We start from the raw sequence: 144,179 nt of genomic DNA, 5'->3' as shown, positions 1-144,179 counted from the left end.
AATAAGGTAGTTAAAAGGGATGAGAAAAATCACAATGACAGAAGTAGTTAATTATGAACCGAAAGCACGTTACAATGAGCATCAATTTTAATCAGCAAAAGGAAAGTGGGAACTGCTGAGAAGGGTGAAATTAGAGGAATTTAGAGTTATGCTTTTATATGGTGGAAGAAATAACTTGTTAAGTCCAATACAATTATGTATTTTAAGAGTAAGATGAGAGGGTTTTCAGCTGTTGGATTGTTACAAACATCGCAATGAAAAGCAGGCAAGAAGTTGAAGAAAATCATGCTCTCGCAATGAAAAGAAGCCAACAATAGGCCAGATAGGCCCTCAGCTTCTACAGCTTTCGGATGCTCCCTTAAACTACCTGCAAAGTATCTGACAATCATTTTATTGCCTGTAGGTGAATGCATCTTGAATGCAGTACATAAATACCACTGCTACAAAGATATGGGGCGGGATTCTCCGTCCCGCAGCATCAGTTTTCTGGTGCAGCGGCCCCCCACCCCACCGGCAGCGAGATTCTCTGTCCCGCCAACCGGCCAATGGGATTTCCCATTGTGGGCAGCCCCATGCCGTCGGGAAATCCCCGGGCATGGGTCCGCTGCCGGTGTATTGGAGAATCCCGACAGCGGACAATCCAGCCCATGATGACTTCTGATCGATACAGAATTGATACTGCCTGGGGGTGCAGTGGGGGGAGTGGGGGGGTGGTGCAGGGGGAGGGAGGTTATCGTATACTAGTCCTGTGAGATAAAGTTATGTTCAAATAATGGACTCCGTTTTGGTCCACACATCTCTATAGAAGGATGATGTGAACTAAAGGGAATGCACTCTGAAATGACACATACTCGTGCGACTCGGCCAACCTCACAAGCTGCAGGAAAAGAGGTCCCGAAGCGTGGTACATTGGTGAGACCATGCAGACGCTGCGACAATGGATGAATGGACATCGTGAAACAATCACCAGGCAGCAATGTTCCCTTCCAGTCGGGGAACACTTCAGCAGTCAAGGGCATTCAGCCTCTGACTTTCCGGTAAACGTTCTCCAAGGCGTCCTTCAGGACGTAGGGCATTCAGCCTCTGACTTTCCGGTAAACGTTCTCCAAGGCGTCCTTCAGGACGTACGACAACATAGAATCGCCGAGCAGAAACTGATAGCTAAGTTGCGCACGCATGAGTACGGCCACGAATGGATTCATTTCTCACTATATCCCCCCCCACCCCCCCCCACCCTCCCTCCACCATCTGGCTTAAGCTTCAAAATCCTACCAACTGACCCTAACCCTAATTAGGCTTGAGACAATTCACACCTCTTTAACTTGTGATTATCCATCTCTCCAGTCGCACCGTCTGGACCTGTAAAGACTTAATGACATGCAAAGACCCGTCTTACATCATTGGCTTTGTCTATATATGTGTTTGTGTAAACCTACCTCTTCACTCACCTGGTGAAGGAGCTATGCCTCGAAAGCTAATGATCCCAAACAAACCTGTTGGACTTTTAACCTGGTGTTGTAAGGCTTCTTACTGAAATTATATGGACACTGAGATTTAGTTTTAATTAATATATGAATTGAAAACTATTCTAATGCATTAAAATAATCAGTCAGTGAGTCCTCATCCATACATCAAACTCCCTTTATTGTTCATAGAATTATAGAATCCCTACAGTGCAGAAAGAGGCCTTCGGCCTTAAAGAGTCTGCTTTCCCATTAGGCGAGACACAGAAAAATGATAGCACTCTCAACTACAGAGGAGAGGTAAATGATGGCATAACCTAGTCAAGCAGGTTTTTATTTCCTGAGACAGCATAATCAAGGGGAAGCAATGGTGTAGTGATATTATCATTGGACTAGTAATCCAGAGACCAAGGGTACTACTCTAGGGATCCAAGTTCACCACGGCTAGTAGTTACATTTAAATTCGATACATATCTGGAATTAAGAATGCAAGGACAACCATGAAACCATTGTCACAAGAACCCATTTGGTTCATTAATGTCCTTTAAGGAAGGAAATCTGCCGTCCTTACTTGGTCTGGCTTACATGTGACTCCAGATCCAAAGGATCATGGTTGACTCTTAAATGCCCTTGGGGATGGGCAATAAATCCTGGCCCAGCCATCCATGCCCGCATCCCAAGAACAAATGAAAAAAATAAAATATATGCTCCTTGGACACCTTAATTGTACAGTTCCCTCTAATACAACTGATAATCTACTTTGACTCACGTAGTTATTAATTATTTCGATGTCCACATCATGAATCCTCGCAGGATCAATATCATTAACTGACTTTTTCTTATGGTCTGCAACCCATTCTTGTCTTGTTTTTATTCAGTTTCAGAAAATTGTTATCGTCCCATTTTACAAACTTCTCCACAGAATTATTGTAGTTTACTTTGTTATTCCTGTTACGACCCACAAGTACCATATTATCAGCGTACTTCAGGATCGCTATATTGTCATATTCTGATTGACAATTAATTGTATTGAGGTTAAAAAGTAAAGGTGACAATATACAGTCCCCAGTATTCATTAACACAGGCCCCAAGTAAATCCCCGAAACAAATATCCATTGTGTCCTGTTGTGAAAGAAAACCACTGATCCAAAGTAGGAGGGTTGGATGAACATCAACGTTTATCAATTTTCAATAAGCTTTTATTGTATGGTACTAAAAACCGACGAGAAATCAACAAAGGTAGCGTGAGCATAGTTGCCGAGCCTCTCTGGGTGATGTTGGATCAGATGGCCCAGGGTCAGAACAGCAATTGTCCACTAACTTATCAGGTTGATAGGCAAACAGTGACCGAGAAATATGTGGAACAAGAGAATCTAAAAGACGTTTTGGGACCATGCACTCGAAACACTTCATGACTCTTGATGTAAGAGCAACCGGCCGGTAATCATTCAACTCAGCAGGCCACGGCTTTTGAGCAACTGGGACAATGATGGCTGATTTCCAATAGTAAGGAGCAGGATGCGCATCAAGCAATTCCTGAAAGACCAGTGAGAAAGAAATTGCCAGCTCATGAGCACATTCCTTCAGAATGTTTCCACTGATCTGATCTGGGCCACATGAGGATTCACTCACTTGAATTGCTTCTCTACTTCCCATTTGTGGGGATCATTCTAGTTCCCAAAGTGAAGCCTGCTGCAAAATTGTATGTTCCTTAAATGAATAATTTTCAAACCAGCTCAAAGAATCTGTTCAATTCATTCAAAACATCACAAGGGTTTTGTGGGGAAGTTTTTTTCTCTTTTTCAATGTGAAGCCTGATTTCGTGCAAAAACTTTGATGTATCTCTGGGATTATTTGTCAAAAGATAGTGATAGGCTGTCTCGATATGCATCTTTTGCATTCTGAATTTCGATTCTCACCTTGATTCTGTAGTTTGTCAAGATTGCCTTGCTCCACTACACTAAATGTAATTTCACTTTCTTCCATTATTTCTTTGCAATCCAGGGTTTCTCACTCGGATGGGTCATAATCAGTTTCCATAGAATCGCTGCAGTGCAGAAGGAGGCCTTTCAGCCCATCAAGTCTGCACCGATCCTCTGGAAGAACACTCTACTGAGGCCCAATCCTCCGCCCTATACCCAGAACCCCACCAAACCTGCACATCATAGAACAGAGAACGATACAGCACAGTACAGGCCCTTCGGCCCACGATGTTGCACCGAAACAAAAGCCATCTAACCTACACGATGCCATTATCATCCATATGCTTATCCAATAAACTTTTAAATGCCCTCAATGTTGGCGAGTTCACTACTGTTGCAGGTAGGGCATTCCACGGCCTCACCACTCTTTGCGTAAAAAACCTACCTCTGACCTCTGTCCTATATCTATTACCCCTCAGTTTAAAGCTATGTCCCCTCGTGCCAGCCATGTCCATCCGCGGGAGAAGGCTCTCACTGTCCACCCTATCTAACCCCCTGATCATTTTGTATGCCTCTATTACGTCTCCTCTTAACCTTCTTCTCTCCAATGAAAACAACCTCAAGTCCATCAGCCTTTCCTCATAAGATTTTCCCTCCATACCAGGCAACATCCTGGTAAATCTCCTCTGCACCCTCTCCAAAGCCTCCACGTCCTTCCGATAATGCGGTGACCAGAACTGTATGCAATACTCCAAATGAAGCCGTACCAGAGTTTTGTACAGCTGCAACATGACCTCATGACTCCGGAACTCAATCCCTCTACCAATGAAGGCCAACACTCCATAGGCCTTCTTCACAACCCTATCAACCTGGGTGGCAACTTTCAGGGATCTATGTACATGGACACCTAGATCACTCTGCTCATCCACACTTCCAAGAACTTTACCATTAGCCAAATATTCCGCATTCCTGTTATTCCTTCCAAAGTGAATCACCTCACACTTCTCTACATTAAACTCCATGTGCCACCTCTCAGCCCAGCTCTGCAGCTTATCTATGTCCCTCTGTAACCTGCTACTTCCTTCCACACTTTCGACAACACCACCGACTTTAGTGTCGTCTGCAAATTTACTCACCCACCCTTCTGCGCCCTCCTCTAGGTCATTGATAAAAATGACAAACAGCAACGGCCCCAGAACAGATCCTTGTGGTACGCCACTTGTAACTGAACTCCATTCTGAACATTTCCCATCAACCACCACCCTCTGTCTTCTTTCAGCTAGCCAATTTCAGATCCACATCTCTAAATCACCCTCAATCCCCAGCCTCCGTATTTTCTGCAATAGCCTACCGTGGGGAACCTTATCAAACGCTTTACTGAAATCCATATACACTACATAAACTGCTTTACCCTCGTCTACCTGTTCAGTCACCTTCTCAAAGAACTCGATAAGGTTTGTGAGGCATGACCTACCCTTCACAAAGCCATGCTGACTATCCCTGATCATATTATTCCTATCTAGATGATTATAAATCTTGTCTCTTATAATCCCCTCCAAGACTTTACCCACTACAGACGTGAGGCTCACCGGTCTATAGTTGCCGGGGTTGTCTCTACTCCCCTTTTTGAACAAAGGGACCACATTTGCTATCCTCCAGTCCTCTGGCACTATTCCTGTAGCCAATGATGACATAAAAATCAAAGCCAAAGGCCCAGCAATCTCTTCCCTGGTCTCCCAGAGAATCCTAGGATAAATCCCATCAGGCCCCGGGGACTTATCTATTTTCAGCCTGTCCAGAATTGCCAACACCTCTTCCCTACATACCTCAATGCCATCTATTCTAATAGCCTGAGTCTCAGCATTCTCCTCTACAACATTATCTTTTTCCTGAGTGAATACTGACGAAAAATATTCATTTAGTATCACGCCTATCTCTTCAGACTCCACACACAACTTCCCATCCCTGTCCTTGACTGGCCCTAGTCTTACCCTAGTCATTCGCTTATTCCTGACATACCTAAAGAAAGCTTTTGGGTTTTCCTTGATCCTACCTGCCAAATACTTCTCATGTCCCCTCCTTGTTCGTCTTAGCTCTCTCTTTAGATCCTTCCTCGCTACCTTGTAACTATCCATCGCCCCAACTGAAACTTCACACCTCATCTTCACATAGGCCTCCTTCTATCTCTTAACAAGAGATTCCACTTCTTTGGTAAACCACGGTTCCCTCGCTCTACGCCTTCCTCCCTGCCTGACTGGTACGTACTTATCAAGAACACGCAGTAGCTGTTCCTTGAACAAGCTCCACTTATCCAGTGTGCCCAACACTTGCAGCCTACTTCTCCAACCTATCCCCCCCAAGTCACGTCTAATGGCATCATAATTGCCCTTCCCCCAGCTATAACTCTTGCCCTGCAGTGTATACTTATCCCTTTCCATCACTAACATAAACGTCACCGAATTGTGGTCACTGTCCCGAAAGTGCTCTCCTACCTCCAAATCTAACACCTGGCCTGGTTCATTACCCAAAACCAAATCCAACGTGGCCTCGCCTCTTGTTGGCCTGTCAACATATTGTGTCAGGAAACCCTACTGCACACATTGTACAAAAAACGACCCATCTAATGTACTCGAACTATATCTTTTCCAGTCAATATTTGGAAAGTTAAAGTCTCCCATAATAACTACCCTGTTACTTTCGCTCTTATCCAGGATCATTCTCGCCATCCTTTCCTCTACATCCCTCGAACTATTTGGAGGCCTATCGAAAACTCCCAACAGGGTGACCTCTCCTTTCCTGTTTCTAACCTCAGCCCATACTACCTCGGAAGATGAGTCCCCATCTAGCATCCTCTCCGCCACCGTAATACTGCTCTTGACTAGCAGCGCCACACCTCCCCCTCTTTTGCCTCCTTCTCTGAGCTTACTAAAACACCTAAACCCCGGAACCTGCAACATCCATTCCTGTCCCTGCTCTGTCCATGTCTCCGAAATGGCCACAACATCGAAGTCCCAGGTACCAACCCATGCTGCCAGTTCCCCTACCTTATTTTGTATACTCCTGGCATTGAAGTAGACACACTTCAAACCACCTACCTGAACACTGACCCCCTCCTGCGACGTCAAATCTGTGCTCCTGACCTCTATACTCTCTTTCTCCTGTACCCTAAAACTACAATCCAGGTTCCCATGCCCCTGCTGCATTAGTTTAAACCCCCCCCAAAGAGCACTAACAAATCTCCCCCCCAGGATATTTGTGCCCCTCAGGTTCAGATGTAGACCATCCTGTCTGTAGAGGTCCCACCTTCCCCAGAAAGAGCCCCAGTTATCCAGAAATATGAATCCCTCCCGCCTGCACCATCCCTGTAGCCACGTGTTTAATTGCTCTCTCTCCCTATTCCTCATCTCATTATCACGTGGCACGGGCAACAACCCAGAGATAACAACTCTGTTTGTTCTAGTTCTGAGCTTCCATCCTAGCTCCCTGAAAGCCTGCCTGACATCCTTGTCCCCTTTCCTACCTATGTTGTTAGTGCCAATGTGGACCACGACTTGGGGCTGCTCCCCCTCCCCCTTAAGGACCCGGAAAACACAATCCGAGACATCACGTACCCTTGCACCTGGGAGGCAACATACCAAACGTGAGTCTCTCTCGCTCCCACAAAATCTCCTATCTATGCCCCTGACTATCGAGTCCCCAATTACTAATGCTCTGCTCCTCTCCCCCCTTCCCTTCTGAGCAACAGGGACAGACTCCGTGCCAGAGGCCCGTACCCCATGGCTTACCCCTGGTAAGTCCCCCCCCCCCCCACAAGTATCCAAAGCGGTATACTTGTTTCTCAGGGGAACGACCGCAGGGGATCCCTGCACTGACTGCTTCTTCCCAGTCCCTCTTACAGTTACCCATCTATCTCCAATCTTTGGTGTAACTAATTCCCTGAAGCTGCTATCTATGACCCCCTCTGCCTCCCGAATGATCCGAAGTTCTTCCAACTCCAGCTCCAGTTCCCTAACTCGGTCTTGGAGGAGCTGGAGATGGCAGCACTTCCTGCAGGTAAAATCAGCAGGGTCACTAACGGCATCCCTCACCTCAAACATCCTGCAGTTTGCACTCCCTTCCCTGCCATTCCTCTAACTTTCAACCAAGATCTGGCTGACAAATAAAAAACATTTTTTTAAAAATAATAATAATCTAATATGGTACTTACCTCACACCAATGGGTTTTATTATTAGGTTAGAGGAGTAGGGCGGGTGGGAGACACTACACGTGTAGTGTCTCGGGTTTCCTCTCCACCAGAATTTATTGGTGAGGGCAGGGGGGGAAACCTTCCCAGAAGTCCGCGGGTCCAACTTCCGGTTCCCGCCTTAAAAAATAATTATTTTTTTAAATACACCAGCAAAGAGGAACAGAACAGAAACGGGACCAGGTAAGTGTTTCAAACCTAAAATACTCACCCAGCAGCAGCCTCTGCATTCCGCTCCCGCTGAAACTCCAAGTGCTGCCCCTGCAAGGCAAGTTATTTTAAACTTAAATACTCACCCACCGGCAGCCCCTGCACTCCGCTCCCGCCGAAACTCCAAGTTGGACTCATTGGACTCTTGGGGCAATTTAGCATGGCCAATCCACTTAACCTCCATATCTTTGGACCGTGGGAGGAAACCGGTCAACCCAGAGGAAACCCACACAGATATGGGAGAAAGTGCAATCGCCACCGGTGACCCTAGGCTGGAATCAAACCCGGGTCCCTGGTGCGGTGAGGCAGCTGTGCTAACCACTGTGCCACCGTGATGTTGTTCACTGAAGATAATATAATCATTTATGATGTGTGTACTCATATTTATATCTTCATCCTTCATAGAAATATCCAAATTTACGTTAACAAAGCAAATTTGCAGATCTTGAATTATCGCAGACTTTAAGTAATTTCCCATCAAGTTTTATTGTTTTCAGTCATTTTCAATATTTGGGGAGAAAATTCAGAATGTTCTCAACTGAATTTCCAGTCCTTGGTCAAGTTAATGACTTGTAAGAATGAAGAATGGAGAAATAACATTGGCCAGCGTCTTCTCTCCATGAGTTTGTTCGTCAACACACCGAGTGTACTTACAGAGAGTGTTCCGCAAAACCAAGTCACAATGGTTGACATCACAAGGATGACCTTCAGTCGCTGTGGAGAAGGAGCAGCCATTTCTTGGACTATTTCATAAACATCTCCTGTCACCTCCTCCACATTTGAATCTGGTGGAATACATCCCAAAGTTATGGCCCAGGTCTTCTGGTCTCCAGATGGTTGCGGTCAGGGCATATGAACAGAAAGGCACTCCAGGGCGACTCAGATGTCCCAAGACTCCATGGAAATTTCCCGGGGAGTTTGAACTCCTGATGGGTAATTCCTCTGCTCCTCGAGACCTTCCCAAACCATCTCCAACTCTGGGTTAGAGACCTAGACTTCTGATGGTCTGACTTAATCACCTGAACAGCTACTCAGAAAATGTTAGACAGAAAAATTATAGAACGTTCAGAAAGTTTACAGTAGAGAAGGAGACCACTTGGTCTAGCCTAATTCTTCGTTTCACTCCTGGATAAATATACAATTCCCCCCCCCCCTCCCAACACCCCCTCAAACGCCTGACTAAACCCCCAACCTCTCTCCGATTCCCCCTCTGATTTCCCAATTCCCCCAATAGCCATGTGTGCTCCCATGCTGCCCTCAGAGGTAAGATGAAGAAGAAAAGGAACGCTAATGCCAGACACCAAGAACTCAATACTACAGAATGCCGAGAGGAGTATAGGCAGAGGTGAGGTGGGCAGCATGGTAGCACAGTGGTTAGCACAGTCGCTTCACAGCTCCAGGGTTCCAGGTTCGATTCCTGGCTTGGGTCACTGTCTGTGTGGAGTCTGCACGTTCTCCCCGTGTCTGTGTAAGTTTCCTCTGGGTGCTACGGATTCCTCCCACAGTCCAACGAAGTGCAGATTAGGTGGATTGGCCATGATAAATTGTCCTTAGTGCCCAAAAAGGTTGGTGGTGTTACTGGGTTACGGGGATAGGTTGGAAATGTGGGCTTAAAGGGGGTGCTCTTCCCAAAGGCTGGTGCAGATTCGATGGGCTGAATGGCATCCTTCTGCACTGTAAATGCTATGATTCTGTGAAATGTTATATGGCATCATTATTCAAGAAGGGTTGGAGGGGAAAAACAGGTAATTGCAGGTGCCGTGAGTCTAACATCATTGATTGGGGAATAATTGGAAAGAAAAACTGAAGCACAAAATTCATCTCCACTTGGAGGGGTGAGGATTAATCAAGGATAGTCAGCATGGCTTTGTCATGGGGACATCATTTTCAACCAGTTTGATTGAATGTGTCGAACAGCTGACGAGGTGTGTAGATGAAGGTAGTGCAGTTGATGTTGTCTACATGGACTTCAGTAAGGTTTTAACAAGGTCCCGCATGGGAGACTGAGCAAGATGGTATGATTCCATGGGATCCAGGGCAAATTAGATCCAAAATTGGCTTAGTGGCAAGAGGCAGAGGGTGATGGTCGAAGGTTGTTTTTGTGATTGGACATCTCTCTTCCAATGGTGTACCGCATGAATCGGTGCTGAGTTCCTGACTGTTTGTAGTGTACATTATTGATCTAGCCGTGAATGTGGGGGATATGACCACTACGTTTGCAGGTGACACAATCATTGGTGGTGTGATAAGTTGTGAGAAAGAAAGCCTTTGATTACAGGAGGAGAAAATGGGTTGGACAGATGGGCAAAACAGTGGATTTTAACCATGAAAAGTGTGAAGTGATGCATTTTTGGAGGACGAACAAGGCAAGGGAATACACGATGAACAACACGAAGCTAGGAACTACAGAGGACCAGAAGGACCTTGGAGTGCATGTCCAAAGATCTCTGAAGGCAGCAGAACAGGTAAATAAGGTGTTTAAGAAGGCATATCGGATAGTTGCTTTCATTAACCGAGGCATAGAATATAAGAACAGGAAGGTTATGATGGAGCTTGTTATGGGTCCGGGTTTACAGAGCCCCAAAGTGTTTCATGGAGTTCAACCGACCCACAACTTTAAATAGATTGTGGTGTGGGAAGCACACAGCGTACTCTCCAGGTGTGATACCGCAGAAATGGACAAATGGTTTTTAAAACAAAACAATGTTTATTTTATGAACTCAAGTTAACATTTTAAAAACAAACATTGAATATTTACTTCAAAGATAACCCCAAAAGACTACAACACTAAATAATCCTTCAAACTGTTCGTGTAAACATCCAAAAGACTTCAAACCTTCAAAAATAAGAACACATTAGGTTACATTCAATATATTTATAGTCTTTGGATTGCAGACATCAACAGACCAGCTCTGTGTTTCTTCCTGCAGCTCACAGCAAAACACACAGACACTCCCAGCTGCCTTCTCAAACTGAAACTCAAAAAAGCACAAGTGAGCTCAGCTCCACCCACCCTCTGACATCACTTCAGTAATATGATCAGCTCCTTTTATTAAAGATACATTGCTTAAGCATCCATTTCTTAAAGGTACTCTCACATGACACCTCCCCCCAAGAAAAAAAAATAAACCATCAACTTCAAGATGGTTTCATTTTTCACCTTTGCACCATCAATTAAGAAATGCACACAGTAAAAACACTTTACCGGTTCAAAAAAAACAACATACGCAAACAGGTATAATAATATAGTTCATTTTTTTATTTTCCGTTCTTCTTCCTCCAACCAAAATCCTTCTCGATTGACACAAGAAAGTCTCTGCATGATCCATCCATTCCTCCACGCCTCGGCATTTATCTTTCAAGTTAGATGCTCCAGTTCAATCTGATCACAGAGCCCCTTGTAATTCTCCAATACAGGAGCATCGGTTACCACAGCTTTCAGGCAGTCAAATGCATGTTGAAACTTCGCTGCCAATTGAAATTTGTTACGTTTCTTGAGCAAGTCCATCAATGGAGCAATCACGCTACAAATCTCTTGAACAAATGTTCAATCAAATCCACTCATGCCACAAAATCAAATTATTTCCCGTTGTGTCGAGGGTATCGGAAACTCCCCAATAATTTTGGTTTTCACATCCCGTGGGACCAATTGACCCTGTCCAATTGTATGGCCAAGGAAAGTGACTTGGGCTTTTCCAAATTCACTTTTGGCTAGGTTTATCACCAAACCCGCCTCCTGAAATCAATCGAATAACTCCATCAGATGTTTTAAATGTTCTTTCCATGTCTGGCTGAAAACGACCAGATCGTCGAGATATACTGCACAATTGGGTAATCATGAAACGGCTGTATTAGTTAACCGTTGAAATGTGGCTGGGGCGTTTTTCATGTCAAATGGCATAACTTTGAATTGGTATATACCATCTGGAGTCACAAAAGCTGAAATCTCCTTCGCACTTTTGGATAAAGGTACCTGCCAGTAACCTTTAAGTAAATCCAATTTTGAAATAAAAGCAGATTGTCCCACTTTCTCAATGCAATCCTCCAAGCATGGGATAGGATAAGAGTCCGTTCTTGTAACTGCATTCACCTTTCTATAGTCCACACACAACCGTTGTGTACCATCTGGTTTCGGTACCATCACTATGGGTGAGCTCCATTGGCTGCAACCCACTTCAATTATGCCATTTTTAAACTTACTCTCAATCTCTTAACCTGTGCCAATTTTAAAGGATTAAGTCTGTATGGATGTTGTTTGATAAGAACAGCATTTCCCACATCTACATCATGTATAGCCATTTTAGCACTTCCCAATTTATCTCTACAAACTTGCCCATGTGATATCAATAACTCTTTCAAGTCAGTTTGTTTTTCCTCTGGAAGGTAACTTAACAATTCATCCCAATTTTTAAGAACATCCTCATTTTCCAATTTAATTTGAGGTATGTCAAATTCACAGCCATATGGATTTGGTTCGTCACTTTGAGTTAGAATCATTAAAACCTCCTTTTTACCTCCTTCCCTTTCAAAGTACCTTTTAAGCATATTCACATGACACACTCGGTGAGTCTTCCTTCAATCTGGTGTTTTTACCACATAATTCACCTCACTTTATTTCCTTTCAATCTGAAACAGTCCACAAAACCTAGCTTTTAAAGGCTCACCTACCACTGGTAACAATAGTAAAACTTTATCTCCACTGGCAAAACTACGAACTTTGGATTTCTTGTCCGCTACCCGTTTCATCACATTTTGCACAACTTTCAAATGTTGTCTAGCCAATTCACTTGCTCTATTTAATCGTTCCCTAAAATTTGACACGTAATCCAAGAGTGTAACTTCCGATTTCTCTCCCACCAATTTTTCTTTAATCAATTCAAGTGGTCCTCTTACCTCATGACCAAAAATTAGTTCAAAAGGACTAAATTTGGTTGACTCATTAATTGCAAACTGTACGAATGGAATTCCTTTACCCCAATCCTCTGGATAATCTTGACAATAAGCCCTCAATATTGTCTTTAATGTCTGATGCCACCTTTCCAACCCTCCCTGCGATTCTGGATGGTATGCCGTTGATTTAAATTGTTTTATTCCTAAGCTATCCATAACTTCCTTGACTAACTTTGAGGAAAAATTTGTTCCTTGATCTAATTGAATATCTGTGGGTAGTCCATATCTCGTAAAGAATTTAAGTAACTCCTCCAAAATCTTTTTAGCTGTAATATTGTAGTAACGTAATGGAATGGCCTCTGGAAACCTAATAGACACAGCCATTATAGTCAAAAGATATTGATCCCCACTTTTTGTTTCAGGAAGCGGTCCTACACAATCAATTAGGACCCTTGTAAAAGGTTCCTCAAATGCTGAAATGGGTATTAAGGGAACTGGTTTTATCACTGCGTGAGGTTTCCCTATCACTTGACATGTGTGACATGATTGACAAAATTTAACTACATCTTTATGTAGTCCAGGCCAATAAAAATGTTTCTGGATTTTAGCTTGAGTTTTCCTTCTCCCCAAATGACCTCCCACTGGTACCTCATGTGCCACTCGCAAAACCTCCTTTGTATACCCTACTGGCAATACTACTTGATGAACTTCTGCCCACTTTTCATCTGCCTGCATATGTACAGGTCTCCATTTTCTCATCAAAACATCACTTTTACGGTAATTTTGATAGGTGGATCAGGTCTTTGAAAATAGACCAAACGTATGAAGCTTTCAGAGAAATTATACTTTTGGAGGAGTTTAAAAATTCAATTCCTGATGAACTGGTATACTCTCAGATTCCTCTTCCGTATATGCTTGCTGATATATCCTTTTTATTTCTACATCTTTCTGTTGTAACTCCGCCAATTTTCCTGAACTAAAAATATCCGCCTCATCCTCCACCTATTCTTGTTCTTTTTCAATCATCTGATTAAAAATCGTTTCTGATAATTGCACTTCAACATCATCTTCACTCTTTGATTTCTCCTCTTGTCTTAACCTGTGACTTTGCGACCTTGTTACTACACAATCCGGAAAAATCCCAGGATATTCGTCCTTCAACACTTCAGTTGTCTGATTTTCCACTGGCTTATCAACCACAGTAGGCATCACTCCCACCTGCGATCCATCTATATCATTACCCAAGATAAACTGTATTCCTGGACAAGATAGTTTCTCTATTACTCCAATTACCACTTCACCACTCTTCACTGGACTTTCCAACCTTACCTTATATAATGGAACGCTACTCCTCTCACCCTGAATTCCACATATTACCACCTTTTCTGGCAACATTCTTCCCAAACTACATAATTCCTCATCTCTTACCATTAAAGATTGACTAGCTCCTGTATCTCTTAAAATTGTGACTTCTTTACCTGCTCCTCCTGATACACTTGAGTAAACTTTACCCACACAAGTAAATTCTTTAAAGGCATCTGGCACCTTCTTATCAATTACTTCTTGAACAGGCTGTACAATCGTTTGCACCTCCTTCGCTTCCATTGGGCTTTCCTTTACCACTCTAACAAACCCCACTGTCTTATCCTGTTTTACCACATCAGCCTTCCCAGTGCTTTTCTTCAACCACCAACACTGTGACTTTACATGGCCTAGTTGATTACAGTGAAAACATTTGAAACTTTTCATTTCTCTTCCACCCTCCTGGATTTCTTTTTTAATCTGAGGTACTCTCTTTATTGTCTCCCATCAGATCACCTTTACCTTTACCACTTGAGTATTTCTCATGTCCCCAGTTTCTATCCCTCACCGGCTGAAACTGATGTCGGAACCCAAGCCTTGATTTATGAACTAATTCATAATTATCTGCCATTTCTGCTGCTAATCTCACAGTTTTAAGCCTCTGCTCTTCCACATGAGTTCTCAGCACATCAGGAATTGAATTTTTAAACTCCTCCAAAAGTATAAGTTCTCTGAGAGCTTCATGCGTTTGGTCTATTTTCAAAGCCCTTATCCACCTATCAAAATTACTCTGTTTGAGCCTTGAAAACTTCATGTATGTTTGACCAAATTCTTTCCTTAAATTTCTAAACCTTTGGCTGTAAGCTTCAGGCACTAGCTCATATGCACCTAAGATGGATTTTTTCACCTCCTCATACGTTCCAGATACCTCCTCCAGTAGTGATGCAAACACTTCACTAGCTCTACCTACTAGCTTTGCTTGAATCAGTAATACACACATGCCCTGTGGCCATTTCATTTTTTTAGCTACCTTCTCAAATGAAATGAAAAAGACTTCTACCTCCTTCTCGTCAAACGTTGGCAATGCTTGGACATATTTAAATAGATCCCCACCACGTCTTTGACTGTGATGCTCTGTCTCATTGTCCTCATCAATCTCATCCAACCGTATGCTTCCCTTTGCGTCTGCCAATTTTAACTGATTTTCATGTTTCATAGCCATTTTATGAAGTTCAAACTCTCTCTCTTTTTCCCTTTCCTCTCTATCTCTTTATCTTTCTTTGTTTCTTTCTTCTCTCTCCTTTTCTTTTTCTCTCATTGCATATTCAAGCTGCTTTAATTCTTTTTCATGTTCAAATTGCTTAATCTGCATTTCTCATGAGTCAGAATATATCTCAGGCAAATTTAAATGCTCAGCTGCCGTGGTATCTCATCTTTTCGCATTTTGCCAGGCAATGTTAACTGCAATGCTTTTGCCAAATCTAACAGTCTGCTTTTAGTCTCTGTCTGTAAGGTATTGCGTGTTACCGTGTCCATCCCCAAAAACTTCTGAGCCTCTGAAGGAGCCATTGTCCACAACACACTCCCCACGTAAACTAAAATACCACACCTGAAAAGCAACCACAATATGCTCACCCCTCACTGTCTTTAAGTTCGTTAAGCCAATCCAATCAATAGATTTTTATCCCCCTCGAGCCCCCAATTGTTATGGGTCCGGGTTTACAGAACCCCAAAGTGTTTCATGGAGTTCAACCGACCCACAACTTTTAATAGATTGTGGTGTGGGAAGCACATGGCGTACTCTCCAGGTGTGATACAGCAGAAATGGACAAATGGTTTTTAAAACAAAACAATGTTTATTCTATGAACTCAAGTTAACCTTTTAAAAACAAACATTGAATATCTTAACACCCATTACTTCAAAGATAACCCCAAAAGACTACAACACTAACTAATCCTTCAAACTGTTCCTTTAAACATCCAAAAGACTTCAAACCTTCAAAAATAAGAACACATTAGGTTACATTCAATATATTGATAGTCTTTGGATTGCAGACATCAACAGACCAGCTCTGTGTTTATTCCTGCAGCTCACAGTAAAACACACACACTCCTAGCTGCCTTCTCAAACTGAAACTCAAAAAAGCAGAAGTGAGCTCAGCTCCCCCCACCCTCTGACATCACTTCAGTAATATGATCAGCTCCTTTTATTAAAGGTACATTTGCTTAAACATCCATTTCTTAAAGGTACTCTCACATGACAAGCTGTATAAAATGCTTTTTATGCCAAAGGTGGAGTACTGCGTGCAATTCAGGTCACCACACTATGGGAAGGATGTGATTGACTAGAGTTGGTGCCGAGGAGATTCACCAGGATGTTGGCTGGGCTGGAGCATTTCAGCTAGAAAGAGAGGCTGGTTAGGCTTGAGCTGTTCTTCTTAGAACAGGGAAGGCTGAGGAGGGGCCTGATTGAGGTGGACAAAATGATGAAGGACATAGATAGGGTAGATAGGAAGATACATTTCCCTGCCATAGAGGGGTCAATAACCAGGGGGCATAGATTTAAGGTAATGGCCTGGAAATTTAGAGGGGATTTGAGTGAAAACCTTTTCACCCAGAGGGTGGTTGGAATCCAGAATTCACTACCTGAAAGGATGTTAGAGGCAGGAACCATCTCAACATTGAAGACACGTTTAGATGAGCTTTGAAATGCCACAGCATACTGCTGGGAAATGTGATTAAAATAGAATGGTGCTTGAAGGCCAGTGCAGACATGATGGGCTGAATGGTTTCTTTCTGTGCTGTAAAATTATATGCCTCTATGAAATGAAAAAGACAATTAAGAAAACAGAGAGGGGGCATGAAAGAATCTTGACAAACAAAATCAAAGAGCAACCAAAGACATTTTATCAACTCATCAAGAGTAAGAAGATAACGAAGGAAAAAGTATGGCCTACAAAAAGAAAGAAAAATTACCTGTGTGTAGAGGTGGAAGATATTGATGTGATTCTCAATGAATACTTTGCGTGAGTCTGTGGTAGTCACCACTGTTGTATTATATTGTATATATGGGTATTACGGTAAGGCTCCTGTACTACAGGTACGGGGGTAGATCCCTGCCTGCTGGCTCCGCCCTGGAGGTGGAATATAAATGTGTGTGCTCTCCGAACAGCAGCCATTTCGTAAGCTGCTGTAGGAGGCCACACATCTCTGTGTAATAAAGCCTCGATTACATTCTACTCTCGTCTCGTCGTAATTGATAGTGCATCAATTTATTACACAGAGATTTTTCAGAGATGAACCTCCTCATCAAGCCGGATCGCCTGCAGCTGCATCCTCAAGCAGACAACACCAAAAAGGACTTTGCACATTGGCTAGCTTGCTTTGAAGCATACATCGGATCTGGGACAGACCCAATCTCAGAAGCACAGAAGCTCCAGATTCTGTACACGCGGCTGAGCTCCAACGTTTTTCCCCTCGTCCAGGACACGCCTAACAACGCAGAGGCCATGGCGCTACTGAAGGCGAATTACGCTCAGCAGACCAACAAGATCTACGCCAGGTACCTCCTATCCACGCGGCACCAACTTCCCGGTGATTCTGTGGAAGATTTCTGGCGTGCCCTGCTCGCCCTGGTGAGAGACTGTGACTGCCAGGCCGTTTCGGCCGCTGAACATTCGAACCTGCTAATGAGAGACACGTTTGTTACGGGCATAGGGTCTGACTACACCCGCCAGCGCATCTTAGAAGGGGCCACGCTTGACCTCGCGGCGACCAAGAAACTAGCGCTCTCGCTCACGGTCACCTCACGCAATGGACAGGCTTATGCCCCTGACCACACGGACCCCCCCCCCTCCTGTGCATCGTGGACCCCGCCAGCAGCCACCCCATCATGGACCCCATCGGCGACTGCCCTCAGCCAACCACACGCCTGCGGCGTGCGGCAGCCAACCAACCCCGGGGGACCCAAGTGCAACTTCTGCGGACAGACAAAACACCCCCGGCAGCGCTGCCCAGCGGGGAGCGTGCTCTGCAAGGCCTGTGGTAAGAAGGAACATTTTGCTGCAGTGTGCCAGGCCCGCTCAATCGCCGCTATTGTCCCGGCAGCTCCACCTGCGGCCAGTGGGCGCCGCCATCTTCCTCTCCCCAGACCAAGTGCGGCCCGTGGGCGCCGCCATCTTGCTCCACTCACAACGCATGCCCGTGGGCGCTGCCATCTTGCTTGCCTCAGAACCAATGGGCACCGCCATCTTGCTTGCCCCAGGACACGTGCGGCGCATGGGCGCCGCCATCTTACCCGCCTCAGGACCCCTGCCCATCGGGCACCTCATTGGGCCACTCATCGCCTGCAACCGCCGCCGACCAGCCGCGTCTCGCCTCGGTCACGATCGACCAGTCTCGACCACACACCTCGCGACTGCTTCGACAAAGGTGAAGGTTGACGGACACGAGATATCCTGCCTTCTGGACTCCGGGAGCACTGAGAGCATCATCCACTCCGATACGATAAGGCGCTGCTCCCTCGCGGTACACCCCGCTAACCAAAGAATCTCCCTGGCCTCCGTGTCCCACTCCGTCGCGATCCGGGGGTACTGCATCGCCACCGTCACCGTCCAGGGCGTAGAATTCAGCGGTTTCCGGCTCTACGTCCTCCCCAACCTCTGCGCTGCCTTGCTAATTGGCCTGGACTTCCAGTGCAACCTCCAGAGCCTAACCCTGAAATTTGGGGGCCCCTACCACCCCTTACTGCTTGCGGCATCGCGACCCTTAAGGTCGACCCGCCTTCCCTGTTTGCAAACCTCACCCTGGATTGCAAACCCGTCGCCACCAGGAGCAGATGGTACAGCGCCCAGGACAGGACCTTCATCAGGTCTGAGGTCCAGCGGCTGCTGCGGGAAGGTATCATCGAGGCCAGCAACAGCCCCTGGAGAGCCCAAGTGGTAGTGGTGAAAACTGTGGAGAAAAACAGAATGGTCATTGACTACAGTCAGACCACCAATCGGTACACGCAGTTCGACACGTACCCCCTCCCATGCATATCTGATACGGTCAATCAGATTGCACAGTACCGGATCTTCTCGACAGTGGACCTGAAATCTGCCTACCACCAGCTAATCATCCGTAAGGCGGACCGCCCATACACTGCGTTTGAAACAGACGGCCGCCTTTACCATTTCCTTAGGATTACCTTCGGTGTCACCAACGGGGTCTCGGTCTTCCAACGGGAGATGGATCGAATGGTTGACCAGTACAGGCTGCAGGCCACTTTCCCGTACCTGGACAACATCACCATCTGCGGCCACGACCAGCAGGACCACGACACTAACTTTCCAAATGTCTCCACTCTGCCACACTCCTCAACGTAACTTACAACAAGGAGAAGTGTGTGTTCAGCACAAACCGATTAGCCATCCTCGGCTATGTGGTCCAGAACGGAGTTCTAGGGCCCGACCCCGATCGCATGTGCCCCCTCATGGAACTTCGCCTCCCCATTGCCCCAAGGCCCTCAAACGATGCCTGGGGTTCTTTTCGTATTACGCCCAGTGGGTCCCAAACTATGCGGACAAGGCCCGCCCACTCATTCAATCCACCGCTTTCCCACTGACGGCCGAGGCTCACCAGGCCTTCAACCGTATCAAGGCCAACATCGCCAAGGCCGTGATGCACGCAGTCGACGAGACGTTCCCCTTCCAAGTCGAGAGCGATGCATCGGACGTCGCTCTGCTCAACCAGGCAGGCAGGCCTGTGGCATTCTTTTCCCGCACCCTCCATGCCTCCGAAATTCGGCACTCCTCTGTCGAAAAGGAGGCCCAAGCGATCGTTGAAGCTGTGCGACATTGGAGGCATTACCTGGCCGGCAGGAGATTCACTCTCCTCACTGACCAACGGTCGGTTGCCTTCATGTTTAACAACACACAGCGGGGTAAGATCAAAAATGATAAAATCTTGAGGTGGAGGATTGAGCTCTCCACCTACAATTATGAGATTTTGTATCGCGCCAGTAAGCTCAACGAGCCCCCCGATGCTCTGTTCCCGAGGTACATGTGCCAGCGCACAAGTGGACCGACTCCGGACCCTGCACGACAATCTCTGTCACCCGGGAGTAACCCGCTTTTACCATTTCATTAAGGCCCGCAATCTGCCCGACTCCATCGAGGAAGTCAGGGTGATCACCAGAGACTGCCAGGTCTGCGCAGAGTGTAAACCGCACTTCTACCGGCCAGACCGTATGCGCCTGGTGAAGGCCTCCCGCCCCTTTGAACGCCTCAGCGTGGACTTCAAAGGGCATCTCCCCGCCACCGACCGCAACACGTACTTTCTTAATGTGATCGACGAGTATTCCCGATTCCCCTTCACCGTCCAATACCCCGATATGACATCTGCCACCGTCATCAAAGCCCTCAACACCATTTTCGCTCTGTTCGGTTTCCCCGCCTACGTCCACAGCGACCGGGGATCATCATTTATGACCGAGGAGCTGCATCAGTTCCTGCTCAACAGGGACATTGCCTCGAGCAGGACGACCAGCTACAACCCCCGTGGAAATGGGCAGGTGCAGCAGGAGAATGGGACGGTCTGGAGGGCCGTCCAGCTGGCCCTACGGTCCAGAAATCTCCCGGCCTCCCGCTGGCAGGAGGTCCTCCCCGACGCATTTCACTCCATTCGGTCGCTCCTGTGCACTGCAATCAACGAAACCCCCCATGAACGTCTCTTTGCCTTCCCCAGGAAGCCCACCTCCGGGGTTTTGCTCCCAACGTGTTGGTTGAGAGAGTACAGCTACTCCGTGCGAACCCGCAGGACGCCTACGTAGCGTACCCCGTCGGCCGCCAAGACACAGTCTCCCTCAGGGATCTGGCACCAGCTGGGTCCCCACACCCGCCCCCTGCCCTGGCGCCACCCTTCCCTCCCCCGGTGCACCCCACCACAACCCCCGCTCCAGGACAATCCGTTCTCCCCTTGCTCCCACCCGGGGATGAAGAGGATTTTGACATGCTCCCGCAGTCACCGGAGACAAAGCTGATGCCTGAGTCGCCACCAGCACTGCGGCGCTCTCAACGACAGATCAAGGCGCCCGACCGTCTAAATTTGTAACCTGCTCTGTAATTTAAAAACCAATCTGTCTGTATATAGTTTTCCACCACCCCCGCTGGTAGTCACCACTGTTGTAGATATATTGTATATATGGGTATTACGGTAAGACCCCTGTACTACAGGTACAGGGGTAGATCCCTGCCTGCTGGCTCCGCCCAAGAGGCAGAATATAAATGTGTGTGCTCTCCGAACAGCAGCCATTTCGTAAGCTGCAGTAGGAGGCCACACATCTCTGTGTAATAAAGCCTCGATTACATTCTACTCTCGTCTCGCCGTAATTGATAGTGCATCAATTTATTACACAGAGATTTTTCAGAGATGGACCTCCGCATCAAGCCGGATTGGCTGCAGCTGCATCCTCAAGCAGACAACGCCAAAAAGGCTGCCTGGATGATCATGATGAGGATAGCTGTAGACTGCAGGAAGAGATCAATGGGCTGGTCAGGTTGTCAGAAAAGTGACAAAAGGAATTCAACGCAGATAAACATAAGGTGATGCATTTGGGGAGGTCAAACAAGACAAAGGAATACATAATAAATAAGAGGATACTGAGAGGTATAAAGGAAGTGAGAGACCTTGGAGTGAATGTCCACATATCTATGAAGATTGCAGGTCAGGTTGATAAGGTAGTTGAGAAGCTGTGGTCCCGTGGCCCTTTAAGAGGGTGGGCTTGATGGACCATGTGACTGGCTCAGGGCTAATCACGTGGGAGTGCACGAACCCCGCCCTAATCGGAGCCAAAATTCTTCAGCCGCTCATTGGCGGCGAGGTCTCTTGTCCCACCAGCAATGCAACCCTGCCCGTTGATTTCCCAACGGCATGAGGTGGCTTCAATGGGAACTCTCATTGACAGTGGCGAGAGCAGAGAATCCCGCCACCAGTGAACGGCGCATTGCCTCCCGCCGCCGAGAAACATGCAGCTTGGAGACAGCGGAATCCCGCCTAGAGAGTTGGCACGGAGCCCTGGGAGCAGAACCCAAATCACTGTGGAGCCCAGAGCTGCAATTACACTGAAAGTGTTATTTCACTGCCCTGGCCCCTCTTTAATGTGGGCAATGTTGACAAACATTGGGGTTTCACCACTTAGGCCACTGAAGCTTGAAGGGATATGAAAGGGTCAAAGCGGCAGATGGTTATTACGAGCTTTCAATCACAAACCACTACTCGAAGGCCATGAATGGATTGCAGACAGTGAATCTGTGGGAACCAGATGCAGACATAGCTGCTCTCCTTCAAGGAATGGACACATGGAGCTGCAAGCTAAGTATTACAACTATAACGCTAACACTGCCCCTGTCTGGACTGTACTCTAGTTTTCAGACAGGAATCTCTTTTCTCGGGGGAGGGAGTCTTTGTTAAGGAGTGGGTGGGGGGGGGGGGCGAGGTATGTGTAGAGGGGGGTGTCTGTGAAGGGGTTCTTTTAGGCAGAGGGTCCCTCAGGGGGGTCTCCCTTGTACTGGGGTCCTGTGGGGTTGCGGGATGGGTCACCGCCGTACTTGGGGGTAGGAGGGGGTACCCAGGTAATCCAAGGGTGGGGGGGCTGCCCTGTGGTGAGGGGCTGGTCAGGGCCGATTTAAACTGTGGGGAGGGCCGGGGCCACTTTGTGGTGTGGGAGTGGGGGAGGCTGTTGGGGCCAATGTACGGTGCGTGGGTGAGTGGTACCGGGACTCCACTATTGAGCTGCCAGCTCAAGATGGCGGCCTGATATTGGGATTTCCTCGGGAATCCCCTCGTACTCCACGCCATGGTTCAATTTGCATGGCGTGGAATATGGAACCGCATCCTATTTTCCGACCACAGGGGGAAAACTAGAGCAATTCGGATCCAGGGCAGCATGGTAGCATAGTGGTTACCACTGCGGCTTCACAGCACCAGGGTCCCAGGTTTGATTCCCGGCTTGGGTCACAGTCTGTGTGGAGTCTGCTCGTTCTCCCCCTGTCTACGTAGGTTTCCTCCGGGTGCTCCGGTTTGCTCCCACAAGTCTGAAAGACGTGCTGTTCGGTGAATTGGACATTCTGAATACTCCCTCTGTGTACCCGAACAGGCTCCGGACTGTGGCGACTAGGGGCTTTTCACAGTAACTTCAGAGCAGTGTAAGCCTACTTGTGACAGTAAAGATTATTATATTATAGAACGTAGGGCTGGATTCTCCGTTTCTGCGGCTAAGTGCCTTCGCCAGGGTGGGAACTGTGACTATTTACGATGCCAAAATCGGCGCCGAACCCTCACCGTTTCTGGCACGGAGAGGGGCTGGCAGCAGCGGCGGGTAAACCTCCCGGCTCCTGCACCAAAAACTACCAGAGAATGGCCGAATCCCTGGCTGCATATGCGGGCGGCGTACAACATGGCGCTGGCCGTGCATGGATATGACCTGCCAAATACGGCCCCACAGGACAACCCCTAGCCATCCCTGGCCATCCCCCACCAGTCCATCCAGCCCTCGTTGAAGACGCCCGGCAGGCAGCATGGCTCCCGGCCGACTATGGAGCTCTGGACACAGTCCGCAGACACCACTCCGAGTTTCCGACAGCTCAGAGCACACGTCAACCAACCAGTCGGGAATTCGGCCCATCGAGGGCGAAGCATCGGGGAAGAGCCTTCCGGTGATGCACCAATGCCATTCCAACGGCATGTGGCGCGCCATGAGATGATGCCATTTTGGAGGGGACGGAGACTCGAAGACCGGTGTCCATCCGGCACCGCCCCCAATTTGGGCGTCGGAAGGGATTCTCCGCGATATTGCTGATTACGATATCCGTGTTGGGCAATGGAAAATCCCGCCATTATCTCCCAAACGGAGAATCCAGACCAGGATCTTGAAGACCTGCACCAGATCATGCCTCAATTTTCTCTTGGTCCCAGCACCAATCCTTAAAAATACCACAAATGTAGGAAATGAACCACAGAGTCCTCATAGAATCCCTCCAGTGCAGGAGGAGGCCATTTGCCCCATCGAGTCTGCACAATCCCTCAGACACCCGACCTAGGTCCACACCTCCACCCTATCACCGTAACCCCAACTAACCTTTGGACACCAAGAGGCAATTTAGCATGACCAATCCACCAAACCTGCATGTCTTTGGACTGTGGGAGGAAACCAGAGCAGCCAGAGGAAACCCACGTGGACCCGGGGAGAATGTACAAACTCTACCCGAGGCCGGAATCAAACCCGTGTCCCTGATGCTGTGAGGCAGCAGCATTAACCACTGTGCTACTGAAATGAGGCCGTTACCTTGTGAAAAGCAAGGTTCCATAAATGGCAAATCAGACAAAATGGGAAATATCTGCCACAACGAAGGATCTTTGGAATTGTCTACCCCAGAGGGTTGTGCATTCTTGATTGTTGGGCCAATTCAACATTGAGATTGATGGGTTTTTGACCTCACAGGGAATCAAGGGAGATGGGCAGCAGGCAGGAATGTAGGGCTGAGGTAGAAGAGCAGCCATGATTGTATTGAATGGGAGCACAGGCTGAGAGGCTGAGTGGTCTGCTTCTACTCCGATCTCTAACGTTTTTATATCCTGATGTAAGGGAAATAGAACACATTTCCGGAGTATTCACAGGCCCGAAGAGAAAATCTCCCTTGTTATTTTTAAGCGTATCCAACTTCAAATACCAAATACCCTAAGAAGGTAAAATAAATTGCTTCCATTTAGCAGCTCCACTTGAATGGCAGATATCGATAGAATTCACCCAGTTTTTCTTTTGATTGTTCAACAGTCATTAAGGATTGTCCCAAATATTGTTCTAACACAGTAACATTCAGAAAGCTTCTCAGTGACATTCTTTCTAACAAATGGTCCTAACCGTGTGTTCCTCCCTCATGGGAAGGCAAAGCATCTGCTCACTTGCCCCCTCAGGCTTCTTGCAAAATAGCAGTACAAACACCAATTTAATGCATCCCACAGCTAGCCTTCCATTGAGGTTAAGTTGCCCTTCAAATTTTATATCCATATGAAGTGTTCAAATTCATCTTAGGTTGAAAAGATGTGGGTTGTTCATTGGGAATGTGTTTTTATTTACGGTAGATACCACAGGTGCTACAAAACCCAGAGGTCCTCAGGGAGCCTTTAATTTTAAGAAGGACCATTTCCTCACCTTCAGAAACAGCACTGAAAATTCCTGGTGGAGTTCAATTTCAGTTTGACTGCAGGTCAGGTATTTTATTTTTCCAAGAGCCAATTTAATTTCTACAGTCGCTCTACCATCACTTGTAGCGCCTGAACCATCGATAGCTTTGGGCTGTCGTCACAATCAGATTATTTTGAGCTCCTGCCCTCTTTTCTTTCAGAGAGGCCACCTAACCAAGGAAGATGTTTCAGAAAAAGGCTGTTTGATGCTGTGAAATCATATTTCCTTCAAATAAATTAGGGTACCTTTCCCCGGCTATTTTCCAGATTGTCTCAATTTTTCGAGTCATGGATTTCTTTGAGGTTTTGCTAAATTTGAGCTCTTCCACATATCTCTGACCATAATTCATCTCCTGCCTACAGAGTTCCCCCTGTGCTTGCTGAACGACACTGGTTCCCAGACCATCAAAACAGATTTGAAAATATTCATTCTTGTTTTCAAATCCCTATATCTTTAACCTCCTGCAAGCCTCCAAGAATATTGCATTGCCGCAATTCTGATTTTCATCATTGTAACACATGCATTTGACAGCCTGAACCATAACCTCTGGAATTGCCTCGCTAACCTGTCTCTCCACCTCACGCTTGTCCGATAGGGCACTCCTTTAAAACTACCCGGCACCTGTCCTAATATGTCCTTATTTGAATCAGTGTCAATTTTTTTCTGGTCGCTTTTCCTGGGAAGAAGCAGCAGGCCAGGATTTCTGCTCACTCCTCCATTTTTGCTATCAAGGGCTAGCCTGCCGTGCCGATGTCTTGTGGAGCTGAATTCTCTCTGCACTGCTCACTGTGGGGGATAATTTTGAGCCTGCGTTAGACATGAGCGTAAATGGCAACATTGGTCCAAAATCACGTGAGACGCGGAAAACAAGAATCCCGGCGGCAAGATCCCATTTTCCTATTTTTCTTGCCCCTCGCCGATAATGTAACGCGATTTCCACCGTTTTGTTTCAAAACTGATGCTTGTGTTGGGGGAGGGGGGGCGGGGTTGCCCTGATACTTGTGGGGGAAATCACCCCGAAGCCTATGGTTAGTGATGTAGGCTTTGTAGATCCCATGGGCTGTAAAATTGTTATCTGGATAAGGCGGAAAAGTGGAGCTGAGGATTACCACATCAGATCAGTCATGATCGCATTGAATTGGGGAGTGGGTTTGATGGGCCGAATAGCCTACTTCTGCTCCCACGCCTTATGGTCTTATGGTCAATGGGCGGCATGGCGTCACAGTGGTTAGCACTGTTCCTTCACAGCTCCAGGGCCCCAGGTTCGATTCCCAACTTGGGTCCCTATCTGTGCGGCGTCTGCACATTCTCCCGGTGTCTACGTGGGTTTCCTCCAGGTGCTCCGGTTTCCTCTCACAGTCCACAGATGTGCAGGTTAGATGGACTGGCCATGCTAAATTGTCCTTAGTGTCCAAAAAGGTTAGGTGGGGTTACTGAAATGAAATGAAAATTGCTTATTGTCACAAGTAGGCTTCAATGAAGTTACTGTGAAAAGCCCCTACTGGGCTATGGAGATAGGGTGGAATAGGTTTAAGTAGAATGCTCTTTCCAAGGGCCAGTGCAGACTCGATGGGCCGAATGGCCTCTTTCTGCACTGTAAATTCTATGATTCCATCAATTATGCACTGCCAGAAATGGGACCGTTTTGTGATTTTGAAAATTCTTGCAGGAGTGTATCATGCATTAACAAGAACTCCTTCCGGTTTTCAACCAATTACACATTTTCCAAGAATCTGACCTCCTAGATTCTTGTCTGGCCTGAAGTGTTTCACATTCAATTAGCTCTTGGATCTTTGAATTAAAAGGTGCCGACACATTGAAATCAAATGACCATATCATTTTTATCAGAGGCAAAGATACCATGGATTTGTTCAGTTAATCCATTGCCTTCAAACTCAGTACAATTGTCTGAACTTAAGCAATGATTTATCCAGAATGTATCTCCTTGCACCACTTTGAAGTCTCACTGAATAAAAATAAAATGGTCTCCATTAATGTTCTTTTTTATCTTGTGCTGCTCATTAAGATTATCACAAGTAACATTCCACAGCCAAACAAGGCTCTAAGATCTCTCGAGATACTGCTCGAGATACCGATTAGTGAGAGGTAGACTTGCCCTCCCAATTTCATTCACTTAGGGAAATCACCTGTGTGACATTGTGAACACAACCTGTGCCACAGGGACCTACCTGTGGTCACATCTGATGTACCATCAATGACGACAGGTGAGAGTCGGAAGAGTAAACTGTGGCTTTAATCAGCTAAAAGATACCTGCTGGCAGCTGATCCCAGAATGAGGGCAGGGCTGGAGGTTAGCTACCTTTATACTTGAGTCCAAGGGGCGGAGTCAGCAGGGACAAACCCAGACATGTAATAAACAGCAAGAACAGTAAGTACAATAAGTAAGAACAGTATGTACAATATAATACAGTGGTTCACCACAACATCTCATGCTGCTAAATGAATAAGTAGTCCACCAAATGGCCACATAGTCAATTTCAACACAAAAGCAAAACTCTGTGGATGCTGCAGATCAAAACAGAAAATTGTTGAAATGCTCAGCATTTAGTCAACTTCACTGTTGGAGACACAAGGGGGCAGTTATCTTATCCCAGATTAGCACCACGGCGGAGACCCTCACCACCTCAATCTGTCATGGTGAAAATAGTGTGATGTAAGGTACAGCAACTTATCAGCGGAACAAAAATGAACTGTACAAAGTTGGGAAGGATACATTCCATTTTAAAAGGACATGCTGTACAGGAAAACAGAATCCATGTCTGCAGACAGACAGCAGAATATGCATCCTGAAGACTCATCTCAGATCAACAGAAGACTATGCGGGAAGACTAAACGGCCCAATCTCACTCCAAAAGAAACAATGGAATGTAAATCAGTTCTGCCCTGGCCAGACGAAATCACATTGCCCCAATGGGAAAACGATTAAAGTTGTCCCTCGCATCAACTTGAGCCATTTTCAGGAGATCAACAGTCTCCGGATACATTATGGAACCTTGTGTGGGGACACTGATCAAATCAATTTTCATCCTGCCAGCAATTTGCAGGCCTGAAATTCACCTGTATGAAGGGGTCAGTCAGTTCCATTCAGGTTTTTGCCCTTAAAAATACAGGACTCAGGTGCTCTCACTCTCTGTCCTGCTTGGCGCCCTCTCCACTTGCTGCAAGGCTGCTACCAGACGACGAGACTAAAGGAACAACATGATCATGGCTCAGCAACCACAACAGACCAGCCAGTTTTGAGGAAGAGCCAGAGACACCTGTGCCAGCTTTAACTATTCTTCCTGGGAACGATGAGTATACTCCCTCAGTCCACAGAAACTCCCAATTAGGTTAGATTGTTGAGGTTTGGGGGTGGGTGGTGGAGTGTATATATATATGTTTGTGGGTGTTTAAGTAAATTTGTGTAGAAGCAAGAATTTTCGAAATACCGCTTAGTCTTTTGCTTTATACGTCTTATTTTTATAAACGGTTTCTGTGTCTTACAGTCTGAGTTGTGGAGGACCTAATTCTCTTGAATAAATTATTTATTTTTAAAACTACTATTGTTGTAGTCTCACCTTTGTTTCACTGTCCGCTCTGGTTGAGTCACAATAATTGCCAGAGCATAATTCCGTAGTCGAGGACCCAAAAGGAATCCGAGCGCTCTGAACACACTCACTCAAGAGAGGCTACTGGTTAGGGATATACAGTGGTCACTCTTTCCCTCTCTCTTGTGAAGGTGCACTAGTGGGGCACTTCCGGGTGACATTTCACCATTAACAGGAGAGAGACTCACACAGTCGTAGGTGGCAGTCAAGGTAACTGGCATAAGGACAAACCTGCTGGTTAGGCATAAACAGTGAGACTTGTTCCCTCTCTCTTGCAAAGCTGTCCCAGTAGCGTCACTTTCAGGTTGTGGTTTCAACAGCTGCAGGAGAGAGACACCCACAGTTATCTGTGACATCCAATACCAGCCTGTTGTGGGGGGAAGGAACCCTTTAAGCCCGGAAGTCTTAAGTTCCACCCCAGACATAGCAGTTCCCGTTTCTAAATGACCCAGGGTCAATGTGTCCACATGTGCGTCAATCTTATTTGAATAGTGATACACCATCAATAACACACGACGAGTGATGAACATGGCTGAGGCTTCAATACACGAAACAGCAAGCCTCCTGCCTCTGGACCCGAACTGGGTCCGGAGGCGGAAACTTGCCACTTTTATACAGAAACCTGAGGGGAGGAACCACAGGCGAAGCCAGCCTGGACAAGCCCAGGCATGCACAATACAGTACCATACATATCATGCAATAATGTGGTTTACCACAAATAGCAGCTGAAGCCAATTGAATTTTGAGGAGTTGGGTCCTCTCCATAATTAAAATATGTCTCCTGTTCACTTTTCCCTTGCACGGGTGTATCGTTGTTGAATTGGGAGGCTGTTGAATTATGGGTACAGCAATTTTAGTTGGTAGCTGTGTTGATGGTAACGTGGTAGATGCAGACCTCACCTCTGTCCCCTTCAGGAAAGGAAGTCTGGGAGACTTAATGGAGGAGGTGCTCTGAGGAAATTGGCAATTTTCGGAGCACAAGCAAGGTCTCTAACCAGAGCATGGTGGGAGGTGACTCATTTTATAGGATTTTCTGTCAGCAGAAAAGTGCTGACCTCGAAGAAAGCCAGCCACAGTTATCCAGCGATTTCTGTGTTGAAGATTTCTACTTTACCCATGGCAGATTGAATCTGGCAAGTCATTGGATGTCTCAATGGGCAGCAACAGGGATGGCTGCAGGCAGGTACACAACCAATCACATTGAAGTATTCCGCACCTAAAATACTTTTAATTTAAATTTTCAGACTGTAAAAATAATGCATCAAATTATTATGCAATGCAGATAATCAGACTTTTAAAAAGTGAATAATAGGGCCAGATTCTCCGTTTCTGAGGCTACGTGCGGAGGATCTGTGGCGATCCTGCGACAGGCGAAGGGCTAGCAGCCACGCCACGGAAAACGCCCGGCCTCCACAATCGGCGTTGGAGAACGGAGAATTCCGCCCATCGCGTTTTTTAATCATTGTGAAGGCATTTGGCATTGCACAAACATGGGCTTGGCTCTTATATCCACAGTGGGTTATTGTAAATTTAGTCTGCCAATAAAATCCCAGTTTCACTTTATTCAACATGATGTAACTTTTTCAAAGGTTTGTACAACTAGACTAATAGCATGGAACTGAGAGTTCTCGTCAATTGATGTCGGCAATGGCGATTGTAGTCTGTGAGAATCTTTCCAGCACATCCAATGGAGGAACGTAAACTCACTGACAAACGATCTGGATTTCCCTGTTGTTCTGCTCATGTCCAGATTCCCAAAGTTGTTGAGTGCAGTAGTGACAGCAATTACGGACAGATAGACCAGCATTACCACAGCAAAATCCAGGTAGCATGGTAGCACAGTGGACTGCACTGTTGCCTCACTACACCAGGGACCCAGGTTCAATTCCGGCCTTGAGTGGCTGTGTGGAGTTTCCCCGTGTCTGCGTGGTTTTCTTCCGGGTGCTCTGGTTTCCTCCCACCGTCCAAAGATGTTCAGGTAATGTGAATTGGCCATAGAACATAGAACGTACAGTGCAGAAGGAGGCCATTCGGCCCATCAACCACTTAAGCTCTCACTTCCACCCTATTCCTGTAACCAAATAACCCCACCTAACCTTTTTGGACACTAAGGGCAATTTAGCATGGCCAATCCACCTAACCTGCACATCTTTGGACTGTTGGAGGAAACTGGAGCACCTGGAGGAAAACCACGCAGACACGGGGAGAACGTGCAAACTCCTGACAGTGACCCAGCAGGGAATCGAACCTGGGACCCCGGAGCTGTGAAGCCACAGTGCTACCCACTTGTGTTACCGTGCTGCCATGCTAAATTGCTCTTTAGTTTCCAGAGACAGGCAGGTTAGGTGGGGTTACGGCGGATAGGGTGGGGTTAAAGCCTAGGTAGGGTGCTCGTTCGGAGGGTCGGTGCAGACTTGAAAGCTCGAATGGCCTCCTTCTGCAGTGTAGGAATTCTACGATTCTATGCTATGGATAAATGAAGGTGTGGTGTACGATGAATGCACACGGTGAAGAACACACTGATAAATCTGCAAACCACTTCTATTTTCAACTCTGAAATTTTGTCAATATTTGAATCATGTTATTGCTAGAAATTCTTCGTACTTGCCCAACTCTGGTATGCTTCCTATCATATGGCTCCTGGAACGACTTGTTTCTGGTCATTATCTCTGCATTGGAAGCAGTTCAGACAAGGGGCGACATTCTCCGACCCCCCGCCGATCTGACCCCGGGGGGTGCCCCCACAGTGTCCTGGCCTGCGATCGGGGCCCACCGATCCGTGGGCGGGCCTGTGCCGTGGGGGCACTCTTTCCCTTCCGCCTCTGCCATGGTCTCCACCATGGCGGAGGTGGAAGAGACTCCCTCCACTGCGCATGCGTGGGAAACTGTCAGCGGCCGCTGACGCTCATGCGCATGCGCTGCCCGGAGATGTCATTTCCGTGCCAGCTGGCGGGGCAACAAAGGCCGTTTCTGCCAGCTGGCGGGGCGGAAATTCCTCCGGCGTCGGCCTAGCCCCTCAATGTTGGGGCTCGGCCCCCAAAGATGCGGAGCATTCCGCACCTTTGGGGCGGCGCGATGCCCGTCTGATTGGCGCTGTTTTGGGCGCCAGTCGGCGGACATTGCGCCGTTTCCGGAGAATTTCACCCCAGGTTTATGAGACTAATACCTAGAATAGGAGGGCTGTCTAATGAGGAATGGTTGGAAAGGATAATCTTGTATTCACTGGAGTTTAGAAGACTAAGAGGTGACTTGATTGAAGCATAGAAGATTCTGATGAATCTTAGCTGGGTGGATATGGACAAGGATATTTCCTCTTGTATGAGAATCTAGAACTCGGGGTCACTTTTTAAAAATCAGGGGCGAAATTCTCCCCCAACGGCGCGATGTCCGCCAACTGGCGCCCGAATCGGCGCCAATCAGACGGGCATCGTGCCGCCCCAAAGGTGCGGAATGCTCTGCCTCTTTGGTGGCCTAGCCCCGACATTGAGGGGCTAGGCCGACGCCGGAGGGATTTCCGCCCCACCAGCTGGCGGAAATGGCGTTTGTTGCCCCGCCAGCTGGTGCGGATATGCGGCGCATGCGCGGGAGCGTCAGCGGCCGCTGACAGTTTCCCGCGCATGCGCAGTGGGGAGAGTCACTTCCGCCTCCGCCATGGTGGAGGCCGTGGCGGTGGCGGAAGGGAAAGAGTGCCCCCACGGCACAGGCCCACCCGCGGATCGGTGTGCCCCGATCGCGGGCCAGGCCACCGTGGGGGCACCCCCCGGGGTCAGATCTCCCCGCGCCCCCCCCAGGAACCCGGAGCCCGCCCGCGCCACCTGGTCCCGCCGGTAAATACCAGCTTTAATTTACGCCGGCGGGACAGGCAATTTCTGGGCGGGACTTCGGCCCATCCGGGCCGGAGAATTGACCGGGCGGTCCCGCCAACCGGCGCGGCCCGATTCCCGCCCCCGCTCAATCTCCGGTACCGGAGACTTCGGCGGGGACGGGGGCGGGATTCACAGCGGCCAACGGCCATTCTCCGACCCGGCGGGGGTCGGCGAATGACGCCCCAGGCGTCACCCATTTATGACAGAAATTAGGAGAACTTTTTTCTCTCGGAGGGTTGTGGGTTTTTGGAGTTCTCTCCCTGAAAAGGCGATAGAAGCAGATTGCTGAATATTTTGAAGGCAGAGATCGATACATTCATGATAAGAAAAGGGGTAAGTTATCGTGGGTGGCGGGAATGTGGAGCTGAGGTTAAAATCAGATCAGCCATGATCTCTTTAAATGGCGGAGCAGGTTCCAAGGGCCGAGTGTTCTATTCCTTCTCCTAAATTATATGTTTGCTTGTATATATTCTTTTGTACTAGGTTTTTCATTTAGGTGCTCTTCCCCTCCCTTTTTCAAGGTAAAATAGGCTGTTCAAAGCCATCAGCAGTGAACCTGCCCTGATGACAAATGATCAACCTGTGATGCCTCACCTACTTACATCTGATTTTTTTTTAAATCCTCTCGCCCTCCAATTGTGTGGGATGGAAGCCAGCAGCAGTACTTCTAAGAGAGAGTTTAATGACTTCCTGCTGGTCTAATAAGTAAAGGTTCACTTCCAAGTACACCTATTGCTATTACTAAGAATTAATGGACAAATTTTACTTGCCCATGTCCAACAAGAATGGGGCATACAGGAAATGACAATAGAGGTAGCTTCCTGATGGGAGGTTGAATGCTGGACACAAACCTGTGTGGCCATCTAAAATGGCCACCTACAAAGGACGATGGGAATTGTTGTCAGGTTGGTACACAGAAAGGACACAACTTGTGTATATTGCAAACAACAACTCAGACTTATACAGAAACTCACACCTGCTAGAGGCCACGCACAGGCCTTCATGGGACAATAGGCTCCAGCTTGAAACTAACCATAAGTGGCAGACTCGGGGGCGCCTGTTTGCCTTATTTGGGAGTGCCTATGTGCCTTGGACAATAATGGCCATGACTGACTAGGACCCGCCCAGCCATCAAGGTACCCGCCCCGAATTGGACAGGATTGATATTATGTTGAAGAGAGTTTCAAGGTAACTCTTGATATTATGGGGTTGATATTATGCCCAAATCAACCACTAGAGGGAGCTAGATGCAGAACTATGCAAAGCATCGATGCTAAGCCTTCTGCGAGAGTGTGTGGAGGAGAAGGATGGAAGACAGATTGTAGGAAATGGGGGGGGGGGGGGGGGGGGGGGGGAGGCTGGCTGGTCTGGTGCGGTTCCAGGCATGGACCGCCATTGCCAGCGACTGCAAAGCAGCCATCTTGCTCCGCACCCCACTGACCACCCACCTTGGCACCTGGTTCTACCATGTGTCACTGGCTGTATGGGTGCCTCCACTCCAGCGCTCCCACACCCCAGTCCCAACCCTTCACCAGACGAGCCCCACACCCCACCTTCTACCCTACCCTCCGCCATACCAGCCCCCCACTGGAGGGGCATCACATGGCCCGCCCAAGGACAATGGCCACAGTAGCCCCTTCAGGGGGGCGCCAAACGGGAGCCGCGCAGCGTATCACTGCATAGGCAGTGCCAGCCGATGGGGCCAGGGGTGCGGGGTTGGGGGAGGGGACTCATGCAGGGGATCTGCAGGGGCAGAGTCCTCAGCGCCAACCTATACAACAATGTAGCCCATTGGACCTGGTTGGGTACGCACCATGCTAACATGTCGGCCTTTCACCCCCTGTAGACAATGGATATTGGAATTCAATCATAGAATTATCATAGAATCATAGAATCAACAATGGTGGCCTTCCTCCTAGTCACCGCAGCCCTGGGGGATACCCTGCGGCTGTACGAGTTGGAACTGTTCGAGGAGAAGGGAGATGCAGTAGCGGAGCATGCCCCGGAGGAACAGGAGACAGCCACTCAGGATGGAGAGCCGGTTGCAAAACAGGCTGAGGTGGAGGAGGTGCAAAGGAGGCACCGCATGAGGCCTCATGTGTTCCGGCAGAAGCCTGTCATTCGACGACCTGCCGGACCGGGCATGCGGTCGCAGACTTCGGCTGAGCAGGGGACAGTGCAACATATCTGCAAGATCATTGCACACCTGGCACTGCAGGTGAATGCGAGAGAACACTCGCATCTGGTGGCCGTAAAGGTCACCCTGAAAATTTACGCCATGGGCTCCTTCCAGATGCCGAGTGGCTCCTGGGCAACAGGGTCATCCACCGAGGTTGTGGCTGATGTCGCCTATCCAGAGGCCACACACCGACGCAGAGACCCACTACGACGACGCCCATGCAGTGATCAGGAACGTGATTGAGTGCTGCTTCGGCATATGAAGATGCAGTTCAGGTACCTGGACCAGTCCGGAGGGGCCCTCTAGTATGTGGCTGGGACACAATTTTGTGTCCTTCGCAAAATTGCGCAGTAGAGTGGTGACGTACTGGAGGAGGAAAATGAACACCAGTCCTCGTCCGACGGGAAGGATGCAGGGGAGGGTGAGGGTGCGCAGGATATGGGGCCCGGCAGGCATTGGAGGCCACTATGATTGCCTCCAGATTCATTGACTTGGGGGGGGGGGGGGACTGACCAGGGGCATGGACACCATATCCCACACCCACCCGTCCCTTTTGGTGGGTGACTTGTGGGGTGACCTGGCCTGAATGGGCCCGGCTGCTGCTTGAGTGTCCCAGGTAGCCTGTTCTGCTAGCCCAGGGACAGAGGGGGGAGTCATGGATCACTGGCTGTGCCACATAATAATAATAATAATAATAAAGTCGCTTATTGTCACAAGTAGGCTTCAATGAAATTACTGTGTAACGCCCCGAGTCGCCACATTCCGGCCCTTGTTCAGGGAGGCCGATACGGGAATTGAACCCGGCTGCTGGCCTTGTTCTGCATTACAAGCCAGCTGTTTAGCCCACTGTGCTAAACCAGCCTCTATGCTAAGACTGTGCCACCACCTTCTGGGTCTGTGCCACATCAGCCAGTGACTGTGCCATCTCCTTCTGGGGCTGGGCCACTTCCCTCTGTGTCTGTGCCACATCGGCCAGAGCCTGGGCAATGCCGTCGACGCTCTCAGCCATGGCCCGCTGTGACTGGGCCACGCTCAGGTGCACCACTGCAATGTGCAGGTGGTTCTGGCACATGGCTGCCTGTGAGAGGGCAGCCCTGTCCTGGGCCTCGGCCGCCGCCAGCACAAATAGCCCCGGGCCTTAGACATGCTGATCTGTGACCAAATCTCTAGCCCCCCCGGCCTCCATTGCGGACGCCATCTGTGTGGTGTTGGCCTGGGTGGCCGGCACCACCTCCTACTCCTGCATGCGGTTGGACTCCTCCATCTGCACCTGTAGGTGTTGGATGCTCGACGACAACCCCTCATGTAGTCCCCGGCTCTGTGACTGCATCTCCACGATCGATGGGACTGACTGTTCCAGAAGCCCAAATCCCATCTGGACGGCACCTGCGCCTCTGGCTGTGGCTGGGGGCAGGGGACACAAGAAGGGCCTGCTCCATCACCAGCAGCTCTTACCAGACACAAGACAAGACACATGATTAGACCGCGGGCCAGGGGGAGAGGTGGTGGAGTGGGGGTGGTGTGTGTGTGGGTTGGTGTGAGGTGGTGTGAGGGTGGTGTGAGTGTGCTAGTGGGTGTGAGGGTGGTGTGAGTGTGGTGTGGGGGTGATGGCAGTGTGGGGCGTGGTGTTGGGGAGGGTTGACACACGTGTCACAGGGAACCGCAAATCAGCGGGGCCCCAGTTCCTCGCCCGGCACTGATCTCCATCCCGGCAACTACCCTTTCCTCAGGCCGCCAACCATGTCCAGGGTCCACTTATCTGCTGAGGTGAAGGGCCCGGTCTTCTCCTGCTCCCAGCGGTTATGGGTGTCCTTCCACTGTGGGGGCGAGCGGGTGGGGGAAACAACAGTGTTGGACAGTAAGATACATGCAACCCAAGGGATGGGTAGCTGGTGACGTCAGTGGCATGTGGTGCAGGGTGGGGGTTCAACCGCCCTCCGGGTGTGGGTTGTGGGGTTCCGGGTTTGTGCGACGGGGGCACAGTGCTGCCTACTCACCCTGGCCGCCCTGGGAAGGTTGTGCAGTTTCTTCCTGCACTGGTCCACCGGTCCGGATGGGCAGCACAGTAACACGGTGGGTGGCATGGTAGCACAGTGGTTAGCACTGCTGCTTCGCAGTGCCGGGGTCCCAGGTTCGATTCCAGCTTGGGTCACTGTCTGTGTGGAGTCTGCACGTTCTCCCCGTGTCTGCGTGGGTTTTCTCCGGGTGCTCCGGTTTCCTCCCACAAGTCCCGAAAGATGTGCTGTTAGGTGAATTGGACATTCTGAATTCTCCCTCTGTGTACCCGAACAGGCGCAGAATGTGGCAACTAGGGGCTTTTCACAGTAACTTCACTGCAGTGTTAATGTAAGCCTTCTTGTGACAATAAAGATGATTATTATTATTATGTTGCTGACGGCGCTTACAGCCTCTGCCATCTGCATCCAGGCCTGGCGAAAGGCGGTGGCTGCCAGCCTCCATCCCGGGCCGGGATGAAAGATCGCTCGCCTCTCCTCCACCGTGTCAAGCAAGATCTCGAGCTCAGCATCCGTAAAACAGGGTGCCGCTCTCCTCGCTGCCGTCTTGTTGGCTGGGATGGTGTGTGTGTGGAGTGAAGTGTGTATATGCGACTGCAGCTTGTCAGCCTCCTGAGTGTAAATGACGAATTTGGCGAACCGGCAGCGTTTCTCATTGGAATCGATTGTGTTCCACACATGGCACAGGTGTCAGCTCTTCAACGGCTGTTGAATTGGTCCAGATGCGGTGCCAGCTTTGCTGTCGTAGAACTCCGTGAATCCTGCCCCGATGTCAACACCGACTCTCAGGAACGGAGAGTTCTGCCGGAAATCTTAGGAACTGAAAAGCAGTCACATCTCCCCCTTGCTTCAAGACAATTCAATGACCTTACTAGTCTGTGCACAACCATGCCCATCAATCCTTAGGCCTATTGATCCTTTTTACAAGCACGACAAGGTTGAAATTGGGTTGTGTTGTAAGGAATGAAGGTCGGAATCCAAAGTCTGGTGCAAAATTTCATTATAAATGAATTTAATCTGAAGGGTTAAGGCGTTGGCCTCAAGTATTGCACATAAATTAACCAATAAATACATTAATGAAATAAATAAGGAAACAAAGTGGGAACACTGTATTTCCACAGACACTTATTAAGGACAACATGATTCGCAGTCACTGCCAATGACCTCTAGGCTAATGAAGATTTCCATGGAAATACGACATTAAGTGATATGAGTGATTAAAAAGTCAAGGGATTTTCTGTGACAGGAATAATGAAACCATACCATTGAGGATCATGCAATAGATAACTGTCATTGTAAATGTTTGTTCAGTGAACTGTGACTCTTGTATTTTCTTTTCCATGTTAATCATATGTGCGTAGGAATGAAAGTTCTGCATGACATCAAAGGATTAGTTGAGCAAATTTTAATAGGAATGCATAAGCCAAGGGCCTTAGCGTGGCCATGAAAATGTCACCCAGAAAATTATGAACTTGTTCTGTCTCTCTGTAATCTCAATCTCAGTCAACTTCCGGACCCAAAACGTGAACAGTGTTTATTCTACTTTAACCTATCAATCTTTCTCTTCACATTTATCTCTGAATCTCCGCTTGCAAGCTACAATGGCCGGGATTTTCCAACCCTGCGGCGGGTCGGAGAATCCCCGGGGGGGGGGGGGGGGGGGGTGTGAATCCCGCCCCGCTGCAGGCTGTTTTGGCCAGTCCCGCCAGTGTGAATTACTCACCTCACGCACGGCAGGACCTGGCAGGTAAGTGTGCGGCGACGGTCCTGGGGTTTGTGGGGGGATCCAACCCCGGGGGGGGGGGGGGGGGGGGGGGGGGGGGCATGGTGGCCTGGTCCACGATCAGGGCCATACCGATCCTGCCGGCAGGCTGTTTCCGTAGGGGCCTTCTTTCCTCCGCGCCGGGCCCCTGTAGGACTCCGCCACTTTGCCCAGGGGCCGGCACGGAGGAGAGAACCCCCGCGCGTGCGCGGAAGTACACCGGCCGGCTGAACATGTGCGAGATCATGCTTGCTGGTCCGTGCATGCACGAGATCATGCCGGATGGTCCGTGCATGCGTGAGCCCGTGCCGGCCATTCGCCACCATCTGGAGCGTCACCAACCACTCCGGCGTCAACCTAGCCCCCAAAGATTTTGGGAATTCCTCACTTTCGGGGGCTGTTGATGCCAGTGTGATTGCCGCCGATTTTCCCGCCGGCATGGGGACTTAGTCCCCAGATGGGAGAATCCCGCCCAATGTCTTTGGGAGGGTAGAAGGAAGGAGACAATGGTTGGAATTCTCCAGCCATTCACTGGCAGCGGGATTCTCTGGTTCTGCCGATAGCCCACCCGCTCCTGTGGGTTTTCCGGCACGTGGGATGCCTTCAATAGGAATTCCCATTGACAGCGGTGGAGCAGAGAGTCCTGTCGTCGGCAAACAGTGCGCCACTGAGAAACACGCAGCTGGGAGGCCGGAGAATCCCGTCCAATAATATCCTCTCTTCACAAGTCGCAGCAAAATTCCACAAGTGCTTTTTAATATTTGTTCATGGGTTACGGGTGTCGCTGGCTAGGCCAGCAATTATTTCCCACCCCAAACTGCCCTTGAGAAGGTGAGTTGCTTTCTTGATTCACTGCAATCTACACAGTGTAGATACACCAGTTAGGGAGGGAGTTCCAGGAATTTTACACAGCAACAGTGAAGGAACGGCAATATATTTCCAAGTCACGATGGTAAGTGATGTGGGGGGGAAATTGCAGATGATATGTACCTGCTGTCCTTTTGTGCTTCTCGGCGGTAGATGTTTTAATATTAAAATGTGGGCGACGCTGGCTAAGACAGAATTTATTGCCCATCCCTGGTTGCCCTTCAGAAGGTGGTGGTAAGCTGCCTTTTTGATCCGGTGCAGTGGAAGTTCCAGGATTTTGACCGGTGACAGTCATAGGTTTTGAAGGTGCTCTTGAAGGCAACTTGATGCTGCAGTACTCCTTGTAGAAGGCACACTCTTTTGCTATTGTGCACCAGTTTTGGAAGAAGAGAATGTTGAATGTGGTGGATGAGATGGCAATCAGAGGGCTGGTTTCTCTGAGCTCTTTGAGTATTGTTGGAGCTGCATTCATCCAGACAAGTGATGAGTATTAGATCAAACTCCTGATTTGTGCCGAATAGATGGTGGAAAATGATAACCCTAAGGATGTTGAAAGTAGGTGATTCAGTGATGGTAATGCTATTGAATGTCAAGGGGCGATGGTTAGATTCTCTGTTGTTGGAGATGATCATTGCCTGGCACTTGTGTGGTGTGAATGTTACCAAGCCGCATATCATATATTTGTCCAACGTTTGCTGCATTTGGGAAGGAACTGCTTCAGTGTCAACAGTCAGTAATAATTGTGATAGGTGCATACATTAATTTTGGGGACTCATTAGTTTGTTGCCAGATTGTTTCCAAAAATACGTACAAAACAATTTGTATTTGTACTTTGGATTTTGCGACTAATTGAAAATAAAGGAGATTTTGAGTATAGAAGTAGGGATGTGTTGCTGCAATTATACAGAGCCTTGGTGAGGCCACACCTGGAGTATTGTGTGCAGCTTTGGTCTCCTTCTCTGAGGAAGGATGTTCTTGCTCTCGAGGGAGTGCAGAGAAGGTCAACCAGGCTGATTCAAGGGGATGGCGGGACTGTCATATGAGGAGAGATTGACTAGGTTAGGATTATTCTCGCTGGAGTTCAGAAGAATGAGGGAGGATCTCATAGAGACTTATAAAATTCTAACAGGACTAGACAGGGTAGATGCAGGGAAGATGTTACCAATGATGGGTGTGTCCAGAACCAGGAGTCACAGTCTGAAGATTCAGGACAAACCATTTCGGACAGAGATAAGGAGACATTTCTTCACACAAAGAATGGTGAGTCTGTGGAATTCATTACCACAGGAAGTAGTTGATGCTCAACTTTGAATATATTCAAGAGGCGGCTAGATATAGCACTTGGGGGGAATGGGATCAAAGGCTATGGGGAGAAAGTAGGATTAGGCTATTGAGTTGGATGATCAGCCATGATCATGATGAATGGCGGAGCAGGCTCGAAGGACCAAAAGGTCTCCTCCTGTGGCTATCTTCTATGTATCTATGTATGTATCTTCTGTTTTTCCTTCTTCCCTTTCAGCCTCACTAATCAACACCAAATACTCGGTAGCACAGTGGTTAGCACAGTTGCTTCACAGCTCCAGGGTCCCAGGTTCGATTCCTTGGGTCACTGTCTGTGTGCAGTCTGCACATTCTCCCCGTGTCTGCATGGGTTTCCTCCGGATGCTCCGGTTTCCTCCCACAGTCCAAAGATGTGCAGGTTAGTTGGATTGGCCATGCTAAATTGCCCTTAGTGTCTAAAAAGGTTTGGTGGGGTTACTGGGTTATTTGTGTAGGTTGGAAGTGTGGGCTTAAATGGGGTGCTCTTTCCAAGGGTCGGTGCAGACTCGATGGGCCAAATGGCCTCCTTCTGCACTGTAAATTCCATGATTCAACTCCTCCTGACTTCCACAGGCCATTAATCATATTGGATTTTTGCACAATTCTAAACAGAACAGAGTGTATGACCCCAGTTGATGATACCATTGGATGGAAAGTTCCCAGAATGGAACCCTGGCTCAAAAGATCGCAACTTTTACATTTGTTTTTAGAAAGCATGGAGTAACAGTTACAGGACTACCAATCAGCTTTGAACAACTATAACATTTTTATTAGACATGAAAAGTTGGACTATACTTCACTCCCACTTACCTTCACAAATGTCTTAAAGATAACAAAGGTTACAAAATATATCTTATGCCATGCGTTTTTCAGCCAACACACAGTCACATTAAATGCACAGGCTCACTGTGATCAGATAACACCCCATTCTGCAATCAAGAGGCCACTCAATTGACGTGCCGTGAATTTCTACTCAAATTCCCCCGAGGTGATTGTCATGCAACTGTTTCCAAATCCCACTCTCAAAAAGACAGTTTTCAAGATTTTCTTCCAAACCAATGTTTCATCTCAGATATTTTCATCAAGAAACTGCCGCCAAGTTTTCCAACTCTCCTTTCAGTGTTCTTTTGTTTTAAATGCTTTTACACAAACTCTGAAACCCATCCACCAATTGCTCCATAATTATTTCACCTAGCATTGCACAGTGATCTCACAAACCTAAGAATCACTTCAAATAGCTTTCTGGCTTCTCATTAGCCAACTATGTCCCAGCTCTGCCTGTGGCGTCAATGAACAGCATGCTTCTCTAGTTTCAGCTTCTTCTTTTATTTTAACTTCAGGCTTCTTGGAAACTCTTGTTCATTTCTCTAGTTTCCTTAACTAGCTATCCTTTAGATTTCTGGCATTGGCCTTCTCGACCATTACACCATTGTATAGCTTTTCTCCCAGAAAAGCTGAGAGCTACCCACCCACTAGCTTACTGTCACCAATTGCTTTGAATTCAATTAAACACAATCATAAAAAAATCTTCCAACCCTCAAAGTACCCCTAGCTTTAAATCAACCACTCATTCCTTCTGCAGTGGGCGGCACGGTAGCACAGTGGTTGGCACTGTGGCTTCACAGCGCCAGGATCCCAGGTTCGAATCCCGGTTTGGGTCACTGTCTGTGCGGAGTCTGCACGTTCTCCCTGTGTGTGGGTGGGTTTTCTCTGCGTGCTCCGGTTTCCTCCCACAAGTCCCGAAAGACATGCTGTTAGGTCATTTGGACATTCTGAGTTCTCCCTCTGTGTGCCCGAACAGGCGCCAGAATGTGGTGACAAGGGGCATTTCACAGTAACGTCACCGCAGTGTTAATGTAAGCCTACTTGTGATAATAAAGATTAAAATAAAGCTTTTATTTACTTTCCACGCCGTTAACTCTCTCAGCACAATAGAAAAACAGTTTGAACTGAAACCAAACCCCCCACACATGCAAACACCTTTGTCTAACATTAACCTAAGTTGTTTTTTACTCTTCTTACACAAAAACACTAAATTAAACTCACTTAAATCTATGCCTTATTTCTAATATTTGACAAAACAAATATAGGTCACTTAAAATACCCATGTTTCCCTGAAAAGAGAGATTAGGGTAGTGGTGGTGGTGGTGGTGGGGGGGGGTGGTTGGGGGGGGGGGGGGGGGGTTGGCGGGGGGGGGGGGGGGGTTAGTGGTAAATGTACAAATCATTGTAGGTGGTGGTGGTGGGGGGGGGGGGTTGGCGGGGGGGGGGGGGTTAGTGGTAAATGTACAAATCATTGTAGGGCAGGGAAAATTGAGAGAATGTTTACAACTGCATACAGACCCCTGGGTTTTATGAATAGAGATACAGAAAGAATAAAAAAGCAAGGAAATTGTGATAAAGTTTTTAAAAACATTGATTCGGTCTCAATTGGAAATTTGTGTCTGCATTTGGGCGCCACACTTTGGACATGATGTGAAGCTTTGTAGCGGGTGCAGAAAAGATTTCTGAGGACAGCTCCCAGGCTTAGGGGCTTGTAAAAGAAAAAATGGGAAAATATGTCATTTGAAACATGGAAGTCTGGCAATACCTGACCTAAGAGTACATGAGAGAATGTAGGGAAAAATCCCACGAAGGGTTAACAGCAGCTGCAAAAGAAGGTTTTGAAATGCAGATAGTCTTTATCAAAGAGGCTCTAAGAAAACAGCTTGTGACTATTCAAGCTGTAAAGCTGACGCATGTCTTTTAAGTCACAGCTGATTGAACTTGTAGTTGTATGGAAAAAAGTAATATTTTGCACCTTCTTTGCAGTTAATTATTTTAGTAAGCAGCTAAAAAAGAATTGCTAGGATCTTGAGTTGAATTGGGTGAAAAATGTTAGGTGTGAAATTCTGCTGACACCAGGTGAATATGGGAAGCTGGAGAGAACGTGACAACGGGAACACACATTAGCCTCAAATCGGAGTCAGAGTTTTGAGCTGGGGGCACTATTTGCGAATAAAGTAACTTTTGAAATGACAGAAACCAGGGGGGTCCTGGCCGAATGAAGTGGCGGGAAGCACTCTGGCATTGGGCCGCCCCAAAGGTGCGGATTTCTCTGCACCTTTAGGGGCCAAGCCTTTACCTTGAGGGGCTAGGCCCCCGCCGGAGTGGTTGGCGCGCCGGCGGCTGGCGGGAAAGGCCTTTGGCGCCATGCCAGCCAGGGCCGAAGGGACACCGCCAGCCGGCGGAAGTCCGCGCCTGCGCGGGAGCATCAGCGGCTGCTGACTCCATTCCCGCGCATGCGCGGGGGGGTTCACTTCCGCATTGGCCATCGCGTTGGCTATGGCCGAGGCGGAAGGAAAAGAGTGCCCCCACGGCACAGGCCCGCCCGCGGATCAGTGGGCCCCGATCGCGGGCCAGCTACCGTGGGGGCACCCCCTGGGGCCAGATCGCCCCGCCCAGGAACCCAGGAGCCTGCCCGCGCCGCCAGTCCCGCCAGTAATGTAGATGGTTTGATTCACGCCGGTGGGACTGGCATGACAGCAACGGGCCTTCAGCCCATCGTGGGCCAGAGAATCGCCGGGGGGGTCGCCAATTGGTGCTGCGCGATTCCCGCTCCCGCCGAATTTTCGGAGCCGGAGAATTCGGCGGCCGGTGGGGGCGGGATTCACGCCGCCCTCCGGCGATTCTCCGACCCTGGCGGGGGGTCCTGGCGGAATGAAGTGACGGGAAGCACTCTGGCATTGGGCCGCCCCAAAGGTGCGGAGAATCCCTCCCCAGATGTAACACCCCTCTGGGATCAAAGCACTTTTGAACATCACAAAGGAAACAATGTAATCAGAGTTCGATGAGCTGAAGTCATGCTCAAGATGAATACATAGTCATGTTAGAAATAATTCAGATTAAAGGTTCCTTGTACAATCAAGAGTAAAATAAACTTAATAACTGCTAGAGGGGAATATAAACCCTAAAAAAGGGGGACAAACAGCAGAGTCAGCTCTCATAGCTGCCCTCAGTCACGGGAAGGATAGAGCACAGAAACGGAGCGGAACAGCGAATCCATCTGAGGAAGACCAAAAGCTAAAGAAGAGAGATTGTCAAGGTGGACATGAAAGTATTTTCAACCAAACAGGAGAATCCAGAAACAAGGGGCGTCATTCTCCGACCCCCCGCCGGGTCGGAGAATGGCCGTTGGCCGCCGTGAATCCCGCCCCCGCCCCCGCCGAAGTCTCCGCTCCCGGAGATTGGGCGGGGGCGGGAATCCAGCCGCGCCGGTTGGCGGGACCCCCCGCTGGATTCTCCGGCCCGGATGGGCCGAAGTCCCGCCCAGGAATTGCCTGTCCCGCCGACGTAAATCAAACCTGGTATTTACCGGCGGGACCAGGCAGCGTGGGCGGGCTCCGGGGTCCTGGGGGGGGGCGCGGGGCGATCTGACCCCGGGGGGTGCCCCCACGGTGGCCTGGCCCGCGATCGGGGCCCACCGATCCGCGGGCGGGCCTGTGCCGTGGGGGCACTCTTTCCCTTCCGCCTCCGCTACGGCCTCCACCATGGCGGAGGCGGAAGAGACTCTCCCCACTGCGCATGCGCGGGAAACTTTCAGCGGCCGCTGACGCTCCCGCGCATGCGCGGGGAAACTGACAGCGGCCGCTGACGCTCCCGCGCATGCGCCGCATTTCCGCGCCAGCTGGCGGGGCAACAAACGCCATTTCCGCCAGCTGGCGGGGCGGAAATCCCTCCGGCGTCGGCCTAGCCCCTCAATGTTGGGGCTAGGCCGCCAAAGATGCGGAGACTTCCGCACCTTTTTGCCGGCGCGATGCCCGTCTGATTTGCGCCGGCTTTGGCGCCAGTCGGCGGGCATCCCGCCGTTGGGGGAGAATTTCGCCCCAGATCTTTATATTTTTCTGTAAAGACAGTGATTGCATCTTTTAAAAGAAAAAATATAATAATAAAATAACTTAAAGGTTTTTACCTGAAACAGTGGTTATTACACAGCCTACTTTACTTCCTTAGCAATGCAGGACCAAGGATCGATGCTACTAAGCGGTAAGTAGATAAAATTCTTCTATGAAGATATGGGTTATACCGGGGGATAACTTGAAAATATAGTTTGACCCGATTAGCACCCACCTCAGTCTTCATAGCACTCAGGGAGTGAGAATCCCTGTTCACCATTTAGAATGTCTTATTGACACTTTTTGGTATAGGGGGAATTCTAAGAATAGTGGTGAGTTTCTTACTTCAGGCTACAGTTATATCGCTACATTGGAGAAGTTGAGATTGTTCCCCTTAGAGCAGAAATGTTTGTGTGAATCTTTGATAGAGGTGTTAAAAATCATGAACAGTCCAGACAAGAGTAGATAAAGAGAAATTGTTTCCATCAGTGGAAGAGGTGAGAACCAGAGGTCACAGATTTAAAGTGGTTGTCGAAAGAAACAAGGGTAGCATGAGTAAAAATTACTTTCAGGCAGCAAGTGGTCAGGGTTTGAAATGCCTTGCCTAAGGGGTTGGTGGAGACAGATTCAACTGTAGCTTTTGAAAGGAAATTGGATAAGCTCCTGAAAAGGAAACAAAATAAAGTGCTGCGTGGCAAAGGTGAGGGAATTGAATGAGTTAACTTCCTCTAAAAGAGAGCCAGAATGGGCTTGGTGGGCCGAATGGCCTCCTTCTTTGCATTCCTTTGACAGGAACTTCCAAACCCTTGACCTCTGCCACTCAGAAAGACAGGGACAGCAGGTACTTGGGAACACCACCAATTGCAGGTTCCCCACTAAGCCACCAGCATAACCTGGGATATACTGCTATTCTTGAACAGTGGGCGGGTCAAAATCCCGGAAGTTCCTTCAAACAGCGGTGTGGGTGCACCTACATCACATGGACTGCAGCAGTTCAAAAAGGCAGCTCACCACCACCTTTTCAAAGGCAATTAGAAATGGGTAATCATTGCTGATCTAACCAGGGACATTCACATCTCGTGAATAAATTTGAGTTAAAAAGTCTGTGCTAGCCCACTCCAAATTGGATGGGACACGAGCAGAAAATAAAGGAAAATAATCTCATTTGTTTGTTCGCTGCCCTCGCTAGTATGGCGGTATCTATTCCCCCACAACATGTATGTGCTGCTGTGGAGCGGGTGCCTGGTAAATGCTGGCATTTCTTTGCTTTCCACTGTTGATCCTGCCAGCCACAGTGACCAGCTGGGTGGCTGTTGCAAGGTCATAAAAGTAAAATCATCAATGTGAGGAAAGTTCAGCCACTAAAACAAAGCAGTAAACCTTATTAACTTTGTGTATTGGTGTAGAATGAATCAACGGCCTCTCATTTTGCTCCTCCGCTTGTTGGTATTTCTGTTGCTTTATATTAGCTCTTCGAAAGGATCGTAAAATCAAAACTGGAGAGTGTAAAATGTGGTGGATATTCTTTCATTCCCTTCTGACTGTAGTTCACTGAGACATTGACATTTTTCTCAATCCTATTGGTTTCCTGATTTTCAGATGCGATGTTACACCACCTGCCCACCAGTCCATTCTTGATCACCAGTAAAGTGATCGAACAGAGTCATCAGCAGTGCTATTTAGTGATGCTTGCTTGGTAATATGTGTTCACTGTTGCTCGGTTTGGGTTCCGCCAGCTTCTGATCTCATTACAGTCTTTGTTTAAACACGGATAAAAGAGCAGAAATCCAGAGTTGAGGTGTGAGTGACTGCCCTTGACATCAAGGCAGCATTTGATGGAGGATGACATCAAAGAGCCCTGGCTAAACTGGAGTCAATGGGAATCAGTGGGAAAACCTCCACTGTTAAGAGTCATACCTGGCACAAAGGAAGATGGTTTTCGTGGTTTGGGGTCAATCATCTCAGATCCAGGGCATTACTGCAGGATTTCCTCAGGGTAGTGTCCTAGGCCCAACCAACTTCAGCTGCTTCAATGACCTTCTCTGACCTTCCGTCCATCATAAGGTCAGAAGTCAAGATGTTCGCTGAAGATTGCACGATGTCCAGCACCATTCATGACTCCTCAGATAATGAAGCAGTCCATGTTCAAATGCAGCAAGACCTGAATAATATCTAGCTTGGCTGAAAAGTGGCAAGTAACATTCGTGCCACACAAGTGCCAGGCGATGACCATCCCCAACAAGGGAGAATCGAACCATCACCTCTTGACATTCAATGGCATTACCATCCTATCCATTACTATCAACATCCTGGGGGTTACCATTGACCAGGGACCTGGATTTGATTCCAACCTTGGGTGACTGGCTGTGGGGTTTGCACATTCTCTCCGTCACTGTATGGGTTTCCTCTGGGTGCTCTGATTTCCTCCCTCGGTCCAAAGATGTGCAGCGTAGGTGGATTGGCCATGGTGAATTGCCCCTTAGTGTCCAAAAAAGTTTATCTGAGATTACTGGGTTAAGGGGATAGGGTGGGGTAGTGGGCCTTGGTCGGGTGTTCTTTCGGAGGGCTGGTGTAGACTCGATGGGCTGAATGGCCTCCATATGGATTTTATTGATTTTATGATTCTGCGATTCTGTATAAATACCTGTGGCTACAAGAGCAGGTCAAAATCTAGAAATCCTGCAGTGAGTATCTCACCTTTGGTCTCCCCAAAGCCTCTCTACTATCTACAAGGCATAAGTCAGGAGGGTAATGGAATACTGTTCAATTGTCTGGCCGAGTGTGGCTCCAACAACACTCAAGAAGCTCAACGCAATCCAGTACAAAGCAGCCTGCATGATTGGTACAGCCACACAAAATATTCACTCCCTCCACCACTGACGAATAGCGGCAGAAGTATATGGTAGCTATCATAGAATTTACAGTGCAGAAGGAGGCCATTCGGCCGATCGAGTCTGCACCGGCTCTTGGAAAGAGCACCCTACCCCAGGTCAACACCTCCACCCTATCCCCATAACCCAGTAACCCCATCCAACACTAAGGGCAATTTTGGACACTAAGGACAATTTATCATGGCCAATCCACCTAACCTGCACATCTTTAGACTGTGGGAGGAAACCTGAGCACCCGGAGGAAACCCACGCACACACGGGGAGGATGTGCAGACTCCACACAGACAGTGACCCAAGCCGGAATCGAACATGGGACCCTGGAGCTGTGAAGCAATTGTTCTATCCACAATGCTACCGTGCTGCCCCACGACAAGGCCCACTACAAGATGCAATTCGGGAAATCAGCAAGGCTCCATAGGCAGCTTCTTCCAAACCCACAATCATTACCTTTTAGAATGACAAGTACATCCGATACCAGTGATCACCACCAGCAGGAAGTTCCCCACCAAGCAACTTAACATCCTGACCTGGAAATATATCATCATTTCTTTTTCGCTGGAGCAAAACCCTGGAACTCCCTCCCTAACAGCACTGTGGAGGCAGTTACACCTCATGGGTTCAGCGATTTAAGAAGGCAGCCACCACCATCATTTTGGGCAACCAGGAATGGGCAATAATTGCTGACCTAGCCAGCGATGCCCACATAAATAACATATTTTTCAAATTGTTACAAAATATCCTGTCAGCCTCTGCTGTCATCTTTTCGATTGCGATTTAAATGGCTTTAGCTGATTTAAAAAAAACTAACTGTGACACATGAAAAATATCTAACCACCTGCCGCCCCCTTACTTTCATTAACATACACTCTGCTTTGGAATTGAAATGAGCCCCTGCTGTTCTTTCCTTCCCAGAGGAAAGCCTATGGCTGTGACCATTATCAATGTTTGGCTGAATTTCAGGTGCTAATGGATTTCAGCACAGTCGGTGTTCCATTCATCTGTGAATGAATGACACTTTCAATAAGTTGTAATAACAGATTGTCCCTTTGATGTTGTTTCTTATTTGTTGACACAAGCTGTTTGTACCATTTGTAATCCTAATTCTTTCACATGGCAAATTACATGTTTTTTCTATATCGTTCATATGAAGGCTTAATTTTGTTGCAGGTAAGAGATTTCTTCTTTTCTCCAAGGGAAATAATTTCCTTCATAGTGCCTGGAATCGGATGAATGTGCATAGTGCATACTGGGTGAGTGGCATTCGTGATCTGAAGGGGCATAGTCTACCATGAGGGTTTGGTGGGAGTTGAGGGAAGATAGGGGCCTGTAAACACTATTTTGACCTGGGTTAATCTTTTGGAGAGCCGAGGTGGGTCTTCCAACTGGACAGTCTCTGGACTCAAACTCTTCACACAGCGCGGCTTGCAAACTGCACTGCAAACTGGACTCCGGTGTGGAAAGACAAAAATGGGATGTGAAGTCCCCACGGGTTGAACAGTTCGCGAGTTGCGGAAGCATGCAGGTTGCGTTTTCAGACTCCTTCTTCGGCTATTTGTTTCATTTTGTGGTTTCCTTTTTCGTTGTCCCTTTCTATTTCCTGTTTGCATTTTCTATGCTGTCCCGCAAGTATTTATCTTCTTTTATGCGGCATCGTGATGTGTTTTCCATCTGCATACACTTTATTCATTCTGAAATGTATCTCATAATCTGCAATACGAAAACACCACAACACTGAATAACTTAGACATTTTACTAATGCTGTGCCTGTGCACTGGAAGTCATGTCGCCACAGTCCCAGATGACCGTAGGCTGCTTTCCCCTTTAAAGGGGGAGAGCTGACTGATGATGGTTTAACCTGAGGATCACATCACAGTTGCGGAGCGAGGTACCTCAGCCGGTACGGCAATTGAACCCCCGTTGTTTGCATCGCTCTGCATCACAAACCAGCAGTCAAGCCAACTGAGCTAAACCAACAGTGCATTGGAAGTAAGAAATAAATAAGTGGCATGATTTTTTAAAATTTTAAGTTTATTGTTGGCTGGACCTACCTTATTTGTCCATCATTGAGAGCGCTGAGAGCATTTCTGCGGATCTTGAGTCACATGTAGGCCAGTCAGGAGGGCAGCACGGTAGCACAGTGGTTAGCACAATCGCTTCACAGCACCAGGGTCCCGGGTTCGATTCCCAGCTTGGCTCACTGTCTGTGCGGAGTAAGCACGTTCTCCCCATGTCTGCGTAGTTTTCCACCGGGTGCTCCGGTTTCCTCCCACAGTCCAAAGATGTGCAGGTTATAATAATAATAATAATAATAATAATAATCGCTTATTGTCACAAGTAGGCTTCAATGAAAAGTCCCTCGTCGCCACATTCCGGCGCCTGTTCGGGGAGGCCGGTACGGTTAGGTGGATTGGCCATGCTGAATTGCCCTTCGTGTACAAAAAGGTTAGGTGGGTGTACTGGGTTACGGGGATTGGGTGGAGGTGTGGGCTTGGGTAGGGTGCTCTTTCCAAGGCCCAGTGCAGACGCGATGGTCTGAATGATCCCCTTCTGCACTGTAAATTCTATAATTCTATGATTTCCAACTCTAAGGGACATTAGTGAACCAGATGGGCTTCATATTGGTCACAATTGACAATGGGTTCATAGTCACCTTTTGACTTTTAATTCCAGTTTTTTTTTGTTGAATTCAAATTTCACCATCTGCCTTGGCAGGATTTGAACCTGGGTCCCCAGAGCATTACTCTGGGTCTCTGGATTACTAGTCCAGCCACAAAACTACTAGGCCACGGACTCCCCTTCTTTACACCATGTGTTTGATACAGGATAAAGTTTTCTCTGATTCTTTCGTTATAATTATACAAAACATTAAGCATGACCATAACTTTGAGTTGACGTTGCAGTTTGGGATAGTGGTAATGATTACGAATACACACATGTATTAAATTTCTTTACTATTCGAAAGAATGCATTGACCTGTGAGATCGCAGTTTTACTTAAAATGGAGAGCCAAGAAATCACACAAGAAAACCTTTTCCTCCTAATGTCACCCAGCATAACTCGATTTGTGTATTGGGTGGCATTTAGTTCAGTTCCCAGAGAGCAACCAGCAGGAACGAAAACTGTCTCTCATTCATCTTTAATTGGCTGTCTTACTGAGAGTGGCTCATGGGGAAACCTGTAAACAAAAGTGCAGCAGAGAACATTTTTCTCACGCTGGGACTGAGGTGCATTTATCAGACAGAGCAGAGAAAGCTTCACCTTTTATCGCTTGGTTGATGTTTCTGCCCTGGAACTGATTGCTGCAGAGGGTAAGTGCTTCAAATGAAGGACACTACATGTCTTGGCATTTTATCCCCCATAATGACAGAAAATACTGGATATACTCAGCCGATCAGGCCACATCTCTGGGCTGAGTGTGTGTGTGTGTGTGTGTGTGGGGGGGGGGGGGGGGGGGGGGGGGGGGAATGGGGGGGGGGGAAATAGGGGTCATGGGGGACAGGGAGGTGAGGGGACAGTAAAATGCAAGATAGTCAATCAAGAAAGTTAAAGGTCCAATTAAAGGCCATCCTGGCGGGCACCCCGTCACAGGGTGAGGCGGCCAGTGGCGTGGAGGTGGCATCCCAGCGGCATCCCGGAGTGGGCATCATAGAGGTTGCATGCTGATGGAGGGTGCCACCCCCCCATCCCCCCCCCCACCCCATCAGCAATTTCCATCCCTAGGGTCCCAACACAATTCCTTCCAAATGCCGGGGGGACTGCTTGACTATCTGTCCCTGGCAGAGGAACGCATTGTTTTCTCCAGGTGGCACTGCCAAGGTGACAGAACGACCAGCCCTCTGATTAGGCTGGCAGTATGTAGAGGCAAACAGCCGTTAAGGAAGCCAATTAAGGGGGGAATTATCGCTGCGGTGCTGCAGGAGCTCAGGGTCTGCATTTGACCCCAACGTCGGGACTTGTCCCCTGCAGAGAAAATCCAAGCCGACATTTTAAGCCTGTGACCTTTTCAATTTTCATTTCAGATTTTCTGCATCTACCGTCATTTTATTTGTTTCAGCGATTAATGTCCCCCATCTTGATGAGCACACAAAGAATCAAATCTTTGTGCCTTTCAATTAAATGTAAAGAAGATCTTGCTGAAAGCAGAGTGAAAAAGAATGTGGCGACTAGTAAGTTCATTGCAAACAGGGTATCCGTAATTTAACGGTGCACTTGTGGGCTGCAGCTTGTGAGATGCCACACAAGTCCCCACTCCAGCCCTGGAATGATTCTGAGGCGTAGAGGTTCAAGTCTGTGGTGACCTTGATGGCCACCGGGAGCGGGTATCCTCCTCCTCCACGTGGTGCTAAGTTCCCGAGTTTCCGCACCGTCCGCTTGATGAGGCAGAGCGTCTTGCGGCACATGACATATGGACGATAAGGGAATAGTGTAGATGGGCTTTAGAGTGGTTTCACAGGTCGACGCAACATCGAGGGCCGAAGGGCCTGTACTGCGCTGTAATGTTCTAGGTTCTATGTTGTTCATCATTTTTTCGAAAGACCAGCGATGCCTGTATGCCTTGGGTCATCGCAGGCCTCCCTATCTGTGTACCTCCCTGGCCTGATGGGTGGCTGGGTCCTCACAGGGTGTGGGGCAGGTCCCTGCACATGGGCCGCCGCCTCGAGCCTCTGCCGACCGCTGCTGCCACCACTTTCTTTGGAGTCTGGCTGTCTGGTCTGCCAGCAGCGGCACTGGGGCAAGTTGCGCAGGGTCCAAGATATTGTCCACACCTTGTAATATCTGTAAGGAATTGGGAGAGGGTGTGAGACTGACAACCAGTGGTGTCTTCCACACCGGGACCTTCCCTGTCCCCTGTCAATCCAGCACCCCCCCCCCGCCCCCCGCCCCCACACACACACCACACACCCTGCCATCCGACACGCAGTGCCCACGCAACCCCGACTGCAGCGAGGGCTCCTGGTCACGGACCTCACCCCAGTACCCCAGACACCTGCACGTAACATTACTTGGACCAGGCACTGGTCCCCTCCACAGTGTACTCACCCACCCTCCAGCTGCTGAAATGTCCCCGGTGCTGGGACCCAGCCCCTGGGTGTTCGGGTGTTGGCTGCTTCGTCCGTGGTGCTGTTTCCTGCAGTGCTCAGGTCCAGTGTCCAGGCATCATGGTTTGATTGGACATGAGGCAATAGCCCCACATGCTACATGGCACATCTACCCATAGGAATTCACTTGAGAAATGTGAGGTGCTCACTTAATTACAATTGCCCATTCCCAATTAGCAATAGCCTTCAGCCACACGGCCAGACGCCTCCACTGTCAAGATGAATTATGAGTGGTCGGTGGGACGGGCTGCTGGGACTGGGGATGCCCCTGAAACTGGATCACACAGTCCAGGTGTTGGCGTGGTGGACCTGTGGGCCCTGAAACACCCACTCCCTCCCCCCTCAATCAAGGCCATGGTTGGCCACCCCTCACCACTCCATAACTGTGCCCCTCCCCATTGGCAGATCACCCCAATCGAGGCTGACCCCTGGTGGCTCCCCCACCCCTTCCGAGCACCGGGGCAGCAAACACAGTGCCCCCTCTTTGCCTGTGAGTGAAGATGGCTGCTCACAACCCTTCCACCAGCTTTACGTTTTTAAATAGGAGTACGAATCGGCGCCCGCAAGTCCTGGGGAGGTGGTTAGATCATAGGAGGCCATTGGACAGGTGGTCTCTCCCATTAACTGTATTGAGATTGGGCTTAAATGGTGATTATCGGTTACTCGCCACAATCTGGCGGGATCCTGATTTTGCCCACGGGAGCAGGCCGGTTGATTGCAAACAGATCGGCGTCAGGTACGTTCCTTGTTTTTGGTCTCTCGTGCAATTTTACGGGCTCGTCGCTCTCTTCCTTAAGCGCGACGTGGCCATTAAATGCGCTCAAAGTGTTATAGGTAGAAATCCTAACTTTGGATTAAAATCTGATACTTACTTTACATCAGTCTTCATGGTGGAAGACACCAGTGGGAAGCCAGAGCTCCAGGAGAATCAGGGGGCGAGGTGAGTACAGTGGCCATCACTAAGGAGAATGTTCTGGGGAAACTGAAAGGACTGAAGATGGATAAATCACCTGGATGAGATGAACTACACCCCAGGGTTCCAAAAGAGATAGCTGAGGAGATTGTGGAGTCTTTGGTGTTGATCTTTCAGGAATCACTGGAGGCAGGGAGGGTCCCAGAGGACTGGAAAGTGGCTAATGTAATACCACTGTTTAAGAAGGGAGGGAGGCAGAAGACGGAAAATTATAGGCCTGTTAGCCTGACTTCGGTCCTTGGTGAGATTTTAAGAGTCCATTATTAAAGATGAGATCGCAGAGCACTTTGGAAGGAGGAATGGAGGCAGAGACCATGCTTAGGAAATCAGAAGCACGAAAGGACTAGGGAGACCTTGTTCAATATTCTCTTAAGGTTAACGTGCAGGTTCAATCGGCAGTTCGGAAGGCAAATGCAATGTTAGCCTTCATATCAAGAGGGCTAGAATACAAGAGCAGAGATACTTCTGAGGCTGTATAAGGTCAGACTCCAATTGGAGTATTGTGAGCAGTTATGGGCCCTGTATCTAAGGAAGGATGTACTGACCTTGGAACGGGTCCAGAGGAGGTTCACAAGAATGATCCCTGGAATGAAGAGCTTGTTGTATGAGGAACGGTTGAGGACTCTGGGTCTGTATTTGTTGGAATTGAGAAGAATGAGGGGGGACCTTATTGAAACTTATAGGATGTTGTGAGGCCTGGATAGAGTGGACGTGTAGAGGATATTTCCACTTGTCGGAAAAACTAGAAGCAGAGGACACATACTCAGACCAAAGCGACGATCTTTTAAAACAGAGATGAGGTGCAATTTCTTCAGCCAGAGGGTGGTGAATCTGTGGAACTCTTTGCCGCAGAAGGCTGTGGAGGCCAAATCACTGAGTTTCTTTAAGACAGAGATAGATAAATTATTGATTAATAAAGGGATCAGGGGTTATGGGGAGAAGGCAGGAGAATGGAGATGAGAAAAATATCAGCCATGGATGAATGGCAGAGCAGACACGCTGGGCCGAGTGGCCTAATTCTGCTCCCATGTCTTATGGTCTTATGGAAAGATGAATTCAAGATTAAGGCCAGAACCAATAAAACCCAGAAAGGTTAATGGTATGTAATGTGGCTTGCTGCAATAGTCTAACATGGATAATAGGAGTTGGCAGCCCATTATACAAATCTCTGATTTCCAATTCTATTCAAGTCAAAAGCATTAGAAATCAGGAGAGATATAAAACTAGCCACTGATTTGCTATCATCCATTTTGCTGTCACACAAAGTCGAGACCTCCAATGCAGTTTTACTGGGATGTGTGCAGCCAATTTGTCTCTTGCTCACTTCATTTTCTATCCACATTTTTAAACATTCCTTCATGGGATGCAGGCCTCGCCAGCTGAGCCAGCGTTTATTGCCCATCTCTAATTGCTCATTCAGGGGCATTTAGGAATCAACCTCGCTGCTGTGTGGTCTGGAGTGACAGGTAGGCCAGACCAGGTAAGGATGGCAGGTTTTACTTGAATTCAAATTCCACCAGCTGCCATAGTGGGATTCAAACCTGAGTCCACAAGGCAATACCACTGCACCACTGCCTCCCCTTAAGAAGCCTCACCAATGACACTTAGGGCGTGATCGTACAGCCTCGTCACGCCTGACTCGGGTGGCAATGAGGCCATGGTCACAAGATCTGAGATCTCGAGAGACGTCGCGATCTGGATCGTGGGGTCACTGGGCTGGATCCAGATTATCATATTTAAGTGAGCAGTTAGCCTCACTTGAATATGTCCGTGCCGGAGTCTCCGAAGGCCTGGGATCAAATGCGTATTGGGGGAAATCATCGCGGCATTGTTTAGCACTGAACCAGACAAACAAGGACCAGGCATTACAGCACTTGGGGTGGGAATGTCCCAGGCCTTTGGAGGCCCCCAGGTGGTTGGGCGCTAGACAGGGTGGTACCCTGGCACACTTGCTGCCAACCATGCATCTTGTACTGTCAGCCTCACCACCTGGGTATCCTGGCAGGGCCACCCTGGCCCTACAAAGGCACCTGTGTGGCACATCCAGGCTGGCAGATGTACTGCCAAAGTGCCAGGTTGGCAGTGCCAAAGTGCCCGGATAGTAAGTTACCCGTGCCGTGGATCGGGGCCGGGTTTGCCCTACATAAGAACTAAGAACAGGAGTAGGCCATCTGGCCCTTCGAGCCTGCTCCGCTATTCAAAGAGATCATGGCTGATCTTTTGTAGACTCAGCTCCATTTTCCCCCCGATCACCATAACCCTTAATCCCTTTATTCTTCAAAAAACTATCTCTTTATCTTGAAAACATTTAATGAAGGAGCCTCAACTGCTTCGCTGGGCAGGGAATTCCATAGATTCACAACCCTTTGGGTGAAGAGGTTCCTCCTAAGCTCAGTCCTAAATCTACTTCCCCTTATTTTGAGGCTATGCCCCCTAGTTCTGCTTTCACCCACCAGTGGAAACAACTTCCCCGCATCTATTTTATCTATACACTTCATAATTTTATATGTTTCTATAAGATCCCCCCTCATCCTTCTAAATTCCAATGAGTACAGTTCCAGTCTACTCAACCTCTCCTCATAATCCAACCCCCTTAACTCTGGGATTGACCTAGTGAATCCCCTCTGCACACCCTCCAGCGCCAGTACGTCTTTTCTCAGGTAAGGAGAACAAAATTGAACACAATACTCCAGGTGTGGCCTCACTAACATCTTATACAATTGCAGCATAACCTCCCTAGTCTTAAACTCCATCCCTCTAGCAATGAAGGACAAAACTCCATTTCCTTCTTAATCACCTGTTGCACCCGAAAACCAACTTTTTGCGACTCATGCACTAGCACACACAGATCCCACTGCACAGCAGCATGTTTTAATATTTTATCATTTAAATAATAATCTCTTTTGCTGTTATTCCTACCAAAATGGATAATCTCACATTTGTCAACATTGTATTCCATCTGCCAGACCCTAGCCCATTCACTTAAACTATCCAAATCCCTCTGCAGACTTCCAGTACCCTCTGCACTTTTTGCTTTCCCACTCATCTTAGTGTCGTCTGTAAACTTGGACACATTGCCCTTGGTCCCGAACACCAAATCATCTATGTAAATTGTGAACAATTGTGCATCAACACTGATCCCTGGGGGACACCACTAGTTACTGATTGCCAACCAGAGAAACACCCATTAATCCCCACTCTTTGCTCTCTATTTGTTATAACCTGCCTGCTTACCATTGGCTGGGGACTAATGACAATCCCACAATCCTGTGGGAGTATGAGCTTCCCCAATGAAGGGGGCGGAGAAACCATTAGTAAACTCCAAGTATAAATAAAGCTGGCCAGTTTAGGAACCAGCAGGAAGGAGTGTGCAGCAAGGGACGTTGCTGCTGCTGTTATATATATATATATTCTTGTAAATAAATGTTATTACTTTGTATCCTTAAAACTTGTGCTGGATTCTTCGTGGCCCTTACAAAACTGGCGACAAGGGTTAAAGTGAATAGCTGTCTACACTGCTGAAGCCACCTCCCTGGATTTTTGTTGGATACAGGTTGGAAGTTGTTTTCTATTATACCATGCCTCTGTACGGACGTTTGGATGTTTTTGATGCTGCACTGGAAAGCTGGAACCAGTACGTACAACGGATGCGTTACTATTTCCGGGCAAACAATATCACCAAAACCGAGTGCCAGGTGGTCATATTGCTCACCGCCTGCGGCCCGCATACGTTTGGGGTGATTAGGAGCCTTAAGTACCCAGCTGCGTCGGACACCAAAACGTTTGATGAACTTGTGAATATAGTGGGGCAACATCTTTAGCTAACCCTGTCCACGATAGTCCAGCGTTACCGGTTTAATACCGCTGAGAGGACCCCTGGGGAATCCCTTGCCGATTTTCTATCCAGGCTACGCAGGATTGCGGAGTACTGTGACTGTGGTGAGACCTTGTCAGAAATGTTACGCGACCATTTGTTTTGCGGTACGAACAATGCGGCCACCCAGAGAAAGTTGTTAGCTGAGCCAACATTGACTTTTCAACAGGCGATTCAAATAGTATTGTCCCGAGAGAGCGCAGAACGAGGAGGGCAGGGGCTACAGGGAATGGAAGTGCATGCCTTGGGGCGCAACCCCTTCCATCCGAAAACGTCCCCACGCGCTCCTGCGGTACCTTGGGCGAGGCGACGTCCGGACCGACGCCAGTGGCCGTCGGACATTCCTCCTCAAAGGGAGCCTTCTCCAGAACCAATGGATGAGGAGCCATGTCCGTGTCAAACTTGTAGGCGCCGACCCCGTCGCGGACGCCGATCCTGGGGGCGCCAGAGGTGCCGTCGTTCCGACCGAAACTGGGACCAGCCCAGTGGCCATAACTGGGACCAGCCCAGTGGCCGTAACTGGGACCAGCCCAGGGGCCGTACCTTCCATGTTGATGAACCTGCGGCGACTACTCCTGAGGACGTGGAGACGGAGGGTGACTGCCTGCAGCTGCATTGTGTGGCAGCTCCCCGTGTGGCCCCATTAAGGTGACAGTATGGGTCAATGGTCACCCGCTTGAGATGGAGTTGGACACTGGCGCAGCGGTCTCTGTGATCGCCCAGAGGACATTCGACCGCATCGAGCAGGGTATACAGACCCTTACATTAACCGACTCACAGGCCAGGTTGGCCACCTACACGGGGGAACCACTGGACATTGCAGGAACTACAATGACCCCTGTTGTTTATGGACACCAGGAGGGGCGTTTCCCACTTATCGTGGTGCGCGGCCATGGGCCCAGCCTGTTGGGTCGGGACTGGTTGCGCCATTTGCGGTTGCAATGGCAGCACATCCTCCAAACAGTTTCTGAAGGGTTGACTGAGGTGCTAGGACGATACCCAGATGTATTCCAGCCTGGTTTGGGGAAAATAAAAGGGGCCGTAGCCCGTATCCAAGTCGAACCAGGAGCCACGCCGCGCTATTTCCGGGCACGCCCGGTGCCTTACGCCTTGCTCGAGAAGGTAGAAGGGGAGCTCACTCGTTTGGAGAGTTTGGGTATTATCAGGCCCGTCCGTTTTGCTGACTGGGCAGCACCAATTGTACCTGTAATGAAGCCAGATGCCACAGTTCGCTTGTGTGGCGACTATAAACTTACAGTGAATACGGCTTCCCGACTTGACAGATATCCAATGCTTCGCATAGAGGATCTCTACGCGAAGCTTCACAAAATTATCGTTCACAAAATTAGATATGAGTCACGCCTACCTGTAGTTGGAGCTGGACCCTGCCTCCCGACCATATGTAACGATTAATACACACCGGGGCCTGTATGAATATACACGGTTGCCCTTTGGAGTATCCTCTGCCTGTGCTATTTTTCAACGTGTTATGGAGGGCATTTTGAGAGGTTTATCACGTGTTGCTGTCTACTTAGATGACGTTTTGATTACAGGGACGTCGGAGCAGGAACATTTGGAAAATCTGGAGGCTGTCCTTCGACGCTTTTCGGAGGCTGGTGTCCATTTACGTCGCACAAAGTGCGTATTTCTGGCAAAGGAAGTAGTTATCGGGTGGGTTATCGGGTGGACCGCGAAGGTTTGCACCCCGTCGCAGAGAAGGTGCGTGCGACTCAACAGGCCCCCGCCCCGACTGACACTTCGCATCTTCGTTCTTTTCTTGGTCTCAAAAACTATTACGGGAAGTTCCTCCCCAATTTGGCAACTATGCTGGCCCCGTTGCACCTTCTGCGAAAGAAAAATCACACCTGGGTTTGGGGTCAGCCGCAAGAAACCGCTTTCCGGCGGGTAAAGCAACAATTGTCGTCGTCTGGGTTACTAACCCACTATGATCCTGGAAAGCCTTTGCTCGTCACATGTGATGCATCCCCGTATGGTATTGGGGCCATCCTGTCCCACAAGATGGAGAACGGGGCCGAGCAACCGATAGCTTTCGCCTCCCACACATTGACTGCAGCGGAGAAAAAGTACGCGCAGATCGAGAAGGAGGGCCTGGCAGTGGTTTTTGCGGTGAAACTCTTCCACCAGTACGTGTATGGCCGCCATTTCACTATCGTGACTGATCATAAGCCTCTGCTGGGACTTTTCAGAGAGGATAAGCCAATACCGCCCATTGCTTCCGCACGGATCCAGCGCTGGGCTATGTTGCTTGCTGCATACGAGTATTCTCTGGAGCACAAACCAGGAACGCAGACAGTGAATGCCGACGCACTGAGCCGATTGCCTTTATCGATCGGCCCCATGTCGACCCCCACGACTGGTGAGGTGGTTGCAACCCTAAATTTTATGGACGCCTTGCCTGTCACGGCATCACAGATCCGTGAGTGGACCCAGACGGAGCCAGTCCTGTCAAAGGTTCGGCACATAGTCCTGTATGGTGGGCAGCATAGACAGCTCCCAGGCGAGTTGCGGGCATTTTCCGCCAAGCTGTCAGAATTCAGCGTGGAAGACGGCATCCTCTTGTGGGGGGCGCGTGTGATTGTCCCGGAAAAAGGCCAGGAGCTGATACTAAGCGACTTGCACAATGGGCATCTAGGTGTGACCAAAATGAAAATGTTGGCCCAGAGTTATGTCTGATGGCCAGGCCTCAACACCGACATTGAGAAGGTGACCCAAAACTGCTCCATTTGCCAGGAGCATCAGAAGCTTCCGCCGGCCACACCCCTGCATCACTGGGAATGGCCAGGGCGGCCTTGGGCACACTTGCATGCAGATTTCGCAGGCCCTTTTCAAGGATCCATGTTCCTTCTATTAATCGACGCCCAGTCTAAATGACTAGAGGTGCATAAGATGCAGGGGACAACGTCCTGCGCAACAATTGAAAAGATGCGTTTGTCCTTTAGCATGCATGGCCTCCCCGACGTGCTGGTCACGGATAACGTCACTCCATTCAGGAGTGAGGAGTTTGCGAGGTTCACGAAGACGAACGGCATACGCCATATCCGCACTGCCCCTTACCACCCGGCTTCAAATGGGTTGGCAGAGCGCGCAGTGCAGACATTCAAAAAAGGCCTAAAGAAGCAGTCTTCCGGATTAATGGACACGAGACTGGCTCGCTTTTTGTTTATGTATAGGACCACCCCCCATGCGGTGACTGGGGTAGCTCCCACAGAACTCCTAATGGGCTGGAGACTTCGCACCCGCCTTAGTATGGTTTTCCCGGATATTGGCGCAAAAGTACGCCGCACACAAGAACGGCAGTGACAGGGATTTTCTCGGCATCGGCCGATTCGGCAGTTTGCGCCCGGTGACCCAGTGTTCGTTCGGAATTTTGCTGGTGGTGCCCAGTGGGTTCCTGGCGTAATCTTTCGCCAAACGGGCTCTATATCTTACCAGGTGCAAGCCCAGGGGCGTCTCCAGCGCAAACATGTAGACCACGTTCGGTCCAGAAGACTATCCCCTCAAAAGATTCCCTTCCCCCGGAGCTCATTTCTACAGCCGCAGAGATCAGCGACAAGGGAAGGTAGTCCTCACAATCTTCCACTGGTACCTCACTCAAAGCATGTGCAGGTCGTTACAGAACCGAATGGAGATGGAGATGCTGACATGACGGAGGCAGCAGACTCTGACTCCGAGATGGAGACACAGGACGCATCAGAGGGGGAATCCTCGGGACCACGGGCCATGGATGTACAACCGTTACGCCGTTCATCACGGAAGCGCGGTCTCCGTCTCGTTACACACCGTCTGATTCAGCACCGCGTGCAAATGGTGTCCGGCCTGCGGCAAAACGAGTCCGACGCCCTCCTTCGCCAGGGTCTTCGGTGGATTCCTTGGACTTTGGGGGGGCGGGATGTTATAACCTGCCTGCTTCCCATTGGCTGGGGACTAATGACAATCCCACAATCCTGTGGGAGTATGAGCTTCTCCAATGAGGGGGGCGGAGAAACCATTAGTAAACTCCAAGTATAAATAAAGTTGGCCAGTTTAGGAGCTAGCAGGAAATAGTGTGCAGCAAGGGAAGTTGCCGCTGCTGTTATATATATATGTTATTGTAAATAAATGTTATTACTTTGTATCCTTAAAACTCGTGCTGGATTCTTCGTGGCCCTTACAAAACTATTAATTAACCAATCCTCTATCCATGCTGCTACTTTATCCTTAAAGCCATGCATCATTATCTTATGCAACAACCTTTTGTGTGGCACCTTGTCAAAAGCTTTCTGGAAATCTAGATAATCCACATCCATTGGTTCCCTGTTGTCTTCCACACTGGTAATGTCCTCTAAAAATTTCATTAAATAAGTTAGGCACGACCTGCCCTTTATGAACCCATGCTGCGTCTGTCTAATGGGACAATTTCCATCCAGATGCCTCGCTATTTCTTCCTTGATGATAGATTCCAGCATCATCCCTACCAACAAAGTTAAGCTAACTGGCCTATAGTTACCCACTTTTTGCCTACCTCCAGTTTTAAACAGTGGTGTCACGTTTGCTAATTTCCAGTCCGCCGGGACCACTGCAGAGTCTAGTGCATTTTGGTTAATTATCACGAATGCATTTGCAATTTCCCTAGCCATCCCTTTTAGTACCCTGGGATGCTTTCCATCAGGGCCAGGAGACTTGTCTACCTTTAGCCCCATTAGCTTGCCCATCACTACCTCCTTGGTGATAACAATCGTCTCAAGGTCCTCACTTGTCATAGCTTCATTTCTACCAGTCACTGGCATGTTATTTGTGTCTTCCACTGTGAAGACTGACCCAAAAGACCTGTTCAGTTCCTCATCTCCCATTATTAAATCTCCCTTCTCATCCTCCAAAGGGCCAATATTTACCTTAGCCACTATTTTTTGTTTTATATAATTTATAGAAACTTTTACTGTCTATTTTTATATTCTGAGCAAGTTTACTCTCATAATCTATCTTACTATTCTTTATAGTTTTTTTTGTAGCTTTCTGTTGCCCCCTAAAGATTTCACAATCCTCTCGTCTCCCACTAATCTTTGCCATTTTGTTTGCTTTTTCCTTCAATTTGATACTCTCCGTTATTTCCTTAGTTATCCATGGTCTATTTTCCCTCTTTCTACCGTCCTTCCTTTTTGTTGTTATAAAATTTTGCTGAGCACTGTGAAAAATCGCTTGGAAGGTTCTCCACTGTTCCTGAACTGTTTCACCATAAAGTCTTTGCTCCCAGTCTACCTTAGCCAGCTCTCCTCTCATCCCGTTGTAATCTCCTCTGTTTAAGCACAAAACACTAGTGTTTGATTTGACCTCACCCTCCTTCTGTATTTTAAATTCCACCATATTGTGATCGCTCCTTCCGAGATCATCCCTAAATATGAGATTATTAATCAATTCTGTCTTATTACATAGGGCCAGATCTAGGATCGCTTGTTCCCTCATAGGTTCCATTACACACTGTTCTAGGGAACTATCGCAGATTCATTCTATAAACTCCTCCTCAAGGCTGCCTTGGCCGACCTGGTTAAACCAATCGACATGGACCTACTTGTATGAGGTGGGATGAGGAGGGCTCGAGGGCCCCCTCACAAGTAATCTGGGGCATTGGGAGGGTCCAGAGGCCGTTGTGGGAGGTTGAGAGATGGAGCAGCATTTAAAAATGGCGCCCCGATCTCTCCCTGTACTGACAAGCTGAGCTGAGCTCATCAGTGCTGTAAATGAAGGTAGGTGCGGCGTCAGCAAGGCATTCATCACCAGGGCCAGGAAAAAAAAGTCCTGTTTGATAGTGGGGTCATTCTCGGCGCTGCAGGGGCCAAGAAACACTCTGCTAAATGTGCCCAAAACAAGACTTTTGTTTTCTTGTTGATTTGTGCTGGAAGTTTACCTTCAGTTCTTGTGTCAGGTAAAGCCAGCAAAATAAAGTTGTCTGGATGAGGAGATGTTGGGGGTAATACGAATCATGCACGTCAACGACTTGTAGAGAAGGAGAAACATTTGCTGAGTTCTTGGTGAAAGGCCGGGAAGCGGAACTAATTGGACAGCTCGTCCAAAGGTTCAGCTCAGTCATGATGGGCTAAATGGCCTCTTTCCATTTTGTCCCATCTCTCAATGATTTGGATTTGGATTTGTTTATTGTCATGTGCACCGATGGAAGGGTGAAAAGTCGAGCAGTTGCCATACCAGGATGTGATGCAGCCAGATAGGATGCTTTCTGTGGTAATGCCTTGTGGAGGCAATTATTTTTGTTCACTTGAAGTATGTTATTTATTCCTTCCTGATGACACCGAAAGTTTTCCATTTTATTGATGTGGCTGGCGGAACACTGATTTCCTCACAGTTAACTTCATCCAATCATTAACCCACCCGACGCATTCAGAGAGGAAAAGTAAAACGCAAATATCAAAAAGCTGGTTGTGTATAAATGTAAAAAAGAAATCTTCTAAAGTTCAAAGCTGTCACATTAGATAAAACCGGTAAGTTTAACCCGAGCAGTTTGATAATACTACCCGTACACTGCATCATTGTTCCACTCAGGGATGAAAGGACTGAAGAACTGTCAGCTGTCAGCATTCAATCTAAATTCAAATGAACTATAATAAAACACGACTCGTTTACCTACTGTTGAGAGGGGAAAGAAACATTCTGATTTATTTGCCCTTCAGCTTGAACCAGATTTGTGAGAACGTGATCATGCAATCAAGGAGCATTGTTAACGAGACACCTCCACTGACTGAGAACACCATGGCTGATGGTGGATCAGAAAGCCTTTCACAGGCTAAACATAAAAAGAGAGTTTCACCATGAATAGAGAAGGTTATGTTCTGGAGTGCATGGAAAGGTAGATCCTTTGCAGGAGCTGATCACCCTTAAACTGGTGCAAATGCTGAGCTCCAGAATGGTTCAACTTTCAACACTGAATCATACAGCTCTTTTGCAAGAATATAAATAGCCTCATTTTGAAAATCATTATGGTCATTGCCATTCTGTTACAACGCAAGTACAAATGAGAATCTCAGATCCAGTAATGACTCAAATGTCCCACAAAATAATATCATTATTCTTAGACCATAAGGCATAGGAGCAGAATTAGGCAATTTGGCCCATCGAGTCTGCTCCGCCATTCAATCATAGCTGATATGTTTCTCATCCCCATCCATTCTCCTGCCTTCTCCTGATAACCCTGATCCCCCCCCCCCATTCATCAAGACACTCAGTGATTTGGCCTCCACAGCCTTCTGCGGCAAAGAGTTCCACAGATTCGGCACCCGCTGGCTGAAGAAATTCCTCCTCATCTCTGTTTTAAAGGATCGTCCCTTTAGTCTGAGGCTATGTCCCCGGGTTCTAGTTTTTCTTACTAGTGGAAACATCCTTTTCACATTCACTCTATTCAGGCCTCTCTGTATCCTGTAAGTTTCAATAAGATCCCCGCTCATCCTTCTAAACTCCAATGAGTACAGACCCAGGGTCCCGAACCGCTCCTCATATGACAAGCTCTTCATTCCAAGGATCAATCTTGTGAACCTCCTTTGGACTCTTTCCAAGGCCAACACATCCTTCCTGAGATACATGGCCCAAAACTGCTCACAATACTCCAAATGGGGTCTGATCAGATCCTTATACAGCCTCTGACGTACATCCCTGGTCTTGTATTCTAGCCCTCTCGACATGAATATTAATATTGCATTTGCCTTCCTAACTGCCGACTGAACCTGCATGTTGACCTTAAGAGAATCATGAACAAGGACTCCCAAGTCCCTTTGTGCTTCTGATTTCCAAAGCCTTTTCCCATTTAGAAAATAGCCTATGCCACCATTCTCCCTGCCAAAGAGCATAACAAAGAACAAAGAACAAAGAACAAAGAAAATTACAGCACAGGAACAGGCCCTTCGGCCCTCCCAGCCTGCGCCGATCCAGATCCTTTATCTAAACCGGTCACCTATTTTCCAAGGATCTATTTCCCCCTGTTCCCTGCCTGTTCATATATCTGTCTAGATGCATCTTAAATGATGCTATTGTGCCCGCCTCTACCACCTCCGCTGGCAAAGCGTTCCAGGCACCCACCACCCTCTGCGTAAAAAACTTTACCCACACATCTCCCTTAAACTTTCCCCCTCTCACCTTGAAATCGTGACCCCCTTGTACTTGACACCACCACTCTTGGAAAAAGCTTGTTGCTATCCACCCTGTCCATACCTCTCATAATTTTGTAGACCTCAATCAGGTCCCCCCTCAACCTCCGTCTTTCCAACAAAAACAATGCTAATCTACTCAACCTTTCTTCATAGCTAGCACCCTCCATACCAGGCAACATCCTGGTGAACCTCCTCTGCACCCTCTCTAAAGCATCCACATCCTTCTGGTAATGTGGCGACCAGAACTGCACGCAGTATTCCAAATGTGGCCTAACCAAAGTCCTATACAACTGTAACATGACCTGCCGACTCTTGTACTCAATACCCCGTCTGATGAAGGCAAGCATGATGTATGCCTTCTTGACCACTCCATCGACCTGCGTTGCCACCTTCAGGGTACAATGGACCTGAACTCCCAGATCTCTCTGTACATCAATTTTCCCCAGGGCTCTTCCATTGACTGTATAGTCCGCTCTTGAATTAAATCTTCCAAAATGCATCACCTCGCATTTGCCTGGATTGAACTCCATCTGCCATTTCTCTGCCCAACTCTCCAATCTATTTATATTTTGCTGTATTCTCTGACAGTCCTCCTCGCTATCTGCAACTCCGCCAATCATCTGCAAACTTGCTAATCAGGCCACCTATACCTTAATCCAGATCATTTATGTATATCACAAACAACAGTGTTCCGAGCACGGATCCCTGTGGAACACCACTAGTCACCTTGCTCCATTTTGAGACACTCCCTTCCACCACTACTCTCTGTCTCCTGTTGCCCAGCCAGTTCTTTATCCATCTAGCTAGTACACCCTGAACCCCATACAACTTCACTTTTTCCATCAACCTTCCATGGGAAACTTTATCAAACGCAAACTTCTCACACATTTTTAAAATTATATTTGCCACATTCTTGTTTGCATCTCCTTTTGTCTACGTTGCCAGTGCTGGTTATAATAGCATCTTCGATTGTAGATAAATGTTTTGGTTGAATAACATGGGCAGTAATGGATTACCTGATTTTGTTTTTGTTTGATTGTTTGGCTAATTGGCAAGTATTAAACAATTAACGATGCTATAAAGTGCCAGTTAAAGCTAAAATCATCAATTCACCTTGATATATAAAAATGCAATTGCAACATGTGAATGAAGGGGACCTTTACCTGAAATAAGACACAGATCTCAATAAAGCAGAAGACAATTACTGGGAGTGGTAATCAACTTGGTGAGAGTTCCTCCCTGTGCATAATCTGTAGCTTTAGACACTGCAATTCCCCCAAAATATTTTCATTTCAAGGCACAGTGTGCAGTAGGCACAATTAACCTTCTACTTGTTCAACATTCAAAGTTATTTCAAGAACATTAACTCAACCAAGGATTGGTATCTTCTCACCAGCCAATCATGCTGCTGGATTTTAATTAGCTATGGCCAACCCCGTAAATCATTTAATTTGATACCATTGACTAGTTCGCAAGCATATAATGTCAACACCGTCCTTGTGCCCTTTAAGCATTTCAGTAGAAAGCACACCAGAACATTCTGGAAATTTAGAAATGAGAATAATATGTTCAAAAGAAGATGTTTGCTAAAGACTCTGGTTTTTGGAATGTGAAGTTTCTATTTCAGGACTTTGTACTGTAAAATGTACTTGGCCTTTGCTTGATGCAACTCTGCTCCTTGTTTAAGGATACAAATTGCTGAGTGAATTCAACACTGGCATATCCTAACACCCGAGTAACTTTAATGTTTCGGAGAATCTCACTGTTAGGGATATTATGCGCAGTAAAATGCCTGATAGGTCTATAAGCTTCACAGGGCTTTAAATACAAAAATGGATAAAAGGTCATTTAGATTCCAGCAATATATTCTGTGTGTGGTATGGTAGCACAGTGGTTAGCACTGTGACTTCACAGCTCCAGGGTCCCAGGTTCGATTCCCGGTGTGGGTCACTGTCTGTGCGGAGACCGCATGTTCTCCCTGTATCTGCATGGGTTTCCTCTGGGTGCTCCGGTTTCTTCCCACAGTCCACAGATGTGCAGGTTAGGTAGATTGGTCATACTAAAATTGCCCTTAGTGTCCAGAAAGGTTAGGTGGGGCTACGGGGATAGGGTGAAGGTGTGGCCTTGAGTGGGGTGCTCTTCCCAGGGGCCGGTGCAGACTTGATGGGACAAAAGGCCTCCTTCTGTACTATAAACTCTATGATTCCTTAACAATTCAAACCAAGGATTAGAATATGACATACCTTCCGGCAGAGTTTTTAAAAAAATCAATGTATCTTTACAAATATAGGGCGTCATTCTCCGCCGGCGGGAGTCTCCGTTCTGCCGGCGCCCGGGGGTTTCCCGACGGCGTGGGGGTGCCCCACAATGGGAAACCCCATTGACCGGCCGGTGTTACGTAGACTCCCGCCGGCCGGTCGGCGCAGAAATGTGGCGGGGCGGGTAGGAGAATTTCGCCCATAGTTTCAGAGACATAAGTATTTCAACCACAGCATCTTAACAAGTGCTTTGAATTTATATGAAATGTTTTTTTACCTCAGAGATTCCACTGAATTGAAAGATTTCAACGGGAATCATGAATCAGCAAGTTCAAAAAGTGCGACACAAATGTGGATTGCCTTTGGTGTACCAATATAACTAGTATTATATACTTCACATTCCAAAATACAAATGGTACATCTAATACAGAAATTAGCTGGCTAATAGACATGTTCACACCTTTAACTGATGAGGGTGACTCAATTTTAGTTTTTCAAGAATTTTAAAGTTAGAAAATGCCGCGTAACTCCTTTTGAATTATTTTAAATATAATTGCCCCCTCCACTACAGAATGCTTCTGAATGTCAGGGATGGGGCTGAAATAAACCCCATGTTGCTGTGAAGCAAATGACAGAAAATATATTGTGCAATATATTCCTGTCATCATATTTTATTAATGATGCACCCATTCACACTTCGTACAGTCCTCAATATATAAATATATATAGGTCATGAAACACAATTTTTAATTTTTCATTTGAATCCCTGACCTCCTCCCACCTGTCATAGTTGGGTGGAGGGGGGGGGGGTTAAAAATCCCCCCACATTCCCAATTCACTATTGATGGAAAATTCTTGGAACAGCAGTGAAAAATAGGGAACTAATTAATCATTTTTTGAAATGTTATAACCCATATGGGTCTCACATGGTAGGGATGATCCACTACCCGTGGAGCTTGCAGAATACGAGCTCCCTCGATAAGGAAGCTGGGGGACCTTTAACCTTAGAGTTATATATGAACTAGAGTTCATGTGCCTTTATATAAATAGAGTCGGCCAGTCACGCACCAACTAGAGTAGGTCCAGGAGGGAACCATTGGAGCTGTACATGATAGTTAACATGTTAAATAAATAAGTTTGCTTTTCTCCACAACTCGGCGTGGACATCTTCCGTTGCCTCTGACAAAATGAAGGATCTCCAAGCTCACTCTAACTGAGTTATGCATGGGAGCCAATGTAACATGGGTTGAAAATGTATGCCGATACTTGTATTCGGGTATTGCAAGAGTTTAGTTATTTTCTCCACAAAACTATCCGTATCTCCATTTCTTTCACTTTTAAGGTGATCCTTAAACGCAGCTCCTTAACTGGACTTTGGTCCCCTGTCCTAATGTCTGCTTCAATGTCAAGTTTTATGTTTACGCACCTGTGAAGTGTTTGGGGTGTTTTACTGTGCTAAAGCTGTTGGTGAAGGGAGATGATGGGTTAGGTGTAACCAAGCAGATTGTGGAATTGCAGGGAGGATAATATACTTCCCCATGAAAGGCAGCAGTCTGCACTTAGTCACTTCGGTATAGCTGCTCTGTTAGTTTCCAACTCCAGCAGCATCTCTGCAGTGTGTGGGTCATAAATGCTTGACCTCAATCTATTGTTTTTATGACCTCACTGAAATTACACTGTGCAATATTAATGGGGAATATTTAAGCCATTCGCAGCTAACCCTTCTATTTTGCAAAAATAATACCCTTCAATAAAATAGTGGACAAATGAATTCAATGTTAATGTGTTAACATGACCGTGACCAACATAACACAACGTGATTTCAAATGCTTTGCCGAGAAAGTTATTAAATTCATTTGAATCATATTGCTTGTCATATAAAACAATACTCAGTATTTCCACTGTTTAGATTATTTTATTCTTGTATTGAATTCATCTGATAACCATTGTTAATTCAGCACTGCAGCAATTATTCTGCAACAATGTCAATAAATATACAAGCATTAAGAATTATTGTAGAAAGCATAAAAATGTTATTTGGGTATGAATGTTCACAATTCCACCACTGAAATATTACCACTGAAACTTTCAAGAAAACCCGACTTGAAAGACGAGGGGCGAAATTCTCCCCCAACAGCGGGATGCCCGCCGACTGGCGCCAAAGCCGGCGCAAATCAGACGGGCATCGCGCCGGCAAAAAGGTGCGGAAGTCTCCGCATCTTTGGCGGCCTAGCCCCAACATTGAGGGGCTAGGCCGACGCCGGAGGGATTTCCGCCCCGCCAGCTGGCGGAAATGGCGTTTGTTGCCCCGCCAGCTGGCGCGGAAATGCGGCGCATGCGCGGGAGCGTCAGCGGCCGCTGTCAGTTTCCCAGCGCATGCGCGGGAGCGTCAGCGGCCGCTGTCAGTTTCCCGCGCATGCGCAGTGGGGAGAGTCACTTCCGCCTCCGCCATGGTGGAGGCCGTGGCGGAGGCGGAAGGGAAAGAGTGCCCCCACGGCACAGGCCCGCCCGTGGATCGGTGGGCCCCGATCGCGGGCCAGGCCACCGTGGGGGCACCCCCCGGGGTCAGATCGCCCCGCGCCCCCCCCCAGGACCCCGGAGCCCGCCCACGCCGCCTGGTCCCGCCGGTAAATACCAGGTTTGATTTACGCCGGCGGGACAGGCAATTCCTGGGCGGGACTTCGGCCCATCCGGGCCGGAGAATCCAGCGGGGGGTCCCGCCAACCGGCGCGGCCGGATTCCCGCCCCCGCCCAATCTCCGGGAGCGGAGACTTCGGCGGGGGCGGGGGCGGGATTCACGGCGGCCAACGGCCATTCTCCGACCCGGCGGGGGGTCGGAGAATGACGCCCGAGATTCCTATGTTAATGAAATGGAAAAAAAGGTTTCTTCTGGACTCAGAGGATTCATTTCATTATTTCTCAAAAATATTGTGGCTACAAGAGCAGATTAGAACCTGGATATTTTTCAGTGAGCAGCTCACCTGTCTCCACAAAGTCCACCATCTAAGGCATAAGTCAGGAGGCTGATGTAATAAGTCAGGGTGACATGGTAGCACAGTGGTTAGCACTGTTGCTTCACAGTGCCAGGGACCTGGGTTTGATTCCCGACTCGGGTCACTGTCTGTGCGGAATCAGCACGTTTTCCTCGTGTCTGCGTGGGTTTCCTCCGGGCAGCTCCGGTTTCCTCCCACAAGTCCCGAGAGACGTACTGTCTGAATTGTGCTATTGCTCCGGGTTTACAGAACCCCAAAGTGTTTCATGGAGTTAAACCGACCAACAACTTTTAATAGATTGTGGTGTGGGAAGCACATGGCGTACTTTCCAGATGTGATACAGCATAAATTACAGCATAATTTGGGGCAGCACGGTAGCATGGTGGTTAGCACAATTGCTTCACAGCTCCAGGGTCCCAGGTTCGATTCCGGCTTGGGTCACTGTCTGTGCGGAGTTTGCACGTTCTCCCCGTGTGTGCGTGGGTTTCCTCCGGGTTCTCCGGTTTCCTCCCACAGTCCAAAGATGTGCGGGTTAGGTGGATTGGCCATGCTAAATTGCCCATAGTGTCCAAAATTGCCCGTAGGGTGGGGTTACTGGGTTATGGGGATTAGGTGGGGTTACTGGGTTATGGGGATAGGGTGGAGGTTTGGACCTTCGGTAGGGTGCTCTTTCCAAGAGCCGGTGCAGACTCGATGGGCCGAATGGCCTCCTTCTGCACTGTAAATTCTATGTCTATGTCTAAATGGACAAGTGTTTTTTAAAACAAAACAATGTTTATTCTATGAACTCAAGTTAACCTTTTAAAAACAAACATTGAATATCTTAACACCCATTACTTCAAAGATAACCTCAAAAGACTACAACACTAAATAATCCTTCAAACTGTTCCTTAAAATATCCAAAAGACTTCAAACCTTCAAAAACAAACATTAGGTTACATTCAATATATTTATAGTCTTTGGATTGCAGAAATCAACAGACCAGCTCTGTGTTTCTTCCTGCAGCTCACAGCAAAACACACAGACACTCCTAGCTGTGTTCTCAAATTGAAACTCAAAAAAGCAGAAGTGAGCTCAGCTCCCCTCACCCTCTGACATCACTTCAGTAATATGATCAGCCCAATTTTTTAAAGGTACATTGCTTGAACATCCATTTCTTAAAGGTGCTCTCACATGACACCTCCCCCCAAGAAAAAAAAACCGTCAACTTCAAGATGGATTCATTTTTCACCTTTGCACCATCAATTAAGAAATGCACACAGTAAAAACACTTTACCAGTTCAAAAAAAACAACATACGCAAACAGGTATAATAATATAGTCCATTTTTTCTTTTCGTTCTTCTGCCTCCAACCGAAATCCTTCTCAATTGACAGTCTCTTTGAACAAGAAAGTCTCTGCATGATCCATCCATTCCTCTACGCCTCGGCATTTCTCTTTAAAGTTAGAAACTTCAGTTCAATCTGATCACAGAGTCCCTTGCAATTCTCCAATACAGGAGCATCGGTTACCACAGCTTTCAGGCAGTCAAATGCATGTGGAAATTCCGCTGCCCATTTAAAATTTTTAATGTTTCTTCAGCAAGTCCATCAGTAGAGCAATCACACTACAAAACTCTTGCACAAATGTTCGATCAAATCCACTCATGCCAAGAAATCGAATTATTTCCCCTCGTGTCGAGGGTATCAGAAACTCCCCAATAACTTTTGTTTTCACATCCCGTGGGACCAATCGAACCTGTCCGATTGTATGGCCAAGGAAAGTGACTTGGGCTTTTCCAAATTCACTTTTGGATAGGTTTATCACCAAACCCGCCTCCTGAAGTTGATCGAATAACTCCATAAGATGTTTTAAATGTTCTTTCCATATCTGGCTGAAAACTACCAGATTGTCGAGATATACCGCACAATTGGGTAATCCTGAAGCGGCTGTATTAGTTAACCGTTGAAATGTGGCTGGGGCGTTTTTCATGCCAAATGGCATAACTTTGAATTGGTATATGAAGCATCTGAAGTCACAAAAGCTGAAATCTCCTTCGCACTTTCGGATTAAGGTACCTGCCAGGAACCTTTGAGTAAATCCAATTTGGAAATAAAAGCGGATTGTCCCACTTTCTCAATGCAATCCTCCAAACGTGGGATAGGAGAAGAGTCCGTTCTGTAACTGCATTCACCTTTTGATAGTCCACACACAACCATTGGGTACCGTCTGGTTTAGGTACCATCACTATGGGTGAGCTCCATTGGCCGCAATTATCCCATTTTTAAGCATACTCTCAATCTCTTTGTTAACCTGTGCCAATTTTAAAGGATTAAGTCTATATGGATGTTGTTTGATAGGAACAGCATTTCCCACATCTACTTCATGTATAGCCATTTTAGCACTTCCCAATTTATCTCTACAAACTTGCTCATGTGATATCAATAACTCTTTCAGGTCAGTTCATTTTTCCTCTGGAAGGTAACTTAACAATTCATCCCAATTTTTAAGAACATCCTCATTTTCCAATTTAATTTGAGGTATGTCAAATTCACAGTCATCTTGATTTGGTTCGTCACTTTGAGTTAGAATCATTAAAATCTCCTGTTTCTCTCCTTCCCTTTCAAAGTACCTTTTAAGCATATTCACGTGACACACTTGGTGAGTCTTCCTTCTATCTGGTGTTTTTACCACATAATTCACTTCACTTAATTTCCTTTCAATCTGATACAGTCCAGAAAAGCTAGCTTTTAAAGACTCACCTACCACTGGTAACAACACTAAAACTTTATCCCCACTGGCAAAACTACGAACTTTGGATTTCTTGTCCGTTGCTTGTTTCATCACATTTTGTGCAACTTTCAAATGTTGTCTAGCCAATTCACCTGCTCTATTTAATCGTTCCCTAAAATTTGACACATAATCCAATAGTGTAATTTCCGATTTCTCACCCACCAATTTTTCTTTAATCAATTTAAGTGGTCCTCTTACCTCATGACCAAAAGTTAGTTCACAGGGACTAAATTTGGTTAACTCATTAGGTGCATCACTAATTGAAAACAGTAAGAATGGAATTCCTTTATCCCAATCCTCTGGATAATCTTGACAATAAGCCCTCAGCATTGTCTTTAATGTCTGATGCCACCTTTCTAATGCTCCCTGCGATTCTGGATGGTACGCAGTTGATTTAAATTGTTTTATTCCTGAGCTATCCATAACTTCTTTGAATAACTTTGAGGTAAAATTTGATCCTTGATCCGATTGAATTTCTGTGGGTAGTCCATATCTAGTAAAGAATTGAAGTAACTCCTCCACAATTGTTTTAGCTGTAATATTACCTACTGAAATGGCCTCTGGAAACCTAGTAGACACATCCATTATAGTCAAAAGATATTGATTCCCACTTTTTGTTTTAGGAAGCGGTCCTACTCATACCCTTGTAAAAGGTTCCTCAAATGCTGGAATGGGTATTAAGGGCGCTGGTTTTATCACTGCTTGAGATTTCCCTGTCACTTGACATGTGTGACATGATTAACAAAATTTAACTACATCTTTATGTAGTCCAGGCCAATAAAAATGTTTCTGGATTTTAGCTTGAGTTTTCCTTATCCCCAAATGACCTCCCACTGGTACCTCATGTGCCATTCGCAACACCTCCTTTCTATACCCTACCGGCAATACTACTTGATGAAATTCTGCCCACTTTTCATCCGCATGCATATGTACAGGTCTCCATTTTCTCATCAAACCATCACGTTTACGGTAATAAGACTCTGGTATACTCTCAGATTCCTCTTCCGTGTATGCTTTCTGATATATCCGTTTTATTTCTACAACTTTCTGTTGTAACTCCGCCAATTTTCCTGAACTAAAAATATCCGCCTCATCCTCCACCTGTTCTTGTTCTTTTTCAACTATTTGATCAAAAATCGTTTCTGATAATTGCACTTCCACTTCATCTTCTCCCTTTGATTTCTCCTCTTGTCTTAACTTGTGACTTTGCGACCTTATTACGACACAATCTGGAAAAATCCCAGGATATTCGTCCTTCACCACTTCAGTTGTCTGATTTTCCACTGGCTTATCAACCACAGTAGGCATCACTCCCACCTGCAATCCAGCTATATCATTACCCAAGATAAACTGTATTCCTGGACAAGATAGTTTCTCTGTTACTCCTACTACCACTTCACCACTCTTTACTGGACTTTCCAACCTTACCTTATATAATGGAACGCTACTCCTCTCACCCTGAATTCCACATATTACCACCTTTTCTGGCAACATTCTTCCCAAACTACATAATTCCTCATCTCTTACCATTAAAGATTGACTAGCTCCTGTATCTCTTAAAATTGCGACTTCTTTACCTGCTCCTCCTGATACACATGAGTAAACTTTACCCACACAAGTAAATTCTTTAAAGACATCTGGCACCTTCTTATCAATTACTTCTTGAACAGGCTGTACAATCGTTTGCACCTCCTTCGCTTCCCTTGGGCTTTCCTTTACCACTCTAACAAGCCCCACTGTCTTATCCTGTTTTACCACATCAGCCTTCCCAGTGCTTTTCTTCAACCACCAGCACTGTGACTTTACATGGCCTAGTTTATTTCAGTGAAAACATTTGAAACTTTTCATTTCTCTTCCACCCTCCTGGATTTCTTTTTTAATCTGAGGTACACTCTCTTTATTATCTCCCATCAGATCACCTTTACCTTTATCACTTGAGTATTTCCCATGTCCCCAGTTTCTTTCCCTCACCGGCTGAAACTGATGTCGGAACCCATGCCTTGATTAAGAACGAATTCATAATCATCTGCCATTTCTGCTGCTAATCTCGCAGTTTTAATCCTCTGCTCTTCCACATGAGTTCTCACTACATCAGGAATTGAATTTTTAAACTCCTCCAAAAGTATAATTTCTCTGAGAGCTTCATGCGTTTGGTCTATTTTCAAAGCCCTTCTCCACCTATCAAAATTACTCTGTTTGAGCATTTCAAATTCCATGTATGTTTGACCAAATTCTTTCCTTAAATTTCTAAACCTTTGTCTGTAAGCTTCAGGCACTAGCTCATATGCACCTAAGATGGATTTTTTCACCTCTTCATACGTTCCAGATACCTCCTCCGGTAGTGATGCAAACACTTCACTAGTTCTACCTACCAGCTTTACTTGAATCATTAATACCCACATGCCCTGTGGCCATTTCATTTGTTTAGCTACCTTCTCAAATTAAATGAAAAAGGCATCTACCTCCTTCTCGTCAAACCTTGGCAATGCTTGGACATATTTAAATAGATCCCCACCATGTCTTCGACTATGACGCTCTGTCTCACTCTCCTCATCAATCTCATCCAACTGTATGTTTCCCTTTGCGTCTGCCAATTTTAACTAATTTTCATGTTTCATAGCCATTTTATGAAGTTCAAACTCTCTCTCTTTTTCCCTTTCCTCTCTATCTCTTACTTTGTTTGTTTCTTCTCTCTCCTTTTCTTTTTCGCTCTTTGCATACTCAAGCTGCTTCAATTCTTTTTCATGTTCAAATTGCTTAATCTGCAACTGGAGCTTTGCCGTTTCTAATGAGTCAGAATGCATCTCAGGCAAATTTAAATGCTAGTTATTAAGAAATATGTTTGTGAGATGAGATCTCACCTTGATTGTTCGTGTGAAGTCATTATATTTCTTGTGGCAATGGGGTCATGTTCTATGACTTCTTGGCTGCCACCTCCCAGGCAATCCACTTGCGCATGCATTGCATGAGATAAATCTGTGGCCTTAGTCTCCAACCACCCTATCCAGCTGGAGGACATCACTCCTCCTCCTTACTTCCTCCATTAGCACCTCAAGTGTGACATTGGACAATCTCGGTGCCCTATCTCCAGTGCCTTGAGACATGCTTCGACATGTCTTCCCTCCCAACCAGCGGACGGCACACCTTCAGTGGAAATAGGTCAGTGCAAGTTGCAAGTCCAAACCGAGTAAAGTTGCACCTGATGAATGCATGTGTGCCAGTTTAAATTCACACAAGTATGTTTTAATAAAACTAATCATTAATTAGCCTAAAAATTGCATATTGAACCGAGAGCTCCAAGCATATTTTAGAATATAGAACATAGAACATTACAGCGCAGTACAGGCCCTTCGGCCCTCGATGTTGCGCCAACCTGTGAAACCACTCTAAAGCCCATCTACACTATTCCTTTATCGTCCATATAGAACATACAACATGGAACATAGAACATTACAGCGTAGTACAGGCCCTTCGGCCCTCGATGTTGCGCCGATCGGTGAAACCACTCTAAAGCCCATCTACACTATTCCCTTATCGTCCATATGTCTATCCAATGACCATTTGAATACCCTTAGTGTTGGCGAGTCCACTACTGTTGCAGGCAGGGCATTCCACGCCCTTACTACTCTCTGAGTAAAGAACCCACCTCTGACGTCTGTCTTATATCTATCTCCCCTCAATTTAAAGCTATGTCCCCTCGTGCTAGACATCACCATCCGAGGAAAAAGGCTCTCACTGTCCACCCTATCCAATCCTCTGATCATCTTTTATGCCTCAATTAAGTTACCTCTTAACCTTCTTCTCTCTAACGAAAAGAGCCTCAAGTCCCTCAGCCTTTCCTCATAAGATCTTCCCTCCATACCAGGCAACATTCTGGTAAATCTCCTCTGCACCCTTTCCAATGCTTCCACACCCTTCGGAAAATGCGGCGACCAAAATTGCACGCAATACTCCAAATGCGGCCGCACCAGAGTTTTGTACAGCTGCAACATGACATCATGGCTCCAAAACTCAATCCCTCTACCAATAAAAGCTAACACACCGTACGCCTTCTTAACAACCCTCTCAACCTGGGTGGCAACTTTCAGGGATCTATGTACATGGACACCGAGTTCTCTATGCTCATCCACACTGCCAAGAATCTTACCATTAGCCCAGTACTCTGTCTTCCTGTTATTCCTTCCAAAATGAATCACTTCACACTTTTCTGCATTAAACTCAATTTGCCACCTCTCAGCCCAGCGCTGCAGCTTATCTATGTCCCTCTGTAACTTGTAACATCCTTCCGCACTGTCCACAACTCCACCAACTTTAGTGTCATCTGCAAATTTACTCACCCATCCTTCTACGCCCTCCTCCAGGTCATTTATAAAAATGACAAACAGCAGTGGCCTCAAAACAGATCCTTTTGGTACACCACTAGTAACTGGACTCCAGTCTGAACATTTCCCATCAACCACCACCCTTTGTCTTCTTCCAACTAGCCAATTTCTGATCCAAACTGCTAAATCACCCTGAATCCCATGCCTCCGTATTTTCTGCAGTAGCCTACCGTGGGGAACATTTTCAATCGCTTTACTGAAATCCATTTCCACCACATCAACTGCTTTACCCTCATCCACCTGTTTGGTCACCTGCTCAAAGAACTCAATAAGGTTTGTGAGGCACGACCTACTCTTCACAAAACCGTGTTGACTATCTCTAATCAAATTATTCCTTTCCAGATGATTATACATCCTATCTCTTATTAACCTTTCCAAGCTTTTGCCCACAACAGAAGTAAGGCTCACTGGTCTACAGTTACCGGGGTTGTCTCTACTCCCCTTCTTGAACAAGGGGACAACATTTGCTATCCTCCAGTCTTCTGGCACTATTCCTGTCGACAAAGATGACTTAAAGGTCAAAGCCAAAGGCTGAGCAATCTCCTCCCTAGCTTCCCAGAGAATCCTAGGATAAACTCCATCTGGCCCAGGGGACTTATCTATTTTCACACTTTCCAGAACTGCTAACACCTCCTCCTTATGAACCCCAGGCCCTTCTAGTTTAGTAGCCTGAATCTCAGTATTCTCCTCGACAAATTGTCTTTTTCCTGTGTGAATACTGATGAAAAATATTCATTTAGCACCTCTCCTATCTCCTCGGACTCCAAGCACAACTTCCCACTACTGTCCTTGACTGGCCCCATGCTTACCCTAGTCATTCTTTTATTCCTGACATATCTATAGAAAGCTTTAGGGTTATCCTTGATCCTACCTGCCAAAAACTTCTCATGTCCCCTCCTGGCTCTTCTTAGCTCTCTCTTTAGGTCCTTCCTAGCTAACTTGTAACTCTCGAGTGCCCTAACTGAACCTTCCTGTCTCATCTTTACATAAGCCTCCTTCTTCCTCTTGACAAGTGTTTCGACTACTTTAGTAAACCACGGTTCCCTCGCTTGACCACTTCCTCCCTGCCTGACAGGTACATACTTATCAAGGACACGCAGTAGCTGTTCCTTGAACAAGCTCCACATTTCCATTGTGCCCATCCCCTGCAGTTTTCTTCTCCATCCAATGCATCCTAAGTCTTGCCTCATCGCATCATAATTGCCTTTCCCCCAGATATAACTCTTGCACTGCAGTATATACCTATCCCTTTCCATCACTAAAGTAAACGTAATCGAATTGTGGTCACTATCATCAAAGTGCTCACCTACCTCCAAATCTAACACCTGTCCTGGTTCATTACCCAGTACCAAATCCAATATGGCCTCGCCTCTCGTTGGCCTAACTACATACTGTGTCAGGAAACCCTCCTGCACACATGAGACAAAAACGGACCCATCTAAAGTACTCGAAGTATAGCGTTTCCAGTCAATATTTGGAAAGTTAAAGTCCCCCATAACAACTCCCCTGTTGCTTTCGCTCCTATCCAGAATCATCTTTGCAATCCTTTCCTCTACATCGCTGGATCTTTTCGAAGGCCTATAGAAAACCCCTAACAGGTGAATTCTCCTTTCCTGTTTCTAACCTCAGCCCATACTACCTCAGTAGACGAGTCCTCATCAAGCATCCTTTCTGCCACCATAATACTGTCCTTGACTAACAATGCCACCCCTCCCCCTCTTTTACCACCTTCCCTGAGCTTACCGAAATATCTAAACCCTGGCACCTGCAACAGCCATTCCTGTCCCTGCTCTATCCATGTCTCCGAAATGGCCACAACATCGAAGTCCCAGGTACCAATCCATGCCGCAAGTTCACCCACCTTATTCCGGATGCTCCAGGCATTGAAGAAGACACACTTTAAACCACCTTCCTGCCTGCCGGTACACTCCTGCAACTTTGAAACCTTACTCCTGACCTCACTACTCTCAACCTCCTGTATACTGGAGCTTCAATTCAGGTTCCCAAGCCCCTGCTGAACTAGTTTAAATCCTCCCGAAGAGCATTAGCAAATTTCCCCCCCCAGGATACTGGTACCCCTCTGGTCCAGGTGTAGACCATCCCGTTTGTAGAGGTCCCACCGACCCCAGAATGAGTCCCAATTATCCAGAAATCTGAAACCCTCCCTCCTGCACCATCCCTCTCGCCACCTGTTCAACTCCTCTCTCTCCCTATTCCTAATCTCGCTAGCACGTGGCACGGGTAACAACCCAGAGATAATAACTCTAAGTTTCCACCCTAGCTCCCTGAATTTCTCCCTTACATCCCGATCCCTTTTCCTACCTATGTCGTTGGTACCTATGTGGACCACGACTTGGGGCTGCTCCCCCTCCCCCTTTAGGATCCCGAAAACACGATCCGAGACATCACGCACCCTGGCACCTGGGAGGCAACACAACAAGTTTCTCTCGTTCCCACAGAATCTCCTATCTATCCCCCTAACTATTTTAGTACCATAGTACTTAGCTATTGCTTGTTTTCCTCCATTGGTCAAAATAACCCCCCCCCCCCTCCACCACCCCCCCCCCCCCCCCCCCCCCGCACTCCCCCCCCCCCCCCACACACACACACACACACAAAGATGACAGGGAGATAGTGTGTTTGTGCAGGAAAAAAGCAGCAGTTCAGTGACTTAGGGTTTCGAGCTTTGAATGAAGATGAGGAGAGAGGATCTCATACATTAGAAAACAACACCTGGGGCACAGTGGAGAAAATCTGAGCTACAAAAGTATGACAAATACAAGATGCCAATATGCAAAGAAAGGAAAGGGTGCTTTGCTGCAACTGTTTGAACATCTTACATGTGCAACATAGCTGAGTTCTGTATAAAAGACAGTCAGAAAGCGCACTCATTAAGCTTTGCGCAGGTGAACGAGACACATCCTGAGTGAGTGAGACACAGCCAGAGTGGGAATTGGAAATTGGTAATTTGGGCAATGTGGTCATTAAAGAGGTAAGAGGTAAGTGATGAATGCAAATCTTCAAAACTGTTTTTCTGTTCAAAGTTCAGAGTCTAGCTCAGTGTCTGATTAGCTGATGCTGCCCCCACCCAAATTGCTGAGAGGCAGTTATCTGTCAGTCACCTGAGGCCTGTTTAGTGGCACAAGGGTGTCCATTGTATTCTCCTGTTTGAAGCTAAAATAGTGTGACTCATCTTGTTTAGCGGAGTCCTGTATAAAAGACAGACAAAAAGCGCACTCTGTAAGCTTTGCGCAGGTGAAGGAGACACATCCTCTGCGCGGAGTGGGAGGAGGTGCTGTTTCTCTTTTTTTCTGTTTTCTTTGTTTGGCTTTGTAACTGGTAATCTGCAGGGAGAGATCCAGAATGCATTCCGGAAGCAGGGAGAAAACCAGGAAGCACTCTGGGAAGGTAGGTGATATAAAATTTCACCTCCAGGTTCCAGCAGCCTTCATTTTCGGGAGGGGGCGAGAGAGAGAGAGAGAGCCGGGGAGCAGCTTGGGAGCTGGTTGAGGGAAGGACAGGATTGGCAGCTAAACATTCCAGGATTTAGATGTTTCAGGCGGGATAGAGGGGCATGTAAAAGGGGTGGAGGGGTTGCGCTTAGGGAGAATATCACAGTTTACTGCGGGAGGACACCTCAGAGGGCAGTGAGGCTATATGGGTACAGATCAGGAATAAGAAGGGTGCAGTCACAATGTTGGGGGTTTACTACAGGCCTCCCACCAGCCAGCGGGAGATAGAGGAGCAGATAGGTGGACAGATTTTGGAAAGGGGTAAAAGCAACAAGGTTGTTGTGATGGGAGACTTTAACTTCCCCAATATTGACTGGGACTCACTTAGTGCTAGGGTCTTGGACGGAACAGAGTTTGTAAGGAGCATCCAGGAGGGATTCTTAAAACAATATGTAGGTAAGTGATAGATATTCTGCTATTCCGAGTGATCCGACTGGGGGGGAAAAAAACTGAAAAGTGATGTCACAGGAAAGCTGTGACCTGATTGGCTGGTAGGGAATCTGCACTAAATTTAAAAATTAAACATTGTTAACTAATTAAACATAATAATTAATTACTTAATCATAATTTAGAGGGGTATCTAAGCCAGAGACCGGAGAGTACTGTATTTAGCATTTACATTTATAGTAGAAATCTAGTGCCAGGAAACATATAGTTAACAGTAACTTTTTTAAAAAATGTTTTAAATTTAATTTACTAATTAATTAATGCAATGTCAATTAGAAGGGTGCAGTGCTCTGACTGTGAGATGTGGCAGGTCCAGGAGGCTTCCAGAATCCCAGATGGCTTCATCTGCAGAAAGTGCACCCAACTGGGGCTCCTAACAGACCGCATGGTTCGGTTGGAGCAGCAATTGGATGCACTGAGGAGCATACAGGTGGCGGAAGTGTCATAGATAGCAGTTATATAAATGTGGTCACATCCAAGGTGCAGGCAGAGAGATGGGTGACCACCAGAAGGGGCAAGCAGTCAGTGCAGGAATCCCCTGTGGTTGTCCCCCTCTCGAACAGGGGTTCCCCATTTGAATACTGTTGGGGGGAATAGCCTATCAGGGGAAAACAGCAGCAGCCAGAGCAGTGGCACCACGGCTGGCTCTGATGTTCAGCAGGGAGGGTCAAAGCGCAGAAGAGCAATAGTCATAGGGGACTCTAGAGTCAGGGGCACAGATAGGCGCTTCTGTGGATGTGAAAGAGACTCCAGGATGGTACGTTGCCTCCTTGGTGCCAGGGTCCAGGATGTCTCAGAACGGGTAGCTGGCATCCTGAAGGGGGAGGGCAAACAGGTAGAGGTCGTGGTACATATTTGTACCAACGACATAGGCAGGAAGGGGGATGAGGTCCTGCAGCAGGAGTTCAGGGAGCTAGGCAGAAAGTTAAAAGACAGGACCTCAAGGGTTGTAATCTCGGGATTACTCCCTGTGCCACGTGCCAGTGAGGCTAGAAATAGGAAGATAGAGCAGCTAAACGCGTGGCTAAACAGCTGGTGTAGGAGGGAGGGTTTCAGTTATCTGGACCAATGTGAGCTCTTCCGGGGCAGGTGTGACCTGTATAAGAAGGACAGGTTGCATCTAAACTGGAGAGGCATAAATATCCTGGCCGCGAGGTTTGCTAGTGTCACATGGGAGGGTTTAACATAGTATGGCAGGGAGGTGGGCACCGGAGCAATAGGTCAGAAGGTGAAAAAATTGAGTGAGAACTAGGAAATAGGGCCACTATGGCTCTGAGGAAGAGCAGACAGGGAGATGTTGCGGAAAACAGTGGGACTGGTGGCCTGAAGTGCATATGTTTTAATGCAAGAAGTATAACAGATAAGGCAGATGAACTTAGAGCTTGGATTAGTACTTGAAACTATGATGTTGTTGCCATTGCAGAGACCTGGTTGAGGGAAGGACAGGATTGGCAGCTAAACATTCCAGGATTTAGATGTTTCAGGTGGGATAGAGGGGGAGGTAAAGGGGGCAGAGGAGTTGCGCTACTGGTTAGGGAGAATATCACAGCTGTACTGCGGGAGGACACCTCAGAGGGCAGTGAGGCTATGTGGGTACGTATCAGGAATAAGAAGGGTGCAGTCACAATGTTGGGGGTTTACTATAGGCCTCCCAACATCCAGTGGGAGACAGAGGAGCAGATAGGTAGACAGATTTTGGAAAGGGGTAAAAGCAACAAGGTTGTTGTGATGGGAGACTTTAACTTCCCCAATATTGACTGGGACTCACTTAGTGCTAGGGGCTTGGACGGGGCAGAGTTTGTAAGGAGCATCCAGGAGGGATCCTTAAAACAATATGTAGATAGTCCAACTGGAAAGGGGCTGTACTGGACCTGGTATTTGGGAATGAGCCAGGCCAGGTGGTAGAAGTTTCAGTAGGGGAGCATTTCAGGACCAGTGGCCACAATTCAGTAAGTTTTAAAGTGCTGGTGGACAAGGATAAGAGTGGTCCGAGGGTGATTGTGCTAAATTGTGGGAAGGCTAATTATAACAATATTAGGCGGGTACTACAGAACATAGATTGGGGGCGTATGTTTGAGGGTAAATCAACATCTGACGCTACCACCAAGAAAGCACAACAGCGCCTATACTTCCTCAGGAAACTAAGGAAATTTGGCATGTCCACATTAAACCTCACCAACTCTTACAGATACACCATAGAAAGCATCCTATCGGGCTGCATCACAGCCTGGTATGGTAACTGCTTGGCCCAGGATCGCAAGGAACTTCAGAGAGTCGTGAACACCGCCCAGTCCATCACACAAACCTGCCTCCCATCCATTGACTCCATCTACACCTCCCACTGCCTGGTGAAAGCGGGCAACATAATCAAAGACCCCTCCCACCCGGCTTACTCACTCTTCCAACTTCTTCCATCGGGCAAGAGATACAGAAGTCTGAGAACACGCACGAACAGACTCAAAAACAGCTTCTTCCCCACTGTCACCAGACTCCTAAATGACCCTCTTAAGGACTAACCTCATTAACACTACGCCCTGTATGCTTCATCCGATGTTGGTGCTTATGTAGTTACCAGTCGTACCTGTACCAGCCTCCCCGAACAGGCGCCGAAATGTGGCGACTCGGGGCTTTTCACAGTAAATTCATTTGAAGTCTACTCGTGACAATAAGCAATTTTCATTTTTCATTTTCATTTCACATTGTATCCCTTGTGTTGCCCTATTATGTATTTTCTTTCGTTCTCTTTTCTTCCCATGTACTTAATGATCTGTTGAGCTGCTCGCAGAAAAATACTTTTCACTGTACCTCGGTACACATGACAATAAGCAAATCCAATCCAATCCAATCCGATATGTGGGAGGCTTTTAAATATCAGTTGAAAGGAATTCAGGACCGGCATTTTCCTGTGAGGAAGAAGGATAAATATGGCAAATTTTGTGATCCTTGGATAATGAGAGATATTGTAGGGCTCGTCAAAACGAAAATGGGGCATTTTTCAGGGCAGAAGGCTGGGAACAGACGAAGCCTGTGTGGAATATAAGCATAGTAGGAAGGAACTTAAGTAAGGATTCAGGAGGGCTAAAAGAGGTCACGAAAAGTCATCAGCAAATAGGGTTAAGGAAAATCCCAAGGCTTTTTACACGTACATAAAAAGCAAGAGGGTAGCCAGGGAAAGGGTTGGCCCACTGAAGGACAGGGGAGGGAATATATGTGTGGAGCCAGAGGAAATGGGTGAAGTACTAAATGAATACTTTGCATCAGTATTCACCAAAGAGAAGGAATTGGTGGCTGTTGAGTCTGGAGAAGGGTGTATAGATAGCCTGGGTCACATTGAGATCCAAAAAGACAAGGTGTTGGGCGTCTTGAAAAATATTAAGGTGGATAGGTCCCAAGGGCCTGATGGGATCTATCCCAGAATACTGAAGGAGGCTAGAGAGGAAATTGCTGAGGCCTTGACAGAAATCTTTGGATCCTCACTGTCTTCAGGTGATGTCCCGGAGGACTGGAGAATAGCCAATGTTGTTCCTTTGTTTAAGAAGGGTGGCAAGGATAATCCAGAGAACTACAGGCTGGTGAGCCTTACATGAGTGGTAGGGAAATTACTGGAGAGAATGTTTCGAGACAGGATCTACACCCATTTTGAAGCAAGTGGTCGTATTAGCGAGAGGTAGCACGGTTTTGTGAAGGGGAGGTCGTGTCTCACTAACTTGATAGAATTTTCTGAGGAGGTTACAGAGATGATTGATGCAGATAGGGCAGTGGATGTTGTCTTTTTGGACTTCAGTAAGGCCTTTGACAAGGTCCCTCATGGCAGACTGGTACAAAAGGTGAAGTCCCACGGGATCAGAGGTGAGCTGGCAAGATGGATACAGAACTGGGTAGGTCATAGAAGTCAGAGAGTAGCAATGGAAGGGTGCTTTTCTGATTGGAGGGCTGTGACCAGTGGTGTTCCACAGGGATCAGTGCTGGGACCTTTGCTGTTAGTAGTATATATAAATGATTTGGAGGAAAATGTAACTGGTCTGATTAGAAAGTTTGCGGACGACACAAAGGTTGGTGGAATTGCGGATAGCGATGAGGACTGTCAGAGGATACAGCAGGATTTAGATCGTTTGGAGACTTGGGCGGCGAGATGGCAGATGGAGTTTAATCTGGACAAATGTGAGGTAATGCATTTTGGAAGGTCTAATACAGGTCGGGATTATACAGTGAATGGTAGAACCCTCAAGAGTATTGACCCTCAAGAGTCAGAGACATCTTGGTGTACAGATCCACCGGTCACTGAAAGGGGCAACACAGGTGGAGAAGGTAGTCAAGAAGGCATATGGCATGCATGCCTTCATTGGCCGGGGCATTGAGTATGAAAATTGGCAAGTCATGTTGCAGCTGTATTGAACCTTAGTTAGGCCACACTTGGAGTATAGTGTTCAATTCTGGTCACCACACTACCAGAAGATGTGGAGGCTTTAGAGAGGGTGCAGAAGAGATTTACCAGGATGTGGCCTGGTATGGAGGGCATTAGCTATGAAGAGAGGTTGAATAAACTTGGTCTGTTCTCACTGGATCTAAGGAGGTTGAGGGGCGACCTGATAGTGGTCAACAAAACTATGAGCGGTATAGACAAAGTGGATATTCAGAAACTTTTTCCCAGGGTAGAGGGGTCAATTACTAGGGGGCATATGTTTAAGGTGCGAGGGGCAAGGTTTAGAGGAGATGTACGAGGTAATTTTTTTACACAGAGGGTAGTGTGTGCCTGGAACTCGCTGCCGGAGGAGGTGGTGGAAGCAGGGACGATAGTGACGTTTAAGGAGCATCTTGACAAATACATGAATAGGATGGGAATAGAGGGATACGGACCTCGGAAGTGTAGAAGATTTTAGTTTAGACGGGCAGCATGGTCGGCGCAGGCTTGGAGGCCAAAGGGCCTGTTCCTGTGCTGTACTTCTCTTTGTCCTCTTTGTTCTTCTTTCTCCATTGTTCATTATTGACACTGCATCAAAATCTTTCCATGTCCACCTGCTTGTGATTTTGCAATAAGCAATACACAAATACTTCCCAACACAGGACTGTCTTTTTCTTCACTGTGTGCACTGTAAGAAACCATCCTTGAAATATTCTTTGTATTTTGAACAAAAGGACTGGCATCAAAACGTTTAGCCTGGCTGACTTTCAAATCACAATTCCACTAATTGTCCAGTGGACAACCAAACGCATCCACTAAAACGTGAACCATTACCTCAGTACTCTTCATAGCTCAATTGTTTCAAATGCTTTAGTTACATCCGCCTGATTACCATTTCGAAAGTTCACTGGAGGCCGTTTAATATCATTGGTGAAAATGGAATTTTAAATGTTAAAGTGCATATGGGTGCTTTTCACCCAAATTTGTGTTTTCTGCTAGCTGCTTTAGCATGCTTTAAAAAGTGAAATATGCAACACTTATGTGACCTCATGTACCTGTAGTGGAACTGGAGATTGACTACTGTTTCAGAGGTCAATATGTTAGATCAATTAAGGCAGTTTGGTGAATTGACAGTACTTTACAAACTGCCTGTTTGTAAATGGATTCCTACGACCAAGACCCACCCCCTAACTCATTAAGAGATCCGCCCCAAATGGGCGCAGCAGTTTTGAAAGAACGAAAGGCAGACTGTCATTTGATGAGTAATGCTTTACTTAGTTATTGTCAAAAATTAACAAGTGTTGTCAGTTCTGATTCTCAACAGGTTTTGGCAGCCTGGAGAAATCTCCCTGAGGGGGGTCACGTTTTGGGGCCCGGAAAACAGTCTACACAAAAGGAATACAGTAAGAGCCAGTAGACGACAAGTGGGAGTGTCCTTATTTGAAGTGCGCGTTCCAAAAGCAGAAACTGTAAAAATGTTTGATATTTTTCATTTTGTGGAATACAGGCTTGTGTCTCAAAGCGAAACTCTGACTGTGGAAAAAACATTTTTGCAAACTTTAAACCAAGGCCATTCAGAGCAAGTTGATAAGGACAAGTACAGAGAAGCTGCCCTACACATACATTCATTTATTCTCCATTCCCTTGTACTGGCGAATTCGCACCAGTTATTGTGTTTAGTTCCAAAGAAAAATGTTTAAAATTAGTTTGGAAAGGAAGTTAAACTTCATGCAATGTGAAACACTGATTTTTTTTAAAAACTAGCATTCAAGAGAGAGGTTTGAAGAGTAAGCTGCCCATGTTTAGGTCAGACTGTTCCAAGACAGTTGATAGAATGAGTTTGGGAGCAATCCAATTTGAACTCCCCAGTCCATTTGACATCATTCCAAGTTCTCCGCCCACTCTACGCCCCTTTTGTTTCTGCAGGGACATTAACCATTTCAGCAGGCTTTGGTGCAGAGTGTTGCACCTACATCCCAGATAATTCAGAAGGTGTCAAAGATTTGGCAATACACATCGAAGACAAAGTTAAAAAAACTTGACCAACCCTTTGATTACACTCTTTGGGGTTGGCTTTCCGGATGGTTGGGTGGCACAGGAATTAACATCATTCAGGGACATTTCCTATTTTTGAATATTTGGACTTATCATTTACATACTGATGTTGCTGGTCAAATACTTTGGCAAATGCATGCCTACCAATAGTGCCCCACCAATCCAAGTAGTTCATAGTAATCCAACTGCACCACCAGCCAATAAGATCGAAATGGGTTGTTACTATTGAACTGTTATTTACTGCATTAATATTGCATTATTAATCATTTATTGGTGAATTATTATTAATAATTTTGTTACTGAATTACATAATCAATTTTAATAATCATTTTACCAATTATTATTAAATCATATACTCAACTTCAATTATTTTACTGTATATCATTTTATTTGTGTACATGAAATATTACCAGAATGTTTGGAACGCTTTGCAAAAGCTTTGTCCGCTCCATTGTTGAAGGCTGTTGTCAAGCAAGTGAACCATTAAAGACAATGTGAATGAGTTCCTCTCTGTGCTTACACCTATCTTATCGCATTTCTTCCTTAATTTCTATTTTATTTTGATTCATCTCATTTAATCTTTCGAATAATCAAAAGGGGGTACTGATAGAAACTAACCTTCTTGTATCGGTAAAAAGGGTTCAATTTAAAGAAATTATTTAAAGAAATCGTAATGGCTGACTTACAGCCACTGTATTTCATATTTGACATGCATAAAATGGCTCACTGCTGACTGTTTGAAACAGAATCAGTTATGAGGATGCTATAGCTGGCAAGGTCAGGTTGACAAATGAAACTGATGTGAATAGTTCTTTGTCTTAGAAAGAACTGGATGTTCAGGATAACCGCATACCATTCTAAGATAACTACAGAAGTCACCCCACGAAAGGAATTTGCTGAAGCAACTTATTAAGATTACCAAAATAATGTTTCGATTAATTGAGCGACAAATCGTGCGATCAAATTAGAAGAATTATAGATGATTTCCAACCAATCAAAGCTTTGAAGAGGCTGAGACTTCATAGATAATAACAGGTAATAATTCCCTTAAAAAGTTAGGTTTCGGGATGAAAGAACAGTGCTTTCTGCTCTTCTATCATGCTATGCTATCTGTTAAGCTGTGAAAACGTTATTCTAATTTAAACTGCACAGTTGTCTATGTACTGTGCATATTTGATTTGAACTGTTAATGTATCTTGAACTCAACCTATCTGCAATTGCGAGCGACAATCATTTCGACTAAACTTCCTGCAGGGCGAAGTTGGAAACGTCTTAATATTCTGTATAAGAAAATGAATCTTCAGTAGACACACAAATAAAAAGTGGCAAATTGATATTAAAACCCAATTTAAGTTCAGTCTCAAGTTCTGTTCAATTAATATATGTGCAGCGACACAGAAATATATTAACGAAAAGTTCAGATCCAACACCATCTAAGTGCCAGATAATGACCATTTCCAACATTAATGCAACTCTCTCCCCATGACATGCAAAAGCATTACCAATTCCATTTCTGAATCCCCATCATCAACATCCGGGACGGTGGGCGGGTGGGGGAGGGGGCTGGTGGGGTGGTCGTGGGGGTCGCCATTGACCCCAAAACACAACTGTCCAAACCACCTGAATACTGAATAGATCAGCATAGAATTTACAGTGCAGAAGGAGGCCATTCGGCTCATCGAGTCTGCACCGGCTCTTGGAAAGAGCACCCTACCCAAGGTCAACACCTCCACCCTATCCCCATAACCCAGTAGCCCCACCCAACACTAAGGGCAATTTTGGACACTAAGGGCAATTTATCATGGCCAATCCACCTAACCTGCACATCTTTGGACTGTGGAAGGAAACCGGAGCACCTGGAGGAAACCCACGCACACACGGCGAGGATGTGCAGACTCCGCACAGACAGTGACCCAAGACGGAATCGAACCTGGGACGCTGGAGCTGTGAAGCAATTATGCTATCCACAATGCTACCGTGCTGACACTACACGAGTGGGCCAGAGGTTGGCTATTCTGAGGTTAGCAGCACACTTCCTGACTCCTCAAAGCTGGTTCATCAAGGAACAAGTGGGAATGCTCCCCACTTACCTGGGTGGGTAGCTTCAACAACACTCAAGAAGCTCAACGCATGAAAAGACAAACCAGTCTTCTTGATTGGCACCCCCTACACAACAATTCACTCCCTCCGCCAGGCAGCACAGTAGCTGAAATGTACACAAATTATAAGACACTGTGAAGCATCCGTAAGGCAGAGTAGCATTGTTAGCATGAATAGAGAGATAGAGAGGTGGTCAAACCACACCCTTTGCCTCCACAGACAGTGCAGGAATCTCCACTGGCCATTTCTCTGCAAAACAGAATTACTGCTTTGGATACTGTTGATGAAGGCAAGCATGCTGTATGCCTTCTTGGCTGCCTTTTCCACCTGCGTGCCACTTTCAGTGATCTGTGGACCTGTACAGCCAGATCCCTCTGTCTGCCAATACTCCAAAGGGTTCTGCCATTTACTGTATAATTCCCATCTGCATTAGACCTTCCAAAATGCTTTACCTCACATTGTTCTGGATTAAACTCCATCTGCCGTTTCTCCACCCAAATCTCCAACCGATCTATACCTGCTGTATCCTCTGACAATCCCCTTCATTATCCGCAACTCCACCAATTTTTGTGTCATCCGCAAACTTACTAATCAGACAAGCTACATTTTCTTCCAGCAAAGTTCCCAGTACTGATCCCTGTGGAACACCACAAGTCACAGCCCTCCATTCAGAAAAACACCCTTCCACTACTACCCTCTGTATTCTATGACCAAGCCATTTCTGTATCCATTTTGCCAGCTCACCTCTGATCCCATGTGACTTCACCTTCTGTACAAGTCTGTCATGAGGGACCTTGACAAAGGCTTTACTGAAGTCTGTGTAGACAAAATACACTGTCCATCCTTCATCAATCATCCACTGCTGCTTTAATTAGACAACAGGCAATCTTGGAATGTATGACCTTCTGACATTGCATTGATATTTCTTTTAAAATTTAATTCTAGGACTAACATTATTACTAACCTCTCTCTTTTATCTTTTCTTGCAGGCTTGAACATCCTCCGAGGCCCGTGAAGACCTTTTGACTCGTCCTGACCTCCACGACCTGAAAGCGGATGGGGCACAAAACGGAAGTGAAGCCCAAGCCTCGATTTGGACCCGTCACGGACCTTGGAGCGCCCAATCTGGCCTAACAACCGATGCCAGCCCCCGGACCGCCCGGCCGAACTCGACCCGGAGAGGACCGCCTGATGCACGATCAATTGTACAAAGACTCAAGTTGGATACAACTGTGGCTTTATTGCAGTAAGATGTGTGGCCTCCCATAGCAGCCGGCGAAATGGCTGCTGAATAGTGGACCCGCATATTTATACTCCTCCTACTGGGCGGAGCCAGCAGGCAGGGGCTACCGGCGAACCTGTAGTACAGGTCCTACCTTACATCACCTAATACAGGTGTAACAGTGGTTTACCACATTCACCCCCTATTAAAAATGAGTCCGGCGGGGGTGGTGGAGAACTATATACAGTAGTGAATTTATGTAATAGTGTTTTATTAGGAGAGAAAGAAATGTCTTTTGAAAGTCCGGTGCCAGTTAGAGATTCAACCGGTCTGGTGCCTTGATGTTCTGGGAGTGACCTAACGGTGGCGGCGATGTCGATGCTGGCGATGTCAGTGCTGGCCTGATGTCGGGTGACCCCGGGAGCGTGCCGAAATCCTCTTCACCCTCTTGCGTGGGCAGGGGGAGGAGGGATGGTCCTGGTGGGGTTAATGTTGGGAGCGCCAGGGGAGGAGAGGGTGGCGCCGGGCCGGGAAAGTGTGTATGAGTGGAACCTGCTGGTGCCAGGTCCCTAAGGGAGACAGTATCTTGGCGGCCGTTGGGGTATGCCACATAGGCATACTGGGGGTTGGCTTGGAGCAAGTACATCCTATCCACCAACGGGTCCACCTTGTGGAGTCGGATGTGCCTACGGAGCAAGACCGGTCCTGGAGCAGCGAGCCAAGTCGGAAGCGACACCCCGGAAGTGGACTTCCTGGGGAAGGCAAAAAGACGTTCATGGGGTGTGTTATTCGTAGCGGTGCACAGTAGCGACTGGATGGAGTGTAGTGCATCAGGGAGGATCTCCTGCCAGCGAGAGGCTGGGAGGCTCCTGGATCGTAGGGCCAGTTGGACGGCCCTCCAAACCGTCCCGTTCTCCCTTTCTACGTGCCCGTTTCCCCGGGGGTTATAGCTGGTCGTCCTGCTGGAGGCGATACCCCTGCTGAGCAGGAACTGACGTAGCTCATCACTCAAGAATGAGGATCCCCTGTCACTGTGGATGCAGGCGGGGAAGCCGAACAGAGCGAAGATTGTGTTGAGTGAAAGTGAAGCCAAGCAGTATCTCCAGCAGCAGCGCACCCCTCCCCGACAAACTCAATGCATTCTATGCTCAGTTCACGCAGGAAACCAACAATCCGCTGTCAAGTGACCCAGCAGCCCATAACGCATCCATACCCACCATCACAGCTTCCGAAGTCAGATCGGCTTTCCTGAACGTGAACCCTCAGAAGGCGGCGGGTCCGGATGGGATCCCTGGTCGTGCAGTCAGAGCCTGCGCGGACCAACTGGCAGATTCTTTCGCGAACACCTTTAACCTGTTCCTACTCCGCTCCAAGGTCCGCACCTGCTTCAAGAAGACCACCATCATACCGGTGCCAAAGAAGAACCAGGCAGCGTGCCTCAATGACTACTGTTCGGTGGCCCTGACTTCTGTCGTAATGAAGTGCTTCGAGAGGTTAGTCATGAAGCGCATCACCTCCATACTCCCAGAATGCCTTGATCCAATGCAATTCGCATACCGCTGCAACCGGCCTACAGCAGACGCCATCTCCCTGGGCCTAAACTCATCCCTAGAGCATCTCGACAACAAGACCTCCCTCATCAGACTCCTATTTATTGACTACAGCTCCGCCTTCAACACCATAATCCCAGCCAAGCTCATATCAAAGCGTCAAAACCTAGGACTTGGCTCCTCACTCGGCAACTGGATCCTCAACTTTCTGACCCACAGACCACAATCAGTAAGAATAAACAACACGTCCTCCACAACAGTCCTCAATACCGGGGCCCCGCAAGGCTGCGTACTTAGTCCCCTACTCTACTCCCTGTGCACACATGACTGCGTGGCAAAATTTGGTTCCAACTCCATCTCCAAGTTTGCAGGCGATACGACCATAGTGGGCCGGATCTCGAATAATGATGAGTCAGAATACAGGAGAGAAATAGAGAACCTAGTGGAGTGGTGTAGCGACAACAATCTCTCCCTCAATGCCAGCAAAATTCAAGAGCTGGTCATTGACTTCAGGAAGCAAATTATTGTACACACTCCTGTCAGCATCAACGAGGCCGAGGTGGAGATGGTTAGCAGTTTCAAATTCCTTGGGGTACACATCTGCAAAAATCTGACCTGGTCCACCCACGTCGACGCTACCTCCAAGAAAGTCCAAGAGTGCCGATACTCCCTCAGGAAATTAAGGAAATTCGGCATGTCCACATTAACTCTTACCAACTTTTACAGATGCACCATGGAAAGCATCCTATCTGGTTGCATCACAGCCTGGTATGGCAACTGCTCAGCCCAGGACCACAAGAAACTTCAGAGAGTCATGAACACGGCCCAGTCCAACATATGAACCTGCCTCCCATCCATTGACTCCATCTACACTTCCCGCTGCCTTAGGAAAGCAGGCAGCGTAATCAAAGACCCCTCCCATCCGGCTTACTCACTCTTCCAACTTCTTCCATCGGGCAGGAGATACAAAAGTCTGATAACGCGCTCGAACAGACTCAAAAACAGCTTCTTCCCCACTGTCACCAGACTCCTAAACAGCCCTCTTATGGACTGACCTCATTACCCCTACACCCGTATATGCTTCATCCGATGCCGGTGTTATGTTGTTAAATTGTGTACCTTGTGTTGCCCTGTTATGTATTTTCTTTTATTTCCTTTTCTTTTCATGTACTTAATGGTCTGTTGAGCTGCTTGCAGAAAAATACTTTTCACTGTACCCAGGAACATGTGACAATAAACAAATCCAATCCAATCCCAGTGTCCAAGTAAACATCTTCCCTCAACCTGCAACGTGAAAGACAAATTCAATAGCACTTCACCCTTTGTGGGATCCTGTCCAATGCAAAAACGGCAAGCACAGTTTTATTCTGAACAACAGTCACCTCTCTTCAAAAGTAAATCATTTCTCAGTCCTTTGGGTTGCTTAAAGACACAACAAAGTGTTTTATAGAAGAAGTCTTTCTTTGTACGCCCTTCAGATAGAGAGCTCAGGTGGTATTGATCCAGTGTGCAACAATCGTCCATATTTCTGTACTAAACGGACAATTGTATTCAGAAAAGGTAGGCTGGAGGGGGAATTAACAAAAGCTGACTGGTCAGTTACCTTCCGATACTTGGGTTTAAAGCATGGTGTTCGGCTTCAGTTCTCATATCCCAATTGTTGTCCGTGGGACCACCTTGCCTAAGAAAGAACTTCAATGGCACTGCAATTATGCTGAGGATATGGAGAATGTTGTAAAAAGGTTTTATTATGTTGTTTCGGGCACACTATGAAGAGAAGGGTCGTCATTTTCACAGATCCTTCATTACTCCGTGTAGCTTTAAGAATGGCAGGCAGGAATCAGACGCAGGATTCTCCGTCCCGCCGTGTCAGATTTCTGGTTCAGCACATCGGCGGGATGCTTCGTTTCGCTGGCTGGTCCATGGGGTTTCCCACTGTGGGGCAGCCCCACGCCATTGGGAAACCCCGGGCTGCTGGCAAAACAGAACATCCCAATGGCAGAGAATCCAGCCCCAGATGCGGAAGACCCCCCCTGATTTCTGATAGATCGAATTTTTACCAGTTCAGGGAAGAGAGTCGGGTGAGATTCACACAGGAGAGAAACACAAACTCAGTGTTCACTTGAACTCAGTTCAAAGAGGTTCCATTCTGTTTGGTCCAACGGCCTTAAGCCATAGTATGGAAGCCATGAATTGATGGCATAAACGTTCCTGAAGGGCAGATAAGGTCTATATAACTCTCGTGATTGGAAGTTATTTAAACCCCCTGTTCTTTAACCTTTACAAAAACACTGGCTGCTGCTGTCACTGTTTTTAAAAAAAACCTCTGCTGGACTGCTTTGATTGACTGACCATCTGATGCAGCTTGTAAAAATATATTAGGATCTGTCTGTGCAGTTTCGAAGAGTTGTTTGTTGATTTTTCCCATGTTCTCCTAATTCCTATGTTTATATGTTTCCTGCCCCTTTCTACTCAAGCAAAAATTGGATCAGTCAGAAATAGGGGTTGGACTTCTGCACCCAATGGACCCACCCATAATTTTGAAAGGTCCGTGGAGTCTTCCTGACTCGCGAAAATCCGGCCCTTTAGGTTTGTCATTAGAGCAAGGGTTAAATCAGCAGGCGTAGGAGAAATATATTAACGTTCCACAAAATATTTAGACCTCATTTGACCCTCGACATTGGTTATTGGGAGTACTGATGCAGGTGTTTTAATGTCCAAGAATGACTGTAGTAAAGTCGCCATAGTCCAGGATGACATTAGGCTGCTTTCCCCTTTGAGGGGAAGAACTGACTGATGGTGATTTAACCTGAGGATCATCACACCTCAAGCGAGGGGCAAGGTTGAGAAGGCGGGACCTTCATGAATAAACTCAGCCGGTACGGGAAATGAACCTGCGCTGTTGGCCTCGCTCTGCATCATGAACCAGCCGTCCAGCCAACTGAACTAACCCGGCCCCCCCAGTAACTATAGTAGGCACTGTGTGAACCAAAATAAACAAATGTAGGTAGAAGATTGCCAAAGGAAATTTGTTGTGGAAAGAAATCTGACCAGTTAATGCCTAGCAAGCAAGATTGCCTCATGTGGTGCAACGTGCCTTCCACACACAAACATCTGCACAGACACTGATGGATTAAACTGACAGCTAACAGTGCATAGATGATACATGGACATGAGAATATTTGCACATTCTACAGAATTAAAGGGCTTTTAATAAGAGTATTAGTCATTTATTAATGCCCAAAATTCATGACAACGACATAACATTTTACACAAGGTTCCAGAGGCAAAGAAATAGAATATTGTACAATTATTTAACAAAATACAACATAATGACACGTGAAAAGAATGTTAGGCAAAGAGATCTGCATAAGCTATTTAAGTAGCAGTGTCACATACACCTACATCATATTAATGAGACCAAATTGTGCTTTACATCATGTTCTAATCCTTTAATTCATCTAACAGCTGTGTAAGGAAATAAACTGATACATGTAGAATGCCATTGCGACAGGAGGGTATTACAGAGGCAGTGAAAGATGGTCAGGATATTTTACCAAGGTGTACATGATCCTGAATTTGTATTTGACAAGTGCCACTTATTGAATACATCCATAATACCAAAAAGGATCTACAAACCCCTGTATAATGTCTTGGGAAATACAAGTAGGATATATGCAAAATAGATGATATTGCATCAGTTGCTGGTAATTCACCCTGACCATATTCAACCTCTTTGATTTCAGTAGAACTTGTCAAGCATGTGATATAAGGGATAACAATGCAATGTCGTCTTTTTTGTGTCTCCTCCCAGATCCAACTGAACCCTCCCATTCCCTAAAAATCCTTCCGCGCTCCCATCCCCTGCCCCTGAGCCCCACCACAATCTCTACTGAAGCAAGTTGGAGATACGCCTACCCATTCTTCCAACTGGAAGGGTCTCAACAGCTATAGTAATCTATGTATATAACACTTAATGAATTCCCCTTTAGCTGTTCCAATTCAATAACAAAATCCAATAGACCAAAACCCCTTTCAAGGGCATGGCCCAGCACACTGTATTCCCACTTGAATGGGACTGGTCTTTGCCCTGAGGTGAGTCAGGAGGCTGAAGGGGAAGTCAGGGTGTTAGTGCGAATGTTGGAGATGGTCAGTTATATAGTTACCCAGGAGTTGAACAGGATGTTTCAGATTATGATTTCCTGGGGAGCTATCCAGATAAGTAAGTTGAAACACAGCTGTCCAAAGTCTCCAAGTTGGAGACGTTTTCAGAGAGTCCAGGGAATAGAGGAATTGGCCAGTAGAAATTCAGATGTCCAAGGCAATACCCACAGGTCCAACTATCCAGGGGCCAGATGATTTGGACCAATAGGATTAAAGATCTGTTAACCATCAGAAAACTACAAATTCCAATAGCTTTTTAACAGGTTATCATAGAATCCCTTCTGTGCTAAGGAGGCTATTCGGCCCATCGAGTATGCATAGACCCTCTGAAACAGCACTCCACCCAAGTCCGCTTCCCCACCGATCACAATAACCCCTTAACCTAACCTACGCATCCCTGGACTCTAAGGGACAATTTACCACAGCCAATTCACCTAACCTGCGACTGTGGGAGGAAACCGGAGCACCCAGAGAAACCCATGCAGACTCGGGGAGAAAGTGAAACTCCACACAGACAGTCACCCAAGGCCGGAATTCAACCCTGGTGCTGTGGGGCAACAGTGTTAACCACTGTGCCACCGTGCCGCCCCCATGATAGGTTTACTCAAGGCCACCATTTTTAGAATATCAATGTGGGTCGGGACCTATGCTAATTTATGTTAACTTATTTTGCACCAAAGGTTCCTTATCAGATGCCATAAAAATAGGTTCAAGAACTTAGAAGTCACACAAATAAAGATTTAGATTGTGTATGTTGCAATAGACAACATTCAAATTGGTAAGTGTAATTCGCATCAACCTTCATCCTTGTGATTTTGGAAAATATATGTGAAACCTTTGATGATGTTGCTGCATTTTTAAAGTATATGTTTTTATAATATTATTAATTATAAATTGCATATCCATGGCGTATAATGTTCCCTTATCTTTGGTTCGCAATTTTTGCGTTCTGTCATCTTTAAGCATCTCTTTTCCTGGCGCCCCGGCACAGCTAGACTCCGCACAGCAGCCTCTGAACCTCCCCAACACACTAATAACAGGGTCAACAAGACCCCTGCACTTCACCTCATAAGGGCAAGGCACTCTAAGGCCTAAACCCCAAAATGCCACCCGGGCACCTTGGCACTGCCAGCCTAACCGGCGCTCAGTCAGGGTCTCCGAGGCTGTGCAGTGAGATCCTGCACCTTGGGTATCTCTGGCGAGTTCATATTAAAGTGCGCCTAACTTTAATGTGTAAATTTAGGTCGGGCCCATTGTGGTGAGATTTACTGGCCATGTGGCGTCTCGAGTCGGGTGCGAGATCAGGATCCCAATTTTGTGTGCTTTTATCGAAAACAATGTCGTTTTGCGCAGCTCTGCTTGAGGTTTCATTTTTTAAAAGTTATTTATATGGAGATCCATAATTTAAAAATTAAATGTAAAGTTTCAGCTGATGTATTTTTTACAGAATTTACAGTGCAGAAGGAGGCCATTCGGCCCATCGTGTCTGCACCGGCCCTTGGAAAAAGCACCTACTTAAGCCCACCCTATCCCCTTAACCCAGTAACCCCACCTAACCTTTCTGGTCACTAAGGGGCAATTTAGCATGGCCAATCTACCTAACCTGCACATCTTTGGACTGCGGGTGGAAACCGGAGCACCCGGAGGAAACCCATGCAGACACGGGGAGAACGTGCAGACTCCGCACAGACAGTGACCCAAGCCGGGAATCGAACATGGAAACCCGGACCTGTGAAGCAACAGTGCTAACCACTGTACTACCATGCCGCACTCTGATGTTATTAATAATTTAACCACTATTCTGATGTGATGCACCACTAATTAATTGCCTATGAAACACCATAGAACCATAGAATTCCTGCAGTGCTGAAGGAGACCATTCGGCCCACTGAGTCTACACTGACCCTCTGAAAGAGCACCCTCGCGAGGCCCAGCCCCCTACCTATCCTTGGACACTAAAGAGCAATTTATCATGGCCAATCCACTTAACCCGCTCATCTTTGAACTGTGGGAGGAAACCAGAGCACCCAGAGAAAGCCCACACAGACACGGGGAGAATGTGCAAACTCCACCCGACAGTCACCCGATACTGGAATTGAACCTGGGTCCCTGGCGCTGTGAGGCAGCACTGTTCCACCGTGCCTTGAGACATTTTACTCTGTTAAATATGCAAAATGAAAGCAAGTTGCCACAGCATTAAAAATAATAGTGATATCAACTATTGATGTTAGCAGCATTATGCAAAAGTTTATCGGAATGACAAATTATCCTTCGCCATCTTCAAGATGTTGGTTCAGATGTCTGTCCAAATTAATTCATGTCACTATTGGAAGAAGTGGGTTCTTCCAATGTCCCAGCCAACATGCCTACAACGTTCTTCAGAAAGAGCAGATATGGTAATTTATCTTTTTGTTGATTCTGGAACCACTTACAAATGTTATGTTTATCTTCTTAACATCACTAGTCTAATTGGCTGTGAAGCATATTGGCATGTCCTGATGATATGAATGGTGCCCCATAAATGCAAGTTCTTTCTTTCTCTTTTCTATTGTCAGGTAACCCAGAAGAAAAGTGACTTTTATTTACAATGGGTGGGATTCTTCAGTCTCATTCGTAGCGGGACCCGTTGTGAGCGAGAGTGGAAGGTTTGGCATTCCAGCCAAAACCCTAGTCGCTTCCAGTGGTACCAGAAAACCCCAGCCGCGAACAAGGGCGGAAGGTTTCGGCCGAATGTTTCACATCCTTCGTTCCAAAGGCCTTCATGGATTATTTTTAAAATGTCGACCACTTGTAGACAAAATCAGAAGCCGTTGTGTCCAGATAGTCAAGAAAGCATACGAAATGCTTGCCTTCATTGGACGTGGCATCGAATATAAAAACTGGCAAGTCATGCTACAGTTGTATTGAATCTTGGTAAGGTCGCACATGAAATATTGCGCACAATTCTGGTCACGATACTACCAGAAGGATGTGGAAGCTTTGGAGAGGGTGCAGAGGAGGTTTGCAAGGATGTTGCCTGGTCTGGAGGGTGTCAGCTATGCGGAGTGGCGGAATAGACTCGGACTGTTTTCATTAGAAAGACGGAGGTTGAGGAGCGATCTGATAGAGGTCTACAAGCTTATGAGGGGCATGGACAGAGTGGATGGGCAGGCACTCTTTCCCAGGGTATAGGTGTCAGTCACTAGGGGGCATCAATTTAAGGTCGGTGGGGCAAAGTTTAGAGGAGATGTGCGGGGCAGCTTTTTTATGCAGAGGGTGGTGAGTGCCTGGAACGCATTGCCAGGAGAGGTTGTGGAAGAAGATACATTAAATGCATTCAAAAGGCATTTTAACAAACACATGGGTAGGATGGGTATACAGGGGTACGGACTAGGAAGTGCTGAGAGTTTTGGCCAAGGGTAGTATCATGACATGTACAGCTTGGAGGGGCAAACGGCCTGTTCCTGTGCTGTATTGTTCTTTGTTCTTTTATTACTAGACAATGGCTGAGATGAATGATTGGCTAATCTGTTTCTGGTGGCCATGGATGTTGGCCAGGATATTGGGAGAGCCAGGGGGCTGTTTGTCAAAAGATAAAGTGCCAAGAGATCTCCTGAGTCCATTCTGGCAGGTGCAATGGGCCACATTTTAATACCTTACAAAAAGACAGTACTTGCAACACTGCCTCACTACTATACTGAGCCAATTGCTGGGACTACATCAGCAAATCTCATCTCTAACGAATAATTTTGCAGGTTTAGGTCTCATTGCGTGTCTTGAGCATAGATTTGCTGATGTAATACTGACAGCTAACTTGCTGAATGATAAAATTCATAAGCAGGGATATAATACATTCCAGCATGTGAATTATAGTGAATTAGATGCTCCTCATATTTAATTCAATCATATCTAGATTTTAATCTCCAAATTTCCACGCTACATGTGGCATAGGTGTATGTTTAACTGTGTTGATCAAAACAGATTTTCTGTAATTATAATACAGACATTAATTTTTTTAACTAATTCATCCATAAAATTAAAATTTTCTCACCTGCTAGGGTTCATAAAAAGTGCCTGTGACTTTCATTATTAAACACTTTGCATCCACTGAAGTGTCAAACAGGGATACATTGTTCTTTAACATTTCTTCCTCAATAAGCAAACCATGGGAAGCAGAATAATTGAAAGGAAAACCTGCATGACCTTCCTGACAAAGAATCTTTTCACCCCAAAGGAGCAAATTCTACCTAGAGTTTTTAATGTATTTGATTTCAGAGAGCATATTAGAGCGTATTCAGTTATTTTTATTTTTGTTGGCCACGCCATTCCCTTATATCGTGGTCCGCAAATGTCATCATCCCATCAATACCTCAGAGAGTCGATGCTTCATGTGTGAGGACTGACAGTGCTTTTGCCAGGTGCAATGGCGGTTGAGGGTGTTACTAACAGGGGACTTTGTTGTACCTGCTGATTCAGTGCCTTTGGGAGTCATTCTAACTTTTGGCAAGAGTGAAGATGTGCTTCATTGCATGATTGCCTGCTAAAAAAAAATCACTCATGATTTATTCGTTCCCATGATCCACATATATCATTGAGGTGAAGGAACAAATTGTTGCACATCCGCGATTGCTGCTGACACTAAGTTAAGATGCACAAGAGATTGTATAGACATTGAAAAGGGACAGGAATATGTTGAAGGAGTGACCAAAACTGTGGTGAATTGGGTTTACTGTGGGGATATGGCAGGTCATCCATGTTGGGCAAAAGCAAGATAGATCAGAATATTTTCCAAATATTGGGAAGCATGGGACTTTGGAGAAATTGAGAGACTTTGAGGTCCATGTGCAGAAATCCCTAAATGCTTGTGGACAGTTAAGAAAAATAATCAAACAAGATTGTCAATAAGCAAAAAGGAAGTCCAAAGATATGCAGGTTAGGTGGATGGGCCATGGTAAATTGTGCAGCACGGTAGCATTGTGGTTAGCACAATTGCTTCACAGCTCCAGGGTCCCAGGTTCGATTCCCGGCTTGGGTCACTGTCTGTGTGGAGTCTGCACATTCTCCCTGTGTGTGCGTGGGTTTCCTCCGGGTGCTCCGGTTTCCTCCCACAGTCCAAAGATGTGCAGGTTAGGTGGATTGGCCATGCTAAATTGCCCTTAGTGTCTAAAATTGCCCTTAGTGTTGGGTGGGGTTACTGGGTTATGGGGTTAGGGTGAAGGTGTGGGCTTGGGTAGGGTGCTCTTTCCAAGAGCCGGTGCAGACTCGATGGGCCGAATGGCCTCCTTCTGCACTGTAAATTCTATGATTCTATGAAATTAGTGTCCAAAGATGTTAGATGGGGTTATGGGGATAGGGCAGGGCGTGTGTAGCAGGGGTCTAGGTAGGGTGCTCTTTCAGAGGGTTGGTGCAGACTCAATGGGCCGAAATAGCCTCCTCCTGCACTGTAGGAATTCTATGGGTCTATTGAACCAGAGTGGCCAAGCAGTTACTACCCTACCTTTGTTTAACTATTATGCTATTTTAATATTTCTAATGTATTTCTGCATCTGTTATTTAATTAGTAAATAAATCAAAACAATTAGCTGAGCCTGTCTTTTTTTATATGTATTGTGTTATTATTCACTTTCTGAAGCAATCAAAGAATGCAGTTGGCATTTCACACATTCTCGAGCAAGACAATCAGCACAATTTGACATGCCAGCCTGCATAGGGAATATGCATGCATTTAAGGCTAGACAGAATTTGGTCTGTCAGGGAATTATGGGATATGGGGAATGGGCAAGAAAATGGAGTTGAAGCCAAAGATTAGCTATGATCGTATTGAATGGCGGAGCAGGCTCGACAGGCCTTCTCCTGCTCCCATTATGTGTGTCCTTGTGGGAATAAAGACAAGCGCCATGAAAATTTGTGCTATTCATCTTCCAAGGCTCTTTTAAGGGTTGTGTGAATAGTTATTTGGCCCTGTTTAATGTCTTGATGCTTCGGACTTGCAGTTTAAAACTACAGAAAGTCCGCTTGACTAACTGTTTATATTATCATAAAGTATATTTTTAACCTTATTCAAGCTTATTGGCATTACTCTTATTTTTTGTGCAGGATCAGGCATTACTGAAACGTGAAGTATCTTAGTGAACTTTGCAGCATGGGTATCACATCAAGTCTGTCTGTGTACTTCAGAGGATGAAGAACAGCAGCAACAGAAGGTCACGACTAAGGAGGTTCAAGGCCATTGTAGACAGATTTACAAGTTCCCTATTACCAAGGCAGCATGAAGATCACCGAGTGACTGTGGTGCTTTACACCTGCTTGCAATAATGACTTGGCAATTAGCAGTAGAAATAGTGAAGAATCTATGAAAAGATTGATTGCCCCCCTCCCCTCGATCTGTCAACAAACTGCTCAGATACGTTGGAAAAACTGGCATAATCATTTGATAAGCATCTCCAAGTGTTCAGATAGGCAGGTGCGTGCTGAATTTAAAAAATACTTTTCAACAGTGCTTTGAAAAAGTGGGAGAAGATTGCCAATAAACATTTTTTTTTCATGCATTAAAATTATTTGACTGTCGCCGACAATCAAAGAATCACAGAAATGTTGTGGCACAAAAGGAGGCTATTCGGCCAGACTAGGCCGGTATTTATTGCTTGTCCTTAATTGTCTTTGGTGAGGCAAATTCTTGGTAACTAAGTGCTTTCTAGGCCATTTCAGAGGACATTAAGAATCAACCACATTGCTGCAGGCCTGGAGTTACGTATAGGCCCTAACAGCATCTGACATGTGTTGTGTGGCGCAACCGCCGTGCTAAATAGGATAGAGTTCGAGCAGATCTAGCAACTCAAGACTCGGCATTCATGAGGCGCTGTGGGCCATCAGCAGCGGCAGAATTGTACTCAGTCACAATCTGCAACCTCGTCGTCCGGCATATCCCCCACTCTACCATTACCACCAAGTCAGCGGATCAACCCTGGTTCAATGAAGAGAGCAGGAGAGCTTGCCAGCAGCAACACTAGTCATACTTAAAAAAGAGGCATCAACCTGGTGAAGCTACAACACAGGACTACTTGTGTGCCAAACAGCATAAGCAGCAAGAAATAGACAGAGCTAAGCAATTCCACAACCAACCCATCAGATCTAAGCTCTGCAGTCCTGCCACATCCATCTTTGAATGGTGGTGGACAATCAAACAACTCACTGGAGGAGGAGACTCCACAAATATCCCCATCCTCAATGATGGAGGAGCCCAGCACATCAGTGTAAAAGACAAGGCGGAAGCCATCGCAACAATCTTCAGCCAGGAGTGCCGAGTGGATGATGTATTTCACTCTCCTCCGGAGGTCCCCAGCATCACAGATGTCAGTCGTCAGCCAATAAGATTCACTCCACATAGTATCAATGAATAGCTGAAGGCAGTGGATACTGCAAAGGCTATGGATCCTGACATGATTCCGACAAGAGTGCTGAAGACGTGTGCTCCAGAACTTGATGCACTCCTAACCAAGCTGTTCCAGTAGAGCTATAACACTGACATCAACCCAGCAATTTGGAAAATTGCCCAGGTGTGCCCTGTGCACAAGAAACAGGGTAACTACAACCCAGCCAGTTACCATCCTATCAGCCTACTCTCCATCATCAGCAAAGTGATGGAAGGAGTCATCAACAGTACTACCAAGCGGCACTCATTCAGCAATAACCTGCTCACTGATGCACAGTTTGGGTTCCGCCAGGATCACTCAGCTACTGACCTCATTGCAGCCTGGTTCAAACATGAACAAAAAGCGGAATGCCAGAGGTGAGGTGAGAGTCACTGCCCTTGACATTAAGACAGTATTTAAATGAGTATGGCATCCAGGAGCCCTTGCAAAACTGGAGTCAATGGGATTCAGGGGGAAAACTCTCCACTGGTTGGAGTCATACTTGGCACAAAGGGGCAGCACGGTAGCATAGCGGTTAGCGCAATTGCTTCACAGCTCCAGGGTCCCAGGTTCGATTCCCGGCTGGTTCACTGTCTGTGCGGAGTCTGCACGTTCTCCCCGTGTGTGCGTGGGTTTCCTCCGGGTGCTCCGGTTTCCTCCCACAGTCCAAAGATGTGCAGGTTAGGTGGATTGGCCATGCTAAATTGCCCTTCGTGTCCAAGATTGCCCTTGGTGTTGGTTGAGTGGGGTTGCTGGGTTATGGGGATGGGGTGGTGTGGGCTTGGGTAGGGTGCTCTTTCCGGGAGCCGGTGCGGACTCGATGGGCCGAGTGGCCTCCTTCTGCACTGTAAATTCTATGAAATCTATTTCTATGAAAGGAAGATGGTTGTGGTGATTGGAGGTCAATCATCTCAGATCTAGGACATCACTGCAGGAGTTCCTCAGGGCTGTGTCCTAGTTGCAACCATCTTCAGCTGCTTCATTAATGACCTCCCTTCCATTTTATTTGGTGACCCAGACTTGGTGCTAAATGAGCAGCACATACCCAGGCAGAGAGGTCTGAAGCTCAGGTCTCAACTAGATAGTGTAAGGTTTTCTATCTTTTATAAAACACTTATTTTATTAAGTTATTTTGACCAGCGGCAAGAGAACAAATTGGTGACTCACTCAAAAGATTGCTCAGCTTAAATTGAGTGTGTCACTTTATTTCCTTAATGTGCGGCCCAACAGGTTCATCAATACAGAGCTCAATTACGCTATTAACTCTTGATATAAGATCACGTAAAATGTGGCCAACTCCAATGGTTGTAGATTCTTCTACGAGTGACCATTTTGGATCTCTCCTTACGATCTCAATCCCTCGACTACAGTGCTTGTCTCTCGCCCCTATTCGGTCTCTTTGTTTAAACCATGGACTTGAATTTTCAGGACGGCAACTCGTGCGAGTTGGTGGTGAACGACCCTCCGACTTCGACAGGCCCGTTGCCATTTCATGCACAGTTGATCTCTGATTGGCAGAAGGTGAGATTCTGTCCTCACATGGCCGGAAACCTTGGCCTGGATTCTCCATAGCCCGATGCCAAAATCGTGAACGGCGATCAGGCAGAGAATGGATTCCGACGCAGGAATCAGGGCCGGCGCCGGGTTGACACCAGTCCGCCATGCTCTGTCCCCTCCAAACCGCTGTCATCATGACAACACCATTGGCGCGTCATCGGCCGGCCTACCCGCGATGCTCTGCCCTCGATGGGCCAAGTTCCCAATGGCCATGTGTGGGCCCAAGCATTCGGTAACCCGGCATGCCAGCAGTGGACAGGGTCCAGCGCTGCCACATTCGGCCAGGATCCGTGCCGCTGTCCTAGGGGTCTTCTACTAGGGCTTGGGGAACTGGTGGGGGATGGCCAGGGGGTGGCCAGTGGGTGGGCTATGGGGCTCTGTGTGCCGGGTAAGGGTCGCGCACATCCGGTGCTATGTTTTACGGCGTGACTGGTGCAGGTCGTCACCCATGCGTGACCTGCGTCCCGGCCATTCCCAGGCAGTTTTCGGTGCGATCCGCAGGAGTTTCACTCAATGCCTGTGCTAGCCCTTCACCGCTACTGAAATCGGTGAGAGTTTCGCGCCGATCTTCTGTTCGGGAAAGTCCACACATGCTTCGCTGTCGTTCACACTTAGTCTCAGAAATGGCGAACTCAGCCACTTGCCTTGGAGATCTGTCAGCGAATCAGATTGGCAGACGGCTCTCCAGTCCATGCAACCACAGCACTTCAGTGGCTGGCAGCGGTAGTGCAGTGCTGTGCCTGAAACTAAGTCCCAGGACTGTACTTCAAGTATGTGTGAGGGGCCACAGGGTGGGGTGGAGAGGACAGAGGATGCCCTGGGAGGTCAAGATGGGGGGCAATCTGGTGTCACGGGGGCCAGCCGGTGGAGTGGGGGGGGGGGTGTGGGTTGACTAGAGGGAGAACCATTCTGGCCATGATTTCAATCCACTCAGAAAACTGTCCATCTATCTTTTGTTTTCTCGAGTAATTATGCATTATGTGAACCTCTGATCATTCATTTTCTCGGAAAAGGATTTGGGACACAGAGCTTCAGTTTATGTCAATCCAAGGCCTAGTCTTCAAAAGCTAAAACACGAGTGGCTCCCGTTAGCTTGTATTCTCTTGTTGTTTATCTTGATAATGTTTACATCTATTGACTTGTCATGCTCGACAATTTTAATTTAAAAAGAATGACAAACATGCATGTCTCCCTATTCCTAGTTTCCCAAGGCATACTGGTTAAATATCAATCTTAAAAAATGTCTAAAGGCTCCTGTTTTTGACCTATAGTATGAGGGCAAGAAACATATTTACCGGTTTGTCAGTAGCTAATTTCTAATACGGCCTTAGAGGGGTCATTGAAAGATTGAACTAGGCAATGGCAAAGGTGCAGGTGGATAATACATAGATACATCGAAGATATGAGCAGGAGAAGGCCTTTTGGCCCTTCGAGCCTGCCCAACCATTTATCACGATCATGGTTGATCATCCAACTCAATAGCCTAATCCTGCTTTCTCCTCATAGCCTTTGGTCCCATTCTCCCCAAGTGTTATACCTAGCCGCCTCTTGAATATATTCTATGTTTTAGCATCAACTACTTCCTGTGGTAATGAATTCCACAGGCTCACCACTCTTTGGGTGAAGAAATGTCTCCTCATCTCTGTCTGAAATGGTTTACCCTGAATCCTCAGATTGTAATCCCTGGTTCTGGACATACCCATCATTGGTAACATCTTCCCTGCATCTACCCTGTCTAGTGCTGTTAGAATTTTGTAAGTCTCCATGATGTCCCCCCTCATTCTTCTGAACTCCTGCAAGAACAATCCTAACCTAGTCAATCTCTCCTCATACGACAGTCCCGCTATCCCTAGAAACAGTCTGTTAAACCTTCGTTGCACTCCCTCGAGAGCAAGAACATCCTTCCTCAGAAAAGGAGACCAAAACTGCACACAATATTCTAGGTGTGGCCTCACCAAGACCCTGCAAAATTGCAGCAACACATCCCTGCTTCTGTACTCAAAACCTCCCGCAATGAAGGCCAACAGACCATTAGCCTTCTTTAACACCTGCTGCACCTGCATGCTTTCCTTCAGTGACTGGTGCACAAGGACACCTAGGTCTTGCAGCACACTCCCCTCTCCCAATTTACAATCATTCAGTAATCTGCCTTCCTGTTTTTGCTTCCAAAGTGAATAACCTCACACTTATCCAAATTATACTGCATCTGCCATTGATTTGCCCACTCGCCCAAACTGTCCAGATCATGCTGTCGGATCCATGCATCCTCGTCACAATTCACCCTCCACCCAACTTGGTATCATCTGCAAACTTTGAGATGTTACATTTTGTTCCCTCATCCAAATCATTAATATATATTGTGAACAGCTGGGATCCCAGCACTGATCCCTGTGGTACCCCACTGGTTACTAACTGCCAATTTGAAAAGGACCCATTAATCCCTACTCTTTGTTTCCTCTCTGCCAACCAGCTTTCTGTCCATCTCAATACATTTCCCCCAATCCCATGCACTTTAATTTTGCACAATAGCCTCTTCTGCGGGACTTTGTCAAACGCCTTCTGAAAGTTCAAATATACCACATCGACTGGCTCCCCCTTGTCAACTGTACTGGTTACATCTTCAAAGAATTCCAACAGATTTGTCAAGCATGATTTCCCCATCATAAATCCATGCCGGCTCTGACAGATCCTGCCACTGCTTTCTAAATTTTCCGCTATAAAGTCCTTGATAATGGATTGAAGAATTTTCCCCACTACCGATGTTAGGCTTACTTGTTTATAATTCCCTGCTTTCTCTCTACCTCCCTTTTTCAATATTGAAGTGACATGAGCTACCCTCCAACCTGCAGGGACTGTTGCAGAGTCTATCGAATCCCGGAAGATGACCACCAATGCATCCACTATTTCCCGAGCCACCTCCTTAAGCACTCTGGGATGCAGATTCTCAGGCCCTGGGGATTTATCCGCCTTCAATCCCATCAATTTTCCCAGCACCATTTCTCTGCTAATGTTAATCTCTCTCAGCTCTTCCCTCTCACTAAACCTTTCATTCTCCAACATTTCTGGGATCTGATTTGTGTCCTCATTTGTGAAGATAGAACCAAAGTATGTATTCAATTGCTCAGCCATTTCTTTGTCCCTTATTATGCATTTCCCTGGTTCTGTCTGGAGGGGTCATACATTTCTCTTTACCAATCTCTTTCTCTTCACATATCTATAGAAACTCTGAGTGTCAGTCTTTATGTTCCCTGCAAGCTTCCTTTCGTACTGTACTTTCCCCTTCTTAATCAATCCCTTCATCCTTCTTTGCTGAATTCTAAACTGCTCGCAATCCTCAGACCTATAATTTTTCTTGGCCAATCTGTATGCTTCTTCTTTGGATCGGATACTATTTCTAATTTCCTTTATAAGCCATGGATTCTCCCTCTTACCCATTTTGCTTTTGTGCCAGATAGGAATGAACAGTTGCTGTAGTTCCTCCATGCATTCCTTGAATGTTTGCCATTGTCTACCCACTGTCATCCGTTTAAGTAACTCTCCCCAATCTATCAAGGCCAACACTCGCCTCGTATCTTCATAGTTCCCTTTATTAAGATTCAGCACCCTAGACTCTGAATCAACTTCTTCACTCTCCATCTTGATAAAAAATTCTACCATGTTATGGTCGCTCATCCCCAAGGGGTCTCACTCAGCCAGATTGGCAATGATTCCCTTCTCATTACACAGCACCCAGACTAAGATAGCCTGCTCTCTAGTTGGTTCCTCCACATATTGGTCAAGAAAAGCATCCCGTATGTCATGATATGCAAACAGGCAACCAATGAACACTCAGAATAGGACACAACCAATGGGCAGTCAGGACACTCAGATGTGGCATCACCACAAGGGGGCATGACATGAACGCTATAAAAGGGATGAGACACTCACACCCTGCCTCTTTCCACAGACAGACACCTAGAGAGTTAGACAGGTTTGATCAGCAGCATCACACCCCAGCACGTGGCTTAGAGCAAGCTGGTACAATTAGACTGAGTTACTACAGTTAGATTAGCAGAGAGTCGATCTCATTTGAGAACTGTGTTAATAGTTCAATAAACACGTTGAACTCATTTCAGAGTCAGGAGCATCCTTTAGTTAAGACTGCATCAAGTAGCAGCCTGGGTTATCCGAAGCAGCATAATACAACATGATACCAGGAGTAACTGTTGCATTTATTAAGTTCAACTCAGCAAGATGAAATGAAATGAAAATCACTTATTGTCACAAGGAGGCTTCAAATGAAGTTACTGTGAAAAGCACATGGTCGCCACCTGTTCGGGGAGGCTGGTACGGGATTTGAACTGTGCTGCTGGCCTGCCTTGATCTGCTTTCAAAGCCAACGATTTAGTCCAGTGTGCTAAATCAGCCCCTGTGCTAAACCAGAGCCTCGACAACCAGCATACAGGTATAATGGACAAGATTCAGGCTCCTCATCAGCTCAGGACCACTGGCAATCTTAGTGCCAACAGGCGATCATTCAAGCAGAAATTTCAACTATACGTGGAAGCATCCGACCTGAATGGCGCGACCGATGCGCGGAAGATAGCTCTTCTACTCACCACTGCAGGTGACCATGCGATAGAGATCTTCAACACCTTTCACTTTTCCAAAGGGGTGGATAAAACAAAATACCAAACCATCCTGGACAAATTCGACAGCCACTGCGAGGTGGAAACCAACAAAATCTTTGAGCGCTGTATCTTCAAGCAGAGGATGCAAGGTAAAGACGGATCCTTCACCTCCTATCTAACTAACCTTAGACTTCTAGCGCAATCCTGCAACTTCAGTGATATCACAGACTCCTTGGGCAGGATTCTCCGACCCCCCCCCCCCGATGGGTCGGAGGATCGCCGGGGGCTGGCGTGAATCCCGCCCCCGCCGTATCCCGAAGTCTCCACCACCAGAGATTCGGCGGGGGTGGGAATTGCCCCGCGCCGGTCGGCGGGCCCACCCCTGCCGTTTCTCCGGCCCGCGATGGGCCGAAGTCCCGCTGCTGGAATGCCTGTCCCGCCAGCGTGGATTAAACCACCTTTTGAACGGTGGGACAAGGCAACGTGGGCGGGATCCGGGGTCCTGGGGGGGGCGCGGGGCGATCTGGCCCCGGGGGGTGCCCCCACGGGTGGCCTGGCCCGCGATCGGGGCCCACCGATCCGCGGGCGGGTCTGTGCCATGGCGGCACTCTTTTTCTTAGGCCTTTGCCATGGTCTTCACTATGGCAGAGGCGGAAGAGACCCCCTCCCCTGCGCATGCGCGGGGATGACGTCAGCAGCCGCTGGCGCTCCCGCGCATGTGCGGAACCGTGTCGCCCGGCGCAGACCTTTCGACCCAGATGGTGTGGCGCCAAGGCCTTTCACGCCAGCCGGTGGAGCGGAAACCGCTCCGGCGCGAGCCTAGCCCCTCAAGGTGAGGGTTTGGCCCCTAAAGGTGCGGAGACCTTTTGGGGCTGCCCGACGCCGGAGTGGTTCCCGTCACTCCATCACGCCGGGACCCCCCACCCTGCCGGGTAGGGGAGAATCCCGCCCCATGATCAGTGACCAAATACTTTTTGGAGTCCACTCTGATCCTCTGCATGAGCAATTGTTGAAAATCAAGCACATGACCCTGCCAGTCGCGATTGAAACGTGTACTATGCATGAGCTCTCTAAACATCGCTATTCTCAGTACAAAACGGCAGAAAGTGAAAAACAAGCCTCCCACGAGGTGGAGAGAGTTCAGGCCATCTCCCGGATGCAGCGCCTCCACATTGACAAAAGCGGCCTTTTCGCGCGCTCTTCCCGGGGCCCGACGCATACGCAATGCGATCGGGAAAACGAAACAGCCGAAAACAGCACTATGCAGGTGCAGACGTCCGAGAACCGCACCGCGATGCGCAACGACTCACTGAGCGTCATAACGTGTCGTGTCCGAACTGCGGCACTGCCCATTTTAAAAAAAAACTGCCCTGCATGGGGCAAATGCTGTTTAAACTGTGGGAAACCAAACCACTATGCAGCCCTGTGCAGATCTGCACCACCAGTCAGGAGACAGCGAACCAGGGGCTGGTTTAGCACAGGGCTAAATCGCTGGCTTTGAAAGCAGGCCAAGGCAGGCCAGCAACACGATTTAATTCCCGTACCAGCCTCCCCGAACAGGCACAGGAATGTGACGATTAGGGGCTTTTCACAGTAACTTCATTTGAAGCCTACTTGTGACACGCTGGGCACGCTGCCGTATGAGTGCAAGATTCCACTATGGCCTGATGCCAAGCCAGTGGCCCACGCACCACAACGAGTCCCTGCTCCACTGAGAGAGCGCCTGAAGGCAGAGCTCACGAGTCTACAACAAAGAGGCATCATTTCCAAGGTCACTGAACCAACCGACTGGGTCAGCTCGATGGTGTGCGTAAAGAAGCCTTTGGGAGATCTACACATCTGCATTGACCCCAAGGATCTAAACAAAAACATTGTGCAGGAACATTACCCCATCCCGAAGAAGGAAGAAATCATGAGTGAGATGGCACACGCACACTTCTTCACAAAATTGGACGCATCCCAAGGGATTTTGGCAAATCCAACTTGAAGAATCCAGCAGAAGGCTCTGCACCTTCAACACACCTTTTGGCAGATTCTGCTACAACCGAATGCCATTTAGCATCGTCTCGGCATCTGAGATTTTCCATCGTATCATGGAACAGATGATGGAGGGAATAGAAGGGGTTCGTGTCTACGTTGACGATATTATAATCTGGTCCACAACCCCAGAGGAACATGTGTCGCGGCTCAAGAAAGTATTCCGACGCATACATGTACATGGCCTCAAGCTAAACGGGTCCAAGTGCTGTTTTGGGACATCCACGCTGAAGTTCCTGGGCGGTCAGATTTCGCAACACGGTGTGCGCCCGGACACAGACAAAATTAAAGCCATCGAGGCAATGAAAGTCCCCGAGGACACGAAGGCAGTACTGCGCTTCCTGGGAATGGTCAATTTCCTTGGTAAGTTCATCCCAAATTTGGCCACACACACCACAGCCCTACGGAACCTGGTGAAATAATCAACCGCCTTTGAGTGGAAGGCGGAGCACCGAACAGTGGCTGGAGCTGAAAGCCAAGCTCATCACTGCACCCGTCCTTGCATTTTTTGACCCAGACCGAGAGACCAAGATATCCACAGATGCGAGGCAGGATGGCATTGGGGTGGTGTTGCTTCAAAGAGACGATACGTCATCCTGGGTACCAGGATGTGTCACGGGCAATGACACCCACTGAGACCAGATATGTGCAGATTGAGAAGGCGTGTTCACGCCTTCTCACCGGCATCCTCAAATGTCATGATTATGTCTACGGCTTGCCAACATTTACTGTTGAGACGGATCATAGGCCTCTGGTTCACATCATCCAAAAGGACCTGAACGACATTACGCCTCGCTTGCAGAGAATTCTGCTCAAACTTCGGAGGTATGATTTCAATTTGCTGTACACACCTGGTAAGGAGCTCATCATCGCCGATGCATTGTCCCGCTCCGTCAACTCACCCAGTGAACCACTGGAGATCATCCAGCACATTGAATTGCAGGTACAACTGTGTGCAAGCACTCCCCCGGCAACAGATGAGAAGATCGTTCTCATCCGAGGAGACGGCCAAAGACCCACTGTTGCAGCGCGTCGTCCACAACCTCAGCAATGGTTGGCAGAAAGGGCAATGCCCTCAATTCTACAAAGTCAAGGACGACCTGACGCTGATCGACGGCATCCTGCCCAAGCTGGACAGGATAGTCTCCCGCTAGTCTCCAAAGCATGGTGTGTGGCAGATTCATGAGGGACACCTGGGCGTAGAAAAGTGCAGAAGCAGGGCCCGGCAAGCTGTCTACTGGCCCGGCATCAACCAGGATATCATGGACATGGTCCTGAACTGCGAAACCTGTCAGAGGTTCCAACCAGCGCAGAGCAAGGAGACGCTCCAATCACATGACCTAGAGACCTCTCCGTGGTCCAAGGTTGGCATTGACCTATTCCACGCGAATGGTCGCGACTATATCTTAATCATCGATTACTTTTTGAATTATCCTGAGGTGCTGAAGCTGCTAGACTTCACCTCACGGACCGTCATCAAAGCGTGTAAAGAGACATTCTCACGGCATGGCATCCTGAACACCGTCATGAGCGACAATGGCCCGTGCTTCCACAGTCGAGAATGGTCCACGTTTGTCAAGAGCTACAATTTCAGGCATGTAACCTCCAGTCCGCACTATCCGCAGTCCAATGGCAAAGTCGAAAAAGGGGTGCACATCGTTAAGCAGCTCATCCACAAGGCCTCGGACTCCGCTTCCGACATACACCTTGCACTACTTGTGTACCGGGCAACTCCCTTGTCCACTGGCATGTCGCCAGCTCAACTCCTGATGAACAGGGACCTGCGGAAGATGCTTCCAGCCATACGTTCATACGTTCATTCCAAGAAATGGCTGATGAAATTCAACGTGGGCAAGTGCGAGGTCTTGCACTTTGGAAGAAAGAATAGAGGCATGGACTATTTTCTAAACAGTGAGAAAATTCATAATGCTGAAGTGCAAAGGGACTTGGGATTCCTAGTCCAGGATTCTCTAAAGGTAAACGTGCAGGTTGAGTCCGTAATTAAGAAAGCAAATGCAATGTTGTCATTTATCTCAAGAGGCTTGGAATATAAAAGCAGGGATGTACTTCTGAAGCTTTATAAAGCATTAGTTAGGCCCCATTTAGAATACTGTGAGCAATTTTGGGCCCCACACCTCAGAAAGGACATACTGGCACTGGAGCGGGTCCAGCGGAGATTCACACGGATGATCCCAGGAATGGTAGGCCTAACATACGATGAATGTCTGAGGATCCTGGGATTATATTCATTGGAGTTTAGGAGGTTGAGGGGAGATCTCATAGAAACTTACAAGATAATGAATGGCTTAGATAGGGTGGACGTAGGGAAGTTGTTTCCATTAGCAGGGGAGACTAGGACCCGGGGGCACAGCCTTAGAATAAAAGGGAGTCACTTTAGAACAGAGATGAGGAGAAATTTCTTCAGCCAGAGAGTGGTGGGTCTGTGGAATTCATTGCTACAGAGGGCGGTGGAGGCCGGGACGTTGAGTGTCTTTAAGACAGAAGTTGATAAATTTTTGATTTCTCGAGGAATTAAGGGCTATGGAGAGAGAGCGGGTAAATGGAGTTGAAATCAGCCATGATTGAATGGTGGAGTGGACTCGATGGGCCGAATGGCCTTACTTCCGCTCCTATGTCTTATGGTCTTGTGGTCTTATACACCTGCCCAACCTTGATCACCTCCCGGTGCTGCAGAAGATGCAGCAGCTTTGCGACAGCCAGAAGCAGGGCTATGACGCACATACCACCGATCTGGACGTGCTATCCGCAGCAGACACGGTCAGGATCAAGATACCGGATGGTGGGTGGTTTGCTCCAGCTGTCGTTGTTCGACAGGCGCTCCCAGATCCTATGTCATACGGATGCCTGATGGTTCCATTGTGCGAAGGAATCGAAGGGCGCTGCGAAACGTTGCTTGCCCACAACCACTTTCCCCTCCATTTCCATATGTCAAATTGCCACTTCCAGACACCTCGAACCACGAAGCAACCAGTCGTGCCTCCCACTCGCCTGTCAAGACACCGTCATCCCCTCCACCACCTCTCCGGCGGTCAACAAAGATCAGACGCAAGCCCCAGAGACTGGACTTATGAGCATTTGTTTCGTTTGTTCTGTTCTGTATTCCTCAGTCAGTCACATTAGACAGACACATTCACATGCCGATACATCTAAAAAAAATTTAAAAATGGGGGAGATGGCATGATATGCAAACATGCAACCAATGAGCATTCAGAATAGGACACAACCAATGGGCAGTCAGGACACTCAGTGGTGGCATCACCACAAGGCGGCATGACATAAACACTATAAAAGAGATGAGGCACTCACACCCTGCCTCTTTCCACAGACAGACATCTAGAGCGTTAGACAGGGTTGATCAGCAGCATCACACCCCAGCACATGGCTTAGAGCAAGCTGGTACAGTTAGACTGAGTTACTACAGTTAGATTAGCAGAGAGTCGAACTCATTTGAGAACTGTGTTAATAGTTCAATAAACACGTTGAACTCATTTCAGAGTCAGGAGCATCCTTTAGTTAAGACTGCATTAAGTAGCAGCCTGTGTTATCTGAAGCAGCATAACACAACATGATATCAGGAGTGACTGTTGAATCTATTAAGTTCAACTCAGCAAGATGAAATGAAGCAATCTTCGTATCATCCGGGAACTTACTGATCAACCCACTTACATTCTTATCGAAAGAAAGATCTTCTGGCATTGGAGGCATTCGAGAGAAGGTTTTTTGGGTCCCGGACATGGGGGGATTTTCTTATAAGTAAGTTGCGAGTACACTGTTTTGGAGGGGACAGAGCATCGCAAAAGTGGCACCACACCCGATTTTCGGCACAAACGGGTATTCTCCGGCCGATCGCTGAACGCAATTTCAGGGTCGGAGACAGGAGAATCCTGCCCATTGAATTCGCAGGGGGCTTGACAGAGTAGATGCTGAGAGGATGTTTCCTCTTCTGGGAGAGTCTGGGACCAGAGCGCACAATCTCAGAGAGATGAGGAGGAATTTCTTCTCTAAAAGGGTTGTCAATCTGTGGAATTCGTTACCGCAAAGAGCTTTGGGGCTGTGTCATTAAGTCTGTTCAAGGCTGAGATAGACAGATTTTTAATCAGTGAGGGTTATGGGGATAAGGCAGGAAAGTGGATTTGAAGATTATGTCAGACCAGCTATGATATCACTAAATGTCGGAGAAGACTAGATGGGATGAATAGTCCACTTATGCTTCGACATCTTATGGCTCTATGGCATGAGGAATGGATAGATTTCCGTGTCTTTACCCACCTCACTTATTCTTGGGAGGGAGGTTCTGTCAAATCTCTTTCTCCACCACCCCATCAGAGGGGCGGCATGTTAGCACAGTGGTTAGCACTGTTGATTTACAGCGCCAGAGACCCGGGTTCGATTTCTGGTTTGGGTCACAGCATGTTCTCCCTGTGTCTGTGTGGGTTTCCTCCTGGTGCTCCGGTTTCCTCCCGCAAGTCCCGAAAGATGAATTGGACATTCTGAATTCTCCCTCAGTGTACCCGAACAGGCAACAGAGTGTGGCGACCAGGGGATTTTCACAGTTACTCCATTGCAGTGTGACTGTAAGCCTATTTGTGATACTATAATAATAATCGCTTCTTGTCACAAGTAGGCTTCAATGAAATTACTGTGAAAAACCCCTCGTCGCCACATTTCGGTACCTGTTCGGGGAGGCCGGTACGGGAACTGAACACGCGCTGCTGGCCTTGTTTTGCATTACATGCCAGCTGTTTAGCTCACTGTGCTAAACCAAAATAAAGATTATTATTATTACCAATCTTCCCACACTTGCCCACCCCCCTCACCCATAATGGACCTGTCTTCTTCCCCCTCCAACATTGATAACATTTATTTTTTTTTAAATTTAAAGTACCCAATTTTTTTTTACAACTAAGGGGCAATTTAGCGTGGCCAATCCATCTAACCTACGCATCATTGGGTTGTGGGGGTGAAACTCACGCAGACATGGGGACAATGTGCAAACTCCACACGGACAGCGATCCAGGGCCGGGATTCGAGCCCGGGTCCTCCGTGCCGCAGTCCCAGTGCTAACCACTGCGCCACATGCGCCCTTGCTAACATTTCTTTTGTACAAAAGATCAAAAAGAAGGATTATGTTTTCTTCCTATAATTAATGAATTGCCACTTCTCGAATTGCCAACTTGGGCTGCTGGATATAGGTGTAAAAAGACATTTTCATCTATAAGGGCCTCAGGGTCATGGGGAGGACCAAACAGGAAGCTGAAACTATGATCATATCGATCGTGATCTTATTGAGTGGGAGAGCAGACTTGGGGGGGGGTGTGGGTGTGGCAGGGGTGGGGGTGGGGGGTGGCCTACTCCTCTTATTTCATAATGTATTCATCTGAAATTCCTCGACCATTGTAGCCATTTTAATCCATTCAGATTTAAAACAAGTAAATACCACCAATAAGAGAGGGGAAATGGGAATTTTGGACAATTTATATCCATCCATATGATTTCAAGACCCAAGTGATTTACTCCATGCAGCAAAAAAAACCTCCTGAATTGCACAGAGAATTTTTAAAAATGCACTGCATAAAAACACCTAATGGAAGATTAGCTGCTATTCCCCACTTCATACGTACATGAGAATGACAAATTCTGGCCAATCCAAGCAAGAAATTAGTTTCAAAATTTAAATTACCTCATTAATATTCTGCTATATGCAGTGGGGAGCAGGCAAATGGAATTTCTGCAAAGAGATAAATGTTCGGGACCTAATCTGTATGTTTCTCCCGTCAAAATATCTGACTCAAGTATGAAAAGTGAAAAAAACATTCTTCACTTTTTCATGATGTGAAGTTCAAGACTATTTTGGCCTCAAGAAGACGACGATTAAGATTTTCAGCTATTAAAATGATGAATGTGTGTTGCTCACACAACCCATATTGCTCTATAGCTTGTAGTCACAGTGATGTCAGTAATGATCCCTTATCAGGGGCATGTAGAAAATTCATGTTTTAAAAAACACTCCTTGATGCCTGGATGAAAACAGATTTTATTTCATTTACAAATAATCCTGCTGATAATTGAGCGGAAGGATAATTTGAGTCTCTGGCCTGGATTTTCATTGAGTTGGGATGACTCGGGAGCCCTTTAAAAATCGCGGACATATCCCGTTTCCGAGATTCCTCACCCCACTTCCTGGGCTGCCTGATTTTCTGGAGTGCTATTGAAGGGTCGGCGTTGGTTCCTGATAAGAGCTCGTACCTGGCATGCCAACCTGACTGGTTCCATTGCAGAATTAAGCATGTGCTACTCCTCCGCAATTTTCATGGCGTCAGGCCAGATTTTTAGAGAGTCGTTTTTATAGCCCTCAAAGGGATCATGAACCGTTGTGCATGAGAGGAGTTTTTAAAAGGTTAGTTTAAAGAGTCCTCCAAATTTACCTATGTCAATCTCTACCCTTCCATTCACCCCCATGGCTCCTCATTCCCCCGACACCAAGCTCAGGCCATAGATCCAGCCGTTCATGGCCCCTTATGCCCCCATGCCAAGCTCTTTCCTTCTTCCACATACTTTGAGCCCTCTTGGAGATACAAAAGTCTGAGAACCTGCACAAACAGATTCAAAAGTAGCTTCTTGCCTGCTGTAACCAGACTCCTAAATGACCCTCTTATGGACTGACCTGATTAATACTACACCCCTTTTTGCTTCACCCGATGCCGCTGTCGATGTATTTACATGGTGTACCTTGTGTTTCCCTATTATGTATTTTCTTTTCTTTTCATGTACTAAATGATCTGTTTGAGCTGCTCACAGAAAAATACTTTTCATTGTACCTCAGTGCACGTGGCAATAAGCAAATCCAATCCAACCCAATCCAAATCTCTCCATGTCATTCAAATTCAAAATGCTCGCAACTAAACAGAAAAGCTGACTTAAAATTGAAGCAAATCTACAAAATGGATGAAGTTGCTGCTAAGACTACAGCAGTACACTCAAGAATGGATTTTCAAAATTATTTACAGGTCTGGGGAAACTGTAGCCACTTAAAATGGCCAACTCCCGATTCAAAATGGTGAACGGCAAAGACTGATGGGAAAGTCAGCCAGCAAGACACAAACGAGCAGCTGCAGGTTGGCTGTGTATTTACCTCTGGAAAGGCTAGACACTATCGATACCAGCAACCATCAGCATAACAAAACAACAGTCATCTGCATACTAATGAGCAATCCCCGGGAACAATAAGCAACATTTAGACACACAAAGCAAAACCAGACTCTTCGGCGCCAGCAGAAGCCGACACAAAAGGAGGTGAACGACCACCTCAAGACCGCCCATCGATCAGGGAACCGCTCCAGCATTGGAGAAAATCGAACCAAGTGATTGAGACAAAGTCCAATCACTTGGGACCAGGTACAGGGTCCGCCCTGAAAGGTGGGAAGCCCCTGGGGACTATAAGAATTGAGCCCCAAGTTCAAGTAGCTCTCTTCTTCTTCGGCTCGCTTCCAGCTTTTCCAGCTCTCGTCACTCTTCAGCAGCCGATCGAACCTGTAAGTCTTACTTCAACGCTCGCTACGAGATAGGCGCTCCTAGCTATCAATCTGTACCAACTTTGAATCCCGCAGGCTCAGAACCCGAACGAAAGGCCATTCATTTCCCTGACCTGGTGGGCCAGTTCCAAGTTAAGTATAGGCCTGTTAGTTGTAGAAGTAGCTTAGACGTAGAATTTGTGCGTGAGTAGTGATTACTGTGTATAATAAATGTGCTTTGATTTAAATCTTACTAATCGGTGTATTGGATTATTGATCATTACTTGGACTTGAACCACGTGGCGGTATCATAAAGGTACCTGGCGACTCAAGACCAAAGGTGATAAAACAGAGCAATTAAACTAAGGCAAAATTAGCAACATTATTTGGCGACTTCCTGACGGGACCCAATCTAGAAATGGAAAACCACTCCGGGAGAACCCAGAATTTGAATTAGATATCCAATTGGAAACAGAAAACCACAAGTGTTCAAGCAGTTCTGATCAATACTCATAATTCAGAAGTGTGTGTATGCATGCGTAACTAACAGGACTATAAGGTAAAACTGATAGATTTTTTGTTGCGACAAAACTGTCGGAAGTTTGTATTTGGGAAAGTAGCGAAAGCCGTACGCGTATTTGCAGCACCGCCTTAATACCCCTGTCCCAAATTTGGAGAGCAGCATTCGGATTAATACCCCTGTCCCAAAATTTGAAGAGCAGCATTCGGATAGGAAAGATGGCAATGCAGGCAATGCAGCGCCTAATGAACCCAGAGGAATTTGCGGTTGCAGCGACCAGCAGCAGTAGAGTGGGACAATGTCCCATTTGGGAGGAAGAGATCAGGAAATATCTCAAAGGGAAAGGATGGCCCCTTTGGAATGAATTCTGTGATAACGAGGAATCAAGTCCCGGGAGTATAGGACATACTTGGTGGGAGAACCTGAGCGAGATCCACAAAAAGAGCTGAGGGAAAGCTCGCAAGCCGATGGCAATCGTGTCCTGCTTGGCACAATTGCGAGGCACAGAGGAGGTCGTTAGGATGCTCCGGAAAGAAGGAGAGGGCATACATCGAATGAGTAAGGTCGATGTAAGCGAAGTAGAAAAGGAGAATTTGGAATTGAGAAGGAAGTTGGCAGCAAAAGCTGGAGGTTGCCAAAAGGACTCACCAGTCTTGTCTGGCGCACTTAAGCAGCTTCCAGTCTCAATACGAAAAGGCCTATCAGGACTCGCAACGTGCAGTCCTGGTACTTGAAGGAACAGAAAAGCAGGTAGAGGCATTGCAGAGACATTGCAGTGACCTAAAGGCAGCACTAAGAGCACTCCATGCTGCCACCACAGAACAAAGACAGAGCACGTTAGATCATGCAAAGTGCCGGAGGCAGATTGCAGAGCTGCAATCGCTGCTTTCAGTTCAAAAAGGTTTCCAGGAAACCTTTGGAGAAAAATTAGATCACGAAGACGGCCCTGATTGGGAAGAATTGAATGAAACAGCGCAGAGATATGTTCAGGGAACATGTGCGCAGGGAACGCCACAAAAGAGGAAAGCGCCCCAACCCCCCACACAGCAGATAGTTCAAGCTCCAATGAACCCAGTAACCACCCACCGCACAGCCACATCAGACGATGTGGAATTTCTATACTCCACCCCCCTTAACAGTGACTCAATTACGGGACGCGTGCGATAAGATCACACCGTTCCTCCCCACCTCAGACCCCCACCATTTCTTTGCCACAGTAAAGCATCAGGCGACCATGTACGGCCTGGATGAGCGAGAGCATGTAAAGCTCACCATTTTAAGTTTAGATCCTTCAATAGCAGCAGCCCTTCCCGACCCACAGAATGTAGGAGGAGGCACCCCTTGCAGAAATACATACCGCGATCCTGGATGCGATCGGGTATAACCGGGTTGACCCGTAGATGGCCTCAACAAATGTAGGCAAAAGAAATCCGAGCACCCCACAGCGTTTGCTGGACGCCTGTGGATCCACTTTGCAGCAGTCTTTGGAGTCTTAGACCCTGCCCATTTGTCCCCAGACAGCATGGCCAAATGGACCCGCACCCTTATCTCCCATGCCACAGAAACAGGACAGAAAGCTTGCACGAGTTATGATCCCTCAGAGGAGGCCCATAACGAGAAGTGGGTAGTGAAAAGATTGTCCCGCGCCTGGGAGCAATCTGTTCATAGTAAACCCGCAGTTAAGAATACCGAGGAAAAGTAGGCCGGCACAGATATGCAGGCAGTAAAGACAACACACCAGAACCCCGCATGGGGGAATGAGGGAAAGAACAGCCCCCCACCCAAGTCACAGGAGTGTTACAACTGTGGACAGTTGGGACACTTCGCAAGAGAGTGCAATGCCCCTAAAAAGCCACAGAGAGCCCAGCAGACGGGCACTCTGAGTAAGACAAAGACAGAGCCCATTCATAGCATTAGCGCCCGTTCAGATCAGACGGACTTGACCGGAACGGACTGACGGTGTACGGGCTCCCCCAGTTGGATCTGCGACACCCTTTGGGATAGGTCCGGACGACCGGTAGTTGCAGCAAAAATTCGAGGACAGCCCATCGAATTTCTATGGGACACAGGAGGGTCCCGCACCACGATAAATTCCTCCACCATGTTTCAAAAAGATATGTGGCCCACTACAGCCACTATCACCCTCAGCGGCTTTACAGGCCACTCACAGCAGGGACACATGACAGCCCCTGTACCCATTCAAATCGGTAACATCACCACCAAGCACCCCATAGTTTTAGTTGACCTGCCCCACACAGCAGAACACATTCTGGGAATCGATTTCATGAATTCCCATAATCTTTCATTCGATCCAGTCAACCAGTGTGTCTGGAAGATGGCAAAATCCACAAGAGCCCCCGCAACGCTCAACATAGGAGAGTATGCGAACAAAATTAGCGCAGTAGGCGAATTTTGGATCAACCCGACCACGCTTAGTACAGACAAGCAGGTTAGGACAGTTCTGCAAAAGAACAGGGCAGCATTTGCGACCCACAAGCACGACTGTGGACGGATGACTGGCTCCGTACAAATAACAGGACCTGACCTAGACCCCAAAAACAGGATGGATTTCCCCAAGAGGCAGAGGGAGAAATCTCCAAGGTAATAGAAAGCTTATTAGAGCAGGGCGTACTTAGATCAGTAGCCTCCACTAATAATGCCCCGATTTGACCAGTGAGAAAGCCCGATGGATCATGGCGACTGACCATCGATTACCGGGAACTCAACAAAATCACCCCCACAGCAGCCCCCACAGTAGCAACAAGTCCCGAGACCATGCTCAAGCAGGGTCTCAATTCCCGATTCTTTACGGTTTAGGACGTCAGTAATGGATTCTGGTCCATTCCATTGGCAAAGGCGTGCCAGTACAAATTTGCCTACACCTTTAAAGCACAGCAGTACACGTGGACATGCCTGCCACAAGGCTTCCACAACTCCCCCTCCATTTTCCACCGACAGCTGGCAAATGGTTTAGCCAAATTCTCTCGCCCCGAATGTCTGGTTCAGTATGTAGACGACCTACTACTGCAGACAGACACCAAGGAAGAGCACATTGAGCTTCTGTCCGAACTCCGGGAACTCTTACACTCAATTGGTTGTAAAGTTAACCCCAAAAAGGCCCAGATTTTGGAAGAAAAGGTGATATATTTGGGAACAATTATCACTCATGGTAAACGCGAGATCGAGCATAAAAGGATTGACTTGATTGCTAAATTGCCCCTTCCCCAGAATGTTTCAGCCCTCCGGTCATTTTTAGGACTGGTTGGCTACTGCCAAAACCACATTGACGGTTTCGCCAGCAAGGCAGCGCCCCTCTCAGACCTCCTAAAGAAGGGAGCCCCCTGGGAATGGCGTCCGCAGCATACGGATGCTGTGGACTCTTTAAAACAGGCACTCATAGCAGCCTCCGCACTACAAGTTCCAGACCCGCTTTCCCCTTACGCCATAGAGGTAGAGACCACAGACCGCACCCTTTAGGCCGTGCTCCTCCAGGAACGGCACGACCAGTTAAGCCCCGTAGCTTACACCTCCAGAATTTTAGATGCTGTGGAGCAGGGATTTTCAGCCTGTGAGAGACACCTGCTCGCAGTATTTTGGGCAGTCCAGTATTTTTCATATATTACCGGACTGAACCCCATCACAATTCTCACCGAACACACCCCCACCCAACTTTTACTGGACGGACGACTCAAGGACGGTACAGTCAGCCAGATTAGAGCAGCTGGATGGACCCTTCTCTTGCAGGGACGGGACATCACTGTGAAAAGTACAAAGACGCACACCTATTTAGTCGACAACTTACAGTACCCAGGAACCCCCCATGAATGCAAAATTATCTCTCCACCCCACAACACAGGCCCCTTTATCGCTAAAACACACCCCAGAAAGATAGGTAGTTCAACCCAGAGCCCCCAGCACACGGACATGTGTGAGCCCATAAAGATCTATGTGGATGGATCTTCCACAGTCTTGGATGGGAAGCGCATAACAGGTTGCAGTATCTATGTCGAGGACGCGCAGGGACGCGCCCTTGAGGAAATATTGTTAAAACTTCCAGGCCACTTAGGCACGCAGGCAGCAGAGCTCGCGTCCATCACATATATAGTGGAACACCCAGATTCCTTCCCCAGCCCAGCAGACATATACTCGGACAGCCTCTATGTCTGCAACAGCCTCACGGAATTACGGCCCCTGTGGAAAGCAAGAGGATTTGTTTCCGCAGACGGAAAAACCCACCCCTCAGCCCCATTGCTCCGTCACATTTTAGAGAGAGCCCAGAACAGGACTTTTGGGATAATCAAAGTCCGCAGTCACCACCGTTCCTCCCCCCCTGGAAATGTGAAAGCCGACGCACTGGCTAAAGCAGGTTACAGACATGGACATTTTTGGACACCCCCCGAATGTGCACCAGTGAGTGCAGTTCAGGTCTCACAGACAAAGATCAAGGATCTAGTGGAGGCCCAGAAGCAGGACAGCAATCTCAGGGAGATTGTAAAAGGAAAATATCCAGCTCCCTACGAGAGGTTCAGAAATGCACTGACCACACATGACGGTGTGGTGTTAAAAGACACCCTTTATGTGGTTCCTGAACAGGACAGGAATCAACTGATTTGTTTGTTCCATGACGGTCATGGACATCAGGGAATCGATCCCACTACAGCCCATCTCAAGCAGCTTTGCTGGTGGCCGAATTTAAAGGAAGATGTAAACCACTACATCGAGAATTGTCTTATCTGTGCCCAGAATAATCCGTTAAGATATCCCAAAAAGGCTCAACTCAGCCACACCCGACCCGTTAACGGCCCCTGGACTAACCTCCAGATTGATTTTATAGGACCATTGCCCCCTTGCAGGAATGGCTATAAATATGTACTTGTGGTGACTGACACATTTACGAAATGGGTGGAAGCATTCCCAGCCCGCACAAACACTGCAAAAACCACAGCCAAGATTTTGACCCACCACATCTTTACAAGATGGGGACTCCCCCGTAGCATTGAATCCGACCAAGGCTCCTATTTTACGGGACGTGTCATGCAGAACGTCCTCACAATATTTGGCATCACCCAACAATTCCACATAGCATACCACCCACAGTCGAGTGGTATCGTGGAGTGCATGAATCAGACCCTAAAATCCACCCTCAGAAAAATGGTCCAGCAGAACAACACCACTTGGGACTCAGTCCTCCCTTTTGCGCTGATGATTTTGCATAACACAATTTCTACATCCACAGGTTACACCCCACACACCCTCATGACCGGACGCCCCATGAAAAGCACAGAATAGTTATTAGGTTTAGACTTGACCAGCCCAGAGGTGACGGCCCTCACACACGAGAAAGCAATGGAGCGATTAGTTGCAAATGTTAAAACGGCTCAGCTAGCAGCCACAGTAAAATTGGGCACAAGAAAGAAACAGAGCAAGGCTTGTTTCAACAAGACAGTGCATGCGACTGAGTACAGTATAGGACAGCAAGTCATGCTCTCTGTATATAACCCCAGCAGATTCTTTTCACCAAAATACTCGGGTCCGTACTCCATTGCGGACAAGGTAAGCCCTTCCGTATATAAAATAAAGTACCCCAACGGTAAGACTGCGTGGTTCCATATAAACCAGCCGAAGGCATATGGAACACAGTCAAACCACGCACACCACGTCATGCTCGACGCAGCACACCACGCCCCGCCCACCGCCAACGTAACCCTACCATCCCCCAACACGTCCAGCCCAGCCACAGTCTCGACCTCGATGCCACCCCCTAAATATACACTCCGCCCTGGAATGCCCACAGACTGCAGCAGCAGAGACAGCGACTGTGACTCGGACGATAGCCACAGCACGCCTCCCTACTATCCCCATGCAACAGGACCCACACCCGGCGATTCCGACTACGATCCAAGTGATCCCTTCATGATCACTTTCCTGAACAAACCCCACCACCGACCACCGAACCGCACTGACGACCCCGATTCTGTCCCCACACAACTAGACACCAACTATTGGCACCAAGATAACTCGTTCCGACTCGTCCGCAACGACGAGATCAACCCCACCTCACATCATGCAGCCCTTTCAGCCCTGATACACTAAAGAGTTTGGCACCCGGGAGAGGATGACGACCTTGGGTCTGACTCCCAAACCGAGAACTCCTTTGCGACCCTGTTCGCAACCGAGAATTGAGGTGTCCAGATGATGTTTTAAAAGGAACCGCTTGGGAGAAGTGGTGTCTTTTCTGATGGAACCTGCAGAATGTTTTATGTTGTTTGTAAGTTTGTTACATGTTGTTTGTCTGGCCCGGGATGGGCCGAGCAGCCACGCTCTTACCCAGCGGTACCTCGGCGTGGATGCATCTGGGGGCAGCCTGGTGGGGGGCGGAGGGGGGTCCGACCCCAGGGGGGGGGCGGCCTCCGCTGTGGCCTGTCCCGCGATCGGGGCCTAGCGATCGGCGGGCCAGCCTCTCGGGTTGGGGGCATCTTTGGTTCCGCAACGGCCCCTGTAGCCCTACGCCATGTTGGGTCGGGATGGCGCTGAGAAGGGAGTCACCGCGCATGCGCGGCAATCGTACCAGTCGCACTGCGCATGCGTGTGTTTGGGCCGGCCCCACTAAGCATGCGCAGACCCGTGGTGCCCGTATGACGCCGGGGATCGGCAGCTGGAACGGCGTGGGTCACTCCAGTGCCGTGCTGGCCCCCTATAGGGGTCAGAATTGCTGCTCCTGAGGCCATGTTGACGCCGTCGAGAAACACAAAGCCATTTACGACGGCGCCAACACTTAACCTCAGGATCAGAGAATCCCGCCCAGTGTTCTTACAGGGAACAGATCAGTCCGAGAGGCAGTCATTGAGGACTCTTGTAGCTGGTGGGGAAGAAGCTGTTCCGATGTCTGATTGTGCGAGTCTTCAGACTTCTGTACTTTCTGCCTGATGGAAGGGTCTGGAAGAAGTCAATGCCTTGGTTGGAGGGGTCTCTGATGATGCTGTCTGCCTCCCTGAGGCAGTGAGAATGTATACAGAATCAATGTGGGGGTGGCAAGTTAGTGTGATGCGTTGGGCTGAGTTCACCACACTCTGCAGTTTCTTGCGATCTTGGGCTGAAAACTGATCCCATTCTGGCATTCCAGTCCCGTCGACAGCAGCAGCGAGCTACACTCCCCGCGCTGGTGGGAGGATGCAGATTGGTGACTTTCACCCATTTGCATCTGATTAATGGTCTGGAAGCCCAAGTTTTCACCCTCCCCCGTTTTGCACTGACCCCCAGGAAACTCTCTGTGCGGGATTTGGTGCAAGTTTTCCCTGGCCTGGCCTTGACGCAGTGGCCCCCACAGTGGTTCAAGGTGATCAATACAAGGCTGAGGTGCCCTCCAAAGTTCATCAGAAGTCCCCTCTCCCCTGCACAATGCAGATTCGGCCCCCACCCGATGCCCCCATGACTCTTCCAGTCCCCACCATCAGGCCCTCCCATCACACAAACCAGCAAAGGCTCCCATGAGAGACCTCCAACAGAGGCCCTGATCAGACGCCCCCATCAGAGACTCCAGCAGAGATCCCCATCAGAGACCCTCCATTAGACCCACCAACAGATCCCCCCAATAGACCCCCCCATCAGAGACCCCTGCCTGGAAGTTGGAGAACAGTAGACTGAAAAATCATTGTATTTTCACTTCCCCTTCCATAACTGCTGCCTCAGACAAAAGTGTTTTCAGCAGCAGCTCTCACAAGTGTTAGAGGCTTCTTCCAAAGCCAAGGACACTTCAAAAGGCTTCAAATCCCTTGATAACCTTTGAAATGCAAATCTTCCATTCAATTTCACACAGAAAACATTGCACTAGCCAATGATTGACAGTTGTATTACTCCTTGGCAACGTGCCCCTTCTTAGCGCAGTTCTTTCATGTATTCAATTTACTCCAGCATCCTCCTGCTGAGTGCACAATCTGTGTACAATGGTGACATGGTGGCAAGACGGCAGAAAGACCAACTAAGGCTGGAAGCCGAACACCCTGAAGACCAGGTTGACCATCAGGCTGAGGAGGAATCCAGAAATGGAGGCTAGCAACAGCCCAAGGTGTTCTTGGTCATTCAATGAGCTGACGGACACCATGTGCAGCAGTAGACTGTGTCTCAGCAGAGTGACATTGTGGCACCTGTGCGGACTTGGCATCCGGTGGAGGGGGAGGGCACCGAACCCCGGTAGCCCTGAAGGTGAATGCAGCCCTTAACCTTTCCGTCACTGGGTCAATCCAGGGTTCGAGCGGGGACTTGTGTGGCATTTCCCAACCTTTTGCCCACAGGTGCATGCGGGAGGTGATGAATGCTCTGTATATCGGGCGTCAGACTATATCAACTTCGGGTTGGACCAAGCCCACCAAGATGATCACGCTGCAGTGTTTTCTGCCATCGCCGGGATGGCACAGGTCCAGGGGATGATCCATGGCACACATGTTGCCCTACGAGCGCCGGAACATTAGGGAGTGTCCTATATTAACAAAAGAGGGTTACACTCCCTGAATGTTCAGATCATGTGCGACTGCCACCTCTGAATCATGCACTTGGGAACGTGCATGATAGCTACATCCTGGGGAACTCGGAGATTCCCTGCATCTTTGATGACATCCCAGGATAACGGGTTGGCTTGTGGGAGACAAGAAATACCCGCTGGGCTCTTGGTGGATACACAGATGTGGAGGCCTGAGAGCTGGGTGAAGATCCGCTAGAATGAGGCCCACGCTGCCACCCGTGCTGTCCATCCTTCCCCCACATTTACCTCCCTCCCCCCATTCCCCTGCCCTCACCCCATTCTCCCCTTCCCTCAGTCCTCTCCTTCCCTCTCCGTTTCCCGCCCCTCCCCATCACACCACCTGTTCCACCACAATGTTCCCCACTCCAAGGATCTGTGTGACATCACTCCAGAGTGATAGGGCTGTGTCAGCACTGTCATTGGGTCACCAAACAAGGCAGGAAAGTGATGATCACTCACTGTGAGGAAAGCTCTGGTGCTCTTCAGTTTCAGCAAATGTCTGACTCTTGTCTTTCTGCTGACAGTGCGCTCAGCGACTGGGGCATGATGTTGAGTCTCTCAGCCATGGTCGTCGCATAATGAACTATGCCTTGGACACCACCACTTAAACCATGCCACGAATTGTCAGCACCATCTCCTGCACCTACAACCTTTCAGACTCCTGTAATCGACCTTTCAGTTCCTGGAGTGTTGCTGACGCCTCCTCCTGATTGTGTCCTATCATTTGCATCAGCTCTGGGGGAACCCTGTCCAGAGGCTTGGCATCCGGCTGGGACCCAACTGTGTCCTGGGATCCAGCAGACTGCACACTGACTGCTGTCTCCCTTGGATATTCCTGCCTCCACCTAATCTTCATCAGCAACTGTGTGGTGGCCCACTAATGTCACCCACCGAGGTGTGTGTCTCTGCGCTGATGGAAGATGCGGGTGATAGACGTGACGCATTGCTGGTGTTCTCCTCGGAGCTCTCCTCCGAGGTGTTCTCTTGGGTGGCGGAGGCATCATCTCCCGATGGCCTGGCCCATCAGATGAAAATCCTGGGAAACAATGGACATGTCGTCAGTCAGGGTCATTTTGTCTGACATAAACTATTCACTTGAGACAGGTCATCTGGGTGAAGGGGCAATGGGCCCTCACCTCTCTGATGCAGACCAACCTCATTGCCGTTGACTTCTTTCTCCTTGGACAACCCTTAGGTCTTCAGGGCCCATTCCTCATAGGGGGCGAGGAATTGGATCTCTGGCATCTCCACCAACACTCCCCCCCCCCCCCCAAATTTTCACCCTTTCCTTCTCATTATGGCCTATTGTCTCCTGCAGGGACAAAGAGTGTTTGTGGGTCACGGTGAGTCATAGCAGGTGGTACCACACCTGGACATGAAGGGGATGTGCTGGTGAATGGCAGGGGGCTCTGAGGAACAAGCAGCAAGCTCGGTTGTGGGGAGGGTGCGATGTGTCAGCCAGTGAATTGGGATGGAGGAGGAGATTGGAAACTTGAGGTGCGTCAGGTGAAACTGATGCCAGGAGAGAGGTGGTAACTTACTCTTGCAGCTTGGTGAAGGTCTTGGTCTTGTTCCAACATTGGTCAGAGGTCCTCCTGGTCATGCTGCCTACACTGACAGCAGCTGTCACTGCCTCCCAGGCGGGCATTGCTGTCCCTACTGCTGGTGCTCCGACTCCCATGGGGGAATAGGATGCCCCCTCTCTCATAATAATAATCTTTTATTGTCACAAGTATAAAGTTACTGTGAAAAGCCCCTAGTCGCCACTTTCCGGCGCCTGTTCGGGTAAGCTGGTACGGGAGTTGAACCCGCGCTGCTGGCCTTGTTCTGCATTACAAAGCAGCTTTTCAGCCCACTGAGCTAAACCATCCACAGCATTGAGAAGCCTTGTGAGGTTGGCATCCCCAAAGCGAGGAGCTGGTCTGCATGGTGCCATCCTTGTGTGACTGGGAGTGAGTGGTGAGGGAGTGTTTAAAAGCAGCTCCCCCTTGTTCACAGTGATTGACTCAGGTGGCGACGGAGCCAGTAATGTCGAGAGCCTCATGGGGCTCATTTTTGTCACTAATTGCCGTGGAATACGGAGCACGATCTCGTCAACACGGCAATCGCGAAACACCCCGCCAAACGCGTCCAAAACCATGCTTTGAAATGTTTCTGTTGAATCGCGCCTACTATGTCTGGAATGCTTGTAGTATCCTCTATAGTAAAGACTGCTGCAAAATATCTTTTTAACTCCTCTGCTGTTTCATTGTTGCTCATAATTACTTCCCCAGTTTCATTCTCTAAGGGCCCGATGCTTTCTTTTACTTCTCACATCCTTTTAATATACTTCCTCCATTCCTCCCCCTGCCCACCACGCATATATGCATCTCTCCATCTCCATGGGACCTGCATTAGTGTCTGCACCTGGCACTGCTGCCTGGTACAGGTTGGCACAGGCATGTTGGCACTGGCAGGTTGGCAGTGACATCCTTACAGCGCCAAGCTGGCAGTGCAAGGCGGCAGTGTTAGGGCACTGCCCAGGCATATCCCTCTGCCATCCCCCCTCCGGGGGCTATACTTACCTCTGCCCCCCCACCCCCCCCGAGGGATACCCTTGACTGTTTCACGCCTGGCCAAAGCTGTTGTAAATCAAGCCGGTGTGACATTGCCGTGAGAGGGGAGGGTCTGGGGAGAATGCTCACTAATGATATATTAAGATGAGGTTCCCGGGCTCCCGCAGTGTGATTCTCACTGCTCCATCAGAGAGGTGTGGTGGAATTCCAAAAACCCAATGATGCCAGAGAGAATCGCGATTTTGGATACTCTGTGGATTTTGAGCGGCACCGAGTTTCTTAAGGGCGGAGTGTGCGGGGTCAAAAACCACCCCCTAAGTTTCTCACAAGCTCGCCTCATAGTTTATTTTCTCCTTCCTGATTATTTTTTTTGTCTATCATTGCTGCATTCTGAATCTATCTCACTCTTCTGGCCAACCACTCACCTTTGCCATCTTATATGTTTCCGCATTCAACTTAAAACCCTCCTTAACTTCCTTGGTTATCCATGGTAGAGGACAACTCTATGGTTATCCCCATAGAGTTTTTCCGCCTCACTGGTATGTATTTCTACCTAAATATCTTTCACTGCTCATCCATTGTCTGACCTATTAATCGATATGACCAGTCCACTTTGGCTAATTTCATCCTCATGCCTTCGTAATTCCCCTTCTTTCAGTTTAACGCCGATATTTCTGTCCCAATTTTCTCACACTCAAGCTGAATGCTAAATTCTATCATGCTGTGATCAATACTTCTTAGAGGACCCTGAACCTTGATCATTTATTAAACCTAACTCATTACACATTACCAGATCCAAAATAACATGATCCCTCGTTGGCTCCATGACATATTGCTCCAAGAAACCATTCCGAATGCACTCTCCGAATTCATTCTCTGGGCTGCCATTTCCAATGTGATTAGCCGAAGCTATATAAAAATTAAAGTCACCCATGATTAATGCAGTGCTCTCATGACATGCAATTGTTATTTCTTGATTGAAACTCTTTCCTACAGTGGGGCTCTTTTTCGGGGGCTAGAACAATACTCCTGCCACTCTGCAATTCTCGTCGCCGCATTATAGGAAGGATGTGGAAGCATTGGAAAGGGTGCAGAGGAGGTTTACCAGAATGTTGCCTGGTATGGAGGGAAGATCTTATGAGGAAAGGCTGAGGGACTTGAGGCTGTTTTCGTTAGAGAGAAGAAGGTTAAGAGGTGACTTAATTGAGGCATACAAGATGATCAGAGGATTGGATAGGGTGGACAGTGAGAGCCTTTTTCCTCGGATGGTGATGTCTAGCACGAGGGGACATACCTGTAAATTGAGGGGAGATAGATATAAGACAGATGTCAGAGGTAGGTTCTTTACTCAGAGAGTAGTAAGGGCGTGGAATGCCCTGCCTGCAATAGTAGCGGACTCGCCAACACTAAGGACATTCAAATGGTCATTGGATAGACATATGGACAATAAGGGAATAGTGTAGATGGGCTTTAGAGTGGTTTCACAGGTCGGTGCAACATCGAGGGCCGAAGGGCCTGTACTGCGCTGTAATGTTCTATGTTCTATGTACTCTCTTCCTTCCTTTAGTATTTGTCACTTCCACCAAAATTGACTCCATATCCTCTGAGCAGAACTGTACTTATTTCCTCGCTTATTAGCAGAATCACCCCATCGCCTTTTATTTCCTGCCTATCCTTCTGAAAAGTCAAATAACCCTGAATATTTAGTTCCCAACTTTGATCTCTTTGCAACCATGTATGTCATTGGGCTGCACGGTGGTACAGTGGGTTAGCACTGCTGTCTCACACCGCCAGGGACTCGGGTTCAATTCTGGCCTTAGATAACTGTCTGTGTGGAGTTTGCACTTTCTCCCTGGGCGGGATTCTGTGATCCTGAGGCAAAGTGTTGATGCCATCGGAAACACCGTCGAGAAACGCGGCCTCAGGATCAGCAATTCTGGTACCTACAGGGGGCCAGCACGGCACTGGAGCAGTTCACGCCGCTCCAGCTGCTGATCCCAACGTGAACTGGGCACCGCGTGATCCGCGCATGCGCACTGGCACACCCGGTGCCAACGCGCACATGCGCAGTGGCACCAGCACCATTGTGTGCATGTGCAGTGGCATCCTTCAACGCGCCACCTCCGTCGCAACTACAGGGGCCGGCACGGAGGAAAGGAGGCCGCCAGCCAGAGAGGCCGGCCCGCCGACCGGTGGGCCCCGATCGTGGGCCAGTCCAAATGGGAGGCCCCTCCCCGGGGTCCGACCACCCTCCCCCCCCCTCAGACCACCCCCCGACCCTTCCACGCCGAGTTCCCGCCAGCTGAGAGCAGGTGTGGACGGCGGCGGCGGGACTTGCCGATTTTACGATGGTTGCACATGCCGAGAATCGGCGTGCCGGCCGCGTAGAGCGGCCCCCGACCGGCGGCACGCCAACCACACTGGCCCCGGGCTGAGAGAATTCCGCCCCGTGTCTGCGTAGGGGTGCTCCTGGTGCTCCGGGTTCCTCCCACAGACCAAAGATGCGCAGGTTAGGTGGATTGGCCATGCTAAATTGCCCCTTAGCACGGAAAGATGTGCAGAATAAATGGAATTATGGGGTGGGGAGTGGGCCGAGTTAGGGTGCTCTTTCAGAGGGTCAATGCAGACTTAATGGGCTGAATGGCGTCCTTCTGCATTGTAAGGATTCTTTGGGAATGGCTGGCAGATCATGTCCATGAGTAGCACGGTGGCACAGTGGTTAGCACTGTTGTCTCTTAGCTCCAGAGTCCCAGGTTCAATTCCAGCCGCTGGTGACTGTCTGTGTGGAGTTTGCATGTTCTCCCCGTGTCTGCGTGGGTTTCCGCCGGGTGCTCCAGTTTCCTCCCACAGTCCAAAGATGCGCAAGCTAGGTGGATTGGCCATGCTTAATTGCCCTTAGTGTCCAAAAGGTTAGGTGGGGTTACTGAGTTACGGGAATGGGGTGGAGGTGTGGGCTTGAGTAGGGTGCTCTTTGCAAGTGCTGGTGCAGACACGATGTGCCGAAAGGCCTCCTTTTGCATTGCAAATTCTACGCCTAACTCTAATTGTACTGTCAGTTCATTTATTTGTTTGTTATGCTATGTGCATTCAGATTCAGAACTCTTCATTTTGTTTTTCTACTACTTATCTTCATGCTCAGCCCATCTCCAGGGGAAATAGAGCCTCTTTTAGGTTTGTGCCTTTCACTCCCATGTTTTCCTCCCTTCCTTTCACTTTTTCTGCCTTTTGTTTCTAACCCAGTTTCCATCTCATCTAACTCCTTGCTCAGGTACCTATCACCTTGTGGCGACTCGGGGATTTTCACAGTAACTTCATTGCAGTGTTAATGTAAACCTACTTGTGGCAATAATAAAGATGATTATTATCAGCTTTCTAAGAGCATTTTGTTCTCCTAATGGCATAGTTTTTCTTCCCTCGACTAACAACACCTAAAACGCAAAGGCTGGGAGTTTCCGTTAAAAGTCAGTGGCTCTCCAGATTTTCCCATTCCAACCAAAGCGACGTCCACTGGCATCAGGGCCAGAAAATCCTACCCAACATCGGGACATTAATTTACTTACTATTTCTGGACTTCAGCTGTTTTGTCTTAGTTCGTGCATTTTCATACAAATAGGCACTTTTTAAAATATATATTTCACAGGATATGGGCTTCACTGTCCAGGCCAGCATATGTTGCCCATCCCTAATTGCTCTTGAGAAGGTGGTGGCGAGTATTAGTGCACCACACTTCAGATCCAATCGATCAGTTGTAAATAGCTTCAGGAGAGACATTTTGAGAACTTGATAGGGGAGTTTATAAATGGAACTTATATCTTTATTGACCTAAGGAACCCCAATTGAAACAGTGGTGAACTATGCCAACAAGCTACAGCATTCCTAGGTTAGAGAAAATCAGAAAAAGAAAGCAAGGACTTGCATTTGCAAAGTGCATTTTACATCCTCAGAGCACCCAAAAGTGTTTTACAACTAATGATTTAACTTCAGAAGGGAGTAACTGGAAACCCAGCAGGCAATTTTCGCTTAGCAGGACCCCAACAACAATGAGATTAATCTGTTGTTGGTTGAGGTGTAAGTGTTGGTCAGGACATCAGGAGAATACTGGACAAGCTTCACTAATCACTATCCGGTGGCCTCTGTGGGAAAGCATGTGGGTGTAGATGCCAGATGAGAACAGGATTGAGCTCAGCTGTGATGCCTCCATTGATTAACAACCCATTAACAATCATTGTCCGGGTTCTTATTGAACAATTATGCTTGGGTGAAGTGCCAAAGAGTTTCTGGTGCCAAAGGGAATATACATTACCATAATCAGGAGGAGAAAACAGAATATAAAATGCAGAAAGATTTAATTATTTCAAAAGTAAGTCATTTGGTTCTGGGTAGTACCTTCATAGAATCCCTACAGTGCAGAAGGAGGTCATTTGTTCCATTAAGTCTGCACCGACCCCCCGAAAGAACACCCCACCCAGGCCTACTTTCAACTTACACATAGATTGGAGGAGACAGACAAGCACTTGGCTGAAAGGTAAGGGATTTCTGGAATGTGTGTGGGTTAGTTTCCTGCAGCAATATGTTCTGGATGCAACAAGGGGACAGGCAATATTAGATTTAGTTATAAGTAATTAGCCCAGTTTCATTAGTAGCCTAACCGTGCACGTACATTTATCAAATAGTGATCATAAAATGCTTGAATTAGTAGAGCGTGTGAAAGTGAAAAGCGTGCTTGAGGCACTAGGATTTTTGTCTTGACTGACTTTAGATAAACACTTGGATTTTAGGCTGACTTTAACGGGATGAGACAGGGACTGTCCATGAAAAAATGGGAAGTTCTGTTAATGGGTCAAACGACTGAAGATCAGTGAAGATTATTGAATGAGATACAGAACAAATATATACCCCTGAGGGGGAAAGACTCCGCTTCACAAAAAAGCAGCCTTGTACAACTAAAGAGGCTAGGGACAGCATAAAATTAAAAGAAAGGGTTTACAAAAATGCAAGAAATAGCCCAGATTCGGAAGAATGGCATTGCTAGAGACAAGCAAAGAATCACAAAGCAGCTTATAAAAGTGACTAAAAGGGGTTATGAAAGGAAACTTGCACGGGACATCAAAATCAGTAAGAATAAATTTTAGATAAATAAAGAGCATTGTAGGCCCACTAAAAGCTGAAAATGGAGATATTGGGCGTGATTTAACTAAAGGGGAACACGCATTTAGCCGCGTGATTTCCGCCGCTCGCAGGGCCAAGAAACACGTTATCGAACGGCACTCAGGTTAGAGAGGCGGCCTCAGCGGAAAATATGCGGCCGCAGATGCACATATTCCCGTTTTCTACACTGAGGATGTCCACTTGCCAGAACCCCTCAGTGTAGCGAGACATCAGGGGTCATTTTTAAATGGCATCCTGATCTCTGGAGGCTGTGATGTAACCCCCGGCCACCCCCTCCAAACCCCAACTCACTATGAGGGGGGTGCCAGAGCCCCCCCGCACAGGACATCCCCAGCCCAATCGCCATCTTGGCAGTGCCAACCTGGTACCCTGGCAGTTTCCCAGTGAGCTGGCAGTACCACCTGAGCACATTGGCAGTGCCAGTATAGCACCCAGGTGCCACTGCCTGGGTGCCAGAGTGGCATTATCAGGGTGCCAGGCAGGCGCTGCAAGGGTTCCCAGGTTGCACCAGCAGTGTCAGGGTTCAAAGGGCATGCACCTGGGGCTTCTGATCGCCTGGCAGACCCCCATGAGTGCCATTCCGTCTGGTCCCTGTTGTGGAGACCAGTAATGAATGGTGCTTGCCGAGGTCTCCGAGAGGAAGGGGATCGATCTCAATGCCTCGGAAAACTACAGATTAGAGAAAGCTGGTTGGCAGACATGAAGCAAAAAGTTGGAATAAATGGGTCTTTTTCGGATTGATAGACAGTGACTCGTGCGTTACAGCAGTGCTAGGTGCTAGGATCCCAACTGTTAACGTATTGTGTTAATGATTTAGACAAGGGAACTAAATGTAGTATTTCCAAATTTGCAGATGATTCAAAGTAGAATGGGAGGGTGAGCTATGAGAAGGATGCAGAGAAGCTTCAACGGGATTTGGACAGGCTGAGTGAGTGGGCACATGCATGGCAGATGCAGTATAATGTGGATAAATGTGAGGTTATCAACTTTGGTAGCAAACATAGGAAGTCGGATTATTATTTGAATGGGTGTAAATTGAGGATTTGGAACTCTCTCCCACAAACAGCAGTTGAATCTAGATCAGTTGTTAATTTTAAATCTGAGATGGATAGATTTTTGTTGAGCAAAGATACCAAGGGATATGGGCCAAAGGCAGATATATTGAGTTCGGTCACAGGTCAGCCATGATCACATTGAATGGTGGGAACCTGCTCGAGGGGCTGAGTGGCCTACTCCTGTTCCTATATTCTCATGTACTGCCCCCCCCACCCCCCCCCCCGCTGCCATAATCCCATAACCCCACATAACTGTTGGACAGTAAGGGGCAATTTAGCATGGCTAATCCACCTAACCTGCACATTTTTGGATTATGGGAGGAAACCCACGCAGACACGGGGAGAATGTGCAAAATCCACACAGTCCCCAAGGTTGGAATCGAACCCAGGTCCCTGGCACTGTGAGGCAGCAGTTCTAACCACTGCGCCACCCATTGATGGCACTGCATTTATAGAGGTTACAAGTAGTTTTAACTCAGAAAATAAAGTACTGGATTAAATGAAATAGAAAGAGAACAATTATTTCTAGATTGAGTAAATTCCCTTTATTTATTCATTCCTGGGATTCAGGTGGCAGTGGCTGGGCCAGCATTTGTTGCCCATCCCTAATTGCCTTGAACTGATTGGCTTGCTCAACTGTGTCAGAGTGCAGTGGATCTGCAGTCAGATATAAACCAGGCAGATAGGATTTCCTTCACATTAGCAAACCAAGCTAGGTTTTTACAACAATCAGCATGAGGTACCCTCAATAATGACGCTTAGAGATTAAACTGTAAAAAAAAAAAGGCTTTATTAGACGAATAACTATGCTAGAGCTAGAGACGAGAGCTGACTGACTCCCATGAGGCAGCCCTTTATGTATGGCTCCCAGATGGGCGGAGCCAGAGGCGGAGTCCCCAGGGTTCCAAGCCCGGTCTTAAAGGGGACATCACCTTACATGATGATAAGGCAGCAACCGTTCATCACATTCACCCCCTGTTTAAAAAAAGAGTCCAGCGGGGGTGAAGTGCCATCATAGGTCCATCCATCTCGGTGGCCGGATCGTCCTCCTTGACTTCCTCAATTCGGGCGGTGGTGCGGCGGACATGGACGTCCCGGTTGAGGGCACATCCGGGAGCACAGCAGTCGGAGCTTCGGTCCGGGTCGGGGCAGGTAAACTAGGCAGGGCCGGGGGTAGCGGTGCCGGCGCCGGTGGGGTGTGTAAAGGGGGGGCGCGGTAGGGGCTCACCAACGGGTGGTAGGGCCGGAAGGGTGTGTGTTGTAGGGGGCGACGGGTCCTGCAGGGGAGCGGTGCGGGAAGGGGCATCTGTGGTGGAGGATCCAGCGGGTGCCAGATCCCGGAGGGAAACCGTATCTTGCCTGCCGTCGGGGTACTCCACGTCGGCGTAACTGGGGTTGGCGTGGAGCAGTCGGACCTTTTCAACTAGAGGGTCCGTTTTATGGCTCCTCGCGTGCCTCCGGAGAAGAACAGGTCCCAGAGCCATCAGCCAAGGTGGAAGTGAGACCCCGGAGGTAGACTTCCTGGGGAAGAGAAACAATCGGTCGTGAGGGGTCTCATTCGTGGCCGTGCAGAGGCCCACAAACAGAAGCCTACTTATGTGTTGTAAATAATTTTGCCAATTGTACAGAGTTGCTGCTGTTGAGCTGGTGCATAATACCCTTCCAGTTATTTTATTTTATTTCTTATTATTACTTTTTGTTTTGGTATGTTTGTGTGTGCCCTTCTCTTCTATATATCTTATTCTGTGAACATAATGGTAAATATACTTTGGTCAACAACTCAATAAAAAAACATTTATAAAAACAACATGTGTAAAGGCTTCAATCGTGTTGCTAAATTCAGCACAAATTTACCATAATAATTGATCAATCGTGGGCGGCATGTGGCGCAGTGGTTAGCACTGGGACTGCAGTGCTGAGGACACGGTTCGAATCCCGGCCCTGGGTCACTGTCCATGAGGAGTTTGCACGTTCTCCCCATGCCTGAGTTTGCACGGTCTCCCCATGCCCCACAACCCAAAGATGTGCAGGGTAGGTGGATTGGCCACGCAAAATTGCCCATAAATTGGAAAAAATGAATTGGGTACACTACATTTTGTAGCCATCTGGGTTGGCCACTTCCCGATTACAAAATAGACACTTTGCAAAGATTTCAGGGAAAATGGACAATACTGAGAAAACAAGCAGGTTCAGGGTTTGTCTGTTGATTGGAGCCGCAGCTCCCAGACAAGACCAAAACTGCAAAGCCATTACCATACTAATGAGCCATCCCCGGGGACAAAAGAGTAACATCTAAGTAAACGATACCAAGGCAGACACCCCGGCGCCAGACGGGGGACCAGAACAAAGCAGGCCAACGGCCACCTAGGACATGCCCAGCCATCAGGGCACCTACCCCTCTATTGGAGGAAATCGATAGGAACGATTGGGAAACAGCCCAATTAATTGGGTCCAAGTTCAAGGCCCGCCCAAAAGCGCGCAAAGCCCCTTTTGGGTATAAGAAGGAACCCCCAAGAGAGAATCGCTCTCTTGTGGCTCCGGCTCTCACCAAGGAGAGACCTGCCCAACAGCTGCACCAGAACAAGTAAGTCCAAGGTCAACGCACGCTACCAGACAGACGACCTTAGCTGTTCCCCTTCACCGCTTCGACCCCAGCAGCCTCAGAACCGAACAACGGCCATTGTTCCTCTGACTGAGTGGGCGCCCAAAGCTAAATATAGGCTTTAGCAGCAGCGCTAGTTTAGTCTGTAGTATTTGTGCATGAGTATATTTAAATGTGTGTGTAAATAAATAAGCATTTGACTTTGAACTAACTAACTGGTGTATCGAGTCTTTGATCAGTATTCGGTTTGAACCTTGTGGCGGTATCGAAAGATACCTGGCGACTCTAGAGCAAACGTAATTAGAATTAAGGACGGCGACCATATTGACCGCCATATTCAGAGCCAAATAAAGAGAGAAACATGTAGCAATAATTTATTTTAAAAATAACTAAATAATTGATCAATCCTGAAATGAACTTTAATTGTATCACATTTTGAGGACAACATGCTTCTAACATTTCTGACATTTTCTTTGGTTCTTTGTGCAAGCTGTCTCTGTTGATAATAAGACCGAGGTAATTTCTGGATTACTTGAAAAAGTCACACTTTTCCTTTTCAACACTGAGATTGTAGCACTGTAACCACTTCAGGGTAGCTTCAAAATTCATGGAGTGTTCCTGTTCACTCAAACCGGTGATGAGTATGTCCTCTAAATTGCATTTCATCCCATTCAATCCACTTAGAATTTGTCCACGGACCTTTGAAAATGAACAGGCACTGGTGTTATTCCGAAAGCAAGTTTTCTGTAATAAAGCACAGTTTTGTGCATCACTATGAGTCGCATTCATCTGCAGATATGCCTGTGAAAGATCAATTTTACTGAATTTCTATCCCCCAGAAAGTCCAGCAAACAGGTCTTCAATCAGTAGCAGTGGATAATGATCTGCGCACAAAACTGGGTTAATAGTAGTTTTAAAACCTCTACAAATATTCACTGAGCCATCCCACTTTAATACAGGAATGATTGGTGTTGCACAATCACTTGTGGCAATAGGTTCAATTCCTCCTGTCCTTATAATCTGTCAAGTTCTTCTTCAACTTTAGACTTGATGGCTTTTGGTACAGTTTTAGCTTTGTGACATTTGGATGTGCTGCCTGGCTTGATTTTTAGGTGTACTTCGTCATAGAGACCAATGAATCTTCAGACACCTTTTCGTGCTTCCTCAGAAGTTGTTACAAGTTGCTCTTTGAATCCACTAATTGATTGACTGTTTCCCAGTTAATCCTAATTTTAGCCAACCATGCTCTCTGCCAAATAGAGCAGGAAGATTTCCACAGACAACACAAAGTGGCAACTTCACCGTCTGCCCATTTGCTCCTAATTTCACCATTGTGCACTCTTTTAATGCACAACCTCTTTTGGGCGGCATGGTAGCACAGTGGTTAACCCTGTTGCTTCACAGCGGCAGGGTCCCAGGTTCGATTCCTGGCTTGGGTCACTGCCTGTGCTGAGTCTACATGTTCTCCCCATGTCTGCATGGGTTTCCTCAGTGATACAGAAGATGGCGTCGGCGAGGGACAAAATGGCGTCGCCCATCCACCCAGCGTGGTGGCCGGGGGGCAAAATGGCCACACCAGTGGGTCGCACGTTGCCTGTGGGTAGGAGGGCGGCGGTGGGCCTTGGACGGCCGGGACCTGGAACAAAGGCTGATGATAGTCGCTGCCGATCACTGCCACGGCGTGGGCCTGGCAGACCGCGACATAGTGGCCTTTCTTGCCGCACCCTTTGCAGGTGACGGTGCGGGCCGGACAGCGCGCGCGGGGATGATTCGCTTGGCCACAGAAGAAGCAGCGTAGGCCGGCGGTGAAAACGGGCCATCAAGCGGCACAGGCCTGCGGGGTTAGCGGGAAAGTCTGGGGGGCTGCCGCGATGGGGTGCCACGCAGCCCAGGGGGGTGTCTTGCGCCCAGGAGCAAAAGCCAGTGCGCTTTTGTACACAACGTCCACAGACCCTGCCAGGGCCCGTGCCTCAGTGAGGCCCAGTGTGTCCATTTCAAGGAGCCTTCTGCGGATGTCGGGAGAAGACATACCTGCCACGAAAGC

This window comes from Scyliorhinus torazame, chromosome 9 (assembly GCF_047496885.1).
Source record: "Scyliorhinus torazame isolate Kashiwa2021f chromosome 9, sScyTor2.1, whole genome shotgun sequence".
Classification (NCBI taxonomy): Eukaryota; Metazoa; Chordata; class Chondrichthyes; order Carcharhiniformes; family Scyliorhinidae; genus Scyliorhinus; species Scyliorhinus torazame.
This window is presented reverse-complemented; position numbering follows the sequence as displayed.